Source organism: Triturus cristatus, chromosome 1_1 (assembly GCF_964204655.1).
Source record: "Triturus cristatus chromosome 1_1, aTriCri1.1, whole genome shotgun sequence".
Classification (NCBI taxonomy): domain Eukaryota; kingdom Metazoa; phylum Chordata; class Amphibia; order Caudata; family Salamandridae; genus Triturus; species Triturus cristatus.
In genome coordinates, this window is record NC_140579.1 from 119,034,363 (window position 1) to 119,175,889 (window position 141,527).

The 141,527-nt window shown below is 46.8% G+C and overlaps 1 protein-coding gene across 1 annotated transcript; it reads right to left on the reverse strand.

Annotated features, from left to right (window-relative positions):
• Window positions 1–10,695: 10,695 nt before the first annotated feature.
• On the reverse strand, window positions 10,696–97,917 carry LOC146869723 (uncharacterized). The gene is made up of 25 exons (XM_085640212.1): window positions 97,743–97,917; window positions 96,244–96,492; window positions 59,095–59,385; window positions 58,616–58,809; window positions 57,893–58,073; window positions 56,993–57,135; window positions 55,420–55,957; window positions 55,153–55,332; window positions 54,533–54,771; window positions 52,631–52,741; window positions 51,920–51,970; window positions 50,969–51,202; window positions 50,348–50,398; window positions 49,871–50,083; window positions 49,162–49,297; window positions 44,398–44,544; window positions 43,534–43,653; window positions 37,781–37,920; window positions 36,980–37,030; window positions 30,203–30,256; window positions 29,810–29,863; window positions 27,437–27,505; window positions 27,152–27,199; window positions 26,627–26,716; window positions 10,696–10,752 (listed from the first exon to the last, which is right to left on the reverse strand). Exons 1-25 carry the CDS (start codon window positions 97,915–97,917, stop codon window positions 10,696–10,698), a joined length of 3,816 nt encoding a protein of 1,271 aa, XP_085496338.1.
• Between the last annotated feature and the right edge of the window lie 43,610 nt (window positions 97,918–141,527).

Consider the following 141,527-nt stretch of genomic DNA (forward strand, 5'->3'; position numbering starts at 1 on the left):
GTGTAGTGGCAAGTGTTGTTTCTGATGTAGTTGCAGCTGTTGTTGCAACTGCTGTTTCAGAGGCAGTGGCAGATGTTGTGGCAACTGTTGTTTCTGATGTAGTGGCAGCTGTTGTGGCAACTGTTGTTTCTAATGTAGTGGCAGTTGTTGCAACTGTTGCTGCTGTGGAGGCAGTTGTTGTGGCAACTGTTGTTGCTGCTGTTTTGCCATCTGTTGTGGAAACTGTTGTTGCTGCTGTGGAGGCAGCTATTGTAGCAACTGTTGTTGCTGCTGTGGAGGCAGCTGTTGTAGCAACTGTTGTTGCTGTTGTAGTGGCAAGTGTTGTTTCTGATGTAGTTGCAGCTGTTGTTGCAACTGCTGTTTCAGAGGCAGTGGCAGATGTTGTGGCAACTGTTGTTTCTGATGTAGTGGCAGCTGTTGTGGCAACTGTTGTTTCTAATGTAGTGGCAGTTGTTGCAACTGTTGCTGCTGTGGAGGCAGTTGTTGTGGCAACTGTTGTTGCTGCTGTAGTGCCATCTGTTGTGGAAACTGTTGTTGCTGCTGTGGAGGCAGCTATTGTAGCAACTGTTGTTGCTGCCGTGGAGGCAGGTGTTTTAGCAACTGTTGTTGCTGTGGCAGTTGTAGTGGCAAGAGTTGTTTCTGATGTAGTTGCAGCTGTTGTTGGAACTGTTGCTGCTGTGGAGGCAGTTGTTGTGGCAACTGTTGTTGCTGCTGAAGTGGTAGCTGTAGTGGCAACTGTTTTTTCTGATGTAGTGGCAGCTGTTGTGGCAACAGTTGTTTCTGATATAGTGGCAGCTGTTGTGGTGACTTTTGTTTCTGATGTAGTTTCAGCTGTAGAGGCAACTGTTGTTTCAGAGGCAGTGGCAGCTGTTGTGGCAACTGTTATTGCTGATGTAGTGGCAGCTGTTGTGGCAACTCTTGTTTCTAATGTTGTGGCAGCTGTTGTTGAAACTGTTGCTGCTGTGGAGGCAGTTGTTGTGGCAACTGTTGTTGCTGCTGTAGTGGCAGCTGTAGTGGCAACTGTTGTTTCTGATGTAGTGGCAGCTGTTGTGGACACTGTTGTTTCTGATGTAGTTTCAGCTGTTGTGGCAACTGTTTTTTCTGATGTAGTGGCAGCTGTTGTTGCAACTGTTGCTGCTGTTGTAGTGGCAGATGTAGTGGCAAGTGTTGTTTCTGATGTAGTTGCAGCTGTTGTTGCAACTGTTGTTTCAGAGGCGGTGGCAGCTGTTGTGGCAACTGTTGTTTCTGATGTAGTGGCAGCTGTTGTGGCAACTGTTGTTTCTAATGTAGTGGCAGCTGTTGTTACAACTGTGGCTGCTGTGGAGGCAGTTGTTGTGGCAACTGTTGTTGCTGCTGTAGTGGCAGATGTAGTGGCAACTGTTGTTGCTGAAGTAGTGGCAGCTATTGTGGCAACTGTTGTTGCAGCTGTGGAGGCAGCTGTTGTAGCAACTGTTGTTGCCGCTGCGGTGGTAGCTGTTGTGGCAACTGTTGCTGCTGTTGTAGTAGCAGTTGTTGTGGCAACTGTTGTTGCTGCTGTGCTGGTAGCTGTAGTGGCAACTGTTGTTTCTGATGCAGTGGCAGCTGTTGTGGCAACTGTTGTTTCTGATATAGTGGCAGCTGTTGTGGCAACTTTTGTTTCTGATGTAGTTTCAGCTGTTGTGGCAACTGTTGTTTCAGAGGCAGTGGCAGCTGTTGTGGCAACTGTTATTTCTGATGTAGTGGCAGCTGTTGTGGCAACTGTTGTTGCTGCTGTGGAGGCAGTTATTGTAGCAACTGTTGTTGCTGCTGTGGAGGCAGCTGTTGTAGCAACTGTTGTTGCTGTTGTAGTGGCAGATGTAGTGGCAAGTGTTGTTTCCAATGTTGTGGCAGCTGTTGTTGAAACTGTTGCTGCTTTGGAGGCAGTTGTTGTGGCAACTGTTGTTGCTGCTGTAGTGGCAGCTGTAGTGGCAACTGTTGTTTCTGATGTAGTGGCATCTGTTCTGGAAACTGTTGTTTCTGATGTAGTTTCAGCTGTTGTGGCAACTGTTTTTTCTGATGTAGTGGCAGCTGTTGTTGCAACTGTTGCTGCTGTTGTCGTGGCAGGTGTAGTGGCAAGTGTTGTTTCTGATGTAGTTGCAGCTGTTGTTGCAACTGCTGTTTCAGAGGCAGTGGCAGATGTTGTGGCAACTGTTGTTTCTGATGTAGTGGCAGCTGTTGTGGCAACTGTTGTTTCTACTGTAGTGCCATCAGTTGTGGAAACTGTTGTTGCTACTGTGGAGGCAGCTATTGTAGCAACTGTTGTTGCTGCTGTGGAGGCAGCTGTTGTAGCAACTGTTGTTGCTGTTGTAGTGGCAAGTGTTGTTTCTGATGTAGTTGCAGCTGTTGTTGTAAATGTTGCTGCTGTGAAGGCAGCTGTAGTGGCAACTGTTGTTTCTGATGTAGTGGCAGCAGCGGTAGCAACTGTTGTTTCTGATATAGAGGCACCTGTTGTAGCGACTTTTGTTTCTGATGTAGTTTCAACTGTTGTGGCAACTGTTGTTTCAGAGGCAGTGGCAGCTGTTGTGGCAACTGTTATTTCTGATGTAGTGGCAGCTGTTGTGGCAACTGTTGTTGCTGCTGTGGAGGCAGCTATTGTAGCAACTGTTGTTGCTGCCGTGGAGGCAGTTGTTGTGGCAACTGTTGTTGCTGCTGTAGTGGCAGCTGTAGTGGCAACTGTGGTTTCTGATGTAGTGGCAGCTGCTGTTGCAACTGTTGCTGCTGTTGTAGTGGCAGATGTAGTGGCAAGTGTTGTTTCTGATGTAGTTGCAGCTGTTGTTGCAACTGTTGTTTCAGAGGCAGTGGCAGCTGTTGTGGCAACTGTTGTTTCTGATGTAGTGGCAGCTGTTGTGGCAGCTGTTGTTTCTAATGTAGTGGCAGCTGTTGTTACAACTGTGGCTGCTGTGGAGGCAGTTGTTGTGGCAGCTGTTGTTTCTGCTGTAGTGGCAGATGTAGTGGCAACTGTTGTTGCTGATGTAGTGGCAGCTGTTGTGGCAACTGCTGTTGCAGCTGTGGATGCAGCTGTTGTAGCAACTGTTGTTGCTGCTGTGGTGGCAGCTGTTGTGGCAACTGTTGCTGCTGTTGTAGTAGCAGTTGTTGTGGCAACTGTTGTTGCTGCTGTGGAGGCAGCTATTGTGGCATTTGTTGTTGCTGCTGTAGTGGCAGCTGTAGTGGCAACAGTTGCTGTGGTGGAGGCAGATGTTGTAGCAACTGTTGTTGCTGCTGTGGTGGCAGTTGTTGTGGCAACTGTTGTTGCTGCTGTGGTGGCAGCTGTTGTGGTAACTGATGTTTCTGATGTAGTGGCAATTGTTGTTGCTGCTGTGGAGGCAGCTATTGTGGCATTTGTTCTTGCTGCTGTAGTGGCAGCTGTAGTGGCAACTGTTGTTTCTGATGCAGTGGCAGCTGTTCTGGCAACTGTTGTTTCTGATGTAGTGGCAGCTGTTCTTGCAATTGTTGCTGCTGTGGAGGCAGTTGTTGTGGCAACTGTTGTTGCTGCTGTAGTGGCAGCTGTAGTGGTAACTGTTGTTTCTGATGTAGTGGCAGCTGTTGTGGAATCTTTTGTTTCTGATGTAGTTTCAGCTGTTGTGGCAACTGTTGTTGCTGCTGTAGTGGCAGCTGTTTTGGCAACTGTTGTTTCTGATGTAGTTTCAGCTGTTGTGGCAACTGTTTTTTCTGATGTAGTGGCAGCTGTTGTGGAAACTTTTGTTTCTGATGTCGTTTCAGCTGTTGTGGCAACTGTTGTTTCTGATGTAGTGGCAGCTGTTGTTGCAACTGTTGCTGCTGTGGAGGCAGTTGTTGTAGCAACTGTTGTTGCTGCTGTAGTGGCAGCTGTTTTGGCAACTGTTGTTTCTGATGTAGTGGCAGCTGTTGTGGCAAACGATGTTTCTGATGTAGTGGCAAATGTTGTTGCTGCTGTAAAGGCAGCTATTGTGGTATCTGTTGTTGCTGCTGTAGTGGTAGCTGTAGTGGCAACTGTTGTTTCTGATATAGTGGCAGCTGTTGTGGCGACTTTCGTTTCTGATGTAGTTTCAGCTGTTGTGGGAACTGTTGTTTCAGAGGCAGTGGCAGCTGTTGTTGCAAATGTTGCTGCTGTGGAGGCAGTTGTTGTAGCAACTGTTGTTGCTGTTGTAGTGGCAGATATAGTGGCAAGTGTTGTTTCTGATGTAGTTGCAGCTGTTGTTGCAACTGTTGTTTCTAATGTAGTGGCAGCGGTTGTTGCAACTGTTGCTGCTGGGGAGGCAGTTGTTGTGGCAACTGTTGTTGCTGCTGTAGTGGCAGCTGTAGTGGTAACTGTTGTTTCTGATGTAGTGGCAGCTGTTGTGGAAACCTTTGTTCCTGATGTCGTTTCAGCTGTTGTGGCAACTGTTGTTTCTGATGTAGTGGCAGCTGTTGTTGCAACTGTTGCTGCTGTGGAGGCAGTTGTTGTAGCAACTGTTGTTGCTGCTGTAGTGGCAGCTGTTTTGGCAACTGTTGTTTCTGATGTAGTGGCAGCTGTTGTGGCAAACGATGTTTCTGATGTAGTGGCAAATGTTGTTGCTGCTGTAAAGGCAGCTATTGTGGTATCTGTTGTTGCTGCTGTAGTGGTAGCTGTAGTGGCAACTGTTGTTTCTGATATAGTGGCAGCTGTTGTGGCGACTTTCGTTTCTGATGTAGTTTCAGCTGTTGTGGGAACTGTTGTTTCAGAGGCAGTGGCAGCTGTTGTTGCAAATGTTGCTGCTGTGGAGGCAGTTGTTGTAGCAACTGTTGTTGCTGTTGTAGTGGCAGATATAGTGGCAAGTGTTGTTTCTGATGTAGTTGCAGCTGTTGTTGCAACTGTTGTTTCAGAGGCAGTGGCAGATGTTGTGGCAACTGTTGTTTCTGATGTAGTGGCAGCTGTTGTGGCAACTGTTTTTTCTAATGTAGTGGCAGCTGTTGTTGCAACTGTTGCTGCTGTGGAGGCAGTTGGTGTGGCAACTGTTGTTGCTGCTGTAGTGGCAGATGTAGTGGCAACTGTTGTTGCTGATGTAGTGCCAGCTGTTGTGGAAACTGTTGTTGCTGCTGTGGAGGCAGCTATTGTAGCAACTGTTGTTGCTGCTGTGGAGGCAGCTGTTGTAGCAACTGTTGTTGCTGTTGAAGTGGCAAGTGTTGTTTCTGATGTAGTGGCAGCTGTTGTTGCAACTGTTGCTGCTGTTGTAGTGGCAGATGTAGTGGCAAGTGTTGTTTCTGATGTAGTTGCAGCTGTTGTTGCAACTGTTGTTTCAGAGGCTGTGGCAGCTGTTGTGGCAACTGTTGTTTCTGATGTAGTCGCAGCTGTTGTGGCAGCTGTTGTTTCTAATGTAGTGGCAGCTGTTGTTACAACTGTGGCTGCTGTGGAGGCAGTTTTTGTGGCAACTGTTGTTTCTGCTGTAGTGGCAGATGTAGTGGCAACTGTTGTTGCTGATGTAGTGGCAGCTGTTGTGGCAACTGTTGTTGCTGCTGTGGAGGCAGCTGTTGTAGCAACTGTTGTTGCTGTTGTAGTGGCAGATATAGTGGCAAGTGTTGTTTCTGATGTAGTTGCAGCTGTTGTTGCAACTGTTGCTGCTGTGGAGGCAGTTGTTGTGGCAACTGTTGTTGCTGCTGAAGTGGTAGCTGTAGTGGCAACTGTTTTTTCTGATGTAGTGGCAGCTGTTGTGGCAACAGTTGTTTCTGATATAGTGGCAGCTGTTGTGGTGACTTTTGTTTCTGATGTAGTTTCAGCTGTAGTGGCAACTGTTGTTTCAGAGGCAGTGGCAGCTGTTGTGGCAACTGTTATTGCTGATGTAGTGGCAGCTGTTGTGGCAACTGTTGTTTCTAATGTTGTGGCAGCTGTTGTTGAAATTGTTGCTGCTGTGGAGGCAGTTGTTGTGGCAACTGTTGTTGCTGCTGTAGTGGCAGCTGTAGTGGCAACTGTTGTTTCTGATGTAGTGGCAGCTGTTGTGGAAACTGTTGTTTCTGATGTAGTTTCAGCTGTTGTGGCAACTGTTTTTTCTGATGTAGTGGCAGCTGTTGTTGCAACTGTTGCTGCTGTTGTAGTGGCAGATGTAGTGGCAAGTGTTGTTTCTGATGTAGTTGCAGCTGTTGTTGCAACTGTTGTTTCAGAGGCGGTGGCAGCTGTTGTGGCAACTGTTGTTTCTGATGTAGTGGCAGCTGTTGTGGCAACTGTTGTTTCTAATGTAGTGGCAGCTGTTGTTACAACTGTGGCTGCTGTGGAGGCAGTTGTTGTGGCAACTGTTGTTGCTGCTGTAGTGGCAGATGTAGTGGCAACTGTTGTTGCTGAAGTAGTGGCAGCTATTGTGGCAACTGTTGTTGCAGCTGTGGAGGCAGCTGTTGTAGCAACTGTTGTTGCTGCTGCGGTGGTAGCTGTTGTGGCAACTGTTGCTGCTGTTGTAGTAGCAGTTGTTGTGGCAACTGTTGTTGCTGCTGTGCTGGTAGCTGTAGTGGCAACTGTTGTTTCTGATGCAGTGGCAGCTGTTGTGGCAACTGTTGTTTCTGATATAATGGCAGCTGTTGTGGCAACTTTTGTTTCTGATGTAGTTTCAGCTGTTGTGGCAACTGTTGTTTCAGAGGCAGTGGCAGCTGTTGTGGCAACTGTTATTTCTGATGTAGTGGCAGCTGTTGTGGCAACTGTTGTTGCTGCTGTGGAGGCAGTTATTGTAGCAACTGTTGTTGCTGCCGTGGAGGCAGCTGTTGTAGCAACTGTTGTTGCTGTTGTAGTGGCAGATGTAGTGGCAAGTGTTGTTTCCAATGTTGTGGCAGCTGTTGTTGAAACTGTTGCTGCTTTGGAGGCAGTTGTTGTGGCAACTGTTGTTGCTGCTGTAGTGGCAGCTGTAGTGGCAACTGTTGTTTCTGATGTAGTGGCATCTGTTCTGGAAACTGTTGTTTCTGATGTAGTTTCAGCTGTTGTGGCAACTGTTGTTTCTGCTGTAGTGGCAGATGTAGTGGCAACTGTTGTTGCTGATGTAGTGCCAGCTGTTGTGGAAACTGTCGTTGCTGCTGTGGAGGCAGCTATTGTAGCAACTGTTGTTGCTGCTGTGGAGGCAGCTGTTGTAGCAACTGTTGTTGCTGTTGTAGTGGCAAGTGTTGTTTCTGATGTAGTTGCAGCTGTTGTTGCAACTGTTGCTGCTGTGGAGGCAGTTGTTGTGGCAACTGTTGTTGCTGCTGAAGTGGTAGCTGTAGTGGCAACTGTTGTTTCTGATGTAGTGGCAGCAGCTGTGGCAACTGTTGTTTCTGATATAGTGGCAGCTGTTGTGGCGACTTTTGTTTCTGATGTAGTTTCAGCTGTTGTGGCAACTGTTGTTTCAGAGGCAGTGGCAGCTGTTGTGGCAACTGTTATTTCTGATGTAGTGGCAGCTGTTGTGGCAACTGTTGTTGCTGCTGTGGAGGCAGCTATTGTAGCAACTGTTGTTGCTGCCGTGGAGGCAGCTATTGTAGCAACTGTTGTTGCTGTTGTAGTGGCAGATGTAGGGGCAAGTGTTGTTTCCAATGTTGTGGCAGCTGTTGTTGAAACTGTTGCTGCTGTGGAGGCAGTTGTTGTGGCAACTGTTGTTGCTGCTGTAGTGGCAGCTGTAGTGGCAACTGTTGTTGCTGATGTAGTGGCAGCTGTTGTGGCAACTGGTGTTGCTGCTGTGAAGGCAGCTATTGTAGCAACTGTTGTTGCTGCCGTGGAGGCAGCTGTTTTAGCAACTGTTGTTGCTGTGGCAGTTGTAGTGGCAAGTGTTGTTTCTGATGTAGTTGCAGCTGTTGTTGCAACTGTTGCTGCTGTGGAGGCAGTTGTTGTGGCAACTGTTGTGGCTGCTGAAGTGGTAGCTGTAGTGGCAACTGTTTTTTCTGATGTAGTGGCAGCTGTTGTGGCAACAGTTGTTTCTGATATAGTGGCAGCTGTTGTGGTGACTTTTGTTTCTGATGTAGTTTCAGCTGTAGTGGCAACTGTTGTTTCAGAGGCAGTGGCAGCTGTTTTGGCAACTGTTATTGCTGATGTAGTGGCAGCTGTTGTGGCAACTGTTGTTTCTAATGTTGTGGCAGCTGTTGTTGAAACTGTTGCTGCTGTGGAGGCAGTTGTTGTGGCAACTGTTGTTGCTGCTGTAGTGGCAGCTGTAGTGGCAACTGTTGTTTCTGATGTAGTGGCAGCTGTTGTGGAAACTGTTGTTTCTGATGTAGTTTCAGCTGTTGTGGCAACTGTTTTTTCTGATGTAGTGGCAGCTGTTGTTGCAACTGTTGCTGCTGTTGTAGTGGCAGATGTAGTGGCAAGTGTTGTTTCTGATGTAGTTGCAGCTGTTGTTGCAACTGTTGTTTCAGAGGCGGTGGCAGCTGTTGTGGCAACTGTTGTTTCTGATGTAGTGGCAGCTGTTGTGGCAACTGTTGTTTCTAATGTAGTGGCAGCTGTTGTTACAACTGTGGCTGCTGTGGAGGCAGTTGTTGTGGCAACTGTTGTTGCTGCTGTAGTGGCAGATGTAGTGGCAACTGTTGTTGCTGAAGTAGTGGCAGCTATTGTGGCAACTGTTGTTGCAGCTGTGGAGGCAGCTGTTGTAGCAACTGTTGTTGCTGCTGCGGTGGTAGCTGTTGTGGCAACTGTTGCTGCTGTTGTAGTAGCAGTTGTTGTGGCAACTGTTGTTGCTGCTGTGCTGGTAGCTGTAGTGGCAACTGTTGTTTCTGATGCAGTGGCAGCTGTTGTGGCAACTGTTGTTTCTGATATAGTGGCAGCTGTTGTGGCAACTTTTGTTTCTGATGTAGTTTCAGCTGTTGTGGCAACTGTTGTTTCAGAGGCAGTGGCAGCTGTTGTGGCAACTGTTATTTCTGATGTAGTGGCAGCTGTTGTGGCAACTGTTGTTGCTGCTGTGGAGGCAGTTATTGTAGCAACTGTTGTTGCTGCCGTGGAGGCAGCTGTTGTAGCAACTGTTGTTGCTGTTGTAGTGGCAGATGTAGTGGCAAGTGTTGTTTCCAATGTTGTGGCAGCTGTTGTTGAAACTGTTGCTGCTTTGGAGGCAGTTGTTGTGGCAACTGTTGTTGCTGCTGTAGTGGCAGCTGTAGTGGCAACTGTTGTTTCTGATGTAGTGGCATCTGTTCTGGAAACTGTTGTTTCTGATGTAGTTTCAGCTGTTGTGGCAACTGTTTTTTCTGATGTAGTGGCAGCTGTTGTTGCAACTGTTGCTGCTGTTGTCGTGGCAGGTGTAGTGGCAAGTGTTGTTTCTGATGTAGTTGCAGCTGTTGTTGCAACTGCTGTTTCAGAGGCAGTGGCAGATGTTGTGGCAACTGTTGTTTCTGATGTAGTGGCAGCTGTTGTGGCAACTGTTGTTTCTAATGTAGTGGCAGTTGTTGCAACTGTTGCTGCTGTGGAGGCAGTTGTTGTGGCAACTGTTGTTGCTGCTGTAGTGCCATCTGTTGTGGAAACTGTTGTTGCTGCTGTGGAGGCAGCTATTGTAGCAACTGTTGTTGCTGCTGTGGAGGCAGCTGTTGTAGCAACTGTTGTTGCTGTTGTAGTGGCAAGTGTTGTTTCTGATGTAGTTGCAGCTGTTGTTGTAACTGTTGCTGCTGTGAAGGCAGTTGTTGTGGCAACTGTTGTTGCTGCTGAAGTGGTAGCTGTAGTGGCAACTGTTGTTTCTGATGTAGTGGCAGCAGCGGTAGCAACTGTTGTTTCTGATATAGTGGCAGCTGTTGTAGCGACTTTTGTTTCTGATGTAGTTTCAACTGTTGTGGCAACTGTTGTTTCAGAGGCAGTGGCAGCTGTTGTGGCAACCGTTATTTCTGATGTAGTGGCAGCTGTTGTGGCAACTGTTGTTGCTGCTGTGGAGGCAGCTATTGTAGCAACTGTTGTTGCTGCCGTGGAGGCAGTTGTTGTGGCAACTGTTGTTGTTGCTGTAGTGGCAGCTGTAGTGGCAAGTGTTGTTTCTGATGTAGTTGCAGCTGTTGTTGCAACTGTTGCTGCTGTGGAGGCAGTTGTTGTGGCAACTGTTGTTGCTGCTGAAGTGGTAGCTGTAGTGGCAACTGTTGTTTCTGATGTAGTGGCAGCAGCTGTGGCAACTGTTGTTTCTGATATAGTGGCAGCTGTTGTGGCGACTTTTGTTTCTGATGTAGTTTCAGCTGTTGTGGCAACTGTTGTTTCAGAGGCAGTGGCAGCTGTTGTTGCAAATGTTGCTGCTGTGGAGGCAGTTGTTGTAGCAACTGTTGTTGCTGTTGTAGTGGCAGATAGAGTGGCAAGTGTTGTTTCTGATGTAGTTGCAGCTGTTGTTGCAACTGTTGTTTCAGAGGCAGTGGCAGATGTTGTGGCAACTGTTGTTTCTGATATAGTGGCAGCTGTTGTGGCAACTTTTGTTTCTGATGTAGATTCAGCTGTTGTGGCAACTGTTGTTTCAGAGGCAGTGGCAGCTGTTGTGGCAACTGTTATTTCTGATGTAGTGGCAGCTGTTGTGGCAACTGTTGTTGCTGCTGTGGAGGCAGCTATTGTAGCAACTGTTGTTGCTGCCGTGGAGGCAGCTATTGTAGCAACTGTTGTTGCTGTTGTAGTGGCAGATGTAGGGGCAAGTGTTGTTTCCAATGTTGTGGCAGCTGTTGTTGAAACTGTTGCTGCTGTGGAGGCAGTTGTTGTGGCAACTGTTGTTGCTGCTGTAGTGGCAGCTGTAGTGGCAACTGTTGTTGCTGATGTAGTGGCAGCTGTTGTGGCAACTGGTGTTGCTGCTGTGGAGGCAGCTATTGTAGCAACTGTTGTTGCTGCCGTGGAGGCAGCTGTTTTAGCAACTGTTGTTGCTGTGGCAGTTGTAGTGGCAAGTGTTGTTTCTGATGTAGTTGCAGCTGTTGTTGCAACTGTTGCTGCTGTGGAGGCAGTTGTTGTGGCAACTGTTGTTGCTGCTGAAGTGGTAGCTGTAGTGGCAACTGTTTTTTCTGATGTAGTGGCAGCTGTTGTGGCAACAGTTGTTTCTGATATAGTGGCAGCTGTTGTGGTGACTTTTGTTTCTGATGTAGTTTCAGCTGTAGTGGCAACTGTTGTTTCAGAGGCAGTGGCAGCTGTTGTGGCAACTGTTATTGCTGATGTAGTGGCAGCTGTTGTGGCAACTGTTGTTTCTAATGTTGTGGCAGCTGTTGTTGAAACTGTTGCTGCTGTGGAGGCAGTTGTTGTGGCAACTGTTGTTGCTGCTGTAGTGGCAGCTGTAGTGGCAACTGTTGTTTCTGATGTAGTGGCAGCTGTTGTGGAAACTGTTGTTTCTGATGTAGTTTCAGCTGTTGTGGCAACTGTTTTTTCTGATGTAGTGGCAGCTGTTGTTGCAACTGTTGCTGCTGTTGTAGTGGCAGATGTAGTGGCAAGTGTTGTTTCTGATGTAGTTGCAGCTGTTGTTGCAACTGTTGTTTCAGAGGCGGTGGCAGCTGTTGTGGCAACTGTTGTTTCTGATGTAGTGGCAGCTGTTGTGGCAACTGTTGTTTCTAATGTAGTGGCAGCTGTTGTTACAACTGTGGCTGCTGTGGAGGCAGTTGTTGTGGCAACTGTTGTTGCTGCTGTAGTGGCAGATGTAGTGGCAACTGTTGTTGCTGAAGTAGTGGCAGCTATTGTGGCAACTGTTGTTGCAGCTGTGGAGGCAGCTGTTGTAGCAACTGTTGTTGCTGCTGCGGTGGTAGCTGTTGTGGCAACTGTTGCTGCTGTTGTAGTAGCAGTTGTTGTGGCAACTGTTGTTGCTGCTGTGCTGGTAGCTGTAGTGGCAACTGTTGTTTCTGATGCAGTGGCAGCTGTTGTGGCAACTGTTGTTTCTGATATAGTGGCAGCTGTTGTGGCAACTTTTGTTTCTGATGTAGTTTCAGCTGTTGTGGCAACTGTTGTTTCAGAGGCAGTGGCAGCTGTTGTGGCAACTGTTATTTCTGATGTAGTGGCAGCTGTTGTGGCAACTGTTGTTGCTGCTGTGGAGGCAGTTATTGTAGCAACTGTTGTTGCTGCCGTGGAGGCAGCTGTTGTAGCAACTGTTGTTGCTGTTGTAGTGGCAGATGTAGTGGCAAGTGTTGTTTCCAATGTTGTGGCAGCTGTTGTTGAAACTGTTGCTGCTTTGGAGGCAGTTGTTGTGGCAACTGTTGTTGCTGCTGTAGTGGCAGCTGTAGTGGCAACTGTTGTTTCTGATGTAGTGGCATCTGTTCTGGAAACTGTTGTTTCTGATGTAGTTTCAGCTGTTGTGGCAACTGTTTTTTCTGATGTAGTGGCAGCTGTTGTTGCAACTGTTGCTGCTGTTGTCGTGGCAGGTGTAGTGGCAAGTGTTGTTTCTGATGTAGTTGCAGCTGTTGTTGCAACTGCTGTTTCAGAGGCAGTGGCAGATGTTGTGGCAACTGTTGTTTCTGATGTAGTGGCAGCTGTTGTGGCAAATGTTGTTTCTAATGTAGTGGCAGTTGTTGCAACTGTTGCTGCTGTGGAGGCAGTTGTTGTGGCAACTGTTGTTGCTGCTGTAGTGCCATCTGTTGTGGAAACTGTTGTTGCTGCTGTGGAGGCAGCTATTGTAGCAACTGTTGTTGCTGCTGTGGAGGCAGCTGTTGTAGCAACTGTTTTTGCAGTTGTAGTGGCAAGTGTTGTTTCTGATGTAGTGGCAGCTGTTGTTGTAACTGTTGCTGCTGTGAAGGCAGTTGTTGTGGCAACTGTTGTTGCTGCTGAAGTGGTAGCTGTAGTGGCAACTGTTGTTTCTGATGTAGTGGCAGCAGCGGTAGCAACTGTTGTTTCTGATATAGTGGCAGCTGTTGTAGCGACTTTTGTTTCTGATGTAGTTTCAACTGTTGTGGCAACTGTTGTTTCAGAGGCAGTGGCAGCTGTTGTGGCAACCGTTATTTCTGATGTAGTGGCAGCTGTTGTGGCAACTGTTGTTGCTGCTGTAGAGGCAGCTATTGTAGCAACTGTTGTTGCTGCCGTGGAGGCAGTTGTTGTGGCAACTGTTGTTGCTGCTGTAGTGGCAGCTGTAGTGGCAACTGTGGTTTCTGATGTAGTGGCAGCTGTTGTTGCAACTGTTGCTGCTGTTGTAGTGGCAGATGTAGTGGCAAGTGTTGTTTCTGATGTAGTTGCAGCTGTTGTTGCAACTGTTGTTTCAGAGGCAGTGGCAGCTGTTGTGGCAACTGTTGTTTCTGATGTAGTGGCAGCTGTTGTTTCTAATGTAGTGGCAGCTGTTGTTACAACTGTGGCTGCTGTGGAGGCAGTTGTTGTGGCAGCTGTTGTTTCTGCTGTAGTGGCAGATGTAGTGGCAACTGTTGTTGCTGATGTAGTGGCAGCTGTTGTGGCAACTGCTGTTGCAGCTGTGGAGGCAGCTGTTGTAGCAACTGTTGTTGCTGCTGCGGTGGTAGCTGTTGTGGCAACTGTTGCTGCTGTTGTAGTAGCAGTTGTTGTGGCAACTGTTGTTGCTGCTGTGCTGGTAGCTGTAGTGGCAACTGTTGTTTCTGATGCAGTGGCAGCTGTTGTGGCAACTGTTGTTTCTGATATAGTGGCAGCTGTTGTGGCAACTTTTGTTTCTGATGTAGTTTCAGCTGTTGTGGCAACTGTTGTTTCAGAGGCAGTGGCAGCTGTTGTGGCAACTGTTATTTCTGATGTAGTGGCAGCTGTTGTGGCAACTGTTGTTGCTGCTGTGGAGGCAGTTATTGTAGCAACTGTTGTTGCTGCCGTGGAGGCAGCTGTTGTAGCAACTGTTGTTGCTGTTGTAGTGGCAGATGTAGTGGCAAGTGTTGTTTCCAATGTTGTGGCAGCTGTTGTTGAAACTGTTGCTGCTTTGGAGGCAGTTGTTGTGGCAACTGTTGTTGCTGCTGTAGTGGCAGCTGTAGTGGCAACTGTTGTTTCTGATGTAGTGGCATCTGTTCTGGAAACTGTTGTTTCTGATGTAGTTTCAGCTGTTGTGGCAACTGTTTTTTCTGATGTAGTGGCAGCTGTTGTTGCAACTGTTGCTGCTGTTGTCGTGGCAGGTGTAGTGGCAAGTGTTGTTTCTGATGTAGTTGCAGCTGTTGTTGCAACTGCTGTTTCAGAGGCAGTGGCAGATGTTGTGGCAACTGTTGTTTCTGATGTAGTGGCAGCTGTTGTGGCAACTGTTGTTTCTAATGTAGTGGCAGTTGTTGCAACTGTTGCTGCTGTGGAGGCAGTTGTTGTGGCAACTGTTGTTGCTGCTGTAGTGGCAGATGTAGTGGCAACTGTTGTTGCTGATGTAGTGCCATCTGTTGTGGAAACTGTTGTTGCTGCTGTGGAGGCAGCTATTGTAGCAACTGTTGTTGCTGTTGTAGTGGCAAGTGTTGTTTCTGATGTAGTTGCAGCTGTTGTTGCAACTGTTGCTGCTGTGGAGGCAGTTGTTGTGGCAACTGTTGTTGCTGCTGAAGTGGTAGCTGTAGTGGCAACTGTTGTTTCTGATGTAGTGGCAGCAGCGGTAGCAACTGTTGTTTCTGATATAGTGGCAGCTGTTGTGGCGACTTTTGTTTCTGATGTAGTTTCAACTGTTGTGGCAACTGTTGTTTCAGAGGCAGTGGCAGCTGTTGTGGCAACTGTTATTTCTGATGTAGTGGCAGCTGTTGTGGCAACTGTTGTTGCTTCTGTGGAGGCAGCTATTGTAGCAACTGTTGTTGCTGCCGTGGAGGCAGTTGTTGTGGCAACTGTTGTTGCTGCTGTAGTGGCAGCTGTAGTGGCAACTGTGGTTTCTGATGTAGTGGCAGCTGTTGTTGCAACTGTTGCTGCTGTTGTAGTGGCAGATGTGGTGGCAAGTGTTGTTTCTGATGTAGTTGCAGCTGTTGTTGCAACTGTTGTTTCAGAGGCAGTGGCAGCTGTTGTGGCAACTGTTGTTTCCGATGTAGTGGCAGCTGTTGTGGCAGCTGTTGTTTCTAATGTAGTGGCAGCTGTTGTTACAACTGTGGCTGCTGTGGAGGCAGTTGTTGTGGCAGCTGTTGTTTCTGCTGTAGTGGCAGATGTAGTGGCAACTGTTGTTGCTGATGTAGTGGCAGCTGTTGTGGCAACTGCTGTTGCAGCTGTGGATGCAGCTGTTGTAGCAACTGTTGTTGCTGCTGTGGTGGCAGCTGTTGTGGCAACTGTTGCTGCTGTTGTAGTAGCAGTTGTTGTGGCAACTGTTGTTGCTGCTGTGGAGGCAGCTATTGTGGCATTTGTTGTTGCTGCTGTAGTGGCAGCTGTAGTGGCAACAGTTGCTGTGGTGGAGGCAGATGTTGTAGCAACTGTTGTTGCTGCTGTGGTGGCAGTTGTTGTGGCAACTGTTGTTGCTGCTGTGGTGGCAGCTGTTGTGGTAACTGATGTTTCTGATGTAGTGGCAATTGTTGTTGCTGCTGTGGAGGCAGCTATTGTGGCATTTGTTCTTGCTGCTGTAGTGGCAGCTGTAGTGGCAACTGTTGTTTCTGATGCAGTGGCAGCTGTTCTGGCAACTGTTGTTTCTGATGTAGTGGCAGCTGTTCTTGCAACTGTTGCTGCTGTGGAGGCAGTTGTTGTGGCAACTGTTGTTGCTGCTGTAGTGGCAGCTGTAGTGGCAACTGTTGTTTCTGATGTAGTGGCAGCTGTTGTGGAATCTTTTGTTTCTGATGTAGTTTCAGCTGTTGTGGCAACTGTTGTTGCTGCTGTAGTGGCAGCTGTTTTGGCAACTGTTGTTTCTGATGTAGTGTTAGCTGTTGTGGCAACTGTTTTTTCTGATGTAGTGGCAGCTGTTGTGGAAACTTTTGTTTCTGATGTCGTTTCAGCTGTTGTGGCAACTGTTGTTTCTGATGTAGTGGCAGCTGTTGTTGTAACTGTTGCTGCTGTGGAGGCAGTTGTTGTAGCAACTGTTGTTGCTGCTGTAGTGGCAGCTGTTTTGGCAACTGTTGTTTCTGATGTAGTGGCAGCTGTTGTGGCAAACGATGTTTCTGATGTAGTGGCAAATGTTGTTGCTGCTGTAAAGGCAGCTATTGTGGTATCTGTTGTTGCTGCTGTAGTGGTAGCTGTAGTGGCAACTGTTGTTTCTGATATAGTGGCAGCTGTTGTGGCGACTTTCGTTTCTGATGTAGTTTCAGCTGTTGTGGGAACTGTTGTTTCAGAGGCAGTGGCAGCTGTTGTTGCAAATGTTGCTACTGTGGAGGCAGTTGTTGTGGCAACTGTTGTTGCTGCTGTAGTGGCAGATGTAGTGGCAACTGTTGTTGCTGATGTAGTGCCAGCTGTTGTGGAAACTGTTGTTGCTGCTGTGGAGGCAGCTATTGTAGCAACTGTTGTTGCTGCTGTGGAGGCAGCTGTTGTAGCAACTGTTGTTGCTGTTGAAGTGGCAAGTGTTGTTTCTGATGTAGTGGCAGCTGTTGTGGCAACTGTTTTTTCTAATGTAGTGGCAGCTGTTGTTGCAACTGTTGCTGCTGTGGAGGCAGTTGTTGTGGCAACTGTTGTTGCTGCTGTAGTGGCAGATGTAGTGGCAACTGTTGTTGCTGATGTGGTGGCAGCTGTTGTGGCAACTGTTGCTGCTGTTGTAGTAGCAGTTGTTGTGGCAACTGTTGTTGCTGCTGTGGAGGCAGCTATTGTGGCATTTGTTGTTGCTGCTGTAGTGGCAGCTGTAGTGGCAACAGTTGCTGTGGTGGAGGGAGATGTTGTAGCAACTGTTGTTGCTGCTGTGGTGGCAGTTGTTGTGGCAACTGTTGGTGCTGCTGTGGTGGCTGCTGTTGTGGTAACTGATGTTTCTGATGTAGTGGCAATTGTTGTTGCTGCTGTGGAGGCAGCTATTGTGGCATTTGTTCTCGCTGCTGTAGTGGCAGCTGTAGTGGCAACTGTTGTTTCTGATGCAGTGGCAGCTGTTCTGGCAACTGTTGTTTCTGATGTAGTTTCAGCTGTTGTGGCAACTGTTTTTTCAGATGTAGTGGCAGCTGTTGTTGCAACTGTTGCTGCTGTTGTAGTGGCAGGTGTAGTGGCAAGTGTTGTTTCTGATGTAGTTGCAGCTGTTGTTGCAACTGCTGTTTCAGAGGCAGTGGCAGATGTTGTGGCAACTGTTGTTTCTGATGTAGTGGCAGCTGTTGTGGCAACTGTTGTTTCTAATGTAGTGGCAGTTGTTGCAACTGTTGCTGCTGTGGAGGCAGTTGTTGTGGCAACTGTTGTTGCTGCTGTAGTGGCAGATGTAGTGGCAACTGTTGTTGCTGATGTAGTGCCATCTGTTGTGGAAACTGTTGTTGCTGCTGTGGAGGCAGCTATTGTAGCAACTGTTGTTGCTGTTGTAGTGGCAAGTGTTGTTTCTGATGTAGTTGCAGCTGTTGTTGCAACTGTTGCTGCTGTGGAGGCAGTTGTTGTGGCAACTGTTGTTGCTGCTGAAGTGGTAGCTGTAGTGGCAACTGTTGTTTCTGATGTAGTGGCAGCAGCGGTAGCAACTGTTGTTTCTGATATAGTGGCAGCTGTTGTGGCGACTTTTGTTTCTGATGTAGTTTCAACTGTTGTGGCAACTGTTGTTTCAGAGGCAGTGGCAGCTGTTGTGGCAACTGTTATTTCTGATGTAGTGGCAGCTGTTGTGGCAACTGTTGTTGCTTCTGTGGAGGCAGCTATTGTAGCAACTGTTGTTGCTGCCGTGGAGGCAGTTGTTGTGGCAACTGTTGTTGCTGCTGTAGTGGCAGCTGTAGTGGCAACTGTGGTTTCTGATGTAGTGGCAGCTGTTGTTGCAACTGTTGCTGCTGTTGTAGTGGCAGATGTGGTGGCAAGTGTTGTTTCTGATGTAGTTGCAGCTGTTGTTGCAACTGTTGTTTCAGAGGCAGTGGCAGCTGTTGTGGCAACTGTTGTTTCCGATGTAGTGGCAGCTGTTGTGGCAGCTGTTGTTTCTAATGTAGTGGCAGCTGTTGTTACAACTGTGGCTGCTGTGGAGGCAGTTGTTGTGGCAGCTGTTGTTTCTGCTGTAGTGGCAGATGTAGTGGCAACTGTTGTTGCTGATGTAGTGGCAGCTGTTGTGGCAACTGCTGTTGCAGCTGTGGATGCAGCTGTTGTAGCAACTGTTGTTGCTGCTGTGGTGGCAGCTGTTGTGGCAACTGTTGCTGCTGTTGTAGTAGCAGTTGTTGTGGCAACTGTTGTTGCTGCTGTGGAGGCAGCTATTGTGGCATTTGTTGTTGCTGCTGTAGTGGCAGCTGTAGTGGCAACAGTTGCTGTGGTGGAGGCAGATGTTGTAGCAACTGTTGTTGCTGCTGTGGTGGCAGTTGTTGTGGCAACTGTTGTTGCTGCTGTGGTGGCAGCTGTTGTGGTAACTGATGTTTCTGATGTAGTGGCAATTGTTGTTGCTGCTGTGGAGGCAGCTATTGTGGCATTTGTTCTTGCTGCTGTAGTGGCAGCTGTAGTGGCAACTGTTGTTTCTGATGCAGTGGCAGCTGTTCTGGCAACTGTTGTTTCTGATGTAGTGGCAGCTGTTCTTGCAACTGTTGCTGCTGTGGAGGCAGTTGTTGTGGCAACTGTTGTTGCTGCTGTAGTGGCAGCTGTAGTGGCAACTGTTGTTTCTGATGTAGTGGCAGCTGTTGTGGAATCTTTTGTTTCTGATGTAGTTTCAGCTGTTGTGGCAACTGTTGTTGCTGCTGTAGTGGCAGCTGTTTTGGCAACTGTTGTTTCTGATGTAGTTTCAGCTGTTGTGGCAACTGTTTTTTCTGATGTAGTGGCAGCTGTTGTGGAAACTTTTGTTTCTGATGTCGTTTCAGCTGTTGTGGCAACTGTTGTTTCTGATGTAGTGGCAGCTGTTGTTGTAACTGTTGCTGCTGTGGAGGCAGTTGTTGTAGCAACTGTTGTTGCTGCTGTAGTGGCAGCTGTTTTGGCAACTGTTGTTTCTGATGTAGTGGCAGCTGTTGTGGCAAACGATGTTTCTGATGTAGTGGCAAATGTTGTTGCTGCTGTAAAGGCAGCTATTGTGGTATCTGTTGTTGCTGCTGTAGTGGTAGCTGTAGTGGCAACTGTTGTTTCTGATATAGTGGCAGCTGTTGTGGCGACTTTCGTTTCTGATGTAGTTTCAGCTGTTGTGGGAACTGTTGTTTCAGAGGCAGTGGCAGCTGTTGTTGCAAATGTTGCTGCTGTGGAGGCAGTTGTTGTGGCAACTGTTGTTGCTGCTGTAGTGGCAGATGTAGTGGCAACTGTTGTTGCTGATGTAGTGCCAGCTGTTGTGGAAACTGTTGTTGCTGCTGTGGAGGCAGCTATTGTAGCAACTGTTGTTGCTGCTGTGGAGGCAGCTGTTGTAGCAACTGTTGTTGCTGTTGAAGTGGCAAGTGTTGTTTCTGATGTAGTGGCAGCTGTTGTGGCAACTGTTTTTTCTAATGTAGTGGCAGCTGTTGTTGCAACTGTTGCTGCTGTGGAGGCAGTTGTTGTGGCAACTGTTGTTGCTGCTGTAGTGGCAGATGTAGTGGCAACTGTTGTTGCTGATGTAGTGCCAGCTGTTGTGGAAACTGTTGTTGCTGCTGTGGAGGCAGCTATTGTAGCAACTGTTGTTGCTGCTGTGGAGGCAGCTGTTGTAGCAACTGTTGTTGCTGTTGAAGTGGCAAGTGTTGTTTCTGATGTAGTGGCAGCTGTTGTTGCAACTGTTGCTGCTGTTGTAGTGGCAGATGTAGTGGCAAGTGTTGTTTCTGATGTAGTTGCAGCTGTTGTTGCAACTGTTGTTTCAGAGGCTGTGGCAGCTGTTGTGGCAACTGTTGTTTCTGATGTAGTCACAGCTGTTGTGGCAGCTGTTGTTTCTAATGTAGTGGCAGCTGTTGTTACAACTGTGGCTGCTGTGGAGGCAGTTTTTGTGGCAACTGTTGTTTCTGCTGTAGTGGCAGATGTAGTGGCAACTGTTGTTGCTGATGTAGTGGCAGCTGTTGTGGCAACTGTTGTTGCTGCTGTGGAGGCAGCTGTTGTAGCAACTGTTGTTGCTGTTGTAGTGGCAGATATAGTGGCAAGTGTTGTTTCTGATGTAGTTGCAGCTGTTGTTGCAACTGTTGCTGCTGTGGAGGCAGTTGTTGTGGCAACTGTTGTTGCTGCTGAAGTGGTAGCTGTAGTGGCAACTGTTTTTTCTGATGTAGTCGCAGCTGTTGTGGCAACAGTTGTTTCTGATATAGTGGCAGCTGTTGTGGTGACTTTTGTTTCTGATGTAGTTTCAGCTGTTGTGGCAACTGTTGTTTCAGAGGCAGTGGCAGCTGTTGTGGCAACTGTTATTTCTGATGTAGTGGCAGCTGTTGTGGCAACTGTTGTTTCTAATGTTGTGGCAGGTGTTGTTGAAACTGTTGCTGCTGTGGAGGCAGTTGTTGTGGCAACTGTTGTTGCTGCTGTAGTGGCAGCTGTAGTGGCAACTGTTGTTTCTGATGTAGTGGCAGCTGTTGTGGAAACTGTTGTTTCTGATGTAGTTTCAGCTGTTGTGGCAACTGTTTTTTCTGATGTAGTGGCAGCTGTTGTTGCAACTGTTGCTGCTGTTGTAGTGGCAGATGTAGTGGCAAATGTTGTTTCTGATGTAGTTGCAGCTGTTGTTGCAACTGTTGTTTCAGAGGCGGTGGCAGCTGTTGTGGCAACTGTTGTTTCTGATGTAGTGGCAGCTGTTGTGGCAACTGTTGTTGCAGCTGTGGAGGCAGCTGTTGTAGCAACTGTTGTTGCTGCTGCGGTGGTAGCTGTTGTGGCAACTGTTGCCGCTGTTGTAGTAGCAGTTGTTGTGGCAAATGTTGTTTCTGATGTAGTTGCAGCTGTTGTTGCAACTGTTGTTTCTGATGCAGTGGCAGCTGTTGTGGCAACTGTTGTTTCTGATATAGTGGCAGCTGTTGTGGCAACTTTTGTTTCTGATGTAGTTTCAGCTGTTGTGGCAACTGTTGTTTCAGAGGCAGTGGCAGCTGTTGTGGCAACTGTTATTTCTGATGTAGTGGCAGCTGTTGTGGCAACTGTTGTTGCTGCTGTGGAGGCAGCTATTGTAGCAACTGTTGTTGCTGCCGTGGAGGCAGCTGTTGTAGCAACTGTTGTTGCTGTTGTAGTGGCAGATGTAGTGGCAAGTGTTGTTTCCAATGTTGTGGCAGCTGTTGTTGAAACTGTTGCTGCTTTGGAGGCAGTTGTTGTGGCAACTGTTGTTGCTGCTGTAGTGGCAGCTGTAGTGGCAACTGTTGTTTCTGATGTAGTGGCATCTGTTCTGGAAACTGTTGTTTCTGATGTAGTTTCAGCTGTTGTGGCAACTGTTTTTTCTGATGTAGTGGCAGCTGTTGTTGCAACTGTTGCTGCTGTTGTAGTGGCAGGTGTAGTGGCAAGTGTTGTTTCTGATGTCGTTGCAGCTGTTGTTGCAACTGCTGTTTCAGAGGCAGTGGCAGATGTTGTGGCAACTGTTGTTTCTGATGTAGTGGCAGCTGTTGTGACAACTGTTGTTTCTAATGTAGTGGCAGCTGTTGTTGCAACTGTTGCTGCTGTGGAGGCAGTTGTTGTGGCAACTGTTGTTGCTGCTGTAGTGGCAGATGTAGTGGCAACTGTTGTTGCTGATGTAGTGCCAGCTGTTGTGGAAACTGTTGTTGCTGCTGTGGAGGCAGCTATTGTAGCAACTGTTGTTGCTGCTGTGGAGGCAGCTGTTGTAACAACTGTTGTTGCTGTTGTAGTGGCAGATATAGTGGCAAGTGTTGTTTCTGATGTAGTGGCAGCAGCTGTGGCAACTGTTGTTTCTGATATAGAGGCAGCTGTTGTGGCGACTTTTGTTTCTGATGTAGTTTCAGCTGTTGTGGCAACTGTTGTTTCAGAGGCAGTGGCAGCTGTTGTTGCAAATGTTGCTGCTGTGGAGGCAGTTGTTGTAGCAACTGTTGTTGCTGTTGTAGTGGCAGATATAGTGGCAAGTGTTGTTTCTGATGTAGTTGCAGCTGTTGTTGCAACTGTTGTTTCAGAGGCAGTGGCAGATGTTGTGGCAACTGTTGTTTCTGATATAGTGGCAGCTGTTGTGGCAACTTTTGTTTCTGATGTAGATTCAGCTGTTGTGGCAACTGTTGTTTCAGAGGCAGTGGCAGCTGTTGTGGCAACTGTTATTTCTGATGTAGTGGCAGCTGTTGTGGCAACTGTTGTTGCTGCTGTGGAGGCAGCTATTGTAGCAACTGTTGTTGCTGCCGTGGAGGCAGCTATTGTAGCAACTGTTGTTGCTGTTGTAGTGGCAGATGTAGGGGCAAGTGTTGTTTCCAATGTTGTGGCAGCTGTTGTTGAAACTGTTGCTGCTGTGGAGGCAGTTGTTGTGGCAACTGTTGTTGCTGCTGTAGTGGCAGCTGTAGTGGCAACTGTTGTTTCTGATGTAGTGGCAGCTGTTGTTGCAACTGTTGCTGCTGTTGTAGTGGCAGATGTAGTGGCAAGTGTTGTTTCTGATGTAGTTGCAGCTGTTGTTGCAACTGTTGTTTCAGAGGCAGTGGCAGCTGTTGTGGCAACTGTTGTTTCTGATGTAGTGGCAGCTGTTGTGGCAGCTGTTGTTTCTAATGTAGTGGCAGCTGTTGTTACAACTGTGGCTGCTGTGGAGGCAGTTGTTGGGGCAACTGTTGTTTCTGCTGTAGTGGCAGATGTAGTGGCAACTGTTGTTGCTGATGTAGTGCCAGCTGTTGTGGAAACTGTTGTTGCTGCTGTGGAGGCAGCTATTGTAGCAACTGTTGTTGCTGCTGTGGAGGCAGCTGTTGTAGCAACTGTTGTTGCTGTTGTAGTGGCAAGTGTTGTTTCTGATGTAGTTGCAGCTGTTGTTGCAACTGTTGCTGCTGTGGAGGCAGTTGTTGTGGCAACTGTTGTTGCTGCTGAAGTGGTAGCTGTAGTGGCAACTGTTGTTTCTGATGTAGTGGCAGCAGCTGTGGCAACTGTTGTTTCTGATATAGTGGCAGCTGTTGTGGCGACTTTTGTTTCTGATGTAGTTTCAGCTGTTGTGGCAACTGTTGTTTCAGAGGCAGTGGCAGCTGTTGTTGCAAATGTTGTTGCTGTGGAGGCAGTTGTTGTAGCAACTGTTGTTGCTGTTGTAGTGGCAGATATAGTGGCAAGTGTTGTTTCTGATGTAGTTGCAGCTGTTGTTGCAACTGTTGTTTCAGAGGCAGTGGCAGATGTTGTGGCAACTGTTGTTTCTGATATAGTGGCAGCTGTTGTGGCAACTTTTGTTTCTGATGTAGATTCAGCTGTTGTGGCAACTGTTGTTTCAGAGGCAGTGGCAGCTGTTGTGGCAACTGTTATTTCTGATGTAGTGGCAGCTGTTGTGGCAACTGTTGTTGCTGCTGTGGAGGCAGCTATTGTAGCAACTGTTGTTGCTGCCGTGGAGGCAGCTATTGTAGCAACTGTTGTTGCTGTTGTAGTGGCAGATGTAGGGGCAAGTGTTGTTTCCAATGTTGTGGCAGCTGTTGTTGAAACTGTTCCTGCTGTGGAGGCAGTTGTTGTGGCAACTGTTGTTGCTGCTGTAGTGGCAGCTGTAGTGGCAACTGTTGTTTCTGATGTAGTGGCAGCTGTTGTTGCAACTGTTGCTGCTGTTGTAGTGGCAGATGTAGTGGCAAGTGTTGTTTCTGATGTAGTTGCAGCTGTTGTTGCAACTGTTGTTTCAGAGGCAGTGGCAGCTGTTGTGGCAACTGTTGTTTCTGATGTAGTGGCAGCTGTTGTGGCAGCTGTTGTTTCTAATGTAGTGGCAGCTGTTGTTACAACTGTGGCTGCTGTGGAGGCAGTTGTTGGGGCAACTGTTGTTTCTGCTGTAGTGGCAGATGTAGTGGCAACTGTTGTTGCTGATGTAGTGGCAGCTGTTGTGGCAACTGCTGTTGCTGTTGTGGAGGCAGCTGTTGTAGCAACTGTTGTTGCTGCTGGGGTGGCAGCTGTTGTGGCAACTGTTGCTGCTGTTGTAGTAGCAGTTGTTGTGGCAACTGTTGTTGCTGCTGTGGTGGTAGCTGTTGTGGCAACTGATGTTTCTGATGTAGTGGCAACTGTTGTTGCTGCTGTGGAGGCAGCTATTGTGGCATTTGTTGTTGCTGCTGTAGTGGCAGCTGTAGTGGCAACAGTTGCTGTGGTGGAGGCAGATGTTGTAGCAACTGTTGTTGCTGCTGTGGTGGCAGTTGTTGTGGCAACTGTTGTTGCTGCTGTGGTGGCAGCTGTTGTGGTAACTGTTTCTGCTGTGGAGGCAGTTGTTGTAGCAACTGTTGTTGCTGCTGTAGTGGCAGCTGTGTTGGCAACTGTTGTTTCTGATGTAGTTTCAGCTGTTGTGGCAACTGTTTTTTCTGATGTAGTGGCAGCTGTTGTTGCAACTGTTGCTGCTGTTGTAGTGGCAGATGTAGTGGCAAGTGTTGTTTCTGATGTATTTGCAGCTGTTGTTGCAACTGTTGTTTCAGAGGCAGTGGCAGCTGTTGTGGCAACTGTTGTTTCTGAAGTAGTGGCAGCTGTTGTTGCAAAAGTTGCGGCTGGGGAGGCAGTTGTTGTGGCAACTGTTGTTGCTGCTGTAGTGGCAGCTGTAGTGGTAACTGTTGTTTCTGATGTAGTGGCAGCTGTTGTTGCAACTGTTGCTGCTGTGGAGGCAGTTGTTGTAGCAAATGTTGTTGCTGCTGTAGTGGCAGCTGTTTTGGCAACTGTTGTTTCTGATGTAGTGGCAGCTGTTGTGGCAAACGATGTTTCTGATGTAGTGGCAAATGTTGTTGCTGCTGTGGAGGCAGCTATTGTGGTATCTGTTGTTGCTGCTGTAGTGGTAGCTGTAGTGGCAACTGTTGTTTCTGATATAGTGGCAGCTGTTGTGGCGACTTTCGTTTCTGATGTAGTTTCAGCTGTTGTGGCAACTGTTGTTTCAGAGGCAGTGGCATCTGTTGTTGCAAATATTGCTGCTGTGGAGGCAGTTGTTGTAGCAACTGTTGTTGCTGTTGTAGTGGCAGATATAGAGGCAAGTGTTGTTTCTGATGTAGTTGCAGCTGTTGTTGCAACTGTTGTTTCAGAGGCAGTGGCAGATGTTGTGGCAACTGTTGTTTCTGATGTAGTGGCAGCTGTTGTGGCAACTGTTGTTTCTAATGTAGTGGCAGCTGTTGTTGCAACTGTTGCTGCTGTGGAGGCAGTTGTTGTGGCAACTGTTGTTGCTGCTGTAGTGGCAGATGTAGTGGCAACTGTTGTTGCTGATGTAGTGCCAGCTGTTGTGGAAACTGTTGTTGCTGCTGTGGAGGCAGCAATTGTAGCAACTGTTGTTGCTGCTGTGGAGGCAGCTGTTGTAGCAACTGTTGTTGCTGTTGTAGTGGCAAGTGTTGTTTCTGATGTAGTTGCAGCTGTTGTTGCAACTGTTGCTGCTGTGGAGGCAGTTGTTGTGGCAACTGTTGTTGCTGCTGAAGTGGTAGCTGTAGTGGCAACTGTTGTTTCTGATATAGTGGCAGCTGTTGTGGCGACTTTTGTTTCTGACGTAGTTTCAGCTGTTGTGGCAACTGTTGTTTCAGAGGCAGTGGCAGCTGTTGTGCCAACTGTTGTTTCTGATGTAGTGGCAGCTGTAGTGGCAACTGTTGTTTCTGATGTAGTGGCAGCTGTTGTGGAAACTGTTGTTTCTGATGTAGTTTCAGCTGTTGTGGCAATTGTTGTTTCTGATGCAGTGGCAGCTGTTCTGGCAACTGTTGTTTCTGATGTAGTGGCAGCTGTTGTGGCAAATGATGTTTCTGATGTAGTGGCAAATGTTGTTGCAGCAGTGGAGGCAGCTATTGTGGTATCTGTTGTTGCTGCTGTAGTGGCAGCTGTAGTGGCAACTGTTGTTTCTAATGTAGTGGCAGCTGTTGTTGCAACTGTTGCTGCTGTGGAGGCAGTTGTTGTGGCAACTGTTGTTGCTGCTGTAGTGGCAGCTGTAGTGGTAACTGTTGTTTCTGATGTAGTGGCAGCTGTTGTGGAAACTTTTGTTTCTGATGTAGTTTCAGCTGTTGTTGCAACTGTTGCTGCTCTGGCGGCAGTTGTTGTAGCAACTGTTGTTGCTGCTGCAGTGGCAGCTGTTTTGGCAACTGTTGTTGCTGCTGTAGTGGCAGCTGTTGTGGCAACTGTTGTTTCTGAAGTAGTGGCAGCTGTTGTGGCAACTGTTGTTTCTGATGTAGTGGCAGCTGTTGTTGCAACTGTTGCTGCTGTGTAGGCAGTTGTTGTGGCAACTGTTGTTGCTGCTGTAGTGGCAGATGTAGTAGCAACTGTTGTTGCTGATGTAGTTGCAGCTGTTGTTGCTGCTAGGGAGGCAGATGTTGTAGCAACTGTTGTTGCTGCTGTGGTGGCAGTTGTTGTGGCAACTGTTGCTGCTGTTGTAGTAGCAGTTGTTGTGGCAACTGTTGTTGCTGCTGTGGTGGCAGCTGTTGTGGTAACTGATGTTTCTGATGCAGTGGCAATTGTTGTTGCTGCTGTGGAGGCAGCTATTGTGGCATTTGTTCTTGCTGCTGTAGTGGCAGCTGTAGTGGCACCTGTTGTTTCTGAGGCAGTGTCAGCTGTTCTTGCAACTGTTGTTTCTGTTGTAGTGGCACATGTTGTTGCAACTGTTGCTGCTGTGGAGGCAGTTGTTGTGGCAACTGTTTTTGCTGCTGTAGTGGCAGCTGTAGTGGTAACTGTTGTTTCTGATGTAGTGGCAGCTGTTGTGGAAACATTTGTTTCGGATGTAGTTTCAGCTGTTGTGGCAACTGTTGTTTCTGATGTAGTGGCACCTGTTTTTGCAACTGTTGCTGCTGTTGTAGTGGCAGATGTAGTGGCAAGTGTTGTCTCTGATGTAGTGGCAGCTGTTGTGGCAATTGATGTTTCTGATGTAGTGGCAAATGTTGTTGCTGCTGTGGAGGCAGCTATTGTGGTATCTGTTGTTGCTGCTGTAGTGGTAGCTGTAGTGGCAACTGTTGTTTCTGCTGAAGTGGCAGCTGTAGTGACAACTGTTGTTTCTGATGTAGTGGCAGCTGTTGTGGCAACTGTTGTTTCTGATATAGTGGCAGCTGTTGTGGCGACTTTTGTTTTTGTTGTAGTTTCAGCTGTTGTGGCAACTGTTGTTTCAGAGACAGTGGCAGCTGTTGTGCCAACTGTTGTTTCCGTTGTAGTGGCAGCTGTAGTGGCAACTGTTGTTTCTGATGTAGTGGCAGCTGTGGTGGAAACTGTTGTTTCTGATGTAGTTTCAGCTGTAGTGGCAGCTGTTGTTGCAAATGTTGCTGCTGTGGAGGCAGTTGTTGTAGCAACTGTTGTTGCTGTTGTAGTGGCAGATATAGTGGCAAGTGTTGTTTCTGATGTAGTTGCAGCTGTTGTGACAACTGTTGTTTCAGAGGAAGTGGCAGATGTTGTGGCAACTGTTGTTTCTGATGTAGTGGCAGCTGTTGTGGCAACTGTTGTTTCTAATGTAGTGGCAGCTGTTGTTGCAACTGTTGCTGCTGTGGAGGCAGTTGTTGTGGCAACTGTTGTTGCTGCTGTAGTGGCAGCTGTAGTGGCAACTGTTGTTGCTGATGTAGTGCCAGCTGTTGTGGCAACTGTTGTTGCTGCTGTGGTGGCAGCTATTGTAGCAACTGTTGTTGCTGCCATGGAGGCAGCTGTTGTAGCAACTGTTGTTGCTGTTGTAGTGGCAGATGTAGTGGCAAGTGTTGTTTCTGATGTAGTTGCAGCTGTTGTTGCAACAGTTGTTTCTGATATAGTCATAGCTGTTGTTGCGACTGTTGCTGCTGTGGAGGCAGTTGTTGTGGCAACTGTTGTTGCTGCTGTAGTGGCAGCTGTAGTGGCAACTGTTGTTTCTGATGTAGTGGCAGCTGTTGTGGAAACTGTTGTTTCTGATGTAGTTTCAGCTGTTGTGGCAATTGTTGTTTTTGATGTAGTGGCAGCTGTTGTTGCAACTGTTGCTGGTGTGGAGGCAGTTGTTGTGGCAACTGTTGTTGCTGATGGAGTGGCAGCTGTAGTGGCAACTGTTGTTTCTGATGTAGTGGCAGCTGTTGTGGAAATTGTTGTTTCTGATGTAGTTTCAGCTGTTGTGGCAACTGTTTTTTCTGATGTAGTGGCAGCTGTTGTTGCAACTGTTGCTGCTGTTGTAGTGGCAGATGTAGTGGCAAGTGTTGTTTCTGATGTAGTTGCAGCTGTTGTTGCAACTGTTGTTTCAGAGGCGGAGGCAGCTGTTGTGGCAACTGTTGTTTCTGATGTAGTGGCAGCTGTTGTGGCAACTGTTGTTTCTAATGTAGTGGCAGCTGTTGTTACAACTGTGGCTGCTGTGGAGGCAGTTGTTGTGGCAACTGTTGTTGCTGCTGTAGTGGCAGATGTCGTGGCAACTGTTGTTGCTGAAGTAGTGGCAGCTGTTGTGGCAAGTGTTGTTGCTGCTGTGGAGGCAGCTGTTGTAGCAACTGTTGTTGCTGCTGTGGTGGCAGCTGTTGTGGCAACTGTTGCTGCTGTTGTAGTAGCAGTTGTTGTGGCAACTGTTGTTGCTGCTGTGCTGGTAGCTGTAGTGGCAACTGTTGTTTCTGATGCAGTGGCAGCTGTTGTGGCAACTGTTGTTTCTGATATAGTGGCAGCTGTTGTGGCGACTTTTGTTTCTGATGTAGTTTCAGCTGTTGTGGCAACTATTGTTTCAGAGGCAGTGGCAGCTGTTGTGGCAACTGTTATTTCTGATGTAGTGGCAGCTGTTGTGGCAACTGTTGTTGCTGCTGTGGAGGCAGCCATTGTAGCAACTGTTGTTGCTGCCGTGGAGGCAGCTGTTGTAGCAACTGTTGTTGCTGTTGTAGTGGCAGATGTAGTGGCAAGTGTTGTTTCCAATGTTGTGAAAGCTGTTGTTGAAACTGTTGCTGCTGTGGAGGCAGTTGTTGTGGCAACTGTTGTTGCTGCTGTAGTGGCAGCTGTAGTGGCAACTGTTGTTTCTGATGTAGTGGCAGCTGTTGTGGAAACTGTTGTTTCTGATGTAGTTTCAGCTGTTGTGGCAACTGTTTTTTCTGACGAAGTGGCAGCTGTTGTTGCAACTGTTGCTGCTGTTTTAGTGGCAGATGTAGTGGCAAGTGTTGTTTCTGATGTAGTTGCAGCTGTTGTTGCAACTGTTGTTTCAGAGGCAGTGGCAGCTGTTGTGGCAACTGTTGTTTCTGATGTAGTGGCAGCTGTTGTGGCAACTGTTGTTTCTGATGTAGTGGCAGCTGTTGTTGCAACTGTTGCTGCTGTGGAGGCAGTTGTTGTGGCAACTGTTGTTGCTGCTGTAGTGGCAGCTGTAGGGGTAACTGTTGTTTCTGATGTAGTGGCAGCTGTTGTTGCAACTGTTGCTGCTGTGGAGGCAGTTGTTGTGGCAAATGTTGTTGCTACTGTGGTGGCAGCTGTTGTGGCAACTGTCTTTTCTGATGTAGTGGCAGCTGTTGTGGCAAATGATGTTTCTGATGTAGTGGCAGCTGTTGCTGCAACTGTTGCTGCTGTGGAGGCAGTTGTTGTAGCAACTGTTGTTGCTGTTGTAGTGGCAGATGTAGTGGCAAGTGTTGTTGCTGATGTAGTTGCAGCTGTTGTTGCAACTGTTGTTTCAGAGGCAGTGGCAGATGTTGTGGCAACTGCTGTTTTTGATGTAGTGGCAGCTGTTGTGGCAACTGTTGTTTCTAATGTAGTGGCAGCTGTTGTTGCAACTGTTGCTGCTGTGATGGCAGTTGTTGTGGCAACTGTTGTTGCTGCTGTAGTGGCAGATGTAGTGGCAACTGTTGTTGCTGATGTAGTGGCAGCTGTTGTGGTAACTGTTGTTGCTGCAGTGAAGGCAGCTATTGTTGCAACTGTTGTTGCTGCAGTGGAGGCAGCTGTTGTAGCAACTGTTGTTGCTGTTGTAGTGGCAGATGTAGTGGCAAGTGTTGTTTCTGATGTTGTGGCAGCTGTTGTGGCCACTTTTGTTTCTGATGTAGTTTCAGCTGTTGTGGCAACTGTTGTTTCAGAGGCAGTGGCAGCTGTTGTGGCAACTGTTATTTCTGATGTAGTGGCAGCTGTTGTGGCAACTGTTGTTTCTAATGTTGTGGCAGCTGTTGTTGAAACTGTTGCTGCTGTGGAGGCAGTTGTTGTGGCAACTGTTGTTGCTGCTGTAGTGGCAGCTGTAGTGGCAACTGTTGTTTCTGATATAGTGGCAGCTGTTGTGGAAATTGTTGCTTCTGATGTAGTTTCAGCTGTTGTGGCAACTGTTTTTTCTGATGTAGTGGCAGCTGTTGTTGCAACTGTTGCTGCTGTTGTAGTGGCAGATGTAGTGGCAAGTGTTGTTTCTGATGTAGTTGCAGCTGTTGTTGCAACTGTTGTTTCAGAGGCGGTGGCAGCTGTTGTGGCAACTGTTGTTTCTGATGTAGTGGCAGCTGTTGTGGCAACTGCTGTTTCTAATGTAAAGGCAGATGTTGTTACAACTGTGGCTGCTGTGGAGGCAGTTTTTGTGGCAACTGTTGTTGCTGCTGTAGTGGCAGATGTAGTGGCGACTGTTGTTGCTGAAGTAGTGGCAGCTGTTGTGGCAACTGTTGTTGCTGCTGTGGAGGCAGCTGTTGTAGCAACTGTTGTTGCTGCTGTGGTGGCAGCTGTTGTGGCAACTGTTGCTGCTGTTGTAGTAGCAGTTGTTGTGGCAAGTGTTGTTTCTGATATAGTGGCAGCTGTTGTTGCAACTGTTGCTGCTGTGGAGGCCGTTGTTGCGGCAACTGTTGTTGCTGCTGTAGTGGCAGATGTAGTGGCAACTGTTGTTGCTGATGTAGTGGCAGCTGTTGTGGCAACTGTTGTTGCTGCTGTGGAGGCAGCTGTTGTAGCAACTGTTGTTGCTGCCATGGAGGCAGCTGTTGTATCAACTGTTGTTGCTGTTGTAGTGGCAGATGTAGTGGCAAGTGTTGTTTCTGATGTAGTTGCAGCTGTTGTTGCAACTGTTGCTGCTGTGGAGGCAGTTGTTGTGGCAACTGTTGTTGCTGCTGAAGTGGTAGCTGTAGTGACAACTGTTGTTTCTGATGTAGTGGCAGCTGTTGTGGCAACTGTTGTTTCTGATATAGTGGCAGCTGTTGTGGCGACTTTTGTTTCTGATGTAGTTTCAGCTGTTGTGGCAACTATTGTTTCAGAGGCAGTGGCTGCTGTTGTGGCAACTGTTGTTTCTGATGTAGTGGCAGCTGTTGTGGCAACTGTTGTTTCTAATGTTGTGGCAGCTGTTGTTGAAACTGTTGCTGCTGTGGAGACAGTTGTTGTGGCAACTGTTGTTGCTGCTGTAGTGGCAGCTGTAGTGGCAACTGTTGTTTCTGATGTAGTGGCAGCTGTTGTGGAAACTGTTGTATCTGATGTAGTTTCAGCTGTTGTAGCAACTGTTTTTTCTGATGTAGTGGTAGCTGTTGTTGCAACTGTTGCTGCTGTTGTAGTGGCAGATGTAGTGGCAAGTGTTGTTTCTGATGTAGTTGCAGCTGTTGTTGCAACTGTTGGTTCAGAGGCAGTGGCAGCTGTTGTGGCAACTGTTGTTTCTGATGTAGTGGCAGCTGTTGTGGCAGCTGTTGTTTCTAATGTAGTGGCAGCTGTTGCTACAACTGTGGCTGCTGTGTAGGCAGTTGTTGTGGCAACTGTTGTTGCTGCTGTAGTGGCAGATGTAGTGGCAACTGTTGTTGCTGATGTAGTTGCAGCTGTTGTGGCAACTGTTGTTGCTGCTGTGGAGGCAGCTGTTGTAGCAACTGTTGTTGCTGCTGTGGTGGCAGCTGTTGTGGCAACTGTTGCTGCTGTTGTAGTAGCAGTTGTTGTGGCAACTGTTGTTGCTGCTGTGGTGGTAGCTGTTGTGGCAGCTGATGTTTCTGATGTAGTGGCAACTGTTGTTGCTGCTGTGGAGGCAGCTATTGTGGCATTTGTTCTTGCTGCTGTAGTGGCAGCTGTAGTGGCACCTGTTGTTTCTGATGCAGTTGCAGCTGTTCTGACAACTGTTGTTTCTGATGTAGTGGCAGCTGTTGTTGCAACTGTTGCTGTTGTGGAGGCAGATGTTGTAGCAACTGTTGTTGCTGCTGTTGTGGCAGTTGTTGTGGCAACTGTTGCTGCTGTTGTAGTAGCAGTTGTTGTGGCAACTGTTGTTGCTGCTATGGTGGCAGCAGTTGTGGTAACTGATGTTTCTGATGAAGTGGCAATTGTTGTTGCTGCTGTGGAGGCAGCTATTGTGGCATTTGTTCTTGCTGCTGTAGTGGCAGCTGTAGTGGCACCTGTTGTTTCTGATGCAGTTGCAGCTGTTCTGACAACGGTTGTTTCTGATGTAGTGGCAGCTGTTGTTGCAACTGTTGCTGCTGTGGAGACAGTTGTTGTGGCAACTGTTTTTGCTGCTGTAGTGGCAGCTGTAGTGGTAACTGTTGTTTCTGATGTAGTGGCAGCTGTTGTGGAAACATTTGTTTCTGATGTAGGTTCAGCTGTTGTGGCAACTGTTGTTTCTGATGTAGTGGCAGCTGTTTTTGCAACTGTTGCTGCTGTTGTAGTGGCAGATGTAGTGGCAAGTGTTGTCTCTGATGTAGTGGCAGCTTTTGTGGCAAATGATGTTTCTGATGTAGTGGCAAATGTTGTTGCTGCTGTGGAGGCAGCTATTGTGGTATCTGTTGTTGCTGCTGTAGTGGTAGCTGTAGTGGCAACTGTTGTTTCTGCTGAAGTGGCAGCTGTAGTGACAACTGTTGTTTCTGATGTAGGGACAGCTGTTGTGGCAACTGTTGTTTCTGATATAGTGGCAGCTGTTGTGGCGACTTTTGTTTCTGTTGTAGTTTCAGCTGTTGTGCCAACTGTTGTTTCCGTTGTAGTGGCAGCTGTAGTGGCAACTGTTGTTTCTGATGTAGTGGCAGCTGTTGTGGAAACTGGTGTTTCTGATGTAGTTTCAGCTGTGGTGGCAGCTGTTGTTGCAAATGTTGCTGCTGTGGAGGCAGTTGTTGTAGCAACTGTTGTTGCCGTTGTAGTGGCAGATATAGTGGCAAGTGTTGTTTCTGATGTAGTTGCAGCTGTTGTTGCAACTGTTGTTTCAGAGGAAGTGGCAGATGTTGTGGCAACTGTTGTTTCTGATGTAGTGGCAGCTGTTGTGGCAACTGTTGTTTCTAATGTAGTGGCAGATGTTGTTGCAACTGTTGCTGCTGTGGAGGCAGTTGTTGTGGCAACTGTTGTTGCTGCTGTAGTGGCAGATGTAGAAGCAACTGTTGTTGCTGATGTAGTGGCAGCTGTTGTGGCAACTGTTGTTGCTGTTGTAGTGGCAGATGTAGTGGCAAGTGTTGTTTCTGATGTAGTTGCAGCTGTTGTTGCAACAGTTGTTTCTGATATAGTCACAGCTGTTGTTGCGACTGTTGCTGCTGTGGAGGCAGTTGTTGTGGCAACTAGTGTTGCTGCTGTAGTGGCAGCTGTAGTGGCAACTGTTGTTTCTGATGTAGTGGCAGCTGTTGTGGAAACTGTTGTTTCTGATGTCGTTTCAGCTGTTGTGGCAACTGTTGTTTCTGATGTAGTGGCAGCTGTTGTTGCAACTGTTGCTGCTGTGGAGGCAGTTGTTGTGGCAACTGTTGTTGCTGCTGTAGTGGCAGCTGTAGTGGCAACTGTTGTTTCTGATGTAGTGGCAGCTGTTGTGGCAGCTGTTGTTTCTAATGTAGTGGCAGCTGCTGTTACAACTGTGGCTGCTGTGGAGGCAGTTGTGGAAACTGTTGTTTCTGATGTAGTTTCAGCTGTTGTGGCAACTGTTTTTTCTGATGTAGTGGCAGCTGTTGTTGCAACTGTTGCTGCTGTTGTAGTGGCAGATGTAGTGGCAAGTGTTGTTTCTGATGTAGTTGCAGCTGTTGTTGCAACTGTTGTTTCAGAGGCGGAGGCAGCTGTTGTGGCAACTGTTGTTTCTGATGTAGTGGCAGCTGTTGTGGCAACTGTTGTTTCTAATGTAGTGGCAGCTGTTGTTACAACTGTGGCTGCTGTGGAGGCAGTTGTTGTGGCAACTGTTGTTGCTGCTGTAGTGGCAGCTGTAGTGGCAACTGTTGTTTCTAATGTAGTGGCAGCTGTTGCTACAACGGTGGCTGCTGTGTAGGCAGTTGTAGTGGCAACTGTTGTTGCTGCTGTTTTTTCTGATGAAGTGGCAGCTGTTGTTGCAACTGTTGCTGCTGTTGTAGTGGCAGCTGTTGTAGCAACTGTTGTTGCTGCTGTGGTGGCAGCTGTTGTGGCAACTGTTGCTGCTGTTGTAGTAGCAGTTGTTGTGACAACTGTTCTTGCTGCTGTGGTGGTAGCTGTTGTGGCAACTGATGTTTCTGAAGTAGTGGCAACTGTTGTTGCTGCTGTGGAGGCAGCTATTGTGGCATTTGTTGTTGCTGCTGTAGTGGCAGCTGTAGTGGCAACAGTTGCTGTTGTGGAGGCAGATGTTGTAGCAACTTTTGTTGCTGCTGTGGTGGCAGTTGTTGTGGCAACTGTTGCTGCTGTTGTAGTAGCAGTTGTTGTGGCAACTGGTGTTGCTGCTGTGGAGGCAGCTGTTGTAGCAACTGTTGTTGCTGTTGTAGTGGCAGATGTAGTGGCAAGTGTTGTTTCTGATGTAGTTGCAGCTGTTGTTGCAACTGTTGCTGCTGTGGAGGCAGTTGTTGTGGCAACTGTTGTTGCTGCTGAAGTGGCAGCTGTAGTGCCAACTGTTGTTTCTGATGTAGTGGCAGCTGTTGTGGCAACTGTTGTTTCTGATATAGTGGCAGCTGTTGTGGCGACTTTTGTTTCTGATGTAGTTTCAGCTGTTGTGGCAACTGTTGTTTCAGAGGCAGTGGCTGCTGTTGTGGCAACTGTTGTTTCTGATGTAGTGGCAGCTGTTGTGGCAACTGTTGTTTCTAATGTTGTGGCAGCTGTTGTTGAAACTGTTGCTGCTGTGGAGGCAGTTGTTGTGGCAACTGTTGTTGCTGCTGTAGTGGAAGCTGTAGTGGCAACCGTTGTTTCTGATGTAGTGGCAGCTGTTGAGGAAAGTGTTGTATCTGATGTAGTTTCAGCTGTTGTGGCAACTGTTTTTTCTGATGTAGTGGCAGCTGTTGTTGCAACAGTTGCTGCTGTTGTTGTGGCAGATGTAGTGGCAAGTGTTGTTTCTGATGTAGTTGCAGCTGTTGTTGCAACTGTTGGTTCAGAGGCAGTGGCAGCTGTTGTGGCAACTGTTGTTTCTGATGTAGTGGCAGCTGTTGTGGCAGCTGTTGTTTCTAATGTAGTGGCAGCTGTTGTGGCAACTGTTTTTTCTGATGTAGTGGCAACTGTTGTTGCAACTGTTGCTACTGTTGTAGTGGCAGATGTAGTGGCAAGTGGTGTTTCTGATTTAGTTGCAGCTGTTGTTGCAACTGTTGTTTCAGAGGCGGAGGCAGCTGTTGTGGCAACTGTTGTTTCCAATGTAGTGGCAGCTGTTGTTACAACTGTGGCTGTTGTGGAGGCAGTTGTTGTGGCAGCTGTTGTTGCTGCTGTAGTGGCAGATGTTGTGGCAACTGTTGTTACTGAAGTAGTGGCAGCTGTAGTGGCAATTGTTGTTGCTGCTGTGGAGGCAGCTGTTGTAGCAACTGTTGTTGCTGCTGTGGTGGCAGCTGTTGTGGCAACTGTTGCTGCTGTTGTAGTAGCAGTTGTTGTGGCAACTGTTGTTGCTGCTGTGCTGGTAGCTGTAGTGGCAACTGTTGTTTCTGATGCAGTGGCAGCTGGTGTGGCAACTGTTGTTTCTGGTATAGTGGCAGCTGTTGTGGCGACTTTTGTTTCTGATGTAGTTTCAGCTGTTGTGGCAACTATTGTTTCAGAGGCAGTGGCAGCTGTTGTGGCAGCTGTTATTTCTGATGTAGTGGCAGCTGTTGTGGCAACTGTTGTTGCTGCTGTGGAGGCAGCTATTGTAGCAACTGTTGTTGCTGCCGTGGAGGCAGCTGTTGTAGCAACTGTTGTTGCTGTTGTAGTGGCAGATGTAGTGGCAAGTGTTGTTTCCAATGTTGTGGCAGCTGTTGTTGAAACTGTTGCTGCTGTGGAGGCAGTTGTTGTGGCAACTGTTGTTGCTCCTGTAGTGGCAGCTGTAGTGGCAACTGTTGTTTCTGATGTAGTGGCAGCTGTTGTGGAAACTGTTGTTTCTGATGTAGTTTCAGCTGTTGTGGCAACTGTTTTTTCTGATGAAGTGGCAGCTGTTGTTGCAACTGTTGCTGCTGTTGTAGTGGCATATGTAGTGGCAAGTGTTGTTTCTGATGTAGTTGCAGCTGTTGTTGCATCTGTTGTTTTGGAGGCAGTGGCAGCTGTTGTGGCAACTGTTGTTTCTGATGTAGTGGCAGCTGTTGTGGCAGCTGTTGTTTCTAATGTAGTGGCAGCTGCTGTTACAACTGTGGCTGCTGTGGAGGCAGTTGTGGAAACTGTTGTTTCTGATGCAGTTTCAGCTGTTGTGGCAACTGTTTTTTCTGATGTAGTGGCAGCTGTTGTTGCAACTGTTGCTGCTGTTGTAGTGGCAGATGTAGTGGCAAGTGTTGTTTCTGATATAGTTGCAGCTGTTGTTGCAACTGCTGTTTCAGAGGCGGAGGCAGCTGTTGTGGCAACTGTTGTTTCTGATGTAGTGACAGCTGTTGTGGCAACTGTTGTTTCTAATGTAGTGGCAGCTGTTGTTACAACTGTGGCTGCTGTGGAGGCAGTTGTTGTGGCAACTGTTGTTGCTGCTGTAGTGGCAGCTGTAGTGGCAACTGTTGTTTCTAATGTAGTGGCAGCTGTTGCTACAACTGTGGCTGCTGTGTAGGCAGTTGTAGTGGCAACTGTTGTTGCTGCTGTTTTTTCTGATGAAGTGGCAGCTGTTGTTGCAACTGTTGCTGCTGTTGTAGTGGCAGCTGTTGTAGCAACTGTTGTTGCTGCTGTGGTGGCAGCTGTTGTGGCAACTGTTGCTGCTGTTGTAGTAGCAGTTGTTGTGACAACTGTTGTTGCTGCTGTGGTGGTAGCTGTTGTGGCAACTGATGTTTCTGATGTAGTGGCAACTGTTGTTGCTGCTGTGGAGGCAGCTATTGTGGCATTTGTTGTTGCTGCTGTAGTGGCAGCTGTAGTGGCAACAGTTGCTGTTGTGGAGGCAGATGTTGTAGCAACTTTTGTTGCTGCTGTGGTGGCAGTTGTTGTGGCAACTGTTGCTGCTGTTGTAGTAGCAGTTGTTGTGGCAACTGGTGTTGCTGCTGTGGAGGCAGATGTTGTAGCAACTGTTGTTGCTGTTGTAGTGGCAGATGTAGTGGCAAGTGTTGTTTCTGATGTAGTTGCAGCTGTTGTTGCAACTGTTGCTGCTGTGGAGGCAGTTGTTGTGGCAACTGTTGTTGCTGCTGAAGTGGCAGCTGTAGTGGCAACTGTTGTTTCTGATGTAGTGGCAGCTGTTGTGGCAACTGTTGTTTCTGATATAGTGGCAGCTGTTGTGGCGACTTTTGTTTCTGATGTAGTTTCAGCTGTTGTGGCAACTGTTGTTTCAGAGGCAGTGGCTGCTGTTGTGGCAACTGTTGTTTCTGATGTAGTGGCAGCTGTTGTGGCAACTGTTGTTTCTAATGTTGTGGCAGCTGTTGTTGAAACTGTTGCTGCTGTGGAGGCAGTTGTTGTGGCAACTGTTGTTGCTGCTGTAGTGGAAGCTGTAGTGGCAACTGTTGTTTCTGATGTAGTGGCAGCTGTTGAGGAAAGTGTTGTATCTGATGTAGTTTCAGCTGTTGTGGCAACTGTTTTTTCTGATGTAGTGGCAGCTGTTGTTGCAACAGTTGCTGCTGTTGTTGTGGCAGATGTAGTGGCAAGTGTTGTTTCTGATGTAGTTGCAGCTGTTGTTGCAACTGTTGGTTCAGAGGCAGTGGCAGCTGTTGTGGCAACTGTTGTTTCTGATGTAGTGGCAGCTGTTGTGGCAGCTGTTGTTTCTAATGTAGTGGCAGCTGTTGCTACAACTGTGGCTGCTGTGTAGGCAGTTGTTGTGGCAACTGTTGTTGCTGCTGTAGTGGCAGATGTAGTGGCAACTGTTGTTGCTGATGTAGTGGCAGCTGTTGTGGCAACTGTTGTTGCTGCTGTGGAAGCAGCTATTGTAGCAACTGTTGTTGCTGCCGTGGAGGCAGCTGTTGTAGCAACTGTTGTTGCTGTTGTAGTGGCAGATGTAGTGGCAAGTGTTTTTTCTGATGTAGTTGCAGCTGTTGTTGCAACAGTTGTTTCTGATATAGTCACAGCTGTTGTGGCGACTGTTGCTGCTGTGGAGGCAGTTGTTGTGGCAACTGTTGTTGCTGCTGAAGTGGCAGCTGTAGTGGCAACTGTTGTTTCTGATGTAGTGGCAGCTGTTGTGGAAACTGTTGTTTCTGCTGTAGTGGCAGCTGTAGTGGCAACTGTTGTTTCTGATGTAGTGGCAGCTGTTGTGGAAACTGTTGTTTCTGATGTTGTTTCAGCTGTAGTGGCAGCTGTTGTTGCAAATGTTGCTGCTGTGGAAGCAGTTGTTGTAGCAACTGTTGTTACTGTGGTAGTGGCAGATATAGTGGCAAGTGTTGTTTCTGATGTAGTTGCAGCTGTTGTTGCAACTGTTGTTTCAGAGGAAGTGGCAGATGTTGTGGCAACTGTTGTTTCTGATGTAGTGGCAGCTGTTGTGGCAACTGTTGTTTCTAATGTAGTGGCGGCTGTTGTTGCAACTGTTGCTGCTGTGGAGGCAGTTGTTGTGGCAACTGTTGTTGCAGCTGTAGTGGCAGCTGTAGTGGCAACTGTTGTTTCTGATGTAGTGGCAGCTGTTGTGGAAACTGTTGTTTCTGATGTAGTTTTAGCTGTTGTGGCAACTGTTTTTTCTGATGTAGTGGCAGCTGTTGTTCCAACTGTTGCTGCTGTTGTAGTGGCAGATGTAGTGGCAAGTGTTGTTTCTGATTTAGTTGCAGCTGTTGTTGCAACTGTTGTTTCAGAGGCGGAGGCAGCTGTTGTGGCAACTGTTGTTTCCAATGTAGTTGCAGCTGTTGTTACAACTGTGGCTGTTGTGGAGGCAGTTGTTGTGGCAACTGTTGTTGCTGCTGTAGTGGCAGATGTTGTGGCAACTGTTGTTACTGAAGTAGTGGCAGCTGTTGTGGCGACTTTTGTTTCTGATGTAGTTTCAGCTGTTGTGGCAACTGTTGTTTCAGAGGCAGTGGCTGCTGTTGTGGCAACTGTCTTTTCTGATGTAGTGGCAGCTGTTGTGGCAACTGATGTTTCTGATGTAGTGGCAACTGTTGTTGCTGCAGTGGAGGCAGCTATTGTGGCATCTGTTGTTGCTGCTGTAGTGGCAGCTGTAGTGGCAACTGTTGTTTCTGACATAGTGGCAGCTTTTGTGGCAACTTTTGTTTCTGATGTAGGTTCAGCTGTTGTGGCAACTATTGTTTCTGAGGCAATGGCAGCTGTTGTGGCAACTGTTGTTTCTGATGTAGTGGCAGCTGTTGTGGCAACTGTTGTTTCTAATGTAGTGGCAGCTGTTGTTGCAACTGTTGTTGCTGTGAAGGCAGTTGTTGTGGCAACGGTTGCTCTTGCTGTAGTGGCAGCTGTAGTGGCAACTGGTGTTTCTGATGTAGTGGCAGCTGTTGTGGCAACTGTTGTTGCTGCTGTGGTTGCAGATGTTGTGGCAACTGTTGGTTCTGATGTAGTGGCAGCAGTTGTGACAACTGATGTTTCTGATGTAGTGGCAACTGTTGTTGCTGCTGTGGAGGCAGCTATTGTGGCAACTGTTGTTGCTGCTGTAGTGGCAGCTGTAGTGGCAACTGTTGTGGAAATGGTTGTTGCTACTGTGGAGGCAGCTGTAGTGGCAGCTGTGGTGGCACCTGTTGTCGGTGCTGTTGTCGTGTCTGTTGTTGGTGCAGTTGTGGCTGCAGTTGTGGCTATTGCTGCTGTGGTGGTAGCTGTTGTGGCTGCTGTTGTTTCTGATGTAGTGGCAGCTGTTGTGTCAACTGATGTTTCTGATGTAGTGGCAACTGTTGTTGCTGCTGTGTAGGCAGCTATTGTGGCAACTGTTGTTGCTGCTGTAGTGGCAGCTATAGTGGCAACTCTTGTGGCAATGGTTGTTGCTACTGTGGAGGCAGCTGAAGTGGCAGCTGTGGTGGCACCTGTTGTTTGTGATGTTGTTGTGTCTTTTGTTGCTGCTGTTGTGGCTGCAGTTGTGGCTATTGTTGCTGCTGTGGTGGTAGCTATTGTGGCTGCTGTGGTGGTAATTGTGTCTACTGTTGTGGCTGCTGTTGTTGCAGAGGTGGTTGCTGCTGTTGTTGCAGCAGTTGTTTCTGTTGTTGTGGCAGCTGTAGTTGGTGCTGTTGTTTTATCTGTAGTTGCTGTTGTTGTGGCTGCAGTTGGGGCTATTGTGGTTGCTGCGGTAGTGGAAGCTGTAGTAGTGGCTGTTGTTTGTGCGATAGTGGCAGCTATTGTGTTAACTGTTGTTGCTGCCATGGTGGCAGTTGTTGTGTCTACTGTTGTTGCTGCTGTAGTGGCAATTGTAGTGGAGGCTGTTGTCACTGCTGTTGTTACAGCCGTTGTTGCTGCTGTAGTCTCAGCTGTAGTGTGTCCTGTTGTTAAATCTGTTGTTGCTGCTGTTGTGGCTGCAGTTGTGCCTATTGTTGTTATTACTGTTAAGGCAGCAGTTGTGGATACTGTTGATGCTGCTGTAGTGGCAAATGTAGTGGTGGCTATTGTTACTGCTGTTGTGGCAACTGTTGTTGCTGCTGTAGTGGCAGCTGTAGTGAGGGCTGTTGTTACTGCTGTCGTGGCAGCTGTAGTGGTGGCTGTTGTTGCTACTTTTGTACCAGCCGTTGTTGTTGCTGTAGTGGCAGCTGTAGTGTCGCCAGTTGTTGGTGCTGTTGTTGTATCTGTTGTTGCTGCTGTTGTGGATGTAGTTGTGGCTATTGTTGTTACTGCTGTTGTGGCTGCAGTAGTGGCTACTGTTGTTGGTGCTGTAGTGGAAGCGGTTGTGACAACTGTTGTTGCTCCTGTAGCAGCAGGTGTTGTTGCTGCAGATGTGCCAGCCGTTGTTGCTGCTGTAGTGGCAGCTGTTGGGGCCACTGTTATTTCTGATGTAGTGGCAGCTGTTGTGGAAACTGTTGTTGCTGCTGTGGAGGCAGCTGTTGTAGCAACTGTTGTTGCTGCTATGGTGGCAGCTGTTGTGGCAATTGTTGTTTCTGGTGTCGTGGCAGCTGTTGTGGCAACTGTTGTGTCTGATGTAGTGGCAGCTGTTGTGGCAACTGTCGTTGCTGCTGTGGTGGCAGCTGTTGTTGCAACTGTTGTTTCTGATGTAGTGGCAGCTGTTGTGGCAACTGATGTTTCTGATGTAGTGGCAATTGTTGTTGCTGCTGTGGAGGCAGCTATTGTGGCAACTGTTGTTGCTGCTGTAGTGGCAGCTGTAGTGGCAACTGTTGTGGCAACGGTTGTTGCTACTGTGGAGGCAGCTGTAGTGGCAGCTATGGTGGCACCTGTTGTCGGTGCTGTTGTCGTGTCTGTTGTTGCAGCTGTTGTGGCTGCAGTTGTGGCTATTGTTGCTGCTGTGGTGGTAGCTGTTGTGGCTGCTGTGGTGGTAGTTGTGTCTACTGTTGTGGCTGCTGCTGTTGCACCAGTTGTTTCTGTTGTAGTGGCAGCTGTTGTTGGGGCTGTTGATGTATCTGTAGTTGCTGCTGTTGTGGCTGCAGTGGTGGCTATTGTGGTTGCTGCTGTAGTGGAAGCTGTAGCAGTGGCTATTGTTGGTGCTATAGTGGCAGCTGTTGTGTCAACTGTTTTTGCTGCCATGGTGGCAGTTGTTGTGTCTACTGTTGTTGCTGCTGTAGTGGCAACTGTAGTGGAGGCGGTTGTCACTGCTGTTGTTACAGCTGTTGTTGCTGCTGTAGTCTCAGCTGTAGTGTCTCCTATTGTTGGTCTTGTTGTTATATCTGTTGCTGCTGCTGTTGTGGCTGCAGTTGTGCCTATTGTTGTTATTACTGTTAAGGCTGCAGTTGTGGATACTGTTAAAGGTGCTGTAGTGGCAGCTGTTGTGCCAACTGTTGTTGCTGCTGTAGTGGCAGATGTAGTGGTGGCTATTGTTGCTGCTGTTGTGGCAACTGTTGTTGCTGCTGTAGTGGCAGCTGTAGTGAGGGCTGTTGTTACTGCTGTAGTGGCAGCTGTAGTGGCGGCTGTTGTTGCTACTGTTGTACCAGCCGTTGTTGTTGCTGTAGTGGCAGCTGTAGTGAGGGCTGTTGTTACTGCTGTTGTGGCAGCTGTAGTGGTGGCTGTTGTTGCTACTGATGTACCACCCGTTGTTGTTGCTGTAGTGGTAGCTGTAGTGTCTCCAGTTGTTGGAGCTGTTGTTGTATCTGTTGTTGCTGCTGTTGTGGATGTAGTTGTGGCTATTGTTGTTACTGCTGTTGTGGCTGCAGTAGTGGCTACTGTTGTTGGTGCTGTAGTGGAAGCGGTTGTGACAACTGTTGTTGCTCCTGTAGCGGCAGGTGTTGTTGCTGCAGTTGTGCCAGCCGTTGTTGCTGCTGTAGTGGCAGCTGTTGGGGCCACTGTTATTTCTGATGTAGTGGCAGCTGTTGTGGAAACTGTTGTTGCTGCTGTGGAGGCAGCTGTTGTAGCAACTGTTGTTGCTGCTATGGTGGCAGCTGTTGTGGCAACTGTTGTTTCTGGTGTCATGGCAGCTGTTGTGGCAACTGTTCTTTCTGATGTAGTGGCAGCTGTTGTGGCAACTGTTGTTGCTGCTGTGGTGACAGCTGTTGTTGCAACTGTTGTTTTTGATGTAGTGGCAGCTGTTGTGGCAACTGATGTTTCTGATGTAGTGGCAACTGTTGTTGATGCTGTGGAGGCAGCTATTGTGGCAACTGTTGTTGCTGCTGTAGTGGCAGCTGTAGTGGCAACTGTTGTGGCAACGGTTGTTGTTACTGTGGAGGCAGCTGTAGTGGCAGCTATGGTGGCACCTGTTGTCGGTGCTGTTGTCGTGTCTGTTGTTGCTGCTGTTGTGGCTGCAGTTGTGGCTATTGTTGCTGCTGTGGTGGTAGCTATTGTGGCTGCTGTGGTCGTAGTTGTGTCTACTACTGTGGCTGCTGCTGTTTCAGATGTGGTTGCTGCTGTTGTTGCAGCAGTTGTTTCTGTTGTAGTGGCAGCTGTTGTTGGTGCTGTTGATGTATCTGTAGTTGCTGCTGTTGTGGCTGCAGTTTTGGCTATTGTGGTTGCTGCTGTAGTGGAAGCTGTAGTAGTGGCTATTGTTGGTGCTATAGTGGCAGCTGTTGTGTCAACTGTTGTTGCTGCCATGGTGGCAGTTGTTGTATCTACTGTTGTTGCTGCTGTAGTGGCAACTGTAGCGGAGGCTGTTGCCACTGCTGTTGTTACAGCCGTTGTTGCTGCTGTAGTCTCAGCTGTAGAGTCTCCTATTGTTGGTCTTGTTGTTATATCGGTTGTTGCTGTTGTTGTGGCTGCTGTTGTGCCTATTGTTGTTATTACTGTTAAGGCTGCAGTTGTGGATACTGTTGAAGGTGCTGTAGTGGCAGCTGTTGTGCCAACTGTTGTTGCTGCTGTAGTGGCAGATGTAGTGGTGGCTATTGTTGCTGCTGTTGTGGCAACTGTTGTTGCTGCTGTAGTGGCAGCTGTAGTGAGGGCTGTTGTTACTGCTGTAGTGGCAGCTGTAGTGGTGGCTGTTGTTGCTACTGTTGTACCAGCCGTTGTTGTTGCTGTAGTGGCAGCTGTAGTGTCTCCAGTTGTTGGTGTTGTTGTTGTATCTGTTGTTGCTGCTGTTGTGGCTGCAGTTGTGGCTATTGTTGTTACTGTTGTTGTGGCTGCAGTGGTGGCTACTGTTGTTGGAGCTGTAGTGGAAGCGGTTGTGGCAACTGTTGTTGCTCCTGTAGCGGCAGGTGTTGTTGCTGCAGTTGTACCAGCCGTTGTTGCTGCTGTAGTGGCAGCTGTTGGGGCCACTGTTATTTCCAATGTAGTGGCAGCTGTTGTGGAAACTGTTGTTGTTGTTGTGGAGGCCGCTGTTCTAGCAACTGTTGTTGCTGCTATGGTGGCAGCTGTTGTAGCAACTGTTGTTGCTGCTGTGGTGGCAGCTTTTGTGGCAACCGTTGTTTCTGATGTAGTGGCAGCTGTTGTGGCAACTGTTGTTGATGCTGTGGAGGCAGCTATTGTGGCAACTGTTGTTGCTGCTGTAGTGGCAGCTGTAGTGGCAACTGTTGTGGCAACGGTTGTTGCTACTGTGGAGGCAGCTGTAGTGGCAGCTATGGTGGCACCTGTTGTCGGTGCTGTTGTCGTGTCTGTTGTTGCTGCTGTTGTGGCTGCAGTTGTGGCTATTGTGGTTGCTGCTGTAGTGGAAGCTGTAGTAGTGGCTGTTGTTTGTGCTATAGTGGCAGTTGTTGTGTCTACTGTTGTTGCTGCTGTAGTGGCAACTGTAGTGGAGGCTGTTGTCACTGCTGTTGTTACAGCCGTTGTTGCTGCGGTAGTCTCAGCTGTAGAGTCTCCTATTGTTGGTCTTGTTGTTAAATCTGTTGTTGCTGCTGTTGTGGCTGCAGTTGTGCCTATTGTTGTTATTACTGTTAAGGCTGCAGTTGTGGATACTGTTGGAGGTGCTGTAGTGGCAGCTGTTGTGCCAACTGTTGTTGCTGCTGTAGTGGCAGATGTAGTGGTGGCTATTGTTGCTGCTGTTGTGGCAACTGTTGTTGCTGCTGTAGTGGCAGCTGTAGTGAGGGCTGTTGTTACTGCCGTAGTGGCAGCTGTAGTGGTGGCTGTTGTTGCTACTGTTGTACCAGCCGTTGTTGTTGCTGTAGTGGCAGCTGTAGTGTCTCCAGTAGTTGGTGCTGTTGTTGTATCTGTTGTTGCTGCTGTTGTGGATGTAGTTGTGGCTATTGTTGTTACTGCTGTTGTGGCTGCAGTAGTGGCTACTGTTGTTGGTGCTGTAGTGGAAGCGGTTGTGACAACTGTTGTTGCTCCTGTAGCAGCAGGTGTTGTTGCTGCAGATGTACCAGCCGTTGTTGCTGTTGTAGTGGCAGCTGTTGGGGCCACTGTTATTTCTGATGTAGTGGCAGCTGTTGTGGAAACTGTTGTTGCTGCTGTGGAGGCAGCTGTTGTAGCAACTGTTGTTGCTGCTATGGTGGCAGCTGTTGTGGCAATTGTTGTTTCTGGTGTCGTGGCAGCTGTTGTGGCAACTGTTGTGTCTGATGTAGTGGCAGCTGTTGTGGCAACTGTCGTTGCTGCTGTGGTGGCAGCTGTTGTTGCAACTGTTGTTTCTGATGTAGTGGCAGCTGTTGTGGCAACTGATGTTTCTGATGTAGTGGCAATTGTTGTTGCTGCTGTGGAGGAAGCTATTGTGGCAACTGTTGTTGCTGCTGTAGTGGCAGCTGTAGTGGCAACTGTTGTAGCAACGGTTGTTGCTACTGTGGATGCAGCTGTAGTGGCAGCTATGGTGGCACCTGTTGTCGGTGCTGTTGTCTTGTCTGTTGTTGCAGCTGTTGTGGCTGCAGTTGTGGCTATTGTTGCTGCTGTGGTGGTAGCTGTTGTGGCTGCTGTGGTGGTAGTTGTGTCTACTGTTGTGGCTGCTGCTGTTGCACCAGTTGTTTCTGTTGTAGTGGCAGCTGTTGTTGGTGCTGTTGATGTATCTGTAGTTGCTGCTGTTGTGGCTGCAGTGGTGGCTATTGTGGTTGCTGCTATAGTGGAAGCTGTAGCAGTGGCTATTGTTGGTGCTATAGTGGCAGCTGTTGTGTCAACTGTTGTTGCTGCCATGGTGGCAGTTGTTGTGTCTACTGTTGTTGCTGCTGTAGTGGCAACTGTAGTGGAGGCTGTTGTCACTGCTGTTGTTACAGCTGTTGTTGCTGCTGTAGTCTCAGCTGTAGTGTCTCCTATTGCTGGTCTTGTTGTTATATCTGTTGTTGCTGCGGTTGTGGCTGCAGTTGTGCCTATAGTTGTTATTACTGTTAAGGCTGCAGTTGTAGATACTGTTGAAGGTGCTGTAGTGGCAGCTGTTGTGCCAACTGTTGTTGCTGCTGTAGTGGCAGATGTAGTGGTGGCTATTGTTGCTGCTGTTGTGGCAACTGTTGTTGCTGCTGTAGTGGCAGCTGTAGTGAGGGCTGTTGTTACTGCTGTAGTGGCAGCTGTAGTGGCGGCTGTTGTTGCTACTGTTGTACCAGCCGTTGTTGTTGCTGTAGTGGCAGCTGTAGTGAGGGCTGTTGTTACTGCTGTTGTGGCAGCTGTAGTGGTGGCTGTTGTTGCTACTGTTGTACCAGCCGTTGTTGTTGCTGTAGTGGCAGCTGTAGTGTCTCCAGTTGTTGGAGCTGTTGTTGTATCTGTTGTTGCTGCTGTTGTGGATGTAGTTGTGGCTATTGTTGTTACTGCTGTTGTGGCTACTGTTGTTGGTGCTGTAGTGGAAGCGGTTGTGACAACTGTTGTTGCTCCTGTAGCGGCAGGTGTTGTTGCTGCAGTTGTGCCAGCCGTTGTTGCTGCTGTAGTGGCAGCTGTTGGGGCCACTGTTATTTCTGATGTAGTGGCAGCTGTTGTGGAAACTGTTGTTGCTGCTGTGGAGGCAGCTGTTGTAGCAACTGTTGTTGCTGCTATGGTGGCAGCTGTTGTGGCAACTGTTGTTTCTGGTGTCATGGCAGCTGTTGTGGCAACTGTTCTTTCTGATGTAGTGGCAGCTGTTGTGGCAACTGTTGTTGCTGCTGTGGTGACAGCTGTTGTTGCAACTGTTGTTTTTGATGTAGTGGCAGCTGTTGTGGCAACTGATGTTTCTGATGTAGTGGCAACTGTTGTTGATGCTGTGGAGGCAGCTATTGTGGCAACTGTTGTTGCTGCTGTAGTGGCAGCTGTAGTGGCAACTGTTGTGGCAACGGTTGTTGCTACTGTGGAGGCAGCTGTAGTGGCAGCTATAGTAGCACCTGTTGTCGGTGCTGTTGTCGTGTCTGTTGTTGCTGCTGTTGTGGCTGCAGTTGTGGCTATTGTTGCTGCTGTGGTGGTAGCTATTGTGGCTGCTGTGGTCGTAGTTGTGTCTACTACTGTGGCTGCTGCTGTTGCAGATGTGGTTGCTGCTGTTGTTGCAGTAGTTGTTTCTGTTGTAGTGGCAGCTGTTGTTGGTGCTGTTGATGTATCTGTAGTTGCTGCTGTTGTGGCTGCAGTTTTGGCTATTGTGGTTGCTGCTGTAGTGGAAGCTGTAGTAGTGGCTATTGTTGGTGCTATAGTGGCAGCTGTTGTGTCAACTGTTGTTGCTGCCATGGTGGCAGTTGTTGTATCTACTGTTGTTGCTGCTGTAGTGGCATTTGTAGTGGAGGCTGTTGTCACTGTTGTTGTTACAGCCGTTGTTGCTGCTGTAGTCTCAGCTGTAGAGTCTCCTATTGTTGGTCTTGTTGTTATATCTGTTGTTGCTGCTGTTGTGGCTGCAGTTGTGCCTATTGTTGTTATTACTGTTAAGGCTGCAGTTGTGGATACTGTTGAAGGTGCTGTAGTGGCAGCTGTTGTGCCAACTGTTGTTTCTGCTGTAGTGGCAGATGTAGTGGTGGCTATTGTTGCTGCTGTTGTGGCAACTGTTGTTTCTGCTGTAGTGGCAGCTGTAGTGAGGGCTGTTGTTACTGCTGTAGTGGTGGCTGTTGTTGCTACTGTTGTACCAGCTGTTCTTGTTGCTGTAGTGGCTGCTGTAGTGTCTCCAGTTGTTGGTGCTGTTGTGTTATCTTTTGTTGCTGCTGTTGTGGATGCAGTTGTGGCTATTGTTGTTACTGCTGTTTTGGCTGCAGTGGTGGCTACTGTTGTTGGTGCTGTAGTGGAAGCGGTTGTGGCAACTGTTCTTGCTCCTGTAGTGGCAGGTGTTGTTGCTGCAGTTGTACCAGCCGTTGTTGCTGCTGTAGAGGCAGCTGTTGGGGCCACTGTTGTTTCTAATGTAGTGGCAGCTGTTGCAACTGTTGCTGCTGTGGAGGCAGTTGCTATGGCAACTGTTGTTGCTGCTGTAGTGGCAGTTGTAGTGGCAACTGTTGTTGCTGATGTAGTGGCAAAAGTAGTGGCAACTTTTGTTTCTGATGTAGGTTCAGCTGTTGTGGCAACTGTTGTTTCTGAGGCAGTGGCAGCTGTTGTGGCAACTGTTGTTTCTGATGTAGTGTCAGCTGTTGTGGCAACTGTTGTTTCTGATGTAGTGGCAGATGTTGTGGCAACTGTTGTTGCTGTTGTGGAGGCAGCTGTTGTAGCAGCTGTTGTTACTGCTATGGTGGCAGCTGTTGTAGTAACTGTTGTTTCTGGTGTAGTGGCAGCTGTTGTGGCAACTGTTGTTTCTGATGTAGTGACAGCTGTTGTGGCAACTGTTGTTTCTAATGTAGTGGCAGCTGTTGCAACTGTTGCTGCTGTGGAGGCAGTTGCTATGGCAACTGTTGTTGCTGCTGTAGTGGCAGTTGTAGTGGCAACTGTTGTTGCTGATGTAGTGGCAAAAGTTATGGCAACTTTTGTTTCTGATGTAGGTTCAGCTGTTGTGGCAACTGTTGTTTCTGAAGCAGTGGCAGCTGTTGTGGCAACTGTTGTTTCTGATGTAGTGTCAGCTGTTGTGGCAACTGTTGTTTCTAATGTAGTGGCAGCTGTTGTTGCAACTGTTGCTGCTGTGGGGGCAGTTGTTGTGGCAACTGTTGCTCTTGCTGTAGTGGCAGCTGTAGTGGCAACTGTTGTTTCTGATGTAGTGGCAGCTGTTGTGGCAACTGTTGTTTCTGCTGTGGAGGCAGCTATTGTGGCATCTGTAGTTGATGCTGTAGTGACAGCTGTAGTGGCAACTGTTGTTTCTGATATAGTGGCAGCTGTTGTGGCAACTTTTGTTTCTGATGTAGGTTCAGCTTTTGTGGCAACTATTGTTTCTGAGGCAGTGGCAGCTGTTGTGGCAACTGTTGTTTCTGATGTAGTGGCAGCTGTTGTGTTAACTGTTGTTGCTGCCATGGTGGCAGTTTTTGTGTCTACTGTTGTTGCTGCTGTAGTGACAACTGTAGTGGAGGCTGTTGTCACTGCTGTTATTACAGCCGTTGTTGCTGCTGTAGTCTCAGCTGTAGTGTCTCCTGTTGTTGGTCCTGTTGTTATATCTGTTGTTGCTGCTGTTGTGGCTGCAGTTGTGCCTATTGTTGTTATTACTGTTAAGGCTGCAGTTGTGGATACTGTTGAAGGTGCTGTAGTGGTAGCTGTTCTGCCAACTGTTGTTGCTGCTGTAGTGGCAGATGTAGTGGTGGCTATTGTTGCTGCTGTTGTGGCAACTGTTGTTGCTGCTGTAGTGGCAGCTGTAGTGAGGGATGTTGTTATTGCTATAGTGGCAGCTGTAGTGGCGGCTGTTGTTGCTACTGTTGTACCAGCCGTTGTTGTTGCTGTAGTGGCAGCTGTAGTGTCTCCAGTTGTTGGTGCTGTTGTTGTATCTGTTGTTGCTGCTGTTGTTGTGGATGCAGTTGTGGATATTATTGTTACTGCTGTTGTGGCTGCAGTGGTGGCTACTGTTGTTGGTGCTGTAGTGGAAAACGTTGTGGCAACTGTTGTTGCTCCTGTAGCGGCAGGTGTTGTTGCTGCAGTTGTACCAGCCGTTGTTGCTGCTGTAGTGGCAGCTGTTGGGGCCACTGTTATTTCTGATGTAGTGGCAGCTGTTGTGGAAACTGTTGTTGCTGCTGTGGAGGCAGCTGATGTAGCAACTGTTGTTGCTGCTATGGTGGCAGCTGTTGTGGCAACTGTTGTTTCTGGTGTAGTGGCAGCTGTTGTTGCAACTGTTGCTGCTGTGGAGGCAGTTGTTGTGGCAACTGTTGCTCTTGCTGTAGTGGCAACTGTTGTTTCTGATGTAGTGGCAGCTGTTGTGGCAACTGTTGTTGATGCTGTGGTTGCAGCTTCTGAGGCAACTGTTGGTTCAGATGTAGTGGCAGCTGTTGTGGCAACTGATGATTCTGATGTAGTGGCAACTGTTGTTGCTGCTGTGGAGGCAGCTATTGTGGCAACTGTTGTTGCTGCTGTAGTGGCAGCTGTAGTGGCAACAGTTGTGGCAATGGTTGTTGCTACTGTGGAGGCAGCTGTAGTGGCAGCTATGGTGGCACCTGTTGTCGGTGCTGTTGTCCTGTCTGTTGTTACTGCTGTTGTGGCTGCAGTTGTGGCTATTGTTGCTGCTGTGGTGGTAGCAGTTGTGGCTGCTGTGGTGGTAGTTGTGTCTACTGTTGTGGCTGATGTTGCAGATGTGGTTGATGCTGTTGTTGCAGGAGTTGTTTCTGTTGTAGTGGCAGCTGTTGTTGGTGCTGTTGTTGTATCTGTAGTTGCTGCTGTTGTGGCTGCAGTTGTGGCTATTGTGGTTGCTGCTGTAGTAGTGGCTGTTGTTGGTGCTATAGTGGCAGCTGTTGTGTCAACTGTTTTTGCTGCCATGGTGGCAGTTGTTGTGTCTACTGTTGTTGCTTCTGTAGTGGCAACTGTAGTGGAGGCTGTTGTCACTGCTGTTATTACAGCCGTTGTTGCTGCTGTAGTCTCAGCTGTAGTGTCTCCTGTTGTTGGTCCTGTTGTTATATCTGTTGTTGCTGCTGTTGTGGCTGCAGTTGTGTCTATTGTTGTTATTACTGTTAAGGCTGCAGTGGTGGATACTGTTGAAGGTGCTGTAGTGGCAGCTGTTGTGCCAACTGTTGTTGCTGCTGTAGTGGCAGATGTAGTGGTGGCTATTGTTGCTGCTGTTGTTTCTAATGTAGTGGCAGCTGTTGTTGCAACTGTTGCTGCTGTGGAGGCAGTTGTTGTGGCAACTGTTGCTTTTGATGTAGTGGCAGCTGTAGTGGCAACTGTTGTTGCTAATGTGGAGGCAGCTGTTGTAGCAACTGTTGTTACTGTTATGGTGGCAGCTGTTGTGGCAACTGTTGTTTCTGGTGTAGTGGCAGCTGTTGTGGCAACTGTTGTTTCTAATATAGATGCAGCTGTTGTTGCAATTGTTGCTGCTGCTGTGGAGGCAGTTGTATTGGCAACTGTTGCTCTTGCTGTAGTGGTAGCTGTAGTGGCAACTGTTGTTTCTGATGCAGTGGCAGCTGTTGTGGCAACTGTTGTTCCTGCTGTAGAGGCAGCTATTGTGGCAACTGTTGTTGCTGCTGTAGTGGCAGCTGTAGTGGCAACTGTTGTGGCAACGGTTGTTGCTACTGTGGAGGCAGCTGTAGTGGCAGCTATGGTAGCACCTGTTGTCGGTGCTGTTGTCGTGTCTGTTGTTGCTGCTGTTGTGGCTGCAGTTGTGGCTATTGTTGCTGCTGTGGTGGTAGCTATTGTGGCTGCTGTGGTCGTAGTTGTGTCTACTACTGTGGCTGCTGCTGTTGCAGATGTGGTTGCTGCTGTTGTTGCAGCAGTTGTTTCTGTTGTAGTGGCAGCTGTTGTTGGTGCTGTTGATGTATCTGTAGTTGATTCTGTTGTGGCTGCAGTTTTGGCTATTGTGGTTGCTGCTGTAGTGGAAGCTGTAGTAGTGGCTATTGTTGGTGCTATAGTGGCAGCTGTTGTGTCAACTGTTGTTGCTGCCATGGTGGCAGTTGTTGTATCTACTGTTGTTGCTGCTGTAGTGGCAACTGTAGTGGAGGCTGTTGTCACTGTTGTTGTTACAGCCGTTGTTGCTGCTGTAGTCTCAGCTGTAGAGTCTCCTATTGTTGGTCTTGTTGTTATATCTGTTGTTGCTGCTGTTGTGGCTGCAGTTGTGCCTATTGTTGTTATTACTGTTAAGGCTGCAGTTGTGGATACTGTTGAAGGTGCTGTAGTGGCAGCTGTTGTGCCAACTGTTGTTTCTGCTGTAGTGGCAGATGTAGTGGTGGCTATTGTTGCTGCTGTTGTGGCAACTGTTGTTGCTGCGGTAGTGGCAGCTGTAGTGAGGGCTGTTGTTACTGCTGTAGTGGCAGCTGTAGTGGTGGCTGTTGTTGCTACTGTTGTACCAGCCGTTCTTGTTGCTGTAGTGGCTGCTGTAGTGTCTCCAGTTGTTGGTGCTGTTGTTGTATCTTTTGTTGCTGCTGTTGTGGATGCAGTTGTGGCTATTGTTGTTACTGCTGTTTTGGCTGCAGTGGTGGCTACTGTTGTTGGTGCTGTAGTGGAAGCGGTTGTGGCAACTGTTCTTGCTCCTGTAGTGGCAGGTGTTGTTGCTGCAGTTGTACCAGCCGTTGTTGCTGCTGTAGAGGCAGCTGTTGGGGCCACTGTTATTTCTGATGTAGTGGCAGATGTTGTGACAACTGTTGTTGCTGTTGTGGAGGCAGCTGTTGTAGCAGCTGTTGTTACTGCTATGGTGGCAGCTGTTGTAGCAACTGTTGTTTCTGGTGTAGTGGCAGCTGTTGTGGCAACTGTTGTTTCTGATGTAGTGGCAGCTGTTGTGGCAACTGTTGTTTCTAATGTAGTGGCAGCTGTTGCAACTGTTGCTGCTGTGGAGGCAGTTGCTATGGCAACTGTTGTTGCTGCTGTAGTGGCAGTTGTAGTGGCAACTGTTGTTGCTGATGTAGTGGCAAAAGTTGTGGCAACTTTTGTTTCTGATGTAGGTTCAGCGGTTGTGGCAACTGTTGTTTCTGAGGCAGTGGCAGCTGTTGTGGCAACTGTTGTTTCTGATGTAGTGGCAGCTGTTGTGGCAACTGTTGTTTCTAATGTAGTGGCAGCTGTTGTGTTAACTGTTGTTGCTGCCATGGTGGCAGTTTTTGTGTCTACTGTTGTTGCTGCTGTAGTGACAACTGTAGTGGAGGCTGTTGTCACTGCTGTTATTACAGCCGTTGTTGCTGCTGTAGTCTCAGCTGTAGTGTCTCCTGTTGTTGGTCCTGTTGTTATATCTGTTGTTGCTGCTGTTGTGGCTGCAGTTGTGCCTATTGTTGTTATTACTGTTAAGGCTGCAGTTGTGGATACTGTTGAAGGTGCTGTAGTGGTAGCTGTTCTGCCAACTGTTGTTGCTGCTGTAGTGGCAGATGTAGTAGTGGCTATTGTTGCTGCTGTTGTGGCAACTGTTGTTGCTGCTGTAGTGGCAGCTGTAGTGAGGGCTGTTGTTATTGCTGTAGTGGCAGCTGTAGTGGCGGCTGTTGTTGCTACTGTTGTACCAGCCGTTGTTGTTGCTGTAGTGGCAGCTGTAGTGTCTCCAGTTGTTGGTGCTGTTGTTGTATCTGTTGTTGCTGCTGTTGTTGTGGATGCAGTTGTGGCTATTATTGTTACTGCTGTTGTGGCTGCAGTGGTGGCTACTGTTGTTGGTGCTGTAGTGGAAAACGTTGTGGCAACTGTTGTTGCTCCTGTAGTGGCAGGTGTTGTTGCTGCAGTTGTACCAGCCGTTGTTGCTGCTGTAGTGGCAGCTGTTGGGGCCACTGTTATTTCTGATGTAGTGGCAGCTGTTGTGGAAACTGTTGTTGCTGCTGTGGAGGCAGCTGATGTAACAACTGTTGTTGCTGCTATGGTGGCAGCTGTTGTGGCAACTGTTGTTTCTGGTGTAGTGGCAGCTGTTGTTGCAACTGTTGCTGCTGTGGAGGCAGTTGTTGTGGCAACTGTTGCTCTTGCTGTAGTGGCAACTGTTGTTTCTGATGTAGTGGCAGCTGTTGTGGCAACTGTTGTTGATGCTGTGGTTGCAGCTTCTGTGGCAACTGTTGGTTCGGATGTAGTGGCAGCTGTTGTGGCAACTGATGTTTCTGATGTAGTGGAAACTGTTGTTGCTGCTGTGGAGGCAGCTATTGTGGCAACTGTTGTTGCTGCTGTAGTGGCAGCTGTAGTGGCAACAGTTGTGGCAATGGTTGTTGCCACTGTGGAGGCAGCTGTAGTGGCAGCTATGGTGGCACCTGTTGTCGGTGCCGTTGTCCTGTCTGTTGTTACTGCTGTTGTGGCTGCAGTTGTGGCTATTGTTGCTGCTGTGGTGGTAGCTGTTGTGGCTGCTGTGGTGGTAGTTGTGTCTACTGTTGTGGCTGATGTTGCAGATGTGGTTGATGCTGTTGTTGCAGGAGTTGTTTCTGTTGTAGTGGCAGCTGTTGTTGGTGCTGTTGTTGTATCTGTAGTTGCTGCTGTTGTGGCTGCAGTTGTGGCTATTGTGGTTGCTGCTGTAGTAGTGGCTGTTGTTGGTGCTATAGTGGCAGCTGTTGTGTCAACTGTTTTTGCTGCCATGGTGGCAGTTGTTGTGTCTACTGTTGTTGCTTCTGTAGTGGCAACTGTAGTGGAGGCTGTTGTCACTGCTGTTATTACAGCCGTTGTTGCTGCTGTAGTCTCAGCTGTAGTGTCTCCTGTTGTTGGTCCTGTTGTTATATCTGTTGTTGCTGCTGTTGTGGCTGCAGTTGTGTCTATTGTTGTTATTACTGTTAAGGCTGCAGTGGTGGATACTGTTGAAGGTGCTGTAGTGGCAGCTGTTGTGCCAACTGTTGTTGCTGCTGTAGTGGCAGATGTAGTGGTGGCTATTGTTGCTGCTGTTGTTTCTAATGTAGTGGCAGCTGTTGTTGCAACTGTTGCTGCTGTGGAGGCAGTTGTTGTGGCAACTGTTGCTTTTGATGTAGTGGCAGCTGTAGTGGCAACTGTTGTTGCTAATGTGGAGGAAGCTGTTGTAGCAACTGTTGTTACTGTTATGGTGGCAGCTGTTGTGGCAACTGTTGTTTCTGGTGTAGTGGCAGCTGTTGTGGCAACTGTTGTTTCTAATATAGATGCAGCTGTTGTTGGAATTGTTGCTGCTGCTGTGGAGGCAGTTGTATTGGCAACTGTTGCTCTTGCTGTAGTGGTAGCTGTAGTGGCAACTGTTGTTTCCGATGCAGTGGCAGCTGTTGTGGCAACTGTTGTTGCTGCTGTGGAGGCAGCTATTGTGGCAACTGTTGTTGCTGCTGTAGTGGCAGCTGTAGTGGCAACTGTTGTGGCAATGGTTGTTGTTACTGTGGAGGCAGCTGTAGTGGCAGCTGTGGTGGCACCTGTTGTTGGTGCTGTTGTTGTGTCTGTTGTTGCTGCTGTTGTGGCTGCAGTTGTGCCTATTGTTGCTGCTGTGGTGGTAGCTGTTGTAGTGGCTGTTGTTGGTGCTATAGTGGCAGTTGTTGTGTCAACTGTTGTTGCTGCCATGGTGGCAGTTGTTGTATCTACTGTTGTTACTGCTGTAGTGGCAACTGTAGTGGAAGCTGTTGTCACTACTGTTGTTACAGCCGTTGTTGCTGCTGTAGTCTCAGCTGTAGTGTCTCCTGTTGTTGGTCCTATTGTTATATCTGTTGTGGCTGCAGTTGTGCCTATTGTTGTTATTACTGTTAAGGCTGCAGTTGTGGATACTGTTGAAGGTGCTGTAGTGGCAGCTGTTGTGCCAACTGTTGTTGCTGCTGTAGTGGCAGATGTACTGGTGGTTATTGTTGCTGCTGTTGTGGCAACTGTTTTTGCTGCTGTAGTGGCAGCTGTAGTGAGGGCAGTTGTTGCTGCTGTAGTGGCAGCTATAGTGGCGGCTGTTGTTGCTACTGTTGTTCCAGCTGTTGTTGTTGCTGTAGTGGCAGCTGTATTGTCTCCTTTTGTTACTGCTGTTGTTGTAGCTGTTGTTGCTGCTGTTGTAGCTGCAGTTGTGGCTATTGTTATTGATGTTGTGGCTGCAGTGGTGGCTACTGTTGTTGGTGCTGTAGTGCCAGTTGTTGTGTATACTGTTGTTGCTGCTGTAGTGGCAGCTGTTATTGGTGCTGTTGTTGTATCTGTTGTTGCTGCTGTGGAGGCTGCAGTTGTGGATATTGTTGTTACTGCTCTTGTGGCTACAGTGGTGGCTATAGTTGTTGGTGCTGTGGTGGCAGCTGTTGTGGCAACTGATGGTACTGCAGTAGTGGTAGATGTAGTAGTGGTGGTTGTTGCTGCTGTTGTAGCAGCCATTGTTGCTGCTGTAGTGGCAGCTGTAGCGGCACCTGTTGTTGGTGCTGTTGTTGTAACTGTTGTTGCCGCTGTAGTGGCTGCAGTCGTGACTATTGTTGTTACTGCTGTTGTGGCTGCAGTGGTGGCTGCTGTTGTTCCAGCTGTGGCTGCTGCTGTTATTGAAGCAGTTGTTGCTGCTGGAGTGGCAGCTGTAGTGTCACCTGTTGTTGCTGCTGTTTTGGCTACAGTTGTGGATATTGTTGTTATTGCAGTTGTGGCTGCAGTGGTATCTACTGTTGTTGATGCTGTAGTGGCAGCTGTTGTGGTGACTGTTGTTGCTGCTGTAGTGGCAGCTGTTGTGATGGCAGATGTGGCTACTGTTGTTGCTGCTGTAGTGGCAGCTGTTGTGCCGACTGTTGTTGCTACTGTAGTGGCAGCTGTAGTGGTGTCTGTTGACCCTACAGTTGTACCAGCCGTTGTAGCTGCTGTAGTGGACGCTATTGTTGCTGTTGTTGCTTCTGTAGTGGCAACTGTAGTGTCTCCTGTTGTTGGGGCAGTTGTTGTATCTGTTGTTTCTGCTGTTGTGGCTGCAGTTGGGGCTATTGTTATTGCTGTTTTGGCTGCAGTGGTGGCTACTATTGTTGGTGCTGTAGTGGCAGTTGTTGTGGCATATGTCGTTGCTGATGTAGTGGCAACTGTAGTGGCGGCTGTTGTTGCTGCTGTTGCTGCTGTAGTGTCTCCCGTTGTTGGTGATACTGTTGTACCTGTTGTTGCTCCTGTTGTGGCTGCAGTTGAGGCTGCTGTTGTTGGTGCTGTAGTGGCAACTGTTGTTGCTGTAGCTGTTACTGCTTTTGTGGCAGCTGTTGTGGCAACTGTAGTTGCTGCTATAGTAGCAGTTGTAGTGGTGGCTGTTGTTGCTGCTGTTGTTCCAGCTGTTGCTGCTGTTTTGGTGGCTGCTGTGGTGGCACCTGTTGTTGGTGCTGTTGTATTTGTTGTTGCTGCTGTAGTGGCTGCAGTTGTGGCTATTGTTGTTACTGCTGTTGTGGCTGCAGTGGTGGCTGCTGTTGTTGCAGCTGCTGTTGCTGCTGTAGTGGCAGCAGTAGTGTCACCTGTTGTTGGTCCTGTTGTGTCTGTTGTTGCTAATGTTGTGGCTGCAGTTTTGGCTATTGTTATTGCTGTTGTGGCTGCAGTGGTAGCAACTGTTGTTGCTGCTGTAGTGGCAGCCGTTCTGGCGACTGTTGTTGCTGCTGTTGTGGCAGCTGTAGTGGTGGCTGTTGTTGCTGCAGGTGTACCAGCCGTTGTAGCTGCTGTAGTGGCAGCTGTAGTGGCGGCTGTTGTTGTTGCTGTTGTAGTAGCCGTTGTTGCTGCTGTTGTAGCAGCCATTGTTGCTGCTGTATTGGCAGCTGTAGTGTCACCTGTTGTTGGGGCTGTTGTTGCAGCTGTTGTGGCTGCAGTTATGGCTTTTGTTGTTACTGCTTTTGTGGCTGCAGTGGTGCTTACTGTTGTATCAGTTGTTGTTGCTGCTTTAGTGGCAGCTGTAGTGTCACCTGTTAATGGTGCTGCTGTTGTATCTGTTGTTGATGCTGTTGTGGCTGCAGTTGTGGCTATTGTTATTGCTGTTGTGGCTGCAGTGGTGGCTACTGTTGTTGGTGCTGTAGTGGCAGCTGTTGTAGAAACTGTTGTTGCTGCTGTAGGGGCAGCTGTAGTGGTGGCTGTTGTTGGTGCTATTGTTGTATCTGTTTTTGCTGCTGTTGTGGCTGCAGTTGTGGCTATTGTTGATATTGCAGTTGTGGATGCAGTGGTAGCTACTGTTGTTGGTGCTGTAGTGGCAGCTGTTGTGGAGACTGTTGCTGCTGTAGTGGCAGCTATCATGGCGGCTGTGGTGGCAACTGTTGTTGCTGATGTAGTGGCAGCTGTTGTGGTGACTGTTGTTGCTTCTTTAGTGGCAGCTGAAGTGGCGGCTGCTGTTGCTGCAGTTGTACCAGCCATTGTAGCTGCTGTAGTGGCAGCTGTAGTGGTGGTTGTTGTTGTAGCAGCTATTGTTGCTACTGTTGTACCAGCCATTGTTGCTGCTGTCTTGGCAACTGTAGTGTATCCTGTTGTTGAGGCTGTTGTTTTATCTGTTGTTGCTGCTGTTGTGGCTGCAGTTGTGGCTATTGTTATTGTTGTTGTGGCTGAAGTGGTGGCTACTGTTGTTGGTGCTGTAGTGGCAGCTGTTGTAAAAACTGTTGTTGCTGCCGTAGTGGCAGCTGTAGTGGCGGCTGTTGTTGCTGCTGATGTACCAGCTGTTCTTGCTGCTTTAGTGGCATCTGTGGTGTCACCTGTTGTTGGTGATGCTGTTGTACTTGTTGTTGCTGCTGTAGTGGCTGCAGTGGTGGCCACAGTTGTGGATGCTATTGTTCCTGCTGTGGTTGCTGGTGTTGTTGCTGCTGTAGTGGCAGCTGTACTGTCACCTGTTGTTGGTACCGTTATTCTAGCTGTTGTTGCTGCTCTTGTGGCTGCAATTGTGGCTATTGTTGTTACTACTGTTATGGCTGCAGTGGTGGCTGCTGTAGTGGCAGCTGTTGTCGCAACAGTTGTTGTAGCGGTTGTTACTGCTGTTGTGGCAGCTGTTGTTGCAACTGTAGTTGCTGCCATAGTAGCTGTTGTAGAGGAGGCTGTTGTTGCTGCTGTTGTACCAGCCGTTGCTGCTGCTGTAGTGGCTGCTCTGGTGTCACCTGTTATTGGTGCTGTTGTCATGTCTGTTGTTGCTGCTGTATTAGCAGGTGTAGTGGCGGCTGTTGTTGGTGCTGTTGTATCTGTTATTGCCGCTGCAGTGGCTGTAGTTGTGACTAATGTTGTTACTGCTGTTTTGGCTGCAGTGATGGCTGCTGTTGTTGGTGATGTAGTGGCAGATATTGTGGCTACTGTTGTTGCTGCTGTAGTGGCACCTGTAGTGGTTGCTGTTGTTGCTGCTGCTGTTGCAGCAGTTGTTACTGCTTTAGTGGCAGCTGTAGTGTCTCCTGTTGATGGTGCTGTTGTGGTTGCAGTTGTGGCTATTGTTGTTATTGCTGTTGTGGCTGCAGTGGTACCAGCCGTTGTAGCTGCTGTAGTGGCAGCTGTAGTGGTAGCTGTTGTTGTTGCTGTTGTAGCAGCCATTGTTGCTGCTGTACTGGCAGCTGTTGTGTCACGTGTTGTTGGGGCTGTTGTTGTATCTGTTGTTGCTGTTGTTGTGGCTGCAGTTGTGGCTTTTGTTGTTACTGCTGTTGTGGCTGCAGTGGTGGCTACTGTTGTTGGTGCTGTAGTGGCAGCTGTTGTGGCAACTGTTGTTGCTGATGTAGTGGCAGCTGTAGTGGGGGATCTTGCTGTTGTTGTTGCTGTTGTAGCAGCCGTTGTTGCTGCTGTACTGGCAGCTGTTGTGTCACTTGTTGTTGGTGCTGTTGTTGTATCTGTTGTTGCTGCTGCTGTTGTGGATGCAGTTGTGGCTATTTTTGTTATTGCAGTTGTGGCTGCAGTGGTAGCTACTGTTGATGCTGCTGTAGTGGCAGCTATCGTGGCGGCTGTTGACGCAACTGTTGTTGCTACTGTAGTGGCAGCTGTTGTAGCGACTGTTGTTGCTGTTGTTGGTGCTGTTGTATCTGTTGTTGCTGCTGTTGTGACTGCTGTTGTTGGTGCTGTAGTGGGTGTTGTTGTGGCGGCTGGTGTGGCGACTGTTGTTGCTGCTGTAGTGACAGCTGTTGTGGTGGCCGTTGTGGCGACTGTTGTTGCTGCTGTAGTGACAGCTGTTGTGGCGACTGTTGTTGCTGCTGTAGTGACAGCTGTTGTGGCAGCTGAAGTGGCAGCTGTAGTGGCAGTTGTTGTTTCTGCTGTTGTACCAGCCGTTGTTGCAGCTGTAGTGTCAACTGTTGTTGGTGCTGTTGTTGTATCTGTTGTTACTGCTGTAGTAGCTGCAGTGGTAGCTGCTGTTGTTAGTGGTGGTGTAGTGGCAGCTCTTGTTGCAGCAGTTGTTACTGCTGTTGTGGCAGCTGATGTTCCTGTTGCTAGTGCACAAAAATAAGACACATTTAGGGGGTTATATCCATCAAGTAGTATGTTTAAAACACTTTTAAAAGGGAAAAACCACCAGCATGCATAAGCACAACCCCTGTGGCAACAAGCTGGATGTGAGCTCAAATGGACAAACCACTAAGAAGAAGGAGGGGACATGATGATGGGAGATCGACAGCATACAAGTACAAGTGAAGTTATAAGAGACAGCTAGTGGTATGGTCTGAGGGGACTGAAGCCAGCCAGAGAGAGCATGGGCACCAGGTAGGGGCTGATCAGCAGCAGTAAGTAAAGATAACAGCAGGGAGCACAGCCTGCCTGATGAAGCAGTGACAACTGAAGGAAACACTAACATCGGTAAATCACGCAGGTACATGAAGGGAGGATAGATGTTTAAACGGAGTGGAGCCAGCTGAAGGAAGCAGAACCAGCAGAATGTCACTGAGGTAACAGCAGGGAGCAGAGATGTCCAGATGGAACAGAGCCTGCTGCAAGGCACACAGGAAGCAGGAGGAGGAGCATCAGGGAGCATAGACAGCATGATGGAGCACACACAAATATAGGCTCATGAATAGCAAGTTTGATCAAATCCACTAACATGTTGTACAGCAAGGAAAAAAGAGCACAATCACAGCCATCTGACTGGAACACATCAGAATAGAGCACGATAGGGTTGACAGCAGAATAAAGCACAACCAAGAAGAGTCAGCAGAACCACAGCCATCTGACTAGAGCACAGAATAATAGAGCACAATAGGTTAGGCAGCAGAAGGGAGCACAGCCAAGGAGAGGGACAAAACCACAGCCATCTGACTGGTGCACAGCAAAATAGAGCACAAGATGGTGGGCAGCAGAAGGGAGTACAGCCAAGGAGAGAGAGCAGATCCACAGCCGTCTGACTGGGGCACAGCAGAATAGAGAACAAGCATCCAGAGGGGCTGGGCAGCAGAAGGGAGCACAGCCAGCCAAGGTGACCACAGATACCAGACTAGACCACTGCCATCTGGCAGGAGCAAATCTAAGAGACGGGAGCACCACCAGCAGAATGGACCTGGCAGCAGGAGAGAGCATAGGTGTTAAGCTAGAGAAAAGCCAACTGAAGGGAGCATTTTTCATCAGCTAGCAGTACACAGTATATAAAGCAGAGACAGCAGTGAGATGTCTGTACACTAAACTGACTTGCATAAAGAGTTTCCTTTGCACTGACTCAAGTGTTGATTTCAGGTATAGTTTGCTGAAGATAGGCAGCTCTTTCGAAGTAGTAAAGCTAAGGGTGACACAGTCCACCCCCCTCACAATCACCTCTAAGGGCTGGTGGGTCCAGTCCTGGACATTAATTATATAGAGAGGGTGTCAGAAAGGTCTAGCCCCTACTGTTTATATGGCTCCTTGTCAGCATGGAGTGCCATGGTCATTATTCGATAAGGGGATGCTGAGTTATATATGTCACTAGGGTCAGGCTGGTCCAGTGCTGGCCCTTAGACTGGGAGGGAGTTATGAGCTCCTGGCCACTGGTTGCAATAGAGTTTATTATTCCTGATGGATTTGCATGGTCTTTACCTGGTTGCTTGAAATGGAGGGATTACAGGGCTAGAGACAGGCGGGTCCATTCCTGGCCATTAAAGAGAGAGGGTGGTGCAGAGGTCGTGCCCCTAGGGACAGGAGTGTCCTTTACTGGTCAAAGAGAGAGGGTGGTGCAGAGGTCGTGCCCCTAGGGACAGGCGGGTATGTTTCTTGTCATTAAAGGGAGAGGGTGGTGCAGAGTTTGTGACACTAGTGATAGTCGGTCCTTTCCTGGTCATTGAATACAGAGGGCAGTCCAGAGCTCAGGTAAGGAACAGGTGGGTCTTTTCCTGGTCTTTAAAGAAAGATGGCCATTCAGAGCCCATACCACTAAGTACAGGAGGGTCGTTCCTTGTCATTAAAGATAGAGGGTGGTGCAGTGGTCGTAAACACTAGACACAGGCAAGTTGGTTGCTGGTCATTAAAGAGAGAGGGCGGTCTAGTGTTCTTCAACCTTGTTTTTTTTCTCTTTCCCCAATATACTTATACAGAAGTAGATAAAAGCATGCCCCATCCTGTCACTGCGACAAGAATGCTCTGCTCTTCCGCCGGGCAATCTCCTGTCTCGAAGTATGCTTTTATTGTCAGTTTCACCGTATTGCCTTCCAGACCACATGGGGACCATTTAGTGCAAACTAACCTGTCCAGGAGACAGCTTCCTCTTATTATTCTGGCCTTGACTCTCTAATCTCTTATAGGTAATTCAAGATCTGAGTAATCTGCAAGACCATTAATGGAATTTTGTTTCTGTTTTAAGGCTTTTCTTTTTGAGAGAATTGAGGTAAATTAATTTTACTATTTCAAACAGGTGTGCCTCACCACTGGCACATTTGTCTTATAATAATACATGAGGGCCCAGAACCTGTCTGTAATCACTGCAACCATTATCCAACATTTCTCTACAGGGTCACAAATGATAACCCTATATCACCATTCTTGTATCTCATTTAGCTTTGACACAGGTAAAAACAATAGACGCTTGTTTATCTCCCAATGCAGTGTCAATTTAGGGACTTCCCTCACAGACATTAACTAGACCTTCCTTCTCTTGTCTTCTCATCACCTCTATCTTTAGAAGTTTCATTGTCCCCCATATTCTTGAAAATAAAACAACATTCTAACTATAGCCCCAAAGTAAGACTGGCTGTAGGTCTATCTAGACACATTTCTGTGTATATCCCTAACCCCAATACTCAACCCCCCTCCATAGCTTGCCAAACCCAGTTGGGGACCACCAACCCCTTTATCGGAGAACCAATCACGGTTTTCCACGGTCTGCCACTTAACCTAATACATTTGATTCAAACCTGTTTTTGTAAAATAATTTTATAATACCCTGTTTTGTATAAGAATTTGTATAATACACGCAATTACCATCTTCCATAATCACGCAGCTATCGTTACTTCTCACTCAAACCTGAGCTTATACTTCATTTACCCACTGCCCTCATTTCAGTGCTAGATCCCCTCCAGTACTGTGAAAGGGGTTACTATACAGAAACTCCTTCTGGGTTCAGTACTCTGGGGGAACTCAGTTCTTTTAGAAAACCTTACTCAAGTATCACCGCATTTTTCCTTTAGAAATTCCTTCATCTCCATTTCTAACTATGATCAGTAAGTTTTTTTTTTAACATTTTGTTTTCAGTTCCAGAAAAAGCTTATCTCATGCTCTATGCACTATCTCGTAAATGAGACAATTATATAAGTTGATTAGCACAATTCCAGTGGCACTAGTGTGGCCACTGTTTGGGAGGGATGATTTTAATACTTGAAAAGACAATTTTTTATCTTATATATGGTCTGTTGATTAACGTTGCAGCATTGAGGAAGCTCCAATTCTGTGTCCATTAGAGGGGCGAAACATGTGTTGGCTGTATAATGCACCTCTCGCCTCTCCTCCTATGGTTGCCAAGAGGAGTATTTGTTCTTACCTAGAACACGGACAATGACAGAATCTGACATCAAACACAGTTGTTGTACCATTCTACTGCCAATGAGCGTTTATGCTACTTAGGCACGGACAATGTATACATTCATGATAGCTTAAGGTGCATAACTTAAAAAAAACACACAACATATAACTGGACTAGATGTCTACTTTGCCTGGTGCTTTGCACTTATGAAAGGAAAATATATAGACAACATTATGCTATTTTGAAATTAGTGTCAGCAGCACCCCTTCATTCCTTTGATCTAGTCATTTCTGGGCTTGAGGGCTCTACCCAAGCACAAGAGGGTGGAGCAAAAGACCACAGAATACTAAACATAAAGAATGGGCTAGTACTAGGCAGACTTGGAGTGGAAACCTCTTCTTTTATTCCATTAAAGAGGGGGGAGGGGCTGCTGGTTACCGGAGTTAGGCTTACCCCATATTGGTGTTACAGGTCTGGGGACACAGACATGCATTGGAGGGTGTGTCTTTCTTTAGGTTGTGCAACCTTCAGGTGGATGATTCTTAAACATAATAAAAATTTAGTGGCATTTGGAGTAGGATAAAGTGTGTTTCTTTCAAGTTGTGTTTGGAGAACGCTGATTGGTCTAGTGAAGTTAATCATTATGAGAGCCTGGGGGTGGGTGATAGAGAAGCAGGAAGGTACAAGGGTCTGGAAGCTTAGCCCTGAGAAAGGAGATGCTTGATTTGTTTCAGGGCACTAGAAATGGAAGGAAGGTGTTCAATGACCCAGCATCTAGGTGTGTTTGTAAAGACTTCAAGTGTCTAAAAGAATTAAAAATGTAAAGAAATTAAAGACATAAGAGACTTGACTTACTGGTGGCTGCAATTGTGGCATCTGTAGGGTTTTGTCCAACTGCAGAGATAATAATTTATGATTAGAACATTCAGGGGAGCTGGAACAATTTTCAGGTTGGGAGGCTGCCATCAGTGTTACACCACTAAAGTTCTAGGGTTAATGAAAAACCAAGCATCTCACAAAGAACAATTATAGATAAATGAGCCACGCCTATTCAGCAGCAGAGTGGTGATGGTGTGGTATGTAGCTGGCAGTGCATTGTGGAGGTGGGGCTGTGGGGGACACTGACTGAAAATATATTATGAACACATTGTGTGACAGCAAACTGGTATTTACAGACAGCACATTTTCCACTGAAATGGGCACTACAATTCCACAGGCATACAGTTGTACTAATAAAACTATACAACGCACCCACAATAATGTGTGGAAATTGGGTCTCAGCAAATGTGCCCATGACCAAGGAGATGACCAACAAAAGTGTGCTAATTTGTTTTAATCCTAATCAAATATTTGTTTCCGTCATACATCAGAATTACAAAAGCTGTTCTTCATTTGTCCTTTCCTAACTGCTGACATAATTTTAAATATTTGTACTGTCAATTTACAGATATTTAATTTGTGTTGTTTTAAACTAATGGCATCCTGCAGCCTTTCCTTTCACAGTCCCTGTACCCCAGCAATATTGTCACATACTTCACTTTACAATATTCTCTCAGTTTGCAGTCAGAGAAAGAGAAGTAAAAAGTAATCTCCATTTTGAAAGAATAAGTACCATTTTGTGTGAAGGCAGGGCTTTACATTTGACCTCCAGCTTTAAATGCACAGTAAATGTGACAAGATTCAAACAATATTTGAAGGCATTTTTATTGCTCACTCATTTTCTGAAATACCACATTGTGTATTTTGGGGATGCTGCATCACCCCCCCCCCCCGCACCCTTACCTCTAGCCCCTCAGAGAACATTACATCTTTAGAGGTGGGCTCGAACCTGTGACCATAGAGAGCAGATGTGCAGGCACAAACCTAATCCAACAAAACTCCTAATTTGAACAAAATAGAGGCCCTAGGGCTATGCTAAATTGAGTAGTATGAAGAAATTATAAAACAAAAACATCCTTTATAGCGGATCTGACTTACCGGTATTGTGCTTCACTTTTTATGCTTAGAATGTCCCTCACAAAAAAAGGTTTCACAAAATACCATCAGGAGACTGGTTCACGCAGTGAATATCTCTCATCAAGACATGTTCTATGCCAACCCATCTCCAGCTGGTATCTAAGGAGTTTTTTGCACATTATCCATGCATGCCTAATAGGTTACCTGAAATCGCAGACTTTTTGGAATTTTTATTAATTTTGCCCTAGCTTCTTATGTCCTTCTGCTGCTAGGCTCTTTGCACAAGAGAGGCGGTGTGAGAGCATTAGAGGTGGAGAAAGCCTCAGCTGCAGTCTGTAAAGGTGACTCCACATTAATCTGTATTACGAGTCCTTATTTATTTTAAGTTCATGCTCGATCACACTACAATAGGGTGACAAGGCACACCTTGAGTGAACCTCCTCTCTTGTCAGTCCCAGCGTATGACCTGTCAATATTCCAGAACGTACAGCTGATCACAATAACAGAATGGTGATGACACCCTATACGGTGCCTATAAGGTACACATTTAAATACCTACCATCTTAAAACAGGCCTTCCTACTTCCACTACAGAGCTGATCATGATGTATCTGTAGAGCTCTGTTACATTTGGGAGTCTCGTGTTGGCACAGGTAGGTACTTGTGACAAGCAGGGACACTCTCCTCTAGTCAGGATAAGGGGATTACCCTGTAAAAATAACCCCTGCTCACCCTCTAGGTAGCTTGGCGTGAGCAGACAAGACTTATTTCAGAGACGTTATAGGTTAAGCATTTGTGAACATATACAGTACCTCAGTGACAACACCACAAATGGACACCACACTAGATTTATATCAAAAATAGTGATCTTTTATATAAAGACTTAGCACAAGACCAAATAACGACGAAAATGACATACACAGTTCAAGAATATGGTTTCAGAAAGAGTTCTTAGTTTAGCAACAAAATCATTCACCTTAGCATCAATTTTAGCCAACAGTACCTGGTGATGCGATAAAAGTTCGTAGCGGCGCTTAGGCATTGAAAAACAAGTATCGGCGTCAGTCCTGAGACCTGGGGGAGGCGAGGCGACAACTCTGCGGCATGCGGCAGGCGTGGCGACGAATCCGGTCTGTGTGGAGCGTGAGGCGGTACTTGTGTGGATTTCAAGGCGTAGCTTTTCCGGTAGGATTTTACTCGCTAAGGCACGATGCGACAAAATTCGGCCCGCTAACAAGCGGGGCGGCAATTTTACTAGCGCTGATCTTAGTTGGCTCTGCGACGATATTCGCAGCGATAAAATTTGGCACGCTAACGAGCGGTGCGATGATCTTGGCTGGCTCTGCGACGATTTCACCCAGCGGCGGCAGGCTCTGCGACGATGTTGGCAGCGATGAAATTCTGCCCGCTAACGAGCGGAGCAGGGATCTTGGCTGGCTCTGCGGCGATGTCCGCAGCGATCAAATTTGGCCCGCTAACGAGCGGGGCGATGATTTCCCCAGCGATGATCTGGCTCAGTGGCAGCAGGCTCTGCGATGATGTTCGCAGCAATAAAATTCTGCACGCTAAAGAGCGGTGCGACGGGAATTTTCCGGCTGTGCGTGAAAAAGTGGAGATCCTTGGTTTCTTTCTTCTTGGTCAGCTTCCCCACAGCAGGCACAACTTCCAGAGGCCCCACAACTGGTTCCAGCACTCTAGGAAGGGCAGAACTCACACAGCGGAGTTCAGGGGGAGGTTGAGGGTGAAGTCCTTTTGCTCCTGGGACTTCTTAACAGGAGGCCAGCTCTACTCAGGCCCTTGGAGATCTTTTAAGCACAAGTTGAAGCAAAGACTTTTTGTAGTATTTTCTCCTCTCCTTCAGCAGCAAGGCAACCACTGCAGGTCAATCCCCCAGGTCAGGGACAGTACTTCTCATGACAGCTTTCCCAGTTCCTTCTCCTCCGGCAGAGGTTTCTTCTTGTCAAGCAGGATCTAATTTCTTGGGAGCAGGGTCCCAATACTTATACCCCTAATTCCTTTGTTCCGCTGGGGTAGAGAGGCCTGTGCCTAGTTTAAACCAGCTCTGGAGCATTCTGTTGACATGACTCTGGCTTTTCTTTCAGTGTGCAGGGCAGAGACATCAGACACTCCACAGGAGGTGGAGCCAGCATTGTGGTGGAAAGGCACAGTCCTATTCAGAGTCCAGGTGTACTCCTCCCACCCATCTGGATGTAAATCTCTCTATTCACCACCGGGCTGCCCCAGCCTGTCTCCTGGAATTCCCCAGCCCTGTCACTCACAGAAACCAGACAGCAGATACACATCATAGCAGAGGCGGGCTGAAATGGTTAGGCAAGCAAATACCAGCTTTCTAAAAGAGGTATTTGCAAACACAGAATATTAAAATAAACTTTACTAAAAGATGTATTTTATTATTCTGAGTTCAGGCATAATAAACTCAAATTTCTACCATGTTCCCTGGGTCTGTTAGGATCATAGAATGTAACAATTCTAACAGCCCATTCTGGCCTATGAGAACAGGTAGCCTTGAAATAGTGAAAAACGAAAATGGCTGTAATTCACTATTAGGACATGCCACACACATCAGGGCTTGTCCTACCTTATGCATACAATGCACCCTGCCTTGGGCCTACCATAGGGGTGACTCACATGAAGTAAAGGGAAGGTTTAGGGACTGGCAAGTGAGTGCACTTGCCCAGTCAGCATGACAGTACCAGACTGCACGCAGGTTCTGCAATGGCAGACCTTAGACACATTTTACAAGGCTGCTTCTGTGGGTGGCACAACCAGTGCTGCAAGCCCACTAGCAGCATTTGGATTTACAAGCCCTGGGCACTCCTAGTGCACTTTACTGGGGTCTGACAGTAAACCAAATAAGCCAATCATGGAATCCAACCAACATATACATTTTATACAGGGAGCACTTGCACTGTGGCACTGATTGGCAGTGGCACAGTGCTCTGAGCAGCTAACACCAGCAAAACACATGAGGCACAGCAACAAAAAAGTGGGCTGGAGACTCACGCCAAGGTGCCAGGTCTAACAAGCTCCCTCTAGAGGGCAGTACCTGGCTGAGCAGCATTTCTTTCTGCTTCCTCTGTCCACAAGCCCTGTACAAAAGTCATTTAAAAAAAAAACTCCAAAGATGCTCTATGTCTTACAGATGGTCTAACAATAGCCCTGCGGTGCGGGGTGGCCCCGAGCTCCAGGGCCCCCCCAAGCACTGTCTACTGACTGGATCCAGAGCTTGGGGGGCCCCCTATGTGTACTTTGCAGCAGGTCTCCCTCAAGTTTTGTTATGCCACTATGTCTTGCCACTAGAGGGCGGAGGCTGACGTGTCTGTAGTGGTTGCTTCTGTCCACTAGGGACTTGGTGGTTGTAGAACAACGGTGTTTCCTCTTTCCACTACATTGCGGATCATAAAATAGCTGCAGCTTTCCACGTAGTATTCAGTGCCTGGCCAAGTTGCAGTTCTCCCTCCATCCACTAGGTAACATAGGGGGACTTGAGTGCAATCATTTCTTCCTCTCATTAGAATGCAGAGAAGACTAAGGCTACACTTCTCCATGCTGCCTCTAGAGGGCAGCAGAGTACTGCTAGAGTTCTCTACACAACCTCTGGTACATCACAGTTGAAGGTTTCCACCCTTCCTGTTGGAGACAGAGCGCTATACAGCTGCTATTCTTAGACCTTCCATGAGGCAGAGAACCCTACAAAGGTTGTTCTTTCTTTGACTAAGGAGCAGATCAGGTAAGAGCTGCAGTTCTCCATCCTTCCTCAAGATGTCACTGGAGAGCACATATTTCCTTTATTCATCTAGAGCAGTGTAGGGCTGGGCGGAGTTGGCGTAGCGCCACTACGCAGAATTTTGCAAAAAATGTGTGGAAAACGAGTGCATGTCTGTGTGCCAGGGACAGGGGTCCCTCGTGTCTGGGTAGGCCCCCCATCTCCCCAGCCTGGCTGGGTTGAGAAGCAGGGACCTGGGTTTCGGTCAGCACCTGGGGTTTGGGAGCCCCCGTCCTACGGCCTGCCAAGTGTCCATCTGCCCGGGACAAGGGTCCCTGGTGCAGAGCCCCGGAGACCTGCAAGGCTCCATGGGTCCCAGGCAGTCCTACCCGGGTGGCTGGGCCCCAGGAGCGCCTCTGGGCCTCCCCATACCTGAGGCCCAGCGTGGGTTCTCCGAGCCCCCCTGTTAGAATCCGGGGTCTCTGGTTGGCGCAGGTATGCACTTGCGACAAGCAGGGACCCTTTCCTCTAAGTCAGGGCAAAGTATTAGTCTTAGAAAATAACCCCTGCTCACCCTCTAGGTAACATGGCGCGAGCAGTCAGGCTAGATTCCAGAGGGCATTAGGTTAAGCATTCAAGGCGTCTCACAATAACCACCAACCCACCACACAGAGACACAAGGCTGTATTTTGTAAAAATAAAGTTCTTTATATAAAGTTCTTTAAGCAGGCTTTAAAATACATTCTTTACTTTCAAATGAGGTTCCAGTTACTTGTAATTATTTTTAGGGAGTCCACAGTTCTTAAAATGGTTGCTTATGGTGCAATCTGCACCTTCTGGGGGCCTGTGCGCCTCGTAGGGCCTTCTGTACGCTTCGTACCAGTTTTTGGACGCGTCGTGCCGTTTCTCACGCTTCCCGCGTGAGCACGCGTACTAGGACTCAAGCCATACGGACCGTACCTTTATAGGTACGTGTCGTACGAGTCCAGTATGCCTCTTGCCACACCTCACGCTTCCCGCGTGAGCAACGTGTATATCTTTAATGCTGGACGGACCGTACAGGCGCCGGGACGCACCGTACGAGCTTGGGACGAACCGCACATAGCCTCACGCTTCCCGCGTGAATGGCGTAGTGGTACAATAGCGTAGTACGGGCCATACACAGGAAAGTACGGTTCGTACGACGGCGCTTGGGCTCACAGTACCTTAGTTCTTGGGGGCAATGTTCGTGGCGGCCTCAGAAGTCCGTAGAGGGGCGTCCCACGTCGCGTTGCAGTCCTGCTTGAGCAGTGGACGACGATGCTTCGTGGGGCGCTTCAGGACGTCGTAGCACACCTCGGGGTCAGAAGCAGGAAGGGCAGCTCGGGGGTGATCTCTCACATCGGCCAGGATCGGCGAACCAGGGTGCCGTCGTTCCTTACAGTGATCTCCACGGCCAGGGGTCGCAGAGGCTCGGCGTTTGGACGCAGGCAGTCTCTTCTTTACGTTGCGAGCTACGGTTCGAGGAGGCAGCTGTTTACTTTGTTTAGGCCAGGCAGGGCAGGCCTTCACGGTGCTCACAGCAGCACAGGCGGGCAGCAGTCGTGTTGCTCAGCGAGATGGGGGCACATAGGTTCTCTGGGGTCAGCGTCAGTGATCCACCCACAGCAGCTTCCTTCTCTTCCAGGGAGGGGTAGTGCCCACTGTTCCTTGGGCGCAGTTCAGGGGGCAAGTTCACAAGCAAGCCCTTGGAGATTGTTTTAAAAGCATAAGTTGAATTCAAAGTCTTTTTCAGTCTTTTCTTCCTCTCCTTCCAGCAGCAAGGCACCCACCACAGGCCAGTCTCTCAGGCTTAGAGACAGTACTCCTCCATGCAGCTTTCCCAGGTCCTTCTCTTCGGGCAGAGGTTCTTCTTGGCATAAACAGGATCTAATTTCTTAGGAGCAGGGCTCCATCTTTTATAGCAAGTTTCTTTTGTTCTTTGTCGCCAGAGGGCCTGTGCCTGGCTCAGTCGGTTCTGGAGCATTTTGTTGTGGTGACTCTGCTCTTTCCTTTCAGCGCAGAGGGCAGAGACATCAGCCGCTCCACAGGGGGCGGAGCCAGCATTGTGATGGCAGAGCACAGGTCTATTCAGAGTCAAGGTGTACTCCTCCCACCCATCCTGGTGTAATCTCTCTCCCCACCACCTGGCAGCCAGCCTGTCTCCTGGAATTCCCCAGCCCTGCCCCTCACTGAAACTAGGCAGCACACACACAGAGCAGAGGCGGACTGAAATGGTTAGGCGAGTAAATACTAACTTTCTAAAAGTAGTATTTACAAACACAGGATATTAAAATAAACTTTACTAAAATAAGTATTTTATTATTCTGAGTTCAGGCATACTAAACTTAACTTTCTACCATGCGCTCTGAGTCTGCTGGGATTACAGCGTGTAGTAATTCCAGCAGCCCATTCTGGCCTATGGAGAGCAGGTAGCCTTCAATAGTGAAAAACGAAAATGGCTGTAATTCACTATTAGGACATGCCACACACATCAGGGCATGTCCTACCTTAGGCCTACAATGCACCCTGCCCTTGGGCCTACCAGAAGGGTGACTAATATGTAGTTAAGGGATGATTTAGGGACTGGCAAGTAGGTGCACTTGCGCAGTCAGCATGACAGTCCCAGACTGCACACAGGTTCTGCAATGGCAGACCCTAGACACATTTTACTAGGCCGCTTCTGTGGGTGGCCCAACCAGTGCTGCAAGCCCACCAGCAGCATTTGCATTTACAAGCCCTGGCACTCCTGGTGCACTTTACTAGGGGCTGATAGTAAACCAAATAAGCCAAACATGGACACCAATCAATGTATACACTTTTCAAAGGGAGCACTTGCACTGTGGCACTGATTAGCAGTGGCACAGTGCTCTGAGCAGCTAACACCAACAAAACACATGAGGCACATCAGCAAAAAGTGGAAGGGAAACTCACGCCAAGGTGCCAGGTCTAACACGTGTCCCCTCCAGCTGAAATGTGAGGGGAACTACCCTACCCCAGTGAGTTCCTCTTCACTAAGGCGGAAAAACCTGGACAGACCGTCAGCATTGGCGTGATCTGTGCCAGGGCGATGCTCCACCGTAAAGTCCTTACCCTGTAGGGAGATGGACCACCTTAACAGTTTTGGGTTCTCCCCCCTCATTTGCATCAAACATCTGAGGGGCCTGTGGTCGGTCTGAACCCGGAAGTGAGACCCAAACATGTAGGGTCTTAGCTTCTTCAGCGCCCAGACCACAGCAAATGCTTCTCGCTCGATTGCACTCCACCTTTGTTCCCGTGGAAGTAACCTCCTACTAATGAAGGCTACAGGTTGGTCCCAGCCCTCCTCAGTCATCTGTGAGAGAACAGCCTCTACACCATGCTCTGATGCGTCTGTCTACACTAGGAATTCTTTGGAGAAGTCAGGAGCCAAGAGCACGGGCGCCGTGCACATGGTAGTTTTAAGGGTGTCAAAAGCCTTCTGACAGGTGTCAGTCCAGATCACTTTCCTGGCCTGCTTCTTCGAAGTCAGCTCTGTCAAGGGGGCAACAATGCTGCCATACCCCTTGACAAACCTCCTGTAGTACCCTGTAAGTCCTAAAAAGGCCCTCACCTCTGTCTGGGTCTTTGGGGGCTCCCAAGCCAGGATGGTTTCAATCTTGGGTTGTAGGGGAGCCACCTGGCCACTCCCCACTTGGTGTCCCAAGTACACCACGGATCCCTGCCCAATGTGACACTTGCTTGCCTTGATCGTGAGGCCTGCCTTGCGCAGTGCCATCAACACTTCCCAGAGATGTTGCAGGTGTTCTTTCCATGTGCCACTGAACACTGCGATGTCATCCAGGTAGGCGGCGCTGAACTCGGTCAGCCCAGCCAACACCTGGTTGACCAACCTCTGGAAGGTGGCAGGGGCATTCTTCATCCCAAATGGCATAACCCGTAACTGGAAATGCCCATCTGGTGTGGAAAATGCTGACCTCTCATTGGCCCCATCCGTTAAGGCTATCTGCCAGTACCCAGACGTTATGTCAAACGTGCTGAGGTACCGGGCAGCCCCTAACCGATCGATGAGCTCATCAGCTCTGGGGATGGGGTGCGCGTCAGTCTTCGTGACTGAATTGAGTCCTCTGTAGTCCACACAGAACCGGAGTTCGGGTGTGGCACCCGGCGTTGCATCCTTTGGGACCAAGACCACTGGGCTGGCCCAAGGACTGCTGGAGGACTCAACCACCCCTAGAGCAAGCATCTTTGCGACCTCCTCTTTGATGCAGGCTCTGACCTTATCAGTTACTCTGTAAGCCTTGTGCTTCACAGGCAAGCTGTCTCCTGTGTCCACATCATGGACGCACCAATCTGTGACACCAGGAACCAGGGAGAACGGGTCAGGAAACTGCCCCAGCAGCTGGCGGCAGTCATCCTGTTGCTCAGGGGTCAGGGTGGGTGAGAGGTTAACTCCATCCACTGACCCGTCTCGCTCTGAGGCTACCAGGAGGTAAGGAAGAGGCTCAGACTCCCCTTCCGCCCCATCATCTGTGGCCAAGAGCATGCCCACTTCGGACCTCTCCAAGTGGGGCTTTAGTCGGTTGACAATTAGGACCCTCAAGGGGTTCCTGGGAGACTGCAAGTCCACCAAGTAGGTGACAAAACTCTTGCGCTCCACAATCTCAAAGGGTCCTGTCCACTTGTCCTGGAGTGCACAAGGCTCCACAGGGGCCAGGACCCATACCTTTTGACCAGGTTGAAGCTCAACCAGAGTGGCATTCTGGTCGTACCACCGCTTCATTTCCTCCTGGCTGGCTTCCAGATTTGCCTCAGAAAGTTGCCTGAAACGCCTAGTCTGGTTCCAGAAGGCCAGCATGTAACTATATACATTCTGGGGAGGTTTCTTGGGAGATTGCTCCCAGCCTTCCTTGACCAGACTAAGAGGTCCTCGTACTGGGTGGCCATACAGAAGCTCAAAGGGACTGGACCCTAGAGACTTCTGTGGCACCTCACGGGACGCAAAGAGAAGGCATGGTAAGAGGACGTCCCACTTACACCTCATGGGTTCCTCAAGACCCATAATCATGCCCTTTAGGGTTCGGTTGAATCTCTCAACCAACCCGTTTCCTTGGGGATGGTAAGGGGTGGTGAACTTGTATGTCACACCACACTCTTGCCAAAGGGATTTCATATATTTTGATATGAAATTGGTCCCCCTGTCAGACACCACCTCTAGAGGGAATCCTACTCGTGAGAAAATTCCCATCAGTGCTCGTCCCACCACGGGGGCCGTCACTGTCCTCAGAGGGATGGCTTCAGGGTACCGGGTGGCATGGTCCACCAAGACCAGGATAAACCTGTTGCCCATGGCTGTCTTGGGGTCCAGTGGCCCCACAATGTCAATCCCCACTCGCTGGAATGGGGTACTGACCACAGGGAAAGGTTGGAGTGGAGCCTTTTGCTTCCTTCCACTCTTACCACTTGCGTGGCAAGTCTGGCAGGTCCTACAATGAGCATCAGAGCTCTTGTGCATTTGAGGCCAATAAAAGTGGGTGACGAGCCTCTCATAGGTCTTGTCCTGCCCCAAATGCCCTGCTAATGCACATCGTGAGCCAGCCCCAGTAGGAAGGCTCTGAACTTCTGGGATACCACCAGCGCACGGGCTGACCCAGGTTCAGCAACCTTAGGCTCTGAGTACAGGAGGTCATTCTCCCAGTAGATTAAGTGAGTACCATAGTGAGTATTGTAGAGTGGAGGTGGGTTTCATAGAGTTGAGTGTCATAGAGTGTCAGAGTGGAGGGGTGAAGAGTGGAGGGGCTTAGAATGAAGTAGAGTGTTGTAGATTGAAGGTGGGTTTTGTAGAGTGGAGTTTCAAAGAGTGGAGGGGTATAGAATAGAGGGGCTTAGAGTGAAGTAGACTATTGTAGAGTGGAGGTGTGTTTTGTAGAGTTGAGTGTCATACAGTGTCATAGAGTGGAGAGGTGTAGAGTGGTGGGACATAAAGTGAAGTAGAGAGTTGTAGAGTGGAGGTGCGTTTCGTAGAGTGGAGTGTCATAGAGTGTCATAGATTGGAGAAGTGTACAGTCCAGGAGCTTAGAGTGGAGTAGAGTGTTGTAGAGTAAAGGTGGGTTTCATAGAGTTGAGTGTCATACAGTAGAGGTGTAGTGGAGACGGGGTTCTATGTGCACACATTGCTATGTTAGCATAAGCGCTCTAGATGTAAAACACCATCTTGCCACTTTGCTGCTTTTGCACACGACACTGCAGGTAGCTGTTACTGCAAGAAAAACTGCTTGCTTGCTTTTTCTTCACATGAGAACGGTCTGTTGTTCACATCCCTAGACGTGCACCACGACCTTAGTCTGAACACTGTGTGCAGAAGCCGTCAAGGTCAAATAACAATGTATGCTTTTGAATTCAGGTTGATCGGCCCACGGTCTAGACGTAACATGCACACAGCTGCAAATATCTGAAACTCAAGTGCTTTTAATATTGCATTTGCATGCATGATTCAGATACTTGGAGAAAACCTTTCCAGACACAGAGAGCAGAGCTGATCATGTGATGTGATTCACCGAAGCTGATATTTACGGCATGGGGTTCCCCATTCAAGCCTAGAGACCTTCTATTGGTTTCATAAAACTAGTTTACTAGCGAAGGGAGGGTGGTTGCTTTCCACTCTCATTTGTAATATGATTTCTCCCTTCATTTTCTATGGTATTGTAACAATCCTGATGGTTTTGTTTTTAATCATTTGTCTGCTTATGTTAGCCAAAGTACTGCACCTTAGAGCACGTTGTTAAAAATAAACATTTTAAAATTTACTGTGTCTCTGATTACTCTTGTTGTGGACTGATATGAGAATAATAACGAAGAGGTGTTTCTGATTCCCACCATTCCTGAGAGTACTCTAAGTCGCTTGTTCTGGGTTGTCTAATCATTGGTAGCTTCGAGATGATACGGAGAATGAATGAGACACTGATGCTAGTTGGATAGGGTTTCTGGGTTCTGAAGTGAGTTTTTCGTAAACCACAATTCACTGAGGTCCTGGTTTCCTGAGCATAGTTCTGTGCATGAGCAGAATCCCTGCAACATGGCGCACCTAACGTTTTGGTCTTATGATTGAGATGCCTTAGTAGTGCTTATATTAGTCCACTATACCCTCACTCTTGTTTCCGGTTGACGGGAGTGACGGTTTAAACCTACCTACATAGTTAATGTATAGGTTCTCTCAAGCTTGACAATTAAAAAGGTCTCATTTTCTCTTATACCCTTTTTGTGCTACTGTTAATAAAGATTGTTCTTCTTTTCTGCATCCCTATGAGCTATTTTACTCTTGGGTTACTTTGCCGGAGGTGAATGCGGATGATAATACGTTTCACTCATACACTCCTATGGCAGTCCAGGCTAATTACACGCCTTATAGGATGCAGGAAATTCCCATTTCTGCTTGGCAGCATCGTATTTGGTTCAATGGCACCCTCCCCCACACGGTTACACCAGTTAGTTTGGGTCCCTTGTCCATTCCAGGGGCCATTTGGCCAGTCTTGGCCAGGTTTACACCACATCCACATTATTTGCAAGCCCTGGTGGATGACTTACGTCAACTCCATATCGCCCTGATTACGGTACATAGGGCTTTGGTGCAATACGTCTCATGCAGTGTCCAGGTGGGGGCATTTGGGGTTACGGCTCAATTTGCTGGCACAGCCGGGATTACTATTAGTCCCGTCATGGTTAATTCGGTAATGGGCAAGTGCCCCCAGAATAAGGACGATATGCCTTATTGGCTTGCTTACAAATTTGACCAGTTGAAAGCAGTTTAGTCCCACGTTGGGCACCATGTTGCAGGGATTCTGTTCATGCACAGAACCATGCGCAGGAAACCAGGACCTCAGTGAATTGTGGTGTACCAAAAAACTCACCTCAGTACCCAGAACCCCTATCCAACTATCATCAGTGTCTCATTCGTTCTCCGTATCATCTCAAAGCTACCAATTATTAGACAACCCTGAACAAGCGACTTAGAGTAGTCTCAGAAATTGTGGGAATCAGAAACACCTCTTCGTTATTATTCTCATATCAGTCCAAGACAACAGTAATCAGAGACACGGTAAAGTTTTTAACTACGTGCTCAAAGGTGCAGTACTTTGGCTAACATAGGCAGACAAATGATTAAAAATAAAACCATCAGCATTGTTACAATACCATAGAAAATGAAGGGAGAAATCATATTACAAATGATAGTGGAAAACAAACACCCTCCCTTCGCTAGTAAACTAGTTTTATGAAACTAAAAGAAGGTTTCTAGGCTTGAATGGGGAAAACCATACCGTAAATATCAGCTTAGGTGAATTACATCACAGGATCAGCTCTGCTCTCTGTGTCTGGAAAGGTTTTCTCCAAGTGTCTGAATCTTGCATGCAAATGCAATATTAAAGGCACTCGAGTTTCAGATATTTGCAGCTTTGTGCATGTTATGTCTAGAGCGTGGGCCGATCAACCTGAATTCAAAAGCATACATTTTTATTTGACCTTGACGGCTTCTGCACACAGTGTTCAGACTTAGGTCGCAGTGCACGTCTAGGGATGTGAACAACAGACCGTTCATATGTGAAGAAAAAGCAAGCAAGCAGTTTTTCTTGCAATAACAGCTACCTGCAGTGTCGTGTGCAAAAGCAGCAAAGTGGCAAGATGGCGTTTTACATTTAGAGCGCTTATGCTAACATAGCAATGTGTGCACATAGAACCACGTCTCCACTACACCCTCCCTTGATCGGACCATGAACAGATTAGAGAAGGCACGTATGAACGCAGAGTTCAAGTTCTAGTCGAGAAAGAACCAAGTTCATGTATTGCCAAGCCATATAATTGATAGTGACAGTTAGAAAAATTTGTTGGGAAAAGGAAAAAATTTAAACATCTCTTAGGGGCATGACACAGTCCAATGTGGAGTAAAAAGAAAAAGAAAAAATCTGGATTAAGACGTGCGGAAGATGGACAACTGCCAATTTAAACCATCAACGTATAGGCACAATAAGTAGCAACTGACTCCAAGAGGAAGTCATTTTAATGTTCAGTAAAAGATTCAGCCATCCAGTCAAATAAAGTAAATGAACATACATGTTCTTCGATAACCGGAGCCTCTAGCACAATCAGAGAACAACTTGCGTGTTCTTCAAGATAACCTCTTGCCAAGAACTCATATGCTGCTGCATATATATCCCAATTCCCTAGGATTCCATGTGCCGCTCCACAGGCCATAATCACGATGCCAGAACAGTCCAACTCATGAGCCACTAAGGGACTCATTAGTCAATCATAATCCGGGGCAGGAGACGCCGTGTTCGACAGGCACAAATCCAGAGCCCATTAGAATGGACAATCTAGGCAATGGAAAACAGGTTGCATGCAAGTAAAGTAAGGGAACCGGCAGGACAATCCATAGGCTACACTTAAAGTGGCTAGTGGTAATGTTCCATAGTATTCAAGCATCCGGTTGCGCAGTTGAAGCAGCCGGGGCATGCTGTCTTGTGATACAGATCGTGCAGCCATTGCGAATCAAGCAAACCAACAGGAGCACACCAGCAGTCAGGGCGAGAAGCAATGGTAGCTCGCCAAAGACGCTGGAAAAAATAGAATGAAAAAATGCCGGTATCACACCAAAGATTGTTTGGAAGGAGGTCACGAGGCCAGAGCCCACAACTTTGAAAAAATGCACCAAGCCAGTTGTTGACGAGGCATTGAATATAGTATGAGTCAGAGCACTGAAATGAAGGGGGAGATCAGTATTTAAAAGCGCATGCACCTCGGTGCAGGTGTTTGCCAAGTGAAGGACGAATGTTTCACGGAAGGACATCAGAGCGACTTCTTTTTGAGACACTAGAGCCCTTATTCTGCTCATCTTGTTGAACTCTGCTTTCAAGGTTGGGATGGAAGGCCAGATGGATACATCCAGTCCCCCATGCGGAGGCGGGAAAAGGACATTTTTACAACAGACTACGCGTTGTGAGGCAGTTACAATGTACGGAATCCCCACTAGCATCCCACAGCATGCCTCATTATTTAAAAGCAAATAACTACCGTTAGCTAATAATGTAAAAGAGGGTGTAATTGCTGGCACAGCATTTCTCTTCAGAAAGCAAGCCAAATTTGGTGCCTGAACGTTGCAGGCGCCATGCAATTGGATGTTCCTACAGACTACCGAGTGATCAGGTGTGGAAGTGCATTCCTCTCCTTTCAAATAAACTTCTTTAACCTCTCTCAGGCACCTGTATGTAAACGGGAGTGACTAAACTTCATGCAGGAAAGCAGTACCCAATGGTTCATATCTGCCTAGGGCATAATGTTTCATACATGAACTGAATTTAAACAATGGAAAAGGTAAGGTGATTAAACCGTGGATAAGCCACACAGCTGAGTTCGATTCAGCCACATAGAAAGGTAAAGGTTCCAACTTTTCAATATGCAGTAATGAGTATGTTGCATCTGTTTTTTATCAGTCAGATTAAATGGCAGGATTAAAGATGATGTGTTCATGTAATCCCAGGGAACTTTCCCAGCCTTCAATGTTTGTAAAGTCCATGAAACCGCATTATAGAACATAATTGATTATTACCATGGTATAAGACAGACATATCATCCTGTACAATATCCACAACAGATATTATCTAATGTGTAAATTCTGGAAGAAAGGGTGTTAATGCTATTATTGATGACAGCTAGCACCTTTTTTTTAAATTGGCTTGGTCAATAGCCCTTAATCTGGAAGCACCTTCAATTTGAGATAATTTCCAAACTTCATTGTAAACAGCATACACCCATCTTTTGGACCTGCCACCCACAGGGCCCTTAACAAAATCATTCAAATCGACTTTGTCATTTAACTTGGATAAATGTAGTTTAACAGATGCAAAGGTGGAATGTTGCAGCTAGGTCTGACATAACTTCCCTAGAGAATAGGTAGTAACGGAATGGGAAGATTCAAATCGGCGGTCTACTCTAACCTGTGTATAGCCAGGGTACAGACCCAGAAAACGATGTTGACAGGAATCTGAGCCCTTCTGCCATATTAACCACCCTTCAGGGTCCAGGTTGGAAATGTTGAAGGATGTATTAGTAATAAAAGACTGCAATGCATCAAGGGATAGATCTGTGTGATTATCCCATCTTGGATAAGCGCCCAGATCAGGAATAGAGGGGGAATTCACCTTTTTAGAAGTAGCCAATCCAAAACAGGTGGTTTGATAAATGGTAGAATTCAAAAACAACATGTAGTTTGGGATAAGGCAAGCACGATGCAGAGCTTCCGAGCCTTGCACCTGCCATGTCTTAGAACCCCAAACAGATTTAAGATCAATGGTATCTTTCCACAGCTCATAGCCCCCTATAGCTAAGTCATCCATAAAGGACTTGGAGAATACAATAATATAGTGTGTGTCAGTCTAACTTTGGGAGCTGACTCAGCAGCCAATTTCAAATAAAAAGCTTCAGGTTTAGATACGGTGAAGTCAGTAAAATATGTAAATTTGTCCAGTAGAGTTTTGGAGCTGCCTTCAACTGGTGCTGGACATTGTTCCCATTGTGTATAATTGACAACATTTCTAAATGTATTTGCTTTATGCAGGAAATGATTGCCATAGTGTTGGTAGCAAAACAACTCATAATAATTTGCTGAGTCTAAATACAAATCTTCAGCAACAAATCAGCATAATATTTCAAATCAGAAAAAAGAGCCTCTACGGCTTGGACATCCCAATCATCAGAGCGGATGTTTTGTTTCACAACATCCCCCATTGAAACACGAAGTACATTGGGGACATTAATCACCTCTGTGGGACCATGAATTTGAAATTTTACAGCATCCCATATAATCCCATCTAACACAGGCCAGGCAGTAATATTCACAAAAGTCTGGTCCCTCTTCATGATGTGTGATGAGGAGTGGGGTGCCAAAGTTCCATCAATTAATCTAATTGTAGATCTTTCGGTGAGATAGTGTCCATTTACTAGACGAAAAAATACAACCACAAATCCAATGGCCATAAACAAAAAATAGTTACGAGCAACAGCCAAATGTAAGTCCAAGGGGGAATTAAAAAATGTCTTTTAAACTAAACAGCAAAAATAGAAATTTTCAATAGGGCATTGGAACTTATAGAGTTAGTGTCAAATAAAAAACGTGACTGGTCAACTGCACTTGAATGTAAACCGGGTAACGACACATCTGTGGGATAAGTATACTCAGTATCTTCAATTGGACCACCAGCCAGTGGAGGCAATAAAGGATTAGTAACTGTATGCATCTCGATGGCAATGTCAGGCCTGTTGGTAGTTGCCGGAGCCAAAACAGAATTTCTCAGCATTGCTGGACAAGAGACCGCTGGGGTCATACTAAGATGATTCGGCCACTCGTTGTAGTTTGACATTGTCAATGGAGATGTACCTGTTATCCTTGCGACCAGGAGGTAGAGGTAAAATTACTGTTCTTGTACCTGCACGCCAAGCACTGGTACTGGAGCACGATAAGAGGGGCCGAACTCCTTCTTGTTCTCCACCTTCTCACAGACCAGGTCACCAACTTGAGGTAGCCAGCCATCTTCCGACAACACTGAAGAAACTACAATCTTTGCTGGGGTTTTTTAATTTCGGGCGTACTTACATTCCCGATTTTGACCAGTGTATCAAGCCGCTATATGCCTTGATTCAACCTACTTTTTCCAAATCGAGCTGGCTGCCAGAACATTCAGCTATCCTGCAATCTTTGCAGGCTGATCTTCTTGCTTCGAAATACTTACTGACGCGTGATAACCACACTAACCTGCTAATAAGAATTGTGCCTGGCGCAGTGGGTTTCACGTACTTAACGTTCAATGAGTGCGACACAGTCCCCATTGCTTACAAATTGCACTTATACACTTTGGCTGAAATGCACTTTTCCACTGTCGAGAAAGTTTTGACTGCAGTGCAGATGGCGGTTCTGAAGGAGAGAGCGCTGTCGCAAGGGAAAGGCATGTTGGTTGTTACACCATATCCTGCCATAGAGGCAGTAACAAAAGCAAGTGTACCAAATTCTAAACCTTTGCATCCGCGTTGGATACAATGGGCCACTTCTTTGACGTCTCCGGATGTCACTTACATCTTTGATGTCTCATTGCAGACACAGGAGTCCTTGCAGCATGAATTTGTTCATCCAGCTCCTCTGTCCTTGTGCCCGCTTGAGGATTACCATTGTGTCATTTACAGTGACAAGTTATCTTGAAGAACACGCAAGTTGTCCTGTGATTGTGCTAGAGGCTCCGGTTATCGAAGAACATGTATGTTCATTTACTTTACTTGACTGGATGGCTGAATCTTTTACTGACCATTATAATGACTTCCTCTTGGAGGCAGTTGCTACTTATTGTGCCTACACGTTGATGGCTTGACCCCTTCGCTGCCAGGCCTTTTCCCCCTCCTGTGCCAAGTCTTTTTTGGCTATTTGGGGTAGTGCGCGCTTAGGCCCCTGTAACTTTTTGACCACATTAGGTATCCACGCCAAATTTGCGTCCTTTTCTTCCAACATCATGGGGATTCTAAAGGTACTCAGGGTTTGTGGATTCCCCTGGAGGGGTCACAGAAATGAGCCAAAATACAGCACATTTTTTTTTTCGGAAAAATTGGAAAAACGGGCTGCAAATGAAAGCATCTGGGTTTTTCCCTGCAAATGTTATCAAAAAAGGGTTTGTGGGGTTGAAATCACCCTTTTCCCAGCTTTTTGGGGATACCAGACTTTTGTCAGAAACCCAACATTTTTTACACAGTTTTGGCATTTTTCTGGGACATAGCCTATTTTTGCTATTTTTGTGCTTTTGACCTCCTTCCAGTTAATGGCAGAAATGGGTACAAAAGCAATAATGGATCCTGGAAAGCTATACATTTTCGAAAAGAAGACAACATTCTGAATTCAGCAAGGGGTCATTTGTGTAGATCCATCAAGGTTTTGTTATAGAAACAAACAGTTAAATATTGGATAAATTGAAAATTAGTTGAAAAAAACAGCCTTTTGTGTCAACGTTTTCACCTGTAACTTCTCCTAATTATGACAGCTCTTTGAAAGCAATATACCGTTGCATCCGCTGGACATTACTGGTTGTGGGGATATATAGGACTTGTAGGTTCACCAAGAACCCGACGAGCCCAGAGCCAAAAACTGAGCAGCAACTTGCAATGTTTTTTTATTATGTACCGGCTATATAGTAATAATTCTGTAAAAATGTGTACATGGAAAAATCGGTATGAAACACACCTATGTATTTCTGAAATGGTAACAAAATATAGAGTTTAGAAACAGTAGATATTTGCACATTTCTGAAATTGGGAATACTCATACTAGCATGAGAATTATCAGTCATTTTTTAGAATGACTTATTTATTACACAATGTCTTTCATTTGGAAGGCAGAAATGTATCGAAAGTCAATAGATAATAACAGTTCCTTTACAAATCTGAATTACCCTAAGTCTCCCAATAAAAATGGTACCTCACTTGTGTGGGTAGGCATAGTGCCCACGACAGGAAACAGAGCAAAACGCAACGTGCTCACACCTCAATTTTGCAGTGAAAAATGACCCTTTTTTGGCAAAATGTCTAGCTGTAGTTTTTGAACCCTAGCTCTGCGGGCACCTTGGGAAACCTAGCAAACCTATAAATTTTTGAAAACTAGACACCCAGGGGAATCCAGGATGGGGTGACTTGACTGCCTCCCACCAGGGTCTGTTACCCAGAATCCATTGCAAACCTAAAAAATTGTCCAAAAAAACACATTTTCCCCACATTTCTGTCGTGCAAAGTTCCGGAATCTGCGTGGATCTACACATTTCCACCCACCCCGCGTTCCCCAAAGTCTTACGAGAAAAACGGTAACTCACTTGTGTGCGTCGGCCTAGTGCCCGCGACAGGAAACGGCGCAAAACGCATCGTGGTCACACCTCAATTTTGCTGTGAAAAATGACCCTTTTTTGGCAAAACGACTAGCTGTAGTTTTTGAACCCTAGCTCTGCGGGCACCTTGGGAAGCCTAGCAAACCTATACATTTTTGAAAACTAGACACCCAGGGGAATCCAGGATGGGGTGACTTGACTGCCTCCCACCAGGGTCTGTTACCCAGAATCCCTTGCAAACCTAACAAATATTTTTAAAAAACACATTTTCCCCACATTTCTGTGGTGGAAAGTTCCGGAATCTGCGTGGATCCACAAATTTACACCCACCCCGCGTTCCCCAAAGTCTTACGAGAAAAATGGTACCTCACTTGTGTGGGTCGGCCTAGTGCCCGCCACAGGAAACGGCACAAAACGCAACGTGGTCACATCTCAATTTTGCAGTGAAAAATTACGCTTTTTTGGCAAAATGACTAGCTGTAGTTTTTGAACCCTAGCTCTGCGGGCACCCTGGGAAACCTAGCAAACCTATACATTTTTGAAAACTAGACACCCAGGGGAATCCAGGGTGGGGTGACTTGACTCCCTCCCACCAGGGTCTGTTACCCAGAATCCCTTGCAAACCTAAAACATTGTAAAAAAAAACACATTTTCCCCACATTTCTGTCGTGGAAAGTTCCGGAATCAGCGTGGATCCCCAAATTTCTATCCACCCCGCGTTCCCCACAGTCTTACGAGAAAAACGGTACCTCACTTGTGTGGGTCGGCCTAGTGCCCGTGACAGGAAACGGCGCAAAACGCAACGTGGTCACACCTCAATTTTGCAGTGAAAAATGACCCTTTTTTTGGCAAAATGTCTAGCTGTAGTTTTTGAACCCTAGCTCTGCGGGCACCTTGGGAAACCTAGCAAACCTATAAATTTTTGAAAACTAGACACCCAGGGGAATCCAGGATGGGGTGACTTGACTGCCTCCCACCAGGGTCTGTTACCCAGAATCCATTGCAAACCTAAAAAATTGTCCAAAAAAACACATTTTCCCCACATTTCTGTCGTGCAAAGTTCCGGAATCTGCGTGGATCTACAAATTTCCACCCACCCCGCGTTCCCCAAAGTCTTACGAGAAAAACGGTAACTCACTTGTGTGCGTCGGCCTAGTGCCCGCGACAGGAAACGGCGCAAAACGCATCGTGGTCACACCTCAATTTTGCTGTGAAAAATGACCCTTTTTTGGCAAAACGACTAGCTGTAGTTTTTGAACCCTAGCTCTGCGGGCACCTTGGGAAGCCTAGCAAACCTATACATTTTTGAAAACTAGACACCCAGGGGAATCCAGGATGGGGTGACTTGACTGCCTCCCACCAGGGTCTGTTACCCAGAATCCCTTGCAAACCTAAAAAATATTTTTAAAAAACACATTTTCCCCACATTTCTGTGGTGGAAAGTTCCGGAATCTGCATGGATCCACAAATTTACACCCACCCCGCGTTCCCCAACGTCTTACGAGAAAAATGGTACCTCACTTGTGTGGGTCGGCCTAGTGCCCGCGACAGGAAACGGCACAAAACGCAACGTGGTCACATCTCAATTTTGCAGTGAAAAATTACGCTTTTTTGGCAAAATGACTAGCTGTAGTTTTTGAACCCTAGCTCTGCGGGCACCCTGGGAAACCTAGCAAACCTATACATTTTTGAAAACTAGACACCCAGGGGAATCCAGGGTGGGGTGACTTGACTCCCTTCCACCAGGGTCTGTTACCCAGAATCCCTTGCAAACCTAAAACATTGTAAAAAAAAAAAGACATTTTCCCCATATTTCTGTCGTGGAAAGTTCCGGAATCAGCGTGGATCCCCAAATTTCTATCCACCCCGCGTTCCCCACAGTCTTACGAGAAAAACGGTACCTCACTTGTGTGGGTCGGCCTAGTGCCCGTGACAGGAAACGGCGCAAAACGCAACGTGGTCACACCTCAATTTTGCAGTGAAAAATGACCCTTTTTTGGCAAAATATCTAGCTGTAGTTTTTGAACCCTAGCTCTGCGGGCACCTTGGGAAACCTAGCAAACCTATAAATTTTTGAAAACTAGACACCCAGGGGAATCCAGGATGGGGTGACTTGACTGCCTCCCACCAGGGTCTGTTACCCAGAATCCCTTGCAAACCTAAAACATTGTCCAAAAAAACACATTTTCCCCATATTTCTGTCGTGGAAAGTTCCGGAATCAGCGTGGATCCCCAAATTTCTATCCACCCCGCGTTCCCCACAGTCTTACGAGAAAAACGGTACCTCACTTGTGTGGGTCGGCCTAGTGCCCGTGACAGGAAACGGCGCAAAACGCATCGTGGTCACACCTCAATTTTGCAGTGAAAAATGACCCTTTTTTGGCAAAACGACTAGCTGTAGTTTTTGAACCCTAGCTCTGCGAGCACCTTGGGAAGCCTAGCAAACCTATACATTTTTGAAAACTAGACACCCAGCGGAATCCAGGATGGGGTGACTTGACTGCCTCCCACCAGGGTCTGTTACCCAGAATCCCTTGCAAACGTAAAAAATTGTCAAAAAAAACACATTTTCCCCACATTTCTGTGGTGGAAAGTTTCGGAATCTGCGTGGATCCACAAATATCCACCCACCCCGCGTTCCCCAAAGTCTTACGAGAAAAACAGTACCTCACTTGTGTGGGTCGGCCTAGTGCCCGCGACAGGAAACGGCACAAAAGGCAACATGGTCACATCTCAATTTCGCAGTGAAAAATGACCCTTTTTTGGCAAAATGACTAGCTGTAGTTTTTGAACCCTAGCTCTGCGGGCACCTTGGGAAACCTAGCAAACCTATGGATTTTTGAAAACTAGAGACCCAGGGGAATCCAGGATGGGGTGACTTGACTGCCTCCCACCAGGGTCTGTTACCCAGAATCCCTTGCAAACCTAAATAATTGTCAAAAAAACCAAATTTTCGCAATATTTCTGTCGTGGAAAGTTCCGGAATCAGCGTGGATCCACAAATTTCCACCCACCCCACGTTCCCCAAAGTCTTACGAGAAAAACGGTACCTCACTTGTGTGGGTCGGCCTAGTGCCCGCGACAGGAAATGGCGCAAAACGCAACGTGGTCACACCTCAATTTAGCAGTGAAAAATGACCCTTTTTTGGCAAAATGTCTAGCTGTAGTTTTTGAACCCTAGCTCTGCGGGCACCTTGGGAAACCTAGCAAACCTATACATTTTTGGAAACTAGACACCCAGGGGAATCCAGGATGGGGTGACTTGACTGCCTCCCACCAGGGTCTGTTACCCAGAATCCCTTGCAAACCTAAAAAATTGTCCAAAAAAACACATTTTCCCCACATTTCTGTCGTGCAAAGTTCCGGAATCTGCGTGGATCTACAAATTTCCACCCACCCCGCGTTCCCCAAAGTCTTACGAGAAAAACGGTAACTCACTTGTGTGCGTCGGCCTAGTGCCCGCGACAGGAAACGGCGCAAAACGCATCGTGGTCACACCTCAATTTTGCACTGAAAAATGACCTTTTTTTGGCAAAACGACTAGCTGCAGTTTTTGAACCCTAGCTCTGCGGGCACCTTGGGAAACCTAGCAAACCTATACATTTTTGAAAACTAGACACCCAGGGGAATCCATGATGGGGTGACTTGACTGCCTCCCACCAGGGTCTGTTACCCAGAATCCCTTGCAAACGTAAAAAATTGTCAAAAAAAACACATTTTCCCCACATTTCTGTGGTGGAAAGTTCCGGAATCTGCGTGGATCCACAAATTTCCACCCACCCCGCATTCTCCAAAGTCTTACGAGAAAATTAGTACCTCACTTGTGTGGGTCGGCCTAGTGCCCGCGACAGGAAACGGCACAAAACGCAACGTGGTCACATCTCAATTTCGCAGTGAAAAATGACCCTTTTTTGGCAAAACGACTAGCTGTAGTTATTGAACCCTAGCTCTGCGGGCACCTTGGGAAACCTAGCAAACCTATGCATTTTTGAAAACTAGAGACCCAGGGGAATCCAGGATGGGGTGACTTGACTGCCTCCCACCAGGGTCTGTTACCCAGAATCCCTTGCAAACTTAAAAAATTGTCAAAAAAACCACATTTTCGCCATATTTCTGTTGTGGAAAGTTCCGGAATCAGCGCGGATCCACAAATTTCCACCCACCCCGCGTTCCCCAAAGTCTTACGAGAAAAACGGTACCTCACTTGTGTGGGTCGGCCTAGTGCCCGCGACAGGAAATGGCGCAAAACGCAACGTGGTCACACCTCAATTTCGCAGTGAAAAATGACCCTTTTTTGGCAAAATGTCTAGCTGTAGTTTTTGAACTCTAGCTCGGCGGGCACCTTGGGAAACCTAGTAAACCTATTTATTTTTGAAAACTAGACGCCCAAGGGAATCCAGGATGGGGTGACTTGACTGCCTCCCACCAGGGTCTGTTACCCAGAATCCCTTGCAAACCTAAATAATTGTCAAAAAAAACACATTTTCCCAACATTTCAGTGGTGGAAAGTTCCGGAATCTGCGTGGATCCACACATTTCCACCCACCCCGCGTTCCCCAAAGTCTTAGGAGAAAAACGGTACCTCACTTGTGTGGGTCGGCCTAGTGCCCGCGACAGGAAATGGCGCAAAACGCAACGTGGTCACACCTCAATTTCGCAGTGAAAAATGACCCTTTTTTGGCAAAATGACTAGCTGTAGTTTTTGAACCCTAGCTCTGCGGGCACCTTGGGAAACCTAGCAAACCTATACATTTTTGAAAACTAGAGACCCAGGGAAATCCAGGATGGGGTGACTTGACTGCCTCCCACCAGGGTCTGTTACCCAGAATCCCTTGCAAACCTAAAAAATTGTCAAAAAAAACACATTTTCCCCATATTTCTGTCGTGGAAAGTTCCGGAATCAGCGTGGATCCACAAATTTCCACCCACCCCGCGTTCCCCAAAGTCTTACGAGAAAAACGGTACCTCACTTGTGTGGGTCGGCCTAGTGCCTGCGACAGAAAACGGCGCAAAACGCAACGTGGTCACACCTCAATTTCGCAGTGAAAAATGACCCTTTTTTGGCAAAATGTCTAGCTGTAGTTTTTGAACCCTAGCTCTGCGGGCACCTTGGGAAACCTAGCAAACCTATATATTTTTGAAAACTAGACGCCCAGGGGAATCCAGGATGGGGTAACTTGACTGCCTCCCACCAGGGTCTGTTACCCAGAATCCCTTGCAAACCTAAACAATTGTCAAAAAACACATTTTCCCCACATGTCTGTGGTGGAAAGTTCCGGAATCTGCGTGGATCCACAAATTTCCACCCACCCCGCGTTCCCCAAAGTCTTACGAGAAAAACAGTACCTCACTTGTGTGGGTCGGCCTAGTGCCCGTGACCGGAAACGGCGCAAAACGCAACATGGTCACACCTCAATTTCGCAGTGAAAAATAACCCTTTTTTGGCAAAATGACTAGCTGTAGTTTTTGAACCCTAGCTCAGCGGGCACCTTGGTAAACCTAGCAAACCCATACATTTTTGAAAACTAGACACCCAGGGGAATCCAGGATGGGGTGACTTGACTGCCTCCCACCAGGCTATGTTACCCAGAATCCCTTGCAAACCTAAAATATTATCACAAAAACACATTTTCCCGACATTTCTGTGGTGGACAGTTCCAGAATCTGCGTGGATCCACAAATTTCCACCCACCCCGCGTTCCCCAAAGTCTTACGAGAAAAACTGTACCTCATTTGTGTGGTTCGGCCTAGTGCCCGTGACAGGAAACTTCGCAAAACCCATCGTGGTCACACCTCAATTTCGCAGTGAAAAATGACCCTTTTTTGGCAAAATGACTAGCTGTAGTTCTTGAACCCTAGCTCTGCGGGCACCTTGGGAAACCTAGCAAACCTATACATTTTTGAAAACTAGACACCCAGGGGAATCCAGGATGGGGTGACTTGACTGCCTCCCACCAGGGTCTGTTACCCAGAATCCCTTGCAAACCTAAACAATTGTGAAAAAAAACACATTTGCCCCACATTTCTGTGTTGGAGAGTTCCGGAATCTGCGCGGATCCACAAATTTCCACCCACCCCGCGTTCCCCAAAGTCTTAAGAGAAAAACGGTACCTCACTTGTGTGGTTCGGCCTAGTGCCCACGACAGGAAACGGCGCAAAACAAAGTGAGGTAACATCAAAATTGCCTATCTCAAAACCACCTGGTTTTGCAAGGGGGGTCACTTGGGTTTTTGGCCCGGTGCTCGGCAGCCATCTAGGGAAACCTACCAAACCCATACATTTCTGAAAACTAGACACCCGGGGGCTTCCAGGGAGGTACGGCTTGCGTGGATCCCCCAACGTTTCCTTCCCCAGAATCCCCTGCAAACCTCAATTTTAGCTGAAAAAAATAACTTTTTTCACACATTTTTGTGTGGGAAAGTTGAGGCATCACCGGGCTCACTCAAATTTCCCACCTCCCAGCGTTCAAAATGGTGCCTCACTTGTGTGGGAAGCCCAAGTTCCCGCGACAGGCAAGGGCCCAAAACGTAGTGAGGTGACTTCAAATTTGCCTATCTCAAAACCACCTGGTTTTGCAAGAGGGGTCACCTGGGTTTTTGGCCCGGTGCTCTGCGGCCATCTAGGTAAACCTACCAAACCCATATATTTCTGAAAACTAGACACCCGGGGGCTTCCAGGGAGGTATAGCTTGCGTGGATCCCCCAACGTTTCCTTACCCAGAATCCCCTGCAAACCTCAATTTTAGCTGAAAAAATCACTTTTTTCGCACATTTTTGTGTGGGAAAGTTGTGGCATCACCGGGCTCACTCAAATTTCCCACCACCCAGCGTTCCCCTGGGTCTCCCGGTAAAAATGGTGCCTCACTTGTGTGGGAGGCCCAAGTACCCGCGAAAGGCAAGGGCCCAAAACGTAGTGAGGCGATATCAAAATTGCCTATCTCAAAATCACCTGGTTTTGCAAGGGGGGTCACCTGGGTTTTTGGCCCGGTGCTCGGTGGCCATCTAGGGAAACCTACCAAACCCATACATTTCTGAAAACTAGACACCCGGGGGCTTCCAGGGAGGTATGGCTGTCGCGGGTACTTGGGCCTCCCACGCAAGTGAGGCACCATTTTTACCGGGAGACCCAGGGGTACGCTGGGAGGTGGGAAATTTGAGTGAGCCCGGTGATGCCACAACTTTCCCACACCGAAATGTGTGAAAAAAGTGATTTTTTCAGCTAAAATTGAGGTTTGCAGGGGATTCTGGGTAAGGAAACATTGGGGGATCCACACAAGCCATACCTCCCTGGAAGCCCCCGGGTGTCTAGTTTTCAGAAATATATGGGTTTGATAGGTTTGCCTAGATGGCCGCCGAACACCGGGCCAAAAACCCAGGTGTTCCCCCTTGCAAAACCAGGTGGTTTTGAGATAGGCAATTTTGATGTCACCTCACTACGTTTTGGGCCCTTGCCTGTCGCGGGTACTTGGGCCTCCCACATAAGTGAGGCACCATTTTTACCGGGAGACGCAGGGGAACGCTGGGAGGTGGGAATTTTGAGTGAGCCCGGTGATGCCACAACTTTCCCACACAAAAATGTGTGAAAAAAGTGATTTTTTCAGCTAAAATTGAGGTTTGCAGGGGATTCTGGGTAAGGAAACGTTGGGGGATCCACGCTAGCCATACCTCCCTGGAAGCCCCCGGGTGTCTAGTTTTCAGAAATGTATGGGTTTGGTAGGTTTCCTTAGATGGCCGCCGAACACCGGGCCAAAAACCCAGGTGTTCCCCCTTGCAAAACCAGGTGGTTTTGAGATAGGCAATTTTGATGTCACCTCACTACGTTTTGGGCCCTTGCCTGTCGCGGGTACTTGGGCCTCCCACAAAAGTGAGGCCCCATTTTTACCGGAAGACCCAGGGGAACGCTGGGAGGTGGGAAATTTGAGTGAGCCCGGTGATGCCACAACTTTCCCACACAAAAATGTGTGAAAAAAGTGATTATTTCAGCTAAAATTAAGGTTTGCAGGGGATTCTGGGTAAGGAAACGTTGGGGGATCCATGCAAGCCATACCTCCCTGGAAGCCCCCGGGTGTCTAGTTTTCAGAAATGTATGGGTTTGGTAGGTTTCCCTAGATGGCCGCAGAGCACCGGGCCAAAAACCCAGGTGACCCCCCTTGCAAAACCAGGTGGTTTTGAGATAGGCAAATTTGAAGTCACCTCACTAACTTTTGGGCCCTGGCCTGTCGCGGGAACTTGGGCCTCCCACACAAGTGAGGCACCATTTTTACCGGGAGACGCAGGGGTACGCTGGGAGGTGGGAAATTTGAGTGAGCCCGGTGATGCCACAACTTTCCCACACAAAAATGTGTGAAAAAAGTGATTTTTTCAGCTGAAATTGAGGTTTGCAGGGGAATCTGGGTAAAGAAACTTTGGGGGATCCACGCAAGCCATACCTCCCTGGAAGCCTCCGGGTGTCTAGTTTTCAGAAATGTATGGTTTTGGTAGGTTTCCCTAGATGTCCGCAGAGCACCGGGCCAAAAACCCAGGTGACCCCCCTTGCAAAACCAGGTGGTTTTGAGATAGGCAAATTTGAAATCACCTCACTACATTTTGGGCCCTTGCCTGTCGCGGGAACTTGGGCCTCCCACACAAGTGAGGCACCATTTTTACCGGGAGACCCAGGGGAACGCTGGGAGGTGGGAAATTTGAGTGAGCCCAGTGATGCCACAACTTTCCCACACAAAAATGTGTGAAACAAGTGATTTTTTCAGCTAAAATTGAGGTTTGCAGGGGATTCTGGGTAAGGAAACGTTGTGGGATCCACGCAAGCCATACCTCCCTGGAAGCCCCCGGGTGTCTAGTTTTCAGAAATGTATGGGTTTGGTAGGTTTCCCGTTAGACCTGGCACCTTGGCGTGAATTTCCCTTCCACTTTTTGCTGATGTGCCTCATTGTGTTTTGTTGGTGTTAGCTGCTCAGGACACTGTGCCACTGCTAATCAGTGCCACAGTGCAAGTGCTCCCTTTGGAAAAGTGTATACATTGATTGGTGTCCATGTTTGGCTTATTTGGTTTACTAACAGCCCCTAGTAAAGTGCACCAGGAGTGCCAGGGCTTGTAAATACAAATGCTGCTGGTGGGCTTGCACCACTGGTTGTGCCACCCACAGAAGCGGCCTAGTAAAATGTGTCTAGGGTCTGCCACTGCAGAACCTGCGCGCGGTCTGGTACTGTCGCGCTGATTGCGCAAGTGCACCTACTTGCCAGTCCCCAAACCTTCCCTTAACTACATATTAGTCACCCCTCTGGTAGGCCCAAGGGCAGGGTGCATTGTAGGTATAAGGTAGGACATGCCCTGATGTGTGTGGCATGTCCTAATAGTGAATTACAGCCATTTTCGTTTTTCACTATTGAAGGCTACCTGCTCTCCATAGGCCAGAATGTGCTGCTGGAATTACTACACACTGTAATCCCAGTGGACTCAGAGAGCATGGTAGAAAGTCAAGTTTAGTATGCCTGAACTCAGAATAATAAAATACTTCTTTTAGTAAAGTTTATTTTAATATCCTGTGTTTGTAAATACTACTTTTAGAAAGTTAGTATTTACTGACCTGGCCATATCAGTCCGCCTCTGCTGTGTGTGTGTGTTCTGCCTAGTAACAGTAAAGGAGCAGGGCTGGGGAATTCCAGGAGACAGGCTGGCTGCCAGTTGGTGGGTAGAGAGATTACAAAAAAACAATACAGTTCTGAAATATGGGGTCTAAGGGAATATTTAATGACCACAACAGGATTTATTCCCCATAGCAAATATCGATACACAGTACGAAATCCTGGGGTCAATGAACAAAGTGTTGTGAAAAAAGTTTATACAAGCACTGTTCCTATACAGTCAACTTATCAGCTCTAGACCTATGACTATACCTCACAGTGTATAACTATGGGCATATCCCTTTACAGGACGAATTCCCTCACTCACCAGAGGTGACATGCTTCATCATTTGGGAATCTCCTCCCAGAGGAAAACCTAGTTCCTCCGGGGGCTACAACTTCCTCTCTACGAGGAAGGAGCTCAGGGATGTTTTACTTCAAAGTTGTGTGGAGTTAGCTAAATCCACATATGATGAGCTAAGTAGATGTGAGGAAGGGCGCAGCGCAAAGCGAAAAAATGTGCAATTAAAACTAGTTAGAGAGTGTAAATCATATGTTTTATTCTAATACATTCTCTACCAGTATTAAAAACAGTGCACCAGCGGTATGGATTTAAACCGCTATGGTGGAGTGGAAAATAGTGGTCGACATGTTTCAGCCTAACGCCCATACGTGGGCAGAGCTTTCATCAGGACCTCTACTGGTGCTGCTGCATGAAATTGTAAGTGAAAAAAACAGAAAAGGATACACGAACAGAAACTTGAGTCAGTCTGTCTGTTCTTCTACATCACAATACCTATAAAGGAGGAAATGAACAAAACACAGAACGATATCTAATTCATCCGTGATTCTGTTAAGACATATCAGAGGACTAGTGCTGAAAAATTTAATGTAAAGTAACAATAAAGCTTACCCGCTGTCAGCTGGGTAAACATTTCTGCTCAACCTGGCAACAGCTCTGGGTGAGGCACCGCTCTAGAAAAACGATGTACAAACCATTATTGGATTTAGCTGCATAAAGGTTCCAAGAAAAACAATATTCTTAATGTGGACCTAATGTAGTCTGTAGTTTAAAAGCAGGGGAGCCACAGGAACAAGGATTCAGAGCACAGTGAAATAATAGTTTGGCGTATCCAAACATAAGCTAAAAAAATCAATAAATGATTAATGTACAAAAATGTTGGTTTGATGTTATTCTTAATCTCAAAACCAAACAAGTCACTCAGTGGCCTGATGCAAGGGACCACTCGTTTATAATATGTAGCGTGGCCACATGTACTGTACCTTAAGAGGATTGGTATTGTTACACATATGGTTTAAAGTTATTACACATATGGTTTTAAACCACCCCAGATACTCTGCGCACATGTATGAAACATGGGCACTCAAGAAGGTCTTATTAAGCCAGTGGCAGGCAAAACTACTTTGAAACTCACAGCCGAATATTGCGCTGAGTGACAAAGCGCCAATTAAAAGCGTCTAACCAGACAGACTCATCAGCTTGTAAATGATAACAGAATACACACAGGGGGGACTCACCTCTCCGTCGGTACTCCGGGCAAAAATGAGCATGTAACCGGAGGTGAGTAACCCACGAGAATACGCCGCTAAATACCGGAGTCAATCTCGCTAATTGAAACCCGGTGTAATGTTCCCCATGTCGGAGTACTCGCGCGCAAGCGCAAAACAATGCCACTACTATAATGCGCATGTGCCAATCGTCAATCGGTAGATCTAATAATGCGCCTGCGTGGTAATGAAATTTATTCTAATCAATTGTGGCGGCCAAAAAGAGAGAGCCAGCATACACTCACTGACAATGACCATATTCACAAAGGATATAAAATATAACCCTAATTATTTTGTAAGTTGTCTCGATCAAACTCATTCACAAAACACGAAAATGGTATATGTACGCCCCATTCAGATACAGTTTTTCTTTACTATTGGGCACAGGAAAGCCGGTGGAAATGAAAGGCAAATGGATCATGACAGTAATGCAGAAGATCCCATCACCTATCTAGAAAGGTAGATAAAACCAACAGACGAAGCCCATGTTCCAAATAGTCGCCTCACAGTAAAGCACTCCTCCTCTTTCAAAAAATAATCAGGGACATGCAGCGAAACTAAATGTTCACCTGAGGAGGGTCATAGGGAGACCCATGGAATTTCATCGTTCAGACCTATCACGTCTGTCTTCAATTTATGCACCCACCATTGTTCACGCCTGAACAGGAAGGTGGAAACATCGACGACGTGACTAGGAATGAATGGTTTCTCTAGAACTGTCCAGTGAAGGTCTTGTGGATCATGTTGAATTGTCAAGAAATGATTGGTCAACCTCGTTACAGCCTTCTTGCATCTGATCGTGCTCTTGTGCTCCAGAATGCGGATCTTAATCTTGCGGGTGGTCATCCCCACATAACGGAGGGCACAAGGGCATGTGATTAAATAAATCACATTTTCACTATTGCAATTAGTGTGGGTCATCAAGACCCATTGCTTTGAGGAACCAATATCTATCTCAATTACATGGGTCGTTTGGGAACAAACCGAACAGGAGCCACAGGGAAAATGGCCTCGTACCAGGGGTAGGTCCCATAAAGTACTCTGTGTAGCTTCTCTGTCATTGCATGGACGGGTGTGTACCAACCGATCTTTAATATTAGAACTGCGCTTAAATGCAAAAAGCGGGTGAGGTAATGGTGTAGAGTCAATGTTCAAGATCTTCCAATTTGAGAGAATACTTTTCTTTATTTTGTGGGAGAAACTACAAAACGTATTGACACAAGTAATCCTCTCTGATGGCTCTTTCGAATTTATAGACTCTAGTAATGCTGACCTATTGTTATTAGCCGCACGTTTCATAGAGTTCTTAATGAGTTTTTTCGGATACCGCCTGGATTCAAGTTGAACCGATAGGTTCTCAGCATGCTCTATGTATTTAGACATGGTGGAGCAATTCCTTTTTACTCGTAAAAATTGTCCAAAGGGTAAATTTGCCTTCAAAGCCTGTGGATGAAAGCTATCATAGGCCAGAAGGGAATTTTCAGCCATGGGTTTCCTGAAAAGCTCAGTGCTTTGACCTCCTGCTAAAGGAGAGATCGTAATATCCAAGAATGGTAAGTTGGTCTTACTATATTCACACATGAACTTCAAGTAAGCATTCCTACCATTGAGCCACTCTTTGAACTCAAGGATAGAAGAAAGGTTGCCTCTCCATATCACCAACACGTCGTCAATATACCGTCTCCAAAGACGTATATGGTCTTTGAAAGGATTATTGGTGCTGAAGACATGTTCCTGCTCAAACATGTGCACATAGAGATTGGCCAGACTGGGAGCAAAAACGCTCCCCATTGAAGTTCCGGACACTTGCAGAAAAAATTGATCCTCGAACTTGAAAAAATTTTGTTTCATGGCTAGAAAGGCACAGTTAATACTGAATGAAACAGGGGTAATAGAATCAAGCGTTTTCTCACGTAGTAGAGATTCAATGGCAGCAAGGGTCTCATCCTGGGGAATACAAGTGTAAAGAGATTCCACGTCGAAAGAGACAAGGAAATCACTTTCCGTGTCAAAATCAATGTCATCCACTTAAAGAAGAACATCCTTGGTATCTTTCAGATAGGTTGGCATCTCAATTACCAGGGGTCTGAGAAAGTGGTCTACAAATGTAGAAAGGGGTTCTAACAGAGAACCCAATCCCGAGATAATGGGCCGGCCAGGTGGAGGCCTCTGGTCTTTATGCACCTTAGGGAGCGTATAGAAATAAGGTACAACTGGAAAGGACTTTCTCAGAAAAGTGGATTCCTGGGAAGTAATCCACCCATTGGTATGCGCTTCCTCTACGGCTATTTTAATCTCAAGTTCTAGTCTCTTCGTAGGATCTTCTTTGAGTTGTTTATAGAAGCGGGTATCTCCAAGTTGCCTCAGACATTCCGTACGATAGGCTGTAGTGTCCATAATCACAATCGCTCCCCCTTTATTGGCGGGTTTGATTGTAATAGTGTTATCTGAAGCTAGGATTTGCATCGCTAGTTGTTCATTCTTACTGAGGTTTTGAAATTGTCTCTCATTACTGTCACAGATCTTAGTGACTTGCGCATTGACTGCTTTTTCAAAAGTAAGTACCTGTGGAGGAATTTGATTTGAAAGAGGAGAAAACGTCGATTTGTTTCTAAGGCCTGTGTTCTTATCTAGTAAGTCAATAGTGTCTGGACTTTTGTCTCTGAAGAAAAAATTGAGACGAACTTTACGAAAAAATTGAGCAAGTTCTTGCTTAATTTCAAAAGTGTCACCTCGGTGTGAGGGTACGAAACCCAATCCTTTATTGAGAAGAGACAGTTCATCTGCAGTCAAGGTTCTGTTACTCAAGTTAATAACTAGGTCATCTGGTTGCTTGGACCTGCTTGTTTGTCTGTCGTGCTCCGAGTGGAGCGTGCGGGTGGATTGTCTGCCCAATGTACCTGTGCCTGTTGGTTCCGGCGTCTGCCTCTGGGCCGGCCCCGGCCAAATCCTAAAAAAGGCTGATTGGGATACATTTGGGGCTGTGGTTGATAAGGAAAGACATGTCCAGGTGGTTGTAGAGGTGGATAACCAAAAGGTACCCGAGGCCACCATTGGGGATGTGGTTGGGAAGGAAAACCCCCTCGATATCCTCTCCAATTACCTCTACTTCTGCGACCCTGTCCTTTGACCATTGGATCCCCTTGATTGGGAGTGTCAGAGTCACTAGACCATTCATCGCTTCCTGATGATGAGTAATTAGACCCATATCTCCGGCCTTGCCGATTATATTGAGGGGGCACATATTGTTTACTTGTATAAGGATAAATCTTCTCCATTGAGAAGCGTGCTAGATCTTTTTAAAATTTATTGATCTTAGTTGTCAGAACTGAGTCCTTGAATTCCTTATTGTTCTTATTGTTTTCTTCATTTTGTTTTTTGAAAGCAGTGGCTGATAAGGTGACTTTAATCTGTGACTCTAAAGCCTGTATCTCAATCAAGATGGTATCAGCGATTCGTTTAGCTGTGCTAATGATTAAAATAAGCCAATCGCGAGTACATCTCCAGGCTATTAAAGACCAATCTTTAAGAAAAGTCTTATCATCGAGGAACAGACGGGGAGCATTGGTGACAATTAACCCAGTAGATGCACAGTTTCCCCTCAAATATTCCGTCATGATAGCCCCGTGTATATAAATTCTTGAATGAGACTTCTTGAGTGTCAACAAACTCGACCAATCATCTCCTGATGTAGTTGTGCCTCCTTGAAACGTGTCTATAATGCTTGGTGTATTCAAAATGGCCTGTGCCAGCGAATCATCAAACGCTAAGCCTTGTTGTTCCGCCATATCTAAGTCAAAAGTGTACAGAGAAATATCTGAAAAGGGATAACTTAGTGCCTAAATATTCTTGCACAACAGGGGCTCACCCTGACACTACTGTCTGTTAAAAGAACTAGAAGTAACCAATAGTGATACTCCCATGAAAAAGAGACCCACAGCCACAAAGCTGCGCGAGAAACAAAAAAATATTACAGTTCTGAAAGATGGGTTCTAAGGGAATATTTAATGACCACAACAGGATTTATTCCCCATAGCAAATATCGATACACAGTACGAAATCCTGGGGTCAATGAACAAAGTGTTGTGAAAAAAGTTTATACAAGCACTGTTCCTATACAGTCAACTTATCAGCGCTAGACCTATGACTATACCTCACAGTGTATAACTATGGGCATATCCCTTTACAGGACGAATTCCCTCACTCACCAGAGGTGACATGCTTCATCATTTGGGAATCTCCTCCCAGAGGAAAACCTAGTTCCTCCAGGGGCTACAACTTCCTCTCTACGAGGAAGGAGCTCAGGGATGTTTTACTTCAAAGTTGTGTGGAGTTAGCTAAATCCACATATGATGAGCTAAGTAGATGTGAGGAAGGGCGCAGGGCAAAGCAAAAAAATTTGCAATTCAAACAATTTAGGGAGTGTAAATCATATGTTTTATTCTAATACATTCTCTACCAGTATTAAAAACAGTGCACCAGCGGTATGGATTTAAACCGCTATGGTGGAGTGGAAAATAGTGGTCGACATGTTTCAGCCTAACGCCCATACGTGGGCAGAGCTTTCATCAGGACCTCTACTGGTGCTGCTGCATGAAAGTGTAAGTGAAAAAAACAGAAAAGGATACACGAACAGAAACTTGAGTCAGTCTGTCTGTTCTTCTACATCACAATACCTATAAAGGAGGAAATGAACAAAACACAGAACGATATCTAATTCATCCGTGATTCTGTTAAGACATATCAGAGGACCAGTGCTGAAAAATATAATGTAAAGTAACAATAAAGCTTACCCGCTGTCAGCTGGGTAAACATTTCTCCTCAACCTGGCAACAGCTCAGGGTGGGGCACCGCTCTAGAAAAACGATGTACAAACCATTATTGGATTTAGCTGCATAAAGGTTCCAAGAAAAATAATATTCTTAATGTGGACCTAATGTAGTCTGTAGTTTAAAAGCAGGGGAGCCACAGGAACAAGGATTCAGAGCACAGTGAAATAATAGTTTGGCGTATCCAAACATAAGCTGAAAAAATCAATAAATGATTAATGTACAAAAATGTTGGTTTGATGTTATTCTTAATCTCAAAACCAAACAAGTCACTCAGTGGCCTGATGCAAGGGACCACTCGTTTATAATATGTAGCGTGGCCACATGTACTGTACCTTAAGAGGATTGGTATTGTTACACATATGGTTTAAAGTTATTACACATATGGTTTTAAACCACCCCAGATGCTCTGCGCACATGTATGAAACATGGGCACTCAAGAAGGTCTTATTAAGCCAGTGGTAGAGAGATTACACCAGTATGGGTGGGAGGAGTACACCTTTGACTCTGAATAGACCTGTGCTCTGCCACCACAATGCCGGCTCCGCCCCCTGTGGAGCGGCTGATGTCTCTGCCCTGCTGATGAAAGGAAAAAGCAGAGTCACCACAACAAAGTGCTCCAAAACTGGACTGAGCCAGGCCCAGGCCCCCTGGCGACAAAGAACAAAAGAATTGTGCTATAAAAGAAGGAGCCCTGCTCCTAAGAAATCAGATCCTGTTTGTGCCAAGAAGAAACTCTGCCCGAAGAGAAGGACCTGGGAAAGCTGCATGGAGGACTACTGTCTCTGACCTGTGAGACTGGCCTGTGGTGGGTGCCTTGCTGCAAGAAGGAGAGGAAGAAAAGACTTGAGAAGAAAACACTTTTGATCACCTTGTGCTTACAAACAATCTCCAAGGGCTTGCTTGTGAACTTGCCCCCTGAACTGCGCCCCAGGAACAGTGGGCGCTACCTTTCCCCAAGAAGAGGAGAAGCTGCTGGAGGCGATCCTGTAACGCTGACCCCAGAAGACATGTGCGCCCCTCATCTGAGCACTGCGACATCTGCCACCGGGGCTACTGCTAGCACCGCAAAGACCTGTCCACCTGGTCCAAGCACCGCGAGCAACTGCCCCCCGAGCCGTAGCTCGCACCGCAAGGAAGAGACTGACTAGGCTCCGAGTGCCGAGCCTCTGCGACCCCCCTGGGCCGTGGAAGCCCTGTAAGGACCTTCGAATCACTGTGCGTCCTCTGAGTGAAGCTGGCAGCGCGACGCGCTGAAGAAATTGCCCCCGAGCTGCCCCTCCTGCTTCTGACCTCTGGTGCGATCCCGGAAGCCTAGACGTGCCCCACGAAGCATCGCCATCCCCTAACCTCAAGGGACAGCAGCGCGACGTGGGACACCCCTCACGGACTTCTGGTGCCACCAGGAACTTTGCCCTTCAAGAATTTAAGGTACTGTGAGCAGCGTGCTGAAGTACGACCCGTCCGTTGCTTGGTCCGGGCCGTACTGGTGCTTTAGACCCGCTACGCTGTTCACGCGTGAAGCGTGAACTTTTGCAACCTTTGTAGCAGCTGTGAGAGGCGACCCGGAAAGGTACGAACCGTACTCCATTTAAAGTATAGGACGTTGCTCACGCGAGAAGCGTGAGGTTTTGAAAGAGGCGTACCGAACGTGTACGACACGTACCTACGAGGGTACGGTCCGTACGGTTCACGTCCCGAGTACGCGTGCTCACGCGAGAAGCATGGGAAACGGCAAAGCACTTCCAAAACTTGGTACGGAGCGTACTAGAGGTGCTACGAAGCGCACAGACACCCCAAGAGAGCTATTTGAAGTAGAACATTGCCATTTTTACATCTGTGGACTGCCTAAAAGCATTGAAAGTAACTGGAACCTTATTTAAAGAGAAAAGACTGTATTTGAAGCCTGCATAAGAGATTTATATAAAGAACTATATTTTCATAAATACAGCCTTGTGTCTCTGTGTGGTGGGGTGGTGATTATTGTGTGGGATATCTTGAACGCTTAACCTAATGCCCTCTGGAAATCTAGCCTGACTGCTCGCGCCACGTTACCTAGAGGGTGAGCAGGGGTTATTTTTAAAGAGGTAATCCTACGCCCTGACTTAGAGGAAAGGGTCCCTGCTTGTCGCAAGTGCATACCTGCACCAACCAGAGACCCCGGATTCTAACAATTCCCTAGATGTCCGCAGAGCACCGGGCCAAAAACCCAGGTGACCCCCCTTGCAAAACCAGGTGGTTTTGAGATAGGCAAATTTGAAGTCCCCTCACTATGTTTTGGGCCCTTGCCTGTCGCGGGAACTGGGGCCTCCCACACAAATGAGGCACCATTTTTACCGGGAGACCCAGGGGAACGCTGGGAGGTGGGAAATTTGAGTGAGCCCGGTGATGCCACAACTTTCCCACACAAAAATGTGTGAAAAAAGTGATTTTTTTCAGCTAAAATTGAGGTTTGCAGGGGATTCTGTGTAAGGAAACGTTGGGGGATCCACGCAAGCCATACCTCCCTGGAAGCCCCCGGGTGTCTAGGTTTCAGAAATGTATGGGTTTGGTAGGTTTCCCTTGATGGCCGCCGAGCACAGGCCAAAAAGTCAGTTGACCCCCTTGCAAATCCTGATCGTTTTGACATTGTTTGTTTCTACAGCATGAGAATTTCGGCACAATATTGCAAGGAAAATGTGACAAACATTTTGAGGTTTGCAGGACATTGTGGATAAAATAACTTTTTGGAATTCACAAGAGAGACATCACCATGAACTCCGTGGGTTTACGACAATATCTACAGTTGGTGGGTTATTCTTACATGGAACATACACCTTGGCAGAGAAACTAAAAAGACAAAGATTCCTGCACAGCCATCTATTCCTCAAACGCACACACATACTGGTTGGATTTGGCACGAGGGCGAGTGATGGTTCAGTATATTAAATTTTATTAACAAGAGATTTCACAAAAATGAAATGCACTGTCAATAATTAAATGGAGAAAAAACTGAACCAATGACTCGCAGCTCGTGAGCTGTAAAGCCACGGCAAGGCACCAACCGCTTTACAGGCCAATCACACACCTTTCATAAGTGATACACACAAGACCATTCGCACCACCAGGCACAAAAACAACACATTACAAAATTCACAAAAGGGACAAGGTACACCCTGCTTCAGAAAGGCAAATATTACTGCACAGCCATCTATTCCTCAAACGCACACACATACTGGTTGGATTTGGCACGAGGGTGGGTGATGGTTCAGTATATACAATTGTATTAGCAAGTGCTTTCACAAAAATGAAATGCACTGTTGATAATTGAAAGGGCGAGAAACTGAACCATTGATTTACAGCTCGTGAGCTGTAAAGCCACGTCAAGGCACCAACCTCTTTACAGGCCATTCATACACCTTTCATACGTGTGAGACATACAAAACCATTCACACCGCCAGCCGCGGGCCCACACATAACAAAACTCACACCAGCACACAGCGCCATTCAAGGGCCCATCACTTTCACACGCCCACATTCCTGACACAGCAACTACACAAGCTGATGGATTGCGTGGAGTGGCACTCAGCTAGCAGTGTGTGTAGTGACCAGCAGCAAGTCACTAGTCACACACCGCCAGCCACGCACCATTCCACGCACACCGCCAACCAAGTGCCAGTCCACACACACCGCCAACACATTTAGGATTTGTTTTAGACAAAAATAAAAACACAAACAAATCGCAAATCGATACAAATCTACAAACACAAATTCAGAAACTAAATACATTGCACTAACGCCAACCTTGAAACAGAATCAAATTTTTTCAAAGAATACAGACCAGGCAGTTCACTTTACCACTCATGAATGCTCCCAAAAATTATTTTGCGTGTGGTATGCTCTAAAACAAGCAGGGACACACAGCCCAGGTTTAGAAGGACAGTCGGGGCAGTACATACGAATCTCCTTCCGCGTACCTCTTCACCAACAGAGTCTGCATCTCCTAGTGGGAAAATCTTTTGCCGGTGTGGGAGGGATGAAATTAGGAAAGTGGCGATCTTTCAATGGAACCACATCCTCCACCACTTCAAATCTAGGAACACTTGCATGTTCCACAACAATAAGGCTAGCTATCACAGAGTGCTGAAACTGAAGAAATGTAAAGTTTGATGCAGGAGAACACTCCTTGAACACAATAAAAGCATTGAAATTTGCTAATTCGAAGAAATGGAAGGCCAACTTCTTATACCAAACATAAGCCTTCCGAATAGCAGAGTAAGGTTCCAACCTCTGATCTACTCTGTCAACACCACCCATGTGCTTATTGTAGTCTAGAATGCACACAGGTTTGCGCACTTCAGCAACCTGACCCCAAACAGCCACAGGTGAAGTACTCTCATGGATGGTAGTCAGCATGTACACATCCCTCCTGTCCACAAATTTTACAGCTAGTAGTTCATCACTACGCAAGGAACTGCACTGCCCCCTCTGAAGTTTTTTGCAAACAAGCTCTTTCGGATAACCTTTACGGTTAGAGCGGATTGTGCCACATGCAAAAGTGTCCACTTTATACAATTCCTTAAATAATTTCACAGCAGTATAGAAGTTATCAAGGTACAAATGGTGGCCTCTGTTAAACAGTCTTCTAGCAAGATCCCATACAATTTTCTCTGAAACTCCAAAAGTGGACGGACAACCTGGGGGGTCAATAGTAGAATCTCTACCAGTGTACACACGAAAATTAAAAACATATCCTGTCCTACTCTCAGACAACATATACAGCTTAATTCCATAGCGTGCCCTCTTGCTAGGGATGTACTGCCTAATAACCAAACACCCCTTGAACAAGACCAAAGACTCATCAATAGATATTTCTTTCCCTGGAGTATAGATCTCAGAAAATTGATCTACAAAGTGATCAAGAACGGGCCGAATCTTAAAAAGACGGTCACAGTCAGGGTGATCTCGTGGCAACGCCATAGAATTATCAACAAAATGCAGCATACGTAGCAAAAGTAAATACCGATTACGAGTCATAACTGCAGGAAATGTGGCAGTTGCCAACAAGGGGCTAGTAGACCAATATGAAGCCAAGGTTGGCTTCCTTACCACACCCATCCATAAAGTCAAACATTACTCATTTGGAGTAAATACAACAAAACAAAAAAAATATTCTTACCAAAACAATGCAACTACACAAAACTGCAGAACAACCAATGTCAAAACTGGAATCAGGAATCAAAAGCTTTAGACTAGAATAAAAAGGAGAAAAAAACGTTATTGTCACATATGCATATAATGCTCTAGACCATCACGTACTGCGCAAAATGTATTACTTGAACCTCCCACTTTCAAGAAGGAAAGATCGATGGCCCAATCCTTTACAAGCAACGCGGCGAGAATCTGGAACTCAGCCTCAGCTCCGGACCACCCCCTCCCTCTTCCCAGTCCTTCAAAACTGACCTCAAACTTCTCCTCCTGCAAAGACACTTCCAAACTTAATTCACACCCTCTCTATTGTCTGAAGGAAGTATTTACATTATAGGAAATTCTGTTCTCCATGCCCGTAAAAGTGCCTTCCCAGTGTGTTCCTGTGTTTTCAGTGTCCGCCATTTATTTCACTTTTATACATCTACTTGTACTTTGTACTCTTTTGTAACTTGCACACGTCACTTTTCCTCTTGTAACGTATTGTTTGCTACCTCTAGTATTTTGATTGCTTTTGATACATGCACAATTACCACCATTGCCTCATGTAACATAACGTTTGCTCTTGTTTTCAGAGTGTCTGCCATTTATTGCAGTATTTTACCTCATGTGACATCCATCAGAGAGCTGCGTGAATAATTACCTGGTAATCCCCTCAGCACAATGCAAACACCCACCCGAAATAGGTAGCCAGTGAGGTCACACCGTTTGCATCGCCCTAACCTGCTCAAGGTTCATGTGACCTCAGTGACAGTCACAGCGACTGGATCACTGTTGCCCTAGGGTGTGCTGCTTCGTACGCCTGCCCGCAAGACTGGAGATGAACTTCAGTATGGATTGTGGTGGACAGGCCTTCAAGGTTAACCCACAATTGACACCACTAGGGTACACCTGCTTGTGCTAAGATATCAAGCCTTCTAAGGTCTAGTGGGGCCTTCTACGGTCTAGCATGGGAATGTGCTCCCTCAGTACAGTGGTGTGGTGGACTGGTCATGAATGCGGAACCCGGTTCCCCAGTTCCAAATTCCACAGCTCTGGCCATAGTGCCACATCCCCACTGAACACCATACTCGCCCACTGAAAGAAACTCGCACTGCCTTCAGCTATAACCTAATTGTGCCCACTATAAACACTTGGATGTGGCTCAATTCACATTATGCACTTGATAAGAGTAATATGCTGCCTAAAAGAATTTAAAAAAAGCAACCACTCATAGGGAATGCAAAGCATGTGAAATGTAAGCAGAAACAACATGGTAACCTAAACGATCTCTCACTAACTATTTAGAAATCAGCGAGTAGTTTCACCTGAAAAGTTATGGACATGACTAGAGGGCCCTGAAGGGAACCGTTTCACTGTCCATTGCTTACATCCTTACAAAACGTAAGCAGTATGGTATAAAAAGACCACATCCATAAACACAGAGCCATGGTACACATTGTTTTTTCCAATCCACCCATCAACCAGGTATTTCAGTACCTCCAGGAATGGTACACTCTCCCAACCTGGAAACAACAATGCTCTTCAAAGAAAGACGAGAAAATGAAAGTAGCACTTCACTGGCAAACTCGGTAAAGTGAGGCTGGTGTATTTGGATGTAAAAAAAAACAATCTGGCCACTTTGCAACCCCTCTGTCTTGCTATTAGTTAGGTATTTAATTCTCATATAAGAAATTCTATTTCTCTACATGCTGCTGCACTTTGGATTTGAAAAATTAAAAAGAAGGACATTTCTCTGCATTTTTGGATCCATTTCACAGGGAAGCAACTAGAAAGACAAGCTTTTTTCAAATTCGGATCCATTTCACAGGGAAGCAACAACAGGCACACACGAACGAAGCCGAGCCTCGTGGCATGCCTGGGCATACCAAAGTGCCCCCACCCTAACACACACCCACCGATGCAAAAATCCCCCCTCCCCAGCCCCAAAACTCACCTTTACTCTCCGACGCGCAGGAAGCAAATGGCTTCCTGCGCCTCGGAGTGCAAACGGAAAACCTCCAATGACGTCAGCGTGGCTCGCGCGCTGACGTCATTGATGACGCGGGGGGCAGGGGGATGCAGGGGAAGGTCTTCCCCTGCCTTCCCAGTAAAAAAAAAAAGATCGACCACTCACGGGGGAGCGCCAGCGCTTTCCCCGTGGGTGGGTGCCATGACGAGCTGGACTCGTCATGGGCACAGCGCGACTGTGCTCCATGACGAGTCCAGCTCGTCATGGGCAAAGAAGGGGTTAAATTGGCAGTTGTCCATCTTCCGCTCGTTCTAATCCAGATTTTTTCTTTTACTCTACATTGGGCTGTGTCACGCCCCTGAGAGATGTTTTAATTTTTTCCTTTTCCCAACACATTTTCCTAACTGTCACTACCAATTATATGGCTTGGCAATTCATGAACTTGGTTCTATCTCGACTAGAACTTGAACTCTGCGTTCATACGTGCCTTCCCTAATCTGTTTGTGGTCCGATCAAGTGAGGGAGTAGTGGATACGGGGTTCTATGTGCACACATTGCTATGTTAGCATAAGCGCTCTAGATGTAAAACGCTATCTTGCCACTTTGCTGCTTTTGCACACGACACTGCAGGTAGCTGTTATTGAAAGAAAAATTGCTTGCTTGCTTTTTCTTCACATGAGAACGGTCTGTTGTTCACATCCCTAGACGTGCACCGGGACCTTAGTCTGAACACTGTATGCAGAAGCCGTCAAATTCAAATAACAATGTATGCTTTTGAATTCAGGTTGATCGGCCCATGCTCTAGACATAACACGCACACAGCTGCAAATATCTGAAACTCGAGTGCCTTTAATATTGCATTTGCATGCATGATTCAGACACTTGGAGAAAACCTTTCCAGACACAGCTGATCCTGTGATGTGATTCACCTAAGCTGATATTTACGGTATGGGTTCCCCATGCAAGCGTAGAGACCTTCTATTAGTTTCTAGAACTAGTTTACTAGCGAAGGGAGGGTGGTTGTTTTCCACTGTCATTTGTAATATGATTTCTCCCTTCATTTTCTATGGTATTGTAACAATGCTGATGGTTTTGTTTTTAATCATTTGTCTGCTTATGTTAGCCAAAGTACTGCACCTTAGAGCACGTTGTTAAAAAGAAACATTTTAAAATTTACTGCGTCTCTGATTACTCTTGTTGTGGATTGATATAATAATAATAACAAAGAGGTGTTTCTGATTCCCACCATTCCTGAGAGTACTCTAAGTCGCTTGTTTTGGGTTGTCTAATCATTGGTAGCTTTGAGATGATACAGAGAACGAATGAGACACTGATGCTAGTCAGATAGGGGTTCTGGGTACTGAGGTGAGTTTTCTGGTACACCGCAATTCACTGAGGTCCTGGTTTCCTGCGCGTAGTTCCGTGCATGAGCAGAATCCCTGCAACAGAGGAGTGTAGAGTACAGGAGCCTAGAGTTTACTCGAGTGTTGTAGAGTGAAGGTGGGTTTCGTAGAGTTGAGTGTCATAGAGTGGAGGGGTATAGAGTAGAGGGGCTTAGAGTGAAGTAGAGTATTGTAGAGTGGAGGTGGGTTTCGTAGAGTTGAGTGTCATAGAGTGGAGGAGTGTAGAGTACAGGGGCCTAGAGTGGAGTAGAGTGTTGTAGAGTGGAGGTGTGTTTCGTAGAGTTGAGTGTCATAGAGTGGAAGAGTGTAGAGTAGAGGGGCTTAGAGAAGAGTAGAGTGTTGTAGAGTGGCGGTGAGTTTCATAGACTGCAGTGTCATTGAGTGCAGGAGTGTAGAGTAGAGGACCCTAGAGTGGAGTAGAGTGTTGTAGAGTGGAGGTGGGTTTCATAGACTGGAGTGTCATTGAGTGGAGTAGTGTAGACTACAGGGGCCTAGAGTGGAGTAGAGTGTTGTAGAGTGGAGGTGTGTTTCGTAGAGTTGAGTGTCATAGAGTGGAGGAGTGTAGAGTAGAGGGGCCTAGAGTGGAGTAGAGTGTTGTAGAGTAAAGGTGGGTTTTGTAGAGTTAAGTGTCATAGCGTGGAGGGGTGTAGAGTAGAGGGGCTTAGAGTAGAGTAGAGTGTTGTAGAGTGGAGTGGCTCAGAGTAGAACAGGGTGTCATCGAGTGGAGTCAGTAGAGTAGCACAGATGCAATGGGCCTGAATGCAAGTAAGGAAAATGGCCTTTTTGACTGCCGTTGAGGTAGTAAATACAGCAACTTTCAGAGTTCAACGGGTCTATCCGGCTGCAGGCCCTGGTGCCACTGCAGCTGCTGCACCATTGGTAGATACGTCCCTGCATGGGGCCAGCTGGTAACTAAAAGACAAATGGCAACGTAAATCTCACTGCATGTGTAAACATTATGATGGAATTGTGCTGTCATCCAAACAGGCAGAGCGTGTGCAAGGCTAGCAGGCAGAGCTGCTGAGGAACCCACAACTTCAGTGAATCCTGACATTTAGCCAACAGCACCTTGCATTCTGGGACTTGAAGTTTTTAGTTTTCCGATGGCAGAATGGGCTACCGTTTCTAACAAGCACTGTGCTGTTCGTAAAGAAGTCTGGAGTGAATGAAGGTATCACACATTTTGTGGGGTATTTGTCAGCTCAGCATCAGGGTTGGAAAGTGTGTAGGCACGCCTGCCATCTTGTATGCATGACTTGCTCACGCATGGCCCTCAAGTTCTTGGCAGCTCTGCGTGACTATTGCAGGGCAGGAGTAACTGGAAGGAGTAAATCAAATGCTAGACTTTGATACAGGTGTGAAATCAGGAAACTTCTGGAAGACCAGTGCCTCCGTAATGGGGCGGGGCTGAGTCAGTCTCTATGGAAGGTTTATGGGATCAGGAGAAAAGTCCAAAGAAAGAGTCTCTATGTGGCCAGTAGGACTGGGATAGTCTGTCACTCACATATTATGACTTTAAGTGAATTTGGAGAACGCTTGACGATCCAGGGCCTCTGGGCTGGGCAGGGTCAGTCATTAATGTCTCTTTCAGGGCGCTAGTCAAATTCAATTAATTCTCACCTGTCCGCGGCCCCTTGGAGGTAAGCAGGGCTGGGGCGCAGTCCGTCACCTGTCTGAAAACGACCTGCCGCAGACTGACTGCCCCGATCTCATGGGCCTTCTAGCGGCACCGACCAGTCACAAATACTGCAGATTTTCAAATACTGCTGATTTTTCTCAAAGCCGCAACACGCCTCTTGGCTTTATCATTGACCTTGCAGTCCTGATATTATGGCATTTAGAAGCCTTGAAAATATATCACGAGGAGGTTTATAAAAGGACATAGTTTTTATTCAGAGTGCAGATGTTCACACAGCCCCGGTTCGGCTTCTTGCAGTGCTGTTTTCCTTCAAATATCAAAGACTTTAGAAGTGCACAAAAGAACAGAATATTAGGCCTGGGCAGAGTTCGCTGAGTTCTACTCCATGGAACTCCACAAAGTGCCTCGAAAACTCTGCATCGCTCTGCGGATTTCCACCAGCAGTGGAGTCTATTAAGTCTTGCTGCTTGCACTGTCAAATCAGCGTGAATGGAACTCTGCATCACGCCGGAGTGCGCTGCCGCTTTCTGTCGCTCGAGTAGACATTCTACTCGAACTGCAGGTTCCTCAAGGTGAGCAGCAGGTTTGTCAAGGCACGCCGTTGTGACCTGCCGTGACCGCCCACACTGATAAATCTTGCCGGGAGGAGGTCTAGCGCGTGATTTTTTCACTCGAGGTCTCACAAACTTAACATTGGCGAGCTGAGCTCTAGAAAAAAAAACACTCTGCTCCGTGGAGCATGGAGTTGGCAAAACTCTGCTGGTGGAGCAGAATTCTTCACCCACATCCACAAAATATCTGCACATACACAGGACAAAATTTAATTACTGCAAGTTTTTCTTCAAACCCCAGATTGCGCTATCCTTGTCTTTTCACCTTTGCTTTTCTTTGCCTTGAAGCTGCGCCCATGGTTCTCTGTTTACAAAACCTACGACTTCACCCCTTGAAGCAGTGGAAGGCAGGGATTTATGGTGAAAAAAAGGCTTCATATTTTGGGCCAAATTCTGAAAACTGTCATGGAATGCAGCGCAACTCCCAAAGAGGCGGCACTGCGTTGCGTAACAGGGAGGGATCATCAGTGTTAGAAATGGGATTTCTGGGTGGCTAGGGCTGGCGCCAAAGCCAGGCAGGAACCACCACTCTAAGTCAGGGCTGGGGAGTTACACGCCAAAGATAACCCCTGCTCCCCCCCTTGGTAGCTTGGCACGAGCAGTCAGGCTTATCCCGGAGGCAATGTGTAAAGCGTTTGCGCGCGCACACAGCAACAACACCCTAGGCCCGCCACAAAAGGAACTCCACACAAGGATATATATAAAAATAGCCTTTGTATTATAATAAACACATTAGATGATAATCACATAATTTACACTGTGCCCACTGGCACTGGCAGAATTTACAGGGGACTATTTACACAAGACAGGGCCACATGGACCACTGTCTGAATTAGCACAAATCACCAAATTGTAAATGTAGAAATGTAGAACAAATAATAAATGTAGCGCACAACCAGTAACCACGGGTAAATGGCAAGTACACCCTACGCAATCCTAAACACCTTAGGCATATATCACGCAGGGAACCATGAACTCACTAGCATAATTTCTACTAGAAAAACAATCTCCTACGCATAGACAGTTAGGAAAAAAATAAGCATAAAGGCAATGCACATGGCGCAAGAGTACACACGCAAGAATAACCATGTACCCTAGGTGAGGGCACAACACAGGAAAACTGTCCCCAGGCCAACTTGGCCTCTCAGGGGCTCAAACGCCCCTTGTCCAAAATGTCAGGGCTGGGCTGCGCAGGCAGCCAAGGCAGAAGGCGCAAAAGATCAGGCCTAAACGTTGCAGCTGCCCACTACTTGCTGGGCAGCTGTGTGAGTTAACAATGTCTAAAAGGAGGCCTGGGCTCTCACTGGCCCTTTAACCAACTATGACCCCCGTTGGAGCACACAGGCTCTGAACAAACACTACACAGCGCTGGAGCCACCTAGGCTCGGGGAATAGACGTGTCCCCCAAACGTTGGAGCCTCTCTGGGCTCTAGACTAAGAATGCCCCTTTCGGTGGAGCCCCTCTGGGCTCTAAAAGAATAATGCCCCCAACGATGGAGCGGCCCTCTAGCTCTGAAAGAATAATGCCCCCAACGATGGAGTCCCGCTCTCGGACTCGAAAGGGAATCCAAAACTGAGCCCACGTGTTGCAGCTGCCCTCTGACAAGTGGGGCAGCTGCGAGCACCGACAATGTGCCTTTCTCCTCGAGGCAGCCTCCACTCACCGGACCGAAGCGGGGATTCCTCTCAGGCGCTGCTCCTCGTGCGTGCACTGCCTGCTGGAGCCCTCTTCACCCGGTCCCTCTTCTGGGACCGGGACTTCACGGGTAAACTGGCGAGGCTCCAGGCAGTGAGGCGGGGTGGGCTCCCACCCTCCACAACTGCAGCCACGCTTCTCAGCCTCTTCTCGGGTCCGAAGCGCGGGGTGGGCTCCCGTGTGCTTCCGTCTCGTCGGCGATCACCGGAGCGCGGGGTAGGCTCCCATCCGCTTCCGGGTTAAGCCCCGCCCACGTCCTCACACAGGTTGCCTGGCTTCCTGTCCGGACCGGGCTGCAGCGGGGATTTTTCCTTCTTCTTCCACCGAAGCGCGGGGTGGGCTCCCGCCTTCGTTTTAAGGTTAAATATGATGAAATAAGCGGGGTGGGCACCCGCCAACGAGCACCGCAATGCGGGGTGGGCACCCGCTATAAATCAAGGGCAAAAAGCGGGGGAATCCCTACGTCTGGGTTTCCTCAGAAATTATCGCAGCTCAGCGCTGCTGTTCACAACGAAGGCGCTCCTTAGTCCAAAAACACAGCGCTTCTCCCCCAGATAAGGCAAGGCTTTAGGAACAAAGTCTTTCAGGAGGCAGGGGGGCAAGGGCTGGGCCCAGGGGCCAGCTCACAGGGCCCTCCAGGCAGGGAGGCAGTCCCCATTGGCGGTCTCTCCTGGCGCCCAGCAGCAGCAGCAGGCCCCCCCCCTCCAGTTAGGATCAGAAGAAGAATATTTTACATGGGGTCACAGCCCCTTTTTATGTACACATTTCCTTTGTTCTCAAGGTACAGGGAAGGGGCGAACCAGATGCAACTTGTTCCTGAGCACTTTGTTTTGCTCAGCCCCTCTCCCTATTCACAGGACAGGCCAGGGACATCAGTCGCACCACAGGGAGCGGAGCCAGCATTGTGTGGGGAAAGCCCAGCCCTATTCAGGTCCCAGGTGTACTCCTCCCACCCTTCTGGATGTAAATCTCCCTATCCACCACTGGGGCAGACCCATCCTGACTCCTAGAGCCGGCACACCAGCCAATCCCAAGCAGACAGTCACTTCATATTTATGCCAGCGTCTAGAAGTGCCACTTCTACACTAGACACAGTAACGCCGCACACATCATCGCGCAGCATTCACTCTCACGAGTTCGCCCATACCAAACTCGACCCTGCATTCCCCACGCATCAGGAACTACCATGGACACACACATTCCCCATGCATCCCTCTATGGGAGGGCAGGTCAGTCTCATTCAATGTAACACAGAGCGCACGCACTTTACACTGGGACAGAGTGTTAAAGCGCCTAGAGGCCTAAAACCACTTACACGACATAGGGAAAGGCTAGGATAATTGCAAAAAGTTTAGGGGGGAACCTGCCAGAAGGGCCAAGACCAACAATCAGAGAACGACATTCGCAGAGATATGGCTCTCTCCGCTCATCTCTCTAGTGCAGGTGTAGATTTCAACTGCTGAGCACCATGCACATACGCACATACATTAGCGCCGTAGCAGGAAGGTGTGTGTCAGAGTCTGGCATAGGTTTTGTACAGGAAGGGTTCCCTTAAAGTACAAAATACTATGCTTAGACACACTTCAAAGCTTTTCCTACTTTGTACGGAAAAGCAAGGAGAAATGTCAACATTTATCCTTTTAATGCCTGCTTTACAGCTTTGGTAAATTGTGAGCTAAACCCTGTCTTCTAATGTTAGTAGATAGAGTTTAATGTAAAAAACACATGGGGGCATATCAGCAACAACCGCCGATAATTATCGCTAAGCGCACTTAGCGCTAGGATAATTATCGCCGGCTAGTGTGGATTTTTATCGCTGAGATAGTGTGCTATTAGCAGCGCTTATCTCAAAAGCGATAAAAATCCTAGCGCTAACTGCCAAACGTGAGATTATTGCTGGAAACCAAGCGATAATCACATGAAGTTTGGCGATAGCTTACTGATAGGGCCTCACATACTTAGCCATGATATCCACCTTACATAGGATATCATGGCTAAGTCAGTTTCAAAGCAGGCGTAAGGAAAGTAGCGATAACAGAGGTTATCGCTACTTTTCTTGTCGCTATGCTGCTTTGCGTGAGGCTTGATAATAGGAGAAATGCCGCCTAGCGACATTTCTCCCGTTATCCTGGGGAGGAACGCCCACTTTGCATTTCATTAGAGATGCAAAATGGGCTTTAGGAATTCAGGCGCAAAGGCAAGGTTTCACGCGATAGCGTGACCTTGCTAATATAGCGATAAAATATCGCCGCTTTTCAGCTGAAAACGGCCGCAAAAGTGGCGATAATTTTATATCGCCGCCTTGTAGATATGCCCCCATGGATGGTTGCATGGGGTCACCCCCCTTGATGCGCTGCTTTGTGTTATTTTTGCATACAAGCTAACGCTACTAAAGATTAGCCCTGGTATGTTGATTCCCAAATAGGGGGCCATATCAGCAACGGCCAGCGATAAATATTGCTGGCCGTGCTTAGCGATAATTTTCTTATCGCTGGCTATCTCTGCTTTTTATCGCCCTGGTAGCACGTTATCTTCAACGCGCTGCTCCAGGGTGATAAAGATTCCAGAGATAGCGATGTTATCGCCGTTTTGCAGGGAACATCGCTGGTTTCCCAGCGATGTTCCCTGCAAAAGGGCGATAACCTTGCTGATACGACCCTGTGGTCGTATCTGCATAATCCACCTCCAATGTTAGGGGTGGCTTAGTCAGGATTTTAGCAGACATTAGTTTTTGGAGAAAACAGCAGTTTTCTCCAAAAACTAAAAACGCCCACTTTGCACCTCATTGGAGATACAAAGGTAGGCGTAGTGAAAAAGGGTGCTAACATGGGAATACGCATGTTAGCACCCTCTTGCTGATAGGGCGTTGGTTTTATCTCCGCTTTTCTGGCTTTTAAAGCCAGAAAAGCGTAGATAAAGCCCTTGATGATATGCCCCAGGGTTACCAGTACAAAAGTAATAATAACATGAAGCTAAACCTTTGTGAATCTGGGCCTTCGAGTAATGAGGAGATGGCAGCCACCAGCTCTCGTGGCTAGTAAGAGCCCTCTAGGCTCGTGTGAGAAAACTTAATAAAGAGGAAGGCGTGACTCAACGTACCTGTGCTGGGGCACATTCCCAGCACCATTCTCTCGGGTAAACCCAAGTTTGCAGGGCTGGATTTCCTAGCTCTGTGCATTTATCTCTAGACAGCACAGAGTCCTGGTGTTATGTACCAATTGGGTAGCCCTGCTTTCGTTTTCAGTGAGCTGGAGCACATCCCTGCTCCAGGGTTCCAGGGAGCGCGGCTCCCAGTGTCAGGGCATGGGATAGCGCCTAACTAGTCACCTCAGCACAGTTTGCTGGCTGTTTTAGAAGAGCGCCTAGAATACCACTCTGGCTTCTCACCGCCTGACCCTCCACAGGGTACCACTGGACAGGTGCATAGGATGGGCAGAAAGGTGGCTCTAGTTAGGGTGAGAGTGTAACGGGTGGAGGCTGGGGCACTATCCGTCAGATGGGAGGGCAAGTGGAGGCTCTGGAGATGGCTGAGTCTCTTGTTGGGGGAGTAGGGCTGGACATGGGGGTCTGCGTGGGGGTCCTCCTCTGAGCGCTCCTTTAGTTCAGATTGAACCTCGGTTTTCTCTTCCCTACTACGGGTGCATCTTTCTCTCTAAACTGAACATCATACAGGCCTATGGTCCACGTGCAGTCAGTGAATACCAGTGGGCGAATCAACACAATCTACAAGGCGAGCCGAGCCAGAGCCGAGTCAGGGGTCTGGCATTAATAAAAGGTGATCATTTTACACATGAACTCAAGACATGCACCCCATTCCACCCGGATGACAATGCCAATATTGACCTAGGACGTAGGTCAGTTGTCAGGAGCAACTTACATGTGGCCATGATTCAACATTAGAGTCCATTATATCTGTAAGGAGAATAGCAAACCAGGGGGCATATCAACAACAACAGGCGATAATTATCGCTAAGCGCACTTAGCGCTAGGATAATTATTGCCGGCTAACGTGGATTTTTATCGCTGAGATAGCGTGCTATTAGCAACGCTTATCTCCTCAGCGATAAAAATCCTAGCGCTAACTGCCTAACGTGAGATTATCGCCGGAAACCCAGCGATGATCTCACGAAACGTGGCGTTAGCTTGATGATAGGGACTCACAAACTTAGGCATGATATCCACCTTCCATAGGATATCATGGCTAAGTCAGTCCTGAAGCAGGCGTAAGGAAAGTAGCGATAACAGGGGTTATCGCTACTTTTTCTGCCGCTATGCTTCATAGCGTGGGGCTTGATGATAGGATAAATGTCGCTTAGCGACATTTCTCCTGTCATGTCAGGTCATGAACACCCACTTTGCATCTCATTAGAGATGCAAAGCTGGAAGTTAGGAATTCATGCTCTAAAGCATGGTTTCACACGTTAGCGTGACCTTGCTAATTAGGCAATAATATTATCGCCTCTTTTCGGCCGAAAACGGCCGCAAAAGCGGCGATAATTTTCTATCACCTCGTTGTTGATATGCCCCCAGGTGTGCAACCCTCATAGGGAAATGAAGGAATCCTCAGCGATTACCTCACTAAAAACTACACATCTTACGAGGCCAGTGCAAAACCAGAAACCCTACTGCTTCAAATGCCTAATCTTTGTCTGTTCCTGGTGGCATCAGTCATTTAGTGGTAATGTTTGGGGTAGTGCTTTAATTGGTAAACCTATGTTCAGTGAGGATTATTTAAATTGCCCATCTGAGTAACCGCTCAGCAGGCATGCCATCAACAGGCCACAGGCAAGCCAGGAAACTGCCTCAACATCGTCCATTCTGGATCGGCTCTCAACACAGGGTCTTATTCAAAGAAATGTCTTCCACAGCTGGCCTACTCACATACAATTTCCTCCTCATCCATCTGACCCACTCCTTACACATGAGATGTTATCTTCAAACTGCAGAACATATTCCCTGGCCAACAAAGCAATTACCCCAAGATGGCCGCCGTTACCCAGCCATCCCATAAAGGGGAAACATTGAAAACACAACAGAAAGCAAAATATAATCAATCCCACCTCCATGTGGGAGGGCAGGAACCAGGACTGTGTCAGGGATGACCGGGACTCAGAGTAATGAAGATTGCCGGTAAGTAACCTAGGCATTATTCTGGGTAAGCTGTGCCATTCTGTTACACACAATACTAACAACGACTGGAATTTAAATTGAAATGGCGGTGGCTCTTCTTAATGCCTGAACACCCACTTTTTTAAAGACTAAGTTGGTCCGCCTGCCTTCTGGGTCTAGCACAGGGACGCTCTAGTAGTAGCCGTGTGCTTTCTAAGTCTCTCTATTCATTTATTCATTCAACATATATCCTCCTATGAAAAACTCTAAATTCACACATTATTTTATTAGAAAATATGATCTAAGTGTCTTTTTTTATAACTGGAACTTTGAGCAAAGTCATCTCACTCAGTGCTTAGTTTGTAAAAAACATAAGTGCCAGGGCCCTTCGTCAGGATATCGCTGCAGCTTGAATCACCCATTGCCCCTGCCACCTCTGTGAATAGCAGAACCAACACAACTACTTTATCACACTCCTACAAGTGTGGCAATTCCATCTATTTCTAGAAATTCATAAGAATGGCTTGGGTGGCAGGTATTAGTCATTTTTTTAGGTTTATTGAGTGAATAAACAACTGCTGTTATCCACATCTCTAAATTAGACGAACAGCGCCACCATTAGGCAGACTGTCATAAGTGTTGGTGTTGGCAATTAAATGCTAGTGCCGAGCACTAGAAACCACTGGCTCAAATTAAGCACTGATCACTGGTGTTCCTGTAGGTTACAGAATACTTCATTATGATCAACCCAATAAAGTGAACTTTAGGAAGAAGGTAAATAATATGTTTTTGAGCCTGATCAATTCTCGCAGGCTGACACTTTATCTTTTTCCTTTTCCCTCACAGTCTTCTCTACAATTTCAAGCGTGTTGGTTAATCCCTTTCCTGACTGTCCAACGTCATCCTCACAAGTTTTTGTAGGCTACATGTCTGTCTTTATTCTTGACTCCTGTAGGTTCTTACTACTGGGCGATTGTAATATCTGGATGAAATCGAATCCTTGGCATCTACCTATATACCTAACTTACGTCTAACGCGAATCATTTTGCATCCATCCATTCTGCTTATGGCCACCATCAGCCTTATGTTTGCCTTCAGCAGATGTCTTGTTACTTTTTCTAATGACACATCACGTATGTTCACCACAACATATAAAAATGGAGACGCCTGTATGACCTTTATATTTTGCTCATGCAAGGTGAAAAGGATGCTGGGCAACCTCTTGCTGCCAAAGCGAGCTCTGTTGTCATAGAAAATGATGGAATTATAGGTAAGAGGTCATATATTATAATTGGAACTTCATATGCATTAGATGCCCCTGAAGTTACTTCTACCCCTGAACGCAGGATCCCCCCAGCTCTTTTTTTTTTAATTAGCCATGTCTGCAAGGCCTTACAAAACATTTGGCTCAAGGGATATTCCTCAAATAATAGGAATAAATATAAATTTGAGTTACAAATCTATAGAGCTCAATTTAAGAAAGCCAACTAAAATATTCTGCAATTTGCATTTTAACAAGCAAATTGTGATCCAAATAATCCTCCTGAGCTCCATCAGCAGCCGGGGCTCAGCAGCTCCTGCTGACTGTCTTCTATTGTTTCATTCCATCACCCCAGATGCATCTGGGCCCCCGGATACATCTGGTTCTCCAATGAACCCTGCTCAGCCAGCTTGTTCCACCAGACAGCCCCACATACGGGAAGGGTCTTGTGTCATCATCTCAATTCATCCTTTGACATTGCCAACTACTCCTACCTGCACAGGCCGCTCCTGCTCTGATTAGTCTCTTCTCCATGCTTTCGAGCCCTGGGTTTGCCCACGCCATGGCACAGAGGCTGCCCTGGTTGCTTTGATCTGTGGATGATGCAGGGCTGTGCTACTCATTTCCTCCTCTTCCACCCCCTCTCTATATATCTTAGATTACCGGTGTTTGCCCCACTGGCTTCCGGTGGAGACATTTTTTTTATTCAAAAGCCTTTGTAATTGTTTTTAGGATTTGGGCCCGGCAGAAACAATTGCTCACTTCCTGCTCCTCTCGGGAACTTTAGGGCCATCCTCTGCTCAATCCCTCACAGTTCCTCAGATAACAACAATCCCAACAAGGCTTTGGACCCCTTGCCTCTCAGGGGCCACCAATTGGAACTCTCTTCCTTTTCATTTACGAAGCCAGAACAAGCTGACAGCTTTTAGAAAGCAGCTTAAAACGTGGTTGTCCTCTCAGTAATTTGTGACACATGCTAGGTATTGGAGCAGTCAGAAACCCCTGCCCCGCAGATAAACAAATCCTTAAAGCAATCCTTCTCAGGAAGTGCTCCCAGACTGTGGTAATGCAAAGTACCTGACATCACAAAATGCCACACTATCAATCATTAAAAAGCAGCTAAAACCTGCTGTTCCAGCTCTATTTCCAGATATTACTGGTGCAGGTGCCTGGAAGCGGAGGACTGCAGTCATCCTATACACTGCTATAGGAGCTGGTTGAGGCATAAACAGCTCCCCAGGGGTGTAACATTAGCCCCCACAGCCCCTATGGTGTGGGAGCCCTTGAGCTCCATGGGCCTCTTCTGGCACTGTGCATGGGCGGAGGCCCCCTGGCTGGAGAGGTCCTGACTGGGTCGGCTGGGCTTCCATGTACTTTGTAGGGGCCCCCTCAAGCTTTGTTACGCCACTGCAGCTCCTCTAGTCCAGTCCAAAGATTCTCTAGACTGCTATAAGAAATAATCTGGCTGAGACCAGTGGTGTAAGATTAGCCCCCAAGCCCATGCAGTACGAGAGCCCCTGGATCTCCAGGGGCCCCCTTCGCACTGTACACAGGCAGGGGGGAGGGGGGAGAGCTCACGTTTTGTTATGCCACTATGGCTCCACTAGTCCAGTCCAAACATTTACCATTCTATGGCGCCCGACCATGCGGAACCTTCCTCCATGTTATAGGAACTTATGTCTGAACCTACTGCTACCAGATCCCTTTCTTCTCGAGCATCGACTTCTAATCTTTACTTTGTATTAAAATTACACAGATGCTTCACACACATAAGTGGAAAGATTCACTAAGTAAATCTAGCCTTTATACAACATTGAATCATTTTTTTAGAGAAAATAATTCTATCTCGGTAGCATTGGAACAATGCAAAGGAACAGAACGTGAGCAGCTGTTGTTCGCAGATGTCTTTTTAACAGTATTTATTTAGTGTGAAATGCCTCCTCGTGTCCAAAACAGTCATGAAGTTGCATTCAGCACTATAATTTAGAGCAAAATGACGGATTGGCATTCCTTTTATTTTTTTCAATTTCTTGTAATTTTCTACTATTACACAAAATTATATTAAGTGAATTTCGCACACCCCTACTAGGACCCCAGATGGAGCCTTCCAGTGTTTGATAATTTCTTCATATATTGAAATAAAGGTGTGATAACTGCACTCTTTGATTGCACTGACATCATCAAAGTCCCAAAGCACTGAAATCACAGGTGTTGGCTGTATGCAGCTCAATGGCCCTCAATGTATCACCCTTGAAAGGATGGGAGGCTAAGTTTAATTGTCAGGACTTATAGTTGCTGTTGGCAAGTAATGTACTGCTCTAGTTGCCAAGGCCTGTTAAAAAGTTAACCTTTCCTTACCTTCCAGGTGAAGACGCAGAAACAGCAGCAGAATGATACCTGCTGGGGAGACTTCTGATCCTCGCAATCCCTGCACCATGACTCCTAAAACCCTTCCTTAGCTGCCTCAAAATATCCACACTCCACAAATAGCTGGACCAGCAACTTCAGAATTGGATCCACGAGTAAGTGTTGTGCCTTGTGCTACCTTTATAAATATGTACATCTAGATGTCTGTATACTCTCCAGGCGGTCTGTAAAGATCAATCCAGAGAAAAAGTAGTCAAATATTGAGAAGATCCATCTACACCTACACACACAGAAATCAAAGTAAGACTCAACAGCTGTGCTTTGAATACAAACATTCTGAGTAGAGATGGTTACCATGACATTTGGAACTAAGGGGTGTCAATGTTCCACCAACATCAGGGAATGCAAGGAATCAGAAACACCTTTTAGTTATTATTCTCTTATCAGCCCACAACAAGAGTAACCAGAGACACGGTAAAGTTTAAAATGTTTTTTTTTTAACTACGTGCTCTAAGGTGCAGCACTTCGGCTAACATAAGCAGACAAATGATTAAAAACAAAACCATCAGCATTGTTACAATACCATAGAAAATGAAGGGAGAAATCATATTACAAATGATAGTGGAAAACAACCACCCTCCCTTCGCTAGTAAACTAGTTTTATGAAACTAATAGGTCTCTAGGCTTGAATGGGAAACCCCATACTGTAAATATCAGGTTAGGTGAATCAGATCACAGGATCAGCTCTGCTCTGTGTCTGGAAAAGGTTTTCTCCATGTGTCTGAATCATGCATGCAAATGCAATATTAAAGGCACCCGAGTTTCAGATATTTGCAGCTGTGTGCGTGTTATGGCTAGAGCGTGGGCCGATCAACCCGAATTCAAAAGCATACATTGTTATTTGACCTTGACGGCTTCTGCACACAGTGTTCAGACCAAGGTCGCGGTGTACGTCTAGGGATGTGAACAACAGACCGTTCTCATGTGAAGAAAAAGCAAGAAAGCAGTTTTTCTTGTAATAACAGCTACCTGCAGTGTCGTGTGCAAAAGCAGCAAAGTGGCAAGACGGCGGGAGCACTCTCTGGTGCTTTGAAGCAATGCACTGGGGGCACACTTGGTGTCCCTGTGCATAGTCAGTTCAAACCGGTTGCAGGGGCTACCTGCCCCTGCTCTGGTGCGGAACTGGAAAAAGGAAATGGGTGTAACCACCCCTCTTTCCAAACCCTCCCATAGGTGGGTCCCTAGAGTATGTCCAAACCCCAAACTTTGTATAAATATGGGAACCCAGTCCTTGCGACTTTAGATTACCCTGGACGAAACTCTGCAACATTTATCCTGGACCTTTGACGTTCTACTTTAACTAGAAGACTGAGGAAATCTCCCTTGGGGTCAAGGAGTGTCTCCCCTGCTTGGCAGGCACCAAAGAAGCAATTGACTGGTCTGCATCGCTGAAGCTCTCACCAGACGCCGAAGTCTTTGCATCACCAGAGGTGGATTTCCAGACTTCCCGAGGCTACCCTGAGTCCACAGCAAAGCTGAGGCCCGTGGCTATTGTGGGTGACATGGAACCATGACCCCTGGTCACCGTGATCTTTTGCAGCACCATCATCTTTCTGGTCTCCGTTGAAGTTGTGCTTTGGGCTCTGAGTAGCCCCAGCCTTGATCATCTCCAGCACCGAAGATTTCTGGCCTCCAATCCACGAGTGACCCATGGGCCAGTTTCCAGGGCGATCGCTTGAGGCTCCTTAGCGATCGCTAGCCCGTTGGCTAGTAGGTCCCCACAAAGGCCACTCCTCTTCTGATTTGGCTTTCCTGGTTGCTCTGGATGTGCCTCGACTTTCCTTCGCTGGGTGAGTCCCTCAGACCTTGCTGGTCTGCACCGCAGTGCTTTCTCTGATTTCCAGTAACTTGCCGTTGCCAAGGTTTGTTGGTTCCAATCTGGTCGCCGACACCACAGCACTCGACAGACTTCGTGGCACAGCTCGAATCCAGCTCCTGGTTGTCATCGGTACCTCTTGGACCTCGTGGCTGAAGAGTCAAGACACCTGTCAACTCACCTGAAGCACCCGACGTCTGCGGGCATTGGTCCTTCATGCCCCTGGTCACTGGCAAGTGACCCAGACTCTGTCCCCTCTGCTTTTAGGTTCCTTCCATCCTAGATCCAGGCTTGGATCTCTTCGGACACTTCTCCTCTTCACGGCAGCAGCACTTCTTCGCCAGCTGCCATTGAAATCGACGACGAGACCTGACAACAAAAGACACATATGCACCCGGCTTCCCTGGGTGAGGTAACTCGAGTACTCCACTGCTCCTGTGGGTTCTAGCCCTAGAACTTCCTAAGTCCAAAAGGGTTTGGTCCTAACTCAATTCTAAGTGTCCCTAATCTTTAAATTTCCAACCACGACATTGCCCATAGAAGCTAACGGGAACACGCGGTTGTGTTTACACACTGCACCCGGCCCCCGTGGGTCCCCTGTGTCCCTACCTTGGGTGGTTTCTTGGGGTCCCAGCGATTCTACAGGCTCTAGGTCTAGTGTCTAGTTCAGTCGTGGTTCTTATGCCACTTTTTTGGTATATGGTTTGGTACGCCCCTAGGGCCCAAACGTGTATTTGTGCTATTACTATTGATTGCTAACTTGTAAATTACATTTACATCCAACCTAAAAACAAAATCAAACTAGTCAAGGAAATGTGTAACTTTGTGGAAACATGCATAAGTGAGGGACCCACAACTGATCTTGTCTTATCTGGGGACTTAAACCATAATCTAAAGGGATCTTCCATGGATGAAGAAGTGCTTTTGCAAAACGCAATCTGGAACATCCCGCAACAAGGAAAACCTCACACGTGCAAACAAACCAAAATAGGACAAATGACCATGGAGGCTTTGGAACATCTCAAACTGAGGGCATTAAATGGCAGATCATCGAAAGACAACCCTCCCGTGACGACATATAGTTCCACAAAAACAAGTTTGATTCTGGACTTCACTTTCGTCTCCCTAGGCCACTTTCAACAAATTACATTGTTTCAGCTGGGTAATAAAGGCAACAGTGATCATCGGCCTCAAGAATAGAACTAAGAACAGTCTCTCCAACATTCAAATGTTGCAGGGAGCCTCTAGGATTAATTACCACCATCAACCTAAGAAGAATTAAATTCAAGATAGCCTCAGGAAGCGACATGCTTGAAATTGCAATACAACATTATGCTGCGAGGGTCGGAGATGGTGAAGTGGAGAAATGGAGAATCTTTCTATCAGCGATGGAGGCATATGCGACTAAGACTAAACCACCAAACCTACAAAGATTCAGCGGCACTAAAGCAATATCATATAGCGCTAAGCAAGAAATTAAGCTTGCAAAAAAAAGGATTAAACATTTACTGAGACACCTTCGACACAAGCCCAGCGATGAATTATATTTACAAGAATTACAGAAATAAAGGGCAGCCGTTAAAAAGGGATGTGAATAGAGCTATGGAGGAGGATCTATGGATTAAACTACATGCCGATGTCAAATACAACAATAGCAGCAGATTCTGGGGTACCATAAACCAGTTCATCCACCACAATCACGACGGCGTCTCCACAAACATCACAGAAGAAGTCTGGTTAAAACACCTCAGGTCTCACTTTCAACAAGGCACTGAATACAGCGAGAAGCATCAAGCCTGCCAAAACGAACCCGACTTCCAAACGACACTCAAGGCGTGGGTCGAAATCTATCTCGCTGGGAAATCAGGGCCAGATCCTCCAACTGTTGGCCATCAAACGACCCAAATTGACGCCATCAAAAGGCAGATAGGAAAGGGGAGAAGAGAAGGTGCTCCTGGCCCAAACGGAATTCCACCAGTACTTTACAAACAGGAGGCAACTTTCTGGGCAGAAGCACTGGACCCTCTCTTCAGAGAAATCAGAACATTAAACATCTTGCCCAGCTCATGGAGAGGCTCAATCATTTCCCAAATCCATAAATCTGGCGGCAAGTTATAACCACAAAACTATCGCTTAGTGGCTCTACTAGACAACAAAGCAAAATTCTTTGCAGGCTTGTTACTGGGGGACCTTCAGGCTTGGGTGAAGGAAAAATCTGCAATTCCTCTACAACAGACCGGCTTCACAAAATCACTTGGGACAACAAATGACATATTAATCATCGCTATGCTTATGGACAAGGCTGCAGCCACACGATCGTCTCTATACCTCTGCTTTATCGACTACAGGGCCGATTTTGATCATGTTAATCGTATCAGACTTTGGTCCAAATTACATCATTGGGGGCTTCCTCAGCCCCTACTCAATCTGATCATAAACCTGCACACGGACACATGGCTACAGGTGAAGCTGGGTAATGGAACCTTCCTGTCAAGACACATTCCCGCGGAAAAAGGTCTGAAACAGTAATGTGTTTTGGCACCCACTCTCTTTAATCTGTACATAGCCGATTTAGTCCCGCTGCTAATCGGCTGTAATTCACACGCCCCCAAACTAGGAGATACGGCACATCCCTGCTTCCTTTATGCAGATGACATAGTGCTGATTAGCAAAACAAAAGTAGGGCTACAACATCTCCTAAATACAACGCGGGACTTCTCCCAAGCAAATGACATAACGATCAACCTGGACAAAGCAAGAACAATGATAATAGGGAATAAAAGGCGACAAACTGCAGCCTGATTTTGGGGAGAGACCAGAATAGACGACACAATAGAATATAAATACCTCGACGTGAAGCTGGACTTCGGTGGTCACTTCCTGGAACAGAAGAACAGCTTAAGGCAAAAAGGTTTAATAATAGCAACTTCCTTAAAAACCTTAAACTCAAAATGATCTGGCCCATCGATCCTGCCACTGGCAGAGGTGGTTTGTGCAAAACTCTTACCAACAATCACCTACAGCAGCGAAGCACAAAAAGGCAGGGACGCGGAAATACTTGATGTCACAGTAACAACCGCATACAGTGTCATTTTTGGGCTGCCGAAATATACTTCACCTGCTCAAATCAGACTTGAGTTTGGCGTCCTGAAACAAACAATTGCCAGACAAGGGGCCTTCGTCACTGCATGGGATAAAGTGCGAAAAACTCCTCGAGGAATGTTAAACGAACAGCTATGGAGAGAGCTACAAACGCACACTACATCATCAGCTGCAAAATATCTTCACATCAGCTTACACAAATTAGGGCTAAATGCACTTTGGGAAACATCGACATCCACCCTAACCTTTAAAAAAATAGTGTGGAAGACGGTGAAACTACTGTCATGGCTGGAGGACAAGGCCGCAATTTCAAAGAGAGCCCATGGATGGATGACTTTGAATACATACACGAAGCCGGGTGCCCAAGCTTATTTCAACCTGGGATACAACAAAAATATAAAAATTGCATTTATAAAATATAGATTTGGCCTGCTCCCCTGCACCCAGCATCTTCCACCTTGGCTACGTAATAAAGCAGGCTCTGTGTGCCGACTATGTGGAACAGCACAGGAAGACCTGCTGCACCTACTATGCTCCTGTAAAGAACTCCTCAAAGAACGAAAGAAATTATTGAAACAATTGTTTAATTTACGAGGGATTCGAACAAGGAGGCAAGCTCTGTTGGCATGCTTTGCACCTAACGATCCACAATTGAACTGTAGAGCAGTAAAATTTCTGAGACTGTGCGGAAGCAAAATGCCAGAAATGGAAATATTAGCCAGAAAAAGTATAAGCTAACGTGCAAAGCATCTTTGAAGACTTTTTTTTTAATCTTTAATTTAAGGAGGAAAATTTGATAAGTCATTATGCTGTTATAGTTGTTCAAAACTAGCAAGGTTTATCAGCATGGTTTTAAGACATAAGCATTATGAAGGAACAAGTTTTATGCATGTACTTGACAAATTTTTTACTGAATATATATATTTTTCTGTATTGTAACGGTTTTAATCAACTATGCAAATAAAAATGTACTTACTTACTTACTTAAAAAAGTACTTCGAACTCCAGTCACATAAAGAGACTAGAGGGGTGTGTTTTATCTTAAATACATATATTTTAAATATATACCTGGTGTGGTTGTCCTTTCATTTGATCATTCAAGAGATTATAGACTGGTAAAACAAGCTGCTTGACATTCCTTCAAGACTTAGCCTGAAGGCTGCTCTCCATAGCTACCACTAGGATAGCTTTCAATAAAGGTTGTCTTTAACCTATCACCATAAAGGTTTGTTTGGAGTGATACAGGGTGCCCACTATAATTAGTGGACAGCATATATCAGGCCAACTTCTCACACAACTTCTCACACAACTTTGTATTAAAATTACACAGATGCTTCACACATATAAGTGGAAGGATTCACTAAGTAAATCTAGCCTTTATACAACATTGAATAATTTTATTTTTAGAGATAATTCTATCTCTGTAGCATTGGAACAATGCAAAGGAACAGAACGTGAGCAGCTGTTGTTCGCAGATGTCTTTTTAACAGTATTTATTTAGTGTGAAATGCATCCTCGTGTCCAAAACAGTCATGAAGTTGCATTCAGCACTATAATTTAGAGCAAAATGACGGATTGGCATTCCTTTTATTTTTTTCAATTTCTTGTAATTTTCTACTATTACACAAAATTATATTAAGTGAATTTCGCACACCCCTACTAGGACCCCAGATGGAGCCTTCCAGTGTTTGATAATTTCTTCATATATTGAAATAAAGGTGTGATAACTGCACTCTTTGATTGCACTGACATCATCAAAGTCCCAAAGCACTGAAATCACAGGTGTTGGCTGTATGAAGCTCAATGGCCCTCAATGTATCACCCTTGAAAGGATGGGAGGCTAAGTTTAATTGTCAGGACTTATAGTTGCTGTTGGCAAGTAATGTACTGCTCTAGTTGCCAAGGCCTGTTAAAAAGTTAACCTTTCCTTACCTTCCAGGTGAAGACGTAGAAACAGCAGCAGAATGATACCTGCTGGGGAGACTTCTGATCCTCGCAATCCCTGCACCATGACTCCTAAAACCCTTCCTTAGCTGCCTCAAAATATCCAAACTCCACAAATAGCTGGACCAGCAACTTCAGAATTGGATCCACGAGTAAGTGTTGTGCCTTGTGCTACCTTTATAAATATGTCCATCTAGATGTCTGTATACTCTCCAGGCGGTCTGTAAAGATCAATCCAGAGAAAAAGTAGTCAAATATTGAGAAGATCCATCTACACCTCAGCCTACACACACAGAAATCAAAGTAAGACTCAACAGCTGTGCTTTGAATACAAACATTCTGAGTAGAGATGGTTACCATGACATTTGGAACTAAGGGGTGTCAATGTTCCACCAACATCAGGGAATGCAAGGAATCAGAAACACCTTTTAGTTATTATTCTCTTATCAGTCCACAACAAGAGTAACCAGAGACACGGTAAAGTTTAAAATGGTTTTTTTTAACTACGTGCTCTAAGGTGCAGTACTTTGGCTAACATAAGCAGACAAATGATTAAAAACAAAACCATCAGCATTGTTACAATACCATAGAAAATGAAGGGAGAAATCATATTACAAATGATAGTGGAAAACAACCACCCTCCCTTCGCTAGTAAACTAGTTTTATGAAACTACTAGAAGGTCTCTAGGCTTGAATGGGAAACCCCATACTGTAAATATTAGGTTAGGTGAATCAGATCACAGGATCAGCTCTGCTCTGTGTCTGGAAAAGGTTTTCTCCAAGTGTCTGAATCATGCATGCAAATGCAATATTAAAGGCACCCGAGTTTCAGATATTTGCAGCTGTGTGCGTGTTATGGCTAGAGCGTGGGCCGATCAACCCGAATTCAAAAGCATACATTGTTATTTGACCTTGACGGCTTCTGCACACAGTGTTCAGACCAAAGTCGCGGTGTACGTCTAGGGATGTGAACAACAGACCGTTCTCATGTGAAGAAAAAGCAAGAAAGCCGTTTTTCTTGTAATAACAGCTACCTGCAGTGTCGTGTGCAAAAGCAGCAAAGTGGCAAGACGGCGGGAGCACTCTCTGGTGCTTTGAAGTAATGCACTGGGGGCACACTTGGTGTCCCTGTGCATAGTCAGTTCAAACCGGTTGCAGGGGCTACCTGCCCCTGCTCTGGTGCGGAACTGGAAAAAGGAAATGGGTGTAACCACCCCTCTTTCCAAACCCTCCCATAGGTGGGTCCCTAGAGTATGTCCAACCCCCAAACTTTGTATAAATAAGGGAACCCAGTCCTTGCAACTTTAGATTTCCCTGGACGAAACTCTGCAACATATATCCTGGACCTTTGATGTTGTACTTTAACTAGAAGACTGAAGAAATCTCCCTTGGGGTCAAGGAGTGACTCCCCTGCTTGGCAGGCACCAAAGAAGCAACTGACCGGTCTGCATCGCTGAAGCTCTCACCAGACGCCGAAGTCTTTGCATCACCAGAGGTGGATTTCCAGACTTCCCGAGGCTACCCTGAGTCCACAGCAAAGCTGAGGCCCGTGGCTATCGTGGGTGACATGGAACCATGACCCCTGGTCACCGTGATCTTTTGCAGCACCATCATCTTTCTGGTCTACGATGAAGTTGTGCTTTGGGCTCTGAGTAGCCCCAGCCTTGGTCATCTCCAGCACCAAAGATTTCTGGCCTCCACTCCACGAGTGACCCGTGGGCCAGTTTCCAGTGCGATCGCTTGAGGCTCCTTAGCGATCGCTAGCCCGTTGGCTAGTAGGTCCCCACAAAGGCCACTCCTCTTCTGATTTGGCTTTCCTGGTTGCTCTGGATGTGCCTTGACTTTCCCTTGCTGGGTGAGTCGCTCAGACCTTGCTGGTCTGCACCGCAGTGCTTTCTCTGATTTCCAGTAACTTGCCGTTGCCAAGGATTGTTCGGTCCAATCTGGTCGCCAACCCCGCAGCACTCGACAGACTTCGTGGCACAGCTCGAATTCAGCTCCTGGTTGTCATCGGCACCTCCTGGACCTCGTGGCTGAAGAGTCAAGACACCTGTCAACTCACCTGAAGCACCCGACATCTGCGGGCATTGGTCCTTCATGCCCCTGGTCACTGGCAAGTGACCCAGACTCTGTCCCCTCTGCTTTCAGGTTCCTTCCATCCTAGATCCAGGCTTGGATCTCTTCGGACACTTCTCCTCTTCACGGCAGCAGCACTTCTTCGCCAGCTGCCATTGAAATCGACGACGTGACCTGACACCAAAAGACACATATGCACCCGGCTTCCCTGGGTGAGGTAACACGAGTACTCTACTGCTCCTGTGGGTTCTAGCCCTAGAACTTCCTAAGTCCAAAAGGGTTTGGTCCTAACTCAATTCTAAGTGTCCCTAATCTTTAAATTTCCAACCGCGACATTGCACATAGAAGCTAACGGGAACACGCAGTTGTGTTTACACACTGCACATGGCCCCCGTGGGTCCGCTGTATCCCTACCTTGGGTGGTTTCTTGGGGTCCCAGCGATTCTACAGGCTCTAGGCCTAGTGTCTAGTTCAGTCGTGTTTCTTATGCCACTTGACAACCCTCCCGTGACGACATATAGTTCCACAAAAACAAGTTTGATTCTGGACTTCACTTTCGTCTCCCTAGGCCTCTTTCAACAAATTACATTGTTTCAGCTGGGTAATAAAGGCGACAGTGATCATCGGCCTCAAGAAATAGAACTAAGAACAGTCACTCCAACATTCAAATGTTGCAGGGAGCCTCTAGGATTAATTACCACCATCAACCTAAGAAGAATTAAATTCAAGATAGCCTCAGGAAGAGACATGCTTGAAATTGCAAAACAACATTATGCTGCGAGGGTCGGAGATGGTGAAGTGGAGAAATAGAGAATCTTTCTATCAGCGATGGAGGCATATGCGACTAAGACTAAACCACCAAACCTACAAAGATTCAGCGGAACTAAACCAATATCATAAAGCGCTGAGCAAGAAATTAAGCTTGCAAAAAAAAGGATTAAACAATTACTGAGACACCTTCGACACAAGCCCAGCGATGAATTATATTTACAAGAATTACAGAAATAAAGGGCAGCCCTCAAAAAGTTAAAAAGGGATGTGAATAGAGCTATGGAGGAGGATCTATGGGTTAAACTACATGCCGATGTCAAACACAACAATAGCACCAGATTCTGGGGTACCATTAACCAGTTCATCCACCACAATCCCGACGGCGTCTCCACAAACATCACAGAAGAAGTCTGGGTAAAACACCTCAGGTCTCACTTTCAACAAGGCACTGAATACAGCAAGAAGCATCAAGCCTGCCAAAACGAACCCGACTTCCAAACGACACTCAAGGCGTGGGTCGAAATCTATCTCGCTGGGAAATCAGGGCCAGATCCTCCAACTGTTGGCCATCAAACGACCCAAATTGACGGCATCAAAAGGCAGATAGGAAAGGGGGAAGAGAAGGTGCTCCTGGCCCAAACGGAATTCCACCAGTACTTTACAAACAGGAGGCAACTTTCTGGGCAGAAGCACTGGACCCTCTCTTCAGAGAAATCAGAACATTAAACATCTTGCCCAGCTCATGGAGAGGCTCAATCATTTCCCAAATCCATAAATCTGGCGGCAAGTTAGAACCACAAAACTATCGCTTAGTGGCTCTACTAGACAACAAAGCAAAATTCTTTGCAGGCTTGTTACTGGAGGACCTTCAGGCTTGGGTGAAGGAAAAATCTGCAATTCCTCTACAACAGATCGGCTTCACAAAATCAATTGGGACAACAAATAACATATTAAGCATGGCTATGCTTATGGACAAGGCTGCAGCCACACGATCGTCTCTATACCTCTGCTTTATCGACTACAGGGCCGCTTTTGATCATGTTAATCGTATCAGACTTTGGTCCAAATTACATCATTGGGGGCTTCCTCAGCCCCTACACAATCTAATCATAAACCTGCACACGGACACATGGCTACAGGTGAAACTGGGTAATGGAACCTTCCTGTCAAGACACATTCCCGCGGAAAAAGGTCTGAAACAGTAATGTGTTTTGGCACCCACTCTCTTTAATCTGTACATAGCCGATTTAGTCCCGCTGCTAATCGGCTTTAATTCACACGCCCCCAAACTAGGAGATACGGCACTTCCCTGCTTCCTTTATGCAGATGACATAGTCCTGATTAGCAAAACAAAAGTAGGGCTACAACATCTCCTAAATACAACGCAGGACTTCTCCCAAGCAAATGACATAACGATCAACCTGGACAAAACAAGAACAATGATAATAGGGAATAAAAGGCGACAAACTGAAGCCTGGCTTTGGGGAGAGACCAGAATAGACGATACAATAGAATATAAATACCTCGACGTGAAGCTGGACTCCGGTGGTCACTTCCTAGAACAGAAGAACAGCTTAAGGCAAAAAGGTTTAATAATAGCAACTCCCTTAAAAACCTTAAACTCAAAATGATCTGGCCCATCGATCCTGCCACTGGCAGAGGTGGTTTGTGCAAAACTCTTACCAACAATCACCTACAGCAGCGAAGCACAAAAAGGCAGGGACGCGGAAATACTTGATGTCACAGTAACCACCGCATACAGGGTCATTTTTGGGCTGCCGAAATATACTTCACCTGCTCAAATCAGACTTGAGTTTGGCGTCCTGAAACAAACAATTGCCAGACAAGGGGCCTTCGTCACTGCATGGGATAAAGTGCGAAAAACTCCTCGAGGAACGTTAAACGAACAGCTATGGAGAGAGCTACAAACGCACACTACATCATCAGCTGCAAAATATCTTCACATCAGCTTACACAAATTAGGGCTAAATGAACTTTGGGAAACATCGACATCCACCCTAACCTTTAAAAAAATAGTGTGGAAGACGGTGAAACTACTGTCATGGCTGGAGGACAAGGCCGCAATTTCAAAGAGAGCCCATGGATGGATGACTTTGAATACATACACGAAGCCGGGTGCCCAAGCTTATTTCAACCTGGGATACAACAAAAATATAAAAATTGCATTTATAAAATATAGATTTGGCCTGCTCCCCTGCACCCAGCATCTTCCACCTTGGCTACGTAATAAAGCAGGCTCTGTGTGCCGACTATGTGGAACAGCACAGGAAGACCTGCTGCACCTACTATGCTCCTGTAAAGAACTCCTCAAAGAACGAAAGAAATTATTGAAACAATTGTTTAATTTACGAGGGATTCGAACAAGGAGGCAAGCTCTGTTGGCATGCTTTGCACCTAACGATCCACAATTGAACTGTAGAGCAGTAAAATTTCTGAGACTGTGCGGAAGCAAAATGCCAGAAATGGAAATATTAGCCAGAAAAAGTATAAGCTAATGTGCAAAGCATCTTTGAAGACTTTTTTTTTAATCTTTAATTTAAGGAGGAAAATTTGATAAGTCATTATGCTGTTATAGTTGTTCAAAACTAGCAAGGTTTATCAGCATGGTTTTAAGACATAAGCATTATGAAGGAACAAGTTTTATGCATGTACTTGACAAATTTTTTACTGAATATATATATTTTTCTGTATTGTAACGGTTTTAATCAACTATGCAAATAAAAATGTACTTACTTACTTACTTAAAAAAGTACTTCGAACTCCAGTCACATAAAGAGACTAGAGGAGTGTGTTTTATCTTAAATACATATATTTTAAATATATACCTGGTGTGGTTGTCCTTTCATTTGATCATTCAAGAGATTATAGACTGGTAAAACAAGCTGCTTGACATTCCTTCAAGACTTAGCCTGAAGGCTGCTCTCCATAGCTACCACTAGGATAGCTTTCAATAAAGGTTGTCTTTAACCTATCACCATAAAGGTTTGTTTGGAGTGATACAGGGTGCCCACTATAATTAGTGGACAGCATATATCAGGCCAACTTTTCACACAACTTCTCACACAACTTTGTATTAAAATTACACAGATGCTTCACACATATAAGTGGAAGGATTCACTAAGTAAATCTAGCCTTTATACAACATTGAATAATTTTATTTTTAGAGATAATTCTATCTCTGTAGCATTGGAACAATGCAAAGGAACAGAACGTGAGCAGCTGTTGTTCGCAGATGTCTTTTTAACAGTATTTATTTAGTGTGAAATGCATCCTCGTGTCCAAAACAGTCATGAAGTTGCATTCAGCACTATAAATTAGAGCAAAATGACGGATTGGCATTCCTTTTATTTTTTTCAATTTCTTGTAATTTTCTACTATTACACAAAATTATATTAAGTGAATTTCGCACACCCCTACTAGGACCCCAGATGGAGCCTTCCAGTGTTTGATAATTTCTTCATATATTGAAATAAAGGTGTGATAACTGCACTCTTTGATTGCACTGACATCATCAAAGTCCCAAAGCACTGAAATCACAGGTGTTGGCTGTATGAAGCTCAATGGCCCTCAATGTATCATCCTTGAAAGGATGGGAGGCTAAGTTTAATTGTCAGGACTTATAGTTGCTGTTGGCAAGTAATGTACTGCTCTAGTTGCCAAGGCCTGTTAAAAAGTTAACCTTTCCTTACCTTCCAGGTGAAGACGTAGAAACAGCAGCAGAATGATACCTGCTGGGGAGACTTCTGATCCTCGCAATCCCTGCACCATGACTCCTAAAACCCTTCCTTAGCTGCCTCAAAATATCCAAACTCCACAAATAGCTGGACCAGCAACTTCAGAATTGTATCCACAAGTAAGTGGTGTGCCTTGTGCTACCTTTATAAATATGTCCATCTAGATGTCTGTATACTCTCCAGGCGGTCTGTAAAGATCAATCCAGAGAAAAAGTAGCCAAATATTGAGAAGATCCATCTACACCTCAGCCTACACACACAGAAATCAAAGTAAGACTCAACAGCTGTGCTTTGAATACAAACATTCTGAGTAGAGATGGTTACCATGACATTTGGAACTAAGGGGTGTCAATGTTCCACCAACATCAGGGAATGCAAGGAATCAGAAACACCTTTTAGTTATTATTCTCTTATCAGTCCACAACAAGAGTAACCAGAGACACGGTAAAGTTTAAAATGTTTTTTTTTAACTACGTGCTCTAAGGTGCAGTACTTTGGCTAACATAAGCAGACAAATGATTAAAAACAAAACCATCAGCATTGTTACAATACCATAGAAAATGAAGGGAGAAATCATATTACAAATGATAGTGGAAAACAACCACCCTCCCTTCGCTAGTAAACTAGTTTTATGAAACTACTAGAAGGTCTCTAGGCTTGAATGGGAAACCCCATACTGTAAATATTAGGTTAGGTGAATCAGATCACAGGATCAGCTCTGCTCTGTGTCTGGAAAAGGTTTTCTCCAAGTGTCTGAATCATGCATGCAAATGCAATATTAAAGGCACCCGAGTTTCAGATATTTGCAGCTGTGTGCGTGTTATGGCTAGAGCGTGGGCCGATCAACCCGAATTCAAAAGCATACATTGTTATTTGACCTTGACGGCTTCTGCACACAGTGTTCAGACCAAAGTCGCGGTGTACGTCTAGGGATGTGAACAACAGACCGTTCTCATGTGAAGAAAAAGCAAGAAAGCCGTTTTTCTTGTAATAACAGCTACCTGCAGTGTCGTGTGCAAAAGCAGCAAAGTGGCAAGACGGCGGGAGCACTCTCTGGTGCTTTGAAGTAATGCACTGGGGGCACACTTGGTGTCCCTGTGCATAGTCAGTTCAAACCGGTTGCAGGGGCTACCTGCCCCTGCTCTGGTGCGGAACTGGAAAAAGGAAATGGGTGTAACCACCCCTCTTTCCAAACCCTCCCATAGGTGGGTCCCTAGAGTATGTCCAACCCCCAAACTTTGTATAAATAAGGGAACCCAGTCCTTGCAACTTTAGATTTCCCTGGACGAAACTCTGCAACATATATCCTGGACCTTTGATGTTGTACTTTAACTAGAAGACTGAAGAAATCTCCCTTGGGGTCAAGGAGTGACTCCCCTGCTTGGCAGGCACCAAAGAAGCAACTGACCGGTCTGCATCGCTGAAGCTCTCACCAGACGCCGAAGTCTTTGCATCACCAGAGGTGGATTTCCAGACTTCCCGAGGCTACCCTGAGTCCACAGCAAAGCTGAGGCCCGTGGCTATCGTGGGTGACATGGAACCATGACCCCTGGTCACCGTGATCTTTTGCAGCACCATCATCTTTCTGGTCTACGATGAAGTTGTGCTTTGGGCTCTGAGTAGCCCCAGCCTTGGTCATCTCCAGCACCAAAGATTTCTGGCCTCCACTCCACGAGTGACCCGTGGGCCAGTTTCCAGTGCGATCGCTTGAGGCTCCTTAGCGATCGCTAGCCCGTTGGCTAGTAGGTCCCCACAAAGGCCACTCCTCTTCTGATTTGGCTTTCCTGGTTGCTCTGGATGTGCCTTGACTTTCCCTTGCTGGGTGAGTCGCTCAGACCTTGCTGGTCTGCACCGCAGTGCTTTCTCTGATTTCCAGTAACTTGCCGTTGCCAAGGATTGTTCGGTCCAATCTGGTCGCCAACCCCGCAGCACTCGACAGACTTCGTGGCACAGCTCGAATTCAGCTCCTGGTTGTCATCGGCACCTCCTGGACCTCGTGGCTGAAGAGTCAAGACACCTGTCAACTCACCTGAAGCACCCGACATCTGCGGGCATTGGTCCTTCATCCCCCTGGTCACTGGCAAGTGACCCAGACTCTGTCCCCTCTGCTTTCAGGTTCCTTCCATCCTAGATCCAGGCTTGGATCTCTTCGGACACTTCTCCTCTTCACGGCAGCAGCACTTCTTCGCCAGCTGCCATTGAAATCGACGACGTGACCTGACACCAAAAGACACATATGCACCCGGCTTCCCTGGGTGAGGTAACACGAGTACTCTACTGCTCCTGTGGGTTCTAGCCCTAGAACTTCCTAAGTCCAAAAGGGTTTGGTCCTAACTCAATTCTAAGTGTCCCTAATCTTTAAATTTCCAACCGCGACATTGCACATAGAAGCTAACGGGAACACGCAGTTGTGTTTACACACTGCACATGGCCCCCGTGGGTCCGCTGTATCCCTACCTTGGGTGGTTTCTTGGGGTCCCAGCGATTCTACAGGCTCTAGGCCTAGTGTCTAGTTCAGTCGTGTTTCTTATGCCACTTGACAACCCTCCCGTGACGACATATAGTTCCACAAAAACAAGTTTGATTCTGGACTTCACTTTCGTCTCCCTAGGCCTCTTTCAACAAATTACATTGTTTCAGCTGGGTAATAAAGGCGACAGTGATCATCGGCCTCAAGAAATAGAACTAAGAACAGTCACTCCAACATTCAAATGTTGCAGGGAGCCTCTAGGATTAATTACCACCATCAACCTAAGAAGAATTAAATTCAAGATAGCCTCAGGAAGAGACATGCTTGAAATTGCAAAACAACATTATGCTGCGAGGGTCGGAGATGGTGAAGTGGAGAAATAGAGAATCTTTCTATCAGCGATGGAGGCATATGCGACTAAGACTAAACCACCAAACCTACAAAGATTCAGCGGAACTAAACCAATATCATAAAGCGCTGAGCAAGAAATTAAGCTTGCAAAAAAAAGGATTAAACAATTACTGAGACACCTTCGACACAAGCCCAGCGATGAATTATATTTACAAGAATTACAGAAATAAAGGGCAGCCCTCAAAAAGTTAAAAAGGGATGTGAATAGAGCTATGGAGGAGGATCTATGGGTTAAACTACATGCCGATGTCAAACACAACAATAGCACCAGATTCTGGGGTACCATTAACCAGTTCATCCACCACAATCCCGACGGCGTCTCCACAAACATCACAGAAGAAGTCTGGGTAAAACACCTCAGGTCTCAATTTCAACAAGGCACTGAATACAGCAAGAAGCATCAAGCCTGCCAAAACGAACCCGACTTCCAAACGACACTCAAGGCGTGGGTCGAAATCTATCTCGCTGGGAAATCAGGGCCAGATCCTCCAACTGTTGGCCATCAAACGACCCAAATTGACGGCATCAAAAGGCAGATAGGAAAGGGGGAAGAGAAGGTGCTCCTGGCCCAAACGGAATTCCACCAGTACTTTACAAACAGGAGGCAACTTTCTGGGCAGAAGCACTGGACCCTCTCTTCAGAGAAATCAGAACATTAAACATCTTGCCCAGCTCATGGAGAGGCTCAATCATTTCCCAAATCCATAAATCTGGCGGCAAGTTAGAACCACAAAACTATCGCTTAGTGGCTCTACTAGACAACAAAGCAAAATTCTTTGCAGGCTTGTTACTGGAGGACCTTCAGGCTTGGGTGAAGGAAAAATCTGCAATTCCTCTACAACAGATCGGCTTCACAAAATCAATTGGGACAACAAATAACATATTAAGCATGGCTATGCTTATGGACAAGGCTGCAGCCACACGATCGTCTCTATACCTCTGCTTTATCGACTACAGGGCCGCTTTTGATCATGTTAATCGTATCAGACTTTGGTCCAAATTACATCATTGGGGGCTTCCTCAGCGCCTACACAATCTAATCATAAACCTGCACACGGACACATGGCTACAGGTGAAACTGGGTAATGGATCCTTCCTGTCAAGACACATTCCCGCGGAAAAAGGTCTGAAACAGTAATGTGTTTTGGCACCCACTCTCTTTAATCTGTACATAGCCGATTTAGTCCCGCTGCTAATCGGCTTTAATTCACACGCCCCCAAACTAGGAGATACGGCACTTCCCTGCTTCCTTTATGCAGATGACATAGTCCTGATTAGCAAAACAAAAGTAGGGCTACAACATCTCCTAAATACAACGCGGGACTTCTCCCAAGCAAATGACATAACGATCAACCTGGACAAAACAAGAACAATGATAATAGGGAATAAAAGGCGACAAACTGAAGCCTGGCTTTGGGGAGAGACCAGAATAGACGATACAATAGAATATAAATACCTCGAAGTGAAGCTGGACTCCGGTGGTCACTTCCTAGAACAGAAGAACAGCTTAAGGCAAAAAGGTTTAATAATAGCAACTCCCTTAAAAACCTTAAACTCAAAATGATCTGGCCCATCGATCCTGCCACTGGCAGAGGTGGTTTGTGCAAAACTCTTACCAACAATCACCTACAGCAGCGAAGCACAAAAAGGCAGGGACGCGGAAATACTTGATGTCACAGTAACCACCGCATACAGGGTCATTTTTGGGCTGCCGAAATATACTTCACCTGCTCAAATCAGACTTGAGTTTGGCGTCCTGAAACAAACAATTGCCAGACAAGGGGCCTTCGTCACTGCATGGGATAAAGTGCGAAAAACTCCTCGAGGAACGTTAAACGAACAGCTATGGAGAGAGCTACAAACGCACACTACATCATCAGCTGCAAAATATCTTCACATCAGCTTACACAAATTAGGGCCAAATCAACTTTGGGAAACATCGACATCCACCCTAACCTTTAAAAAAATAGTGTGGAAGACGGTGAAACTACTGTCATGGCTGGAGGACAAGGCCGCAATTTCAAAGAGAGCCCATGGATGGATGACTTTGAATACATACACGAAGCCGGGTGCCCAAGCTTATTTCAACCTGGGATACAACAAAAATATAAAAATTGCATTTATAAAATATAGATTTGGCCTGCTCCCCTGCACCCAGCATCTTCCACCTTGGCTACGTAATAAAGCAGGCTCTGTGTGCCGACTATGTGGAACAGCACAGGAAGACCTGCTGCACCTACTATGCTCCTGTAAAGAACTCCTCAAAGAATGAAAGAAATTATTGAAACAATTGTTTAATTTACGAGGGATTCGAACAAGGAGGCAAGCTCTGTTGGCATGCTTTGCACCTAACGATCCACAATTGAACTGTAGAGCAGTAAAATTTCTGAGACTGTGCGGAAGCAAAATGCCAGAAATGGAAATATTAGCCAGAAAAAGTATAAGCTAATGTGCAAAGCATCTTTGAAGACTTTTTTTTTAATCTTTAATTTAAGGAGGAAAATTTGATAAGTCATTATGCTGTTATAGTTGTTCAAAACTAGCAAGGTTTATCAGCATGGTTTTAAGACATAAGCATTATGAAGGAACATGTTTTATGCATGTACTTGACAAATTTTTTACTGAATATATATATTTTTCTGTATTGTAACGGTTTTAATCAACTATGCAAATAAAAATTTACTTACTTACTTACTTAAAAAAGTACTTCGAACTCCAGTCACATAAAGAGACTAGAGGGGTGTGTTTTATCTTAAATACATATATTTTAAATATATACCTGGTGTGGTTGTCCTTTCATTTGATCATTCAAGAGATTATAGACTGGTAAAACAAGCTGCTTGACATTCCTTCAAGACTTAGCCTGAAGGCTGCTCTCCATAGCTACCACTAGGATAGCTTTCAATAAAGGTTGTCTTTAACCTATCACCATAAAGGTTTGTTTGGAGTGATACAGGGTGCCCACTATAATTAGTGGACAGCATATATCAGGCCAACTTCTCACACAACTTTGTATTAAAATTACACAGATGCTTCACACATATAAGTGGAAGGATTCACTAAGTAAATCTAGCCTTTATACAACATTGAATAATTTTATTTTTAGAGATAATAATTCTATCTCTGTAGCATTGGAACAATGCAAAGGAACAGAACGTGAGCAGCTGTTGTTCGCAGATGTCTTTTTAACAGTATTTATTTAGTGTGAAATGCATCCTCGTGTCCAAAACAGTCATGAAGTTGCATTCAGCACTATAATTTAGCGCAAAATGACGGATTGGCATTCCTTTTATTTTTTTCAATTTCTTGTAATTTTCTACTATTACACAAAATTATATTAAGTGAATTTCGCACACCCCTACTAGGACCCCAGATGGAGCCTTCCAGTGTTTGATAATTTCTTCATATATTGAAATAAAGGTGTGATAACTGCACTCTTTGATTGCACTGACATCATCAAAGTCCCAAAGCACTGAAATCACAGGTGTTGGCTGTATGCAGCTCAATGGCCCTCAATGTATCACCCTTGAAAGGATGGGAGGCTAAGTTTAATTGTCAGGACTTATAGTTGCTGTTGGCAAGTAATGTACTGCTCTAGTTGCCATGGCCTGTTAAAAAGTTAACCTTTCCTTACCTTCCAGGTGAAGACGCAGAAACAGCAGCAGAATGATACCTGCTGGGGAGACTTCTGATCCTCGCAATCCCTGCACCATGACTCCTGAAACCCTTCCTTAGCTGCCTCAAAATATCCACACTCCACAAATAGCTGGACCAGCAACTTCAGAATTGTATCCACAAGTAAGTGGTGTGCCTTGTGCTACCTTTATAAATATGTCCATCTAGATGTCTGTATACTCTCCAGGCGGTCTGTAAAGATCAATCCAGAGAAAAAGTAGTCAAATATTGAGAAGATCCATCTACACCTACACACACAGAAATCAAAGAAAGACTCAACAGCTGTGCTTTGAATACAAACATTCTGAGTAGAGATGGTTACCATGACATTTGGAACTAAGGGGTGTCAATGTTCCACCAACATCAGGGAATGCAAGGAATCAGAAACACCTTTTAGTTATTATTCTCTTATCAGTCCACAACAAGAGTAACCAGAGACACGGTAAAGTTTAAAATGTTTTTTTTTTAACTACGTGCTCTAAGGTGCAGCACTTTGGCTAACATAAGCAGACAAATGATTAAAAACAAAACCATCAGCATTGTTACAATACCATAGAAAATGAAGGGAGAAATCATATTACAAATGATAGTGGAAAACAACCACCCTCCCTTCGCTAGTAAACTAGTTTTATGAAACTAATAGGTCTCTAGGCTTGAATGGGAAACCCCATACTGTAAATATCAGGTTAGGTGAATCAGATCACAGGATCAGCTCTGCTCTGTGTCTGGAAAAGGTTTTCTCCATGTGTCTAAAT

Excerpts from the sequence above, each read along its gene's own strand:
- LOC146869723 (XM_085640212.1), bottom strand. The coding sequence starts at position 97,917 with ATGGAGAAGATTTATCCTTATACAAGTAAACAATATGTGCCCCCTCAA. Across the intron at positions 96,493-97,742 it reads ACAGGGTCGCAGAAGTAGAG|CCATGAAACAAAATTTTTTC; the intron begins GTAATTGGAGAG and ends GTGCCTTTCTAG. Across the intron at positions 29,864-30,202 it reads CTACATCTGCCACTACAGCA|ACAGCTGCCACTACAGCAGC; the intron begins GCAACAACAGTT and ends ACAGTTGCCACT.